The sequence below is a fragment of the Anarhichas minor genome, unplaced genomic scaffold, assembly GCF_050575085.1.
Source record: "Anarhichas minor isolate MPS153535 unplaced genomic scaffold, ASM5057508v1 ptg000051l, whole genome shotgun sequence".
Lineage (NCBI taxonomy): Eukaryota > Metazoa > Chordata > Actinopteri > Perciformes > Anarhichadidae > Anarhichas > Anarhichas minor.
In genome coordinates, this window is record NW_027466497.1 from 494,877 (window position 1) to 620,000 (window position 125,124).

A 125,124-nucleotide genomic window follows, 5' to 3' on the forward strand; every position below is an offset into this window, starting at 1 on the left:
TCCACAAACGGTACAAGGAAAAAACAGCCAAATCTACTCACAAGTCATGGCGGTCTGTGTCCAGCGGACAGTTTTCTGTGACTGTCAGATGAGAAGAGATCTGACTCGCACCCTGCAGAGCATCACTTCAAATGAAAATAAGGCAGATTTTCAGATCTATTTCTGACCCCGGGGCATTCATTATTCAACAAGTCACGTGAAAGAGCGGATTAAAATTTCAGTACATTGGAAGTGACCTCTATTCGCGAATCAAATGACTTGAAATCTTGTAATTTAACTAGTTGGACTTCTTGGAGTCTGCGCAAAATCGGTGCCAATCAGCCTCAACGCCATCTTCTGCACATCTTCCATGTCTGCAGCAAGTGCTACACAGAGGGCTGGGTAGTATAAGCGGAGAGGGTTTTTACATTTCTGCAGGATAATTTGTCTTATACAGACACAAATGTTGAGTGAAAGATGTAACAAAAACTGTATCAATGACTATAAAACCGTTTTTGTGTGAATTTGGACAATGAATCTGTCACTCTGTGGCTTTTTTTCTGTGGGAATTTTGGTGAGTTCAGTGTTATCTAATTTACTATTAAATGCATTGCTGACCCATCCATTGTGCTATTATTGGCATATATATTGAGCAGAAACCATAAGTGCCAAAACATATTGAATATTTTGCACAATGCCAGCATGTTTCAGTTCATATCTGCCCTCTCTGAACGACCTGACAGGGGTGTTTCTGTGATATATTGCAGAAGAGCTGTCTTTAAGAATAATTTTGGGGAAATCTATGGCTCAGTTTCACACCTAAACACCGTTTTGGTTTCCACGCTGTCTCTGGGTAAATCGTAAATGTGAAGAAGAAGCCCGTGGAGGTCTTAGCACTGATGTATGGTCTGAACATTGTGTGTGTTGAAAGGTCAGGGGTCAGAAGAAGTGCTCTGAGCTGGTGATTGGCCAGAGCCGGCCGTGTCCCCGGGTTGAACTCGCTATTGTTTGGATGTATCAGGTAGTGACCAACACTCACACTGGTGCACTGAGGTTGGCTGCGATCTCCTTATAATGGCAAGAGAGAACAATATGTGAGGCCGGATACATTTAACACACTGGTTTGATTCCCGTATCAGTAGTAAAGCCTGCAATCTTAAGCAGCTGATATAGCTGCCTCCTAAACCCCAACCACATGTCATATTTACCCACGAAAATCCGCACGACATTCTGGCACATTTCGGATTATAATTCCAGTCAGTGAGGATTGAAAGACATGATGGAGTCAGGCAAAAATACTTTTAACGCAATGTTTTGAATATGGAAATACTTTTTGTAAGACATAGTTCCTTCACAATAGGTTACACATATTAAACACCTGAAATGTTGGATCTGTTACCATTTCTGTAAATATTACAGAAGAGAAACTGCGCAGCTTTGCGCAATAATTAACAAGTGAATCGTCTCTGCAAATAACGTATAAATATACCAAATATAATTTGATTGTATTTAGACAAAGTTAATAGTTAAAGTATTATTAAAGTGTGGTGCAGTAAACTATCCAATGTTCGGTCACAATTGTACGCATGCAATTTTACGCACACTATCATAATTATACGCATTCATCTCCAAACACTGGATAACTGATAAAAATGCTTTATGAATCACAGTTTTTTTTCATTCCACTTCCATGCACTGTAATTAAAGCAAACGACATGGAAGTAAAATGTTCGAATTTGAAAGTGTAATCCCCAAATTATAAATATTTTTTTAAAGAGGTAAATACATGCATCTGGCATGTTTTTACGCACGGCTTCAAAAAATACATATTTCGCAAAAGCCAAGTCAGTATTTGCAATTACATAATATCCAAAACAAAGTCAACCTTATAAGTGAAGTACATATTTATTTCACAAGGACAGACTGAGCCTACACTAGCCTACATCACAAAGGTCATTACTGAGACAACAGATACAAATATTCACAGTTTAGAACACAGCACAACATGGGACGGACTAGCACGAATAAACCTAGACCTTACAATACCAACAAACATATTTCTACGTGACGAAATGCTTCTCTTGTTGTGCCTTCATTATGATTTGCCTATGTACATTAAATGTGAAAGTCACCATGGACTACATTCAACAGTAAACCAACCGACTCAAACACACAAACTACACTGTTACTCTGACTGATGCCATACCTCTAAACAGCCATCTAGAGTCTCGCTAAATATATTTCAAGTATATTAGAGCTTTCCATGAGAAATAATAATAAAAAAAAAAAAAATACTCAAAGAAAAGATAGAAAAATGAGTTAAAACGTACTTTTAACTCACTCAATTTTAACTGCAATGATACATTTTGATCCATACGTTTGAATGTGCGTTATCCTTCTTTCATAATAATAAACAAATATATAAACACTTCAGTTGCCATCGTGGCAATTAAAGGTGAATTTCAAGCTTATATGAAGAGGGCGAGGACGACCGGAGAGGAGAAAGGGTACAAAGGACGTGATAGGGGCCCAATGGCAGAGGCAAGGTGAAATAGATAACACCATGTGTAAAATACTGAGAATCGGTCCATCAAATTCCACTTGTGATATTTGCCATCTCAGTCTGGATTGGGTTTTTTGTGGGATGGGGTTCATTCAGGCACTATAGACCTGCAGTGCACGGCGTGGGGACAAGCTGCTGGCCTGTTTTGATCTGCTGCTGCTGCTGCTGCTGCTGCTGGGCCCCCGAGGCTGAGGACGAGGCCGAGGTGGAAGAGCGGATCTTGGTGTTAGGAAGCTTGTGCTCTTTCTTCCACTTCATCCTCCGGTTCTGAAACCAGATCTTGACCTGGCGCTCTGACAGACACATGGTGTGCGCAATCTCCACCCGCCTGCGCCGGGTCAGGTACCGGTTGAAATGGAACTCTTTCTCCAGCTCCAGAGCCTGCTGGCGGGTGTAGGCAGTGCGGGACCTCTTGGGCACTCCTCCAGTGTAATTGGGATTGACTGGAGGGGGGAAAAGCCATACACAGGCATGCAAGCAGGTGTTACATCCAGGCTGATATAGCGTTTATTCCAAACCAGTAAAGTTCCTCCAACGGACATATTAAATGGTTGAAAAATTCTATAATATTTCTGGGTTTGGTGGAAAATCACAGCCACTCTGTTTGTTTTACTGTCTGCCTATTTCAGTTTACGGACATGGCATTAATGTGGAGATGCCGAGTGTACAAGCACTCGCATCCAGGGACATATCAAGCTTAGAAATGATTAACAAACAGCGGGGTTGGATATTACAGTTTGGCTCGGCTCCAGTGGTGGAGGTAGTTTGGGTTAAAAAGCAACAAAAGCACATGGCCCCGACAGACGAACACAGGCAATAAAATTTACGAGGGTCCTTAATTACCGACCCTGCTGCTCGATAGTCGTAAATTGCTGTTGTAAGGGCTGCTACTAGTGCTGCCTCAATGGGCTTGCGTGTGTTCCAGTGGTTGTTTCTCAGTGGTTCTGCTATTTAGCCGTGGCGATAACTCACCGTTGTTAACGTGGACCTTTTTCATCCAAGGATAGACCACCGGCTCCTTGCCCTTCGCTACACCGGGATATACCTCACCGGCGAGGCTGCAGTCTTTGCTCGCATTTGCCCCTGCGCCACCATCTGGGGCCGCGGTAACGCGAGGACCGTGGCTCTGTGGAACCGGTTGCGGCTGTTCGTGATGTCCTTCGCCGAAATCATCGAGTCCGGTGGCGGGAACGTTGCCGTAATCGTACCCCGTTTCTGTATAGTTTGACCTCGGATAGGATTGCTCGTCGTGATGGGGGAAGCCCGTATCTTTTGACCGCTCGTAGTAATCACCAGGGTTGGGGATGTATCCGCTCTGCTGATATTCGTCGCATGGAGGAAAGGAAGGCTCGATATAGTTGGAGTTTATCAAGTAGGAACTCATGGTCATTAATTTGTGAAGTGCAACAATACTAATTTTTATCGCGCTGTCGTTTTTCTGATCTCCACAAAACCCTCCTACTCCCTGTCAAATGTACAAAGTTGCCTGGTCACGTGCGAAGCGCCACCAATCACTGCGCATCCTGTGGGCATCATGTAAACAGGAACCAATGGAAAGCATGGCATCGGTACCACCAACACTGCTTGGACTGGCTTACGTTGATGTTTTCCTTATTAAATCACAGTATATAAAGCAAAACCAATCAACTAACTTGTTTACTGCATGGGGCCAAACTTATGTGGGTGAGGCTTTCCTCCATGTGATAAAATCCACCTCCTGTGTAACAGAAAGTGGATATGAAATCCAAGCCCTGACAAAATAAAGGTTAACACAAACAAAGGACAATTTCTAATAGCTAGTGTCGTGAATATCGGTTGTTGGAGTTGAAAACGTGTTGAGTCATAATAAAGAGACAAACAGGGAAACAAAAACACGCCAACACAACAGTGCAAACTGTAATGTTGTATAGCTTATTCAAATGATCGAAAAATATAACAATGCATAAGCTTCCTGCAAGCACTGACGAGCCGCTGCTCTGCGGACATACAAGCCTGCATATAAAGCATATGACATGTGCATCAGTGAAACCCGCTGATGCTCGCTTATGACACACTTAAAAACAAGAGAAAACACTCATCTCTCACGTTGCACACCGCCGTAAATCCAAAAGACTCCCTTTTCTTCATTCCATGTATATGTGAAAACGGTTGTTTTAAGCAATTGGCCAGGACATAACAATAATTTCAAGCTATTTCTGCTGTTTGTACCACATGCAAGGTTATCTGGCTCTGATCGCACTGCCATCGCGTATCATCAGTTCTGCTGTGTTAACTGCCATTGAAAGGAAATCCAAACACCGGACAAACAATTACAGTGGTCGTACCTTTCTTTATAGCCACATACCAAACAAAGCGTGGCATTTTCAACCAACATAGACCATCTACAGTACATGCCATCATTTCTCTCTACAGCACAGATAATCTCTTATCCAATAAAATTGTCCAAATGTGATTGCATTTGAAAATTGTTTAAACCTTTCAAAGGAACAATTTCCCACCATTTCAAAACAAATATGCAGTATCTTAACATGACTTTCCTGTGCGTCCTGCACCACCACTTTACTGTAAACAACCACGGCTAAGGTAATAACATTGCCCTGTATTAACTAAAATATGTTTTGAAGAGAGAGGATACAAAAAGTTTAAAGGGGCAAAAATGCCAGGGTTAAATAATTATAGCAATAATAATACTAGCAGTAAATGTAATTACTGCAGGGAGACTTCCATATATAAAAATAGATTGAACATCTTAAATAATTTTGAAACTGCATATTTCCAAGGTAAAAAATATTAAAGTATCTGACCGTGCTCCTCGACATCAGCCATCAAGTCCAGGTCCTGTTTCCTCCCCATGTCCGAGGTGGCACACTGTATATGTGTCCCTTGAAGATGCAGCAGCTCTTCACAAAGTGGATCCACACTGTCCACCTCAACAAGGCCTCTGCATGGAGAAACAAGAGGCCAAACTTTGGAAATATTGAAAGCTTTCTTTTCTCTCCTTTTCCCCTGCACCCCCACCCCCCCTATTCCATTCGCTCCTCTCTAAACAGAGATAACTTCTGCCTGACCCCGAAGTGACACCGTTTCCATTTTGTTTCTGATTAATCTTTCCCATTGACACTCTTTGTTAAACAACAAGGCGTGCCCTTTTTCCAAAGAGGCGACATTTTCATATCTGTTAGACGCAGTGACCTGGGGTTCACCCCGGACTTGGACTTCAGTTTTGCAGGGTCTGTTCAGCCCTCGGGAGTTGGCGGAGCACTTAGCTTGGGTCAGCACCCGGGAAGGTTACCAAAGGATTTTTTTGAATGTGCAAAAGACTTCAAACTATCTAGAAAATCACACGTAAAACTATGTGTTCGAATATGTGGAATAGGGGATCTCGCAACTAAAGAAATCTGCTGCAGATGGTCTGATATAATATTTGATTAAAAAAAATTCACAGTGCCGTCACTAAACCTCTAGTTTTTTGATGCAGACGACTTAACAGGTAAATTATTTTTTCCCCCTACAGCAACCAGAGGCAGGTCACAAATTCTCCTCTTCAAAAGTGCCTTTTTTTTGTAGCACACTGTTGCTGTAAGCCAGAGCTGATACTAACAGGCTTTCTCGCACCTAACTCCTTGTACATGGCAGCTGATGTACTTCTCGCCATATATCCACTATATGGCCAAGAGACCACCTGAGAGGCAATATGTTAACATAATGTCAGCGGTAAGACGACTACACCTCATATCTAAATTTACATTCTGCTGCCATTCTATTACATGCTGTATAAATATGGGCCAGATCAGCTTGTCTATTATCCACTTACTCGGATTTTACAGGTCATTCTTCTTGTTTTGCTATATGAAGTATTTTTTTCTTTGTTTCACTCGTGAATGACTTTTTTAAAAAACATATCATGATTCAAGAGTCCGGTTCAGTGCTACAAAAGAAGTCTTTTACTAATGGTGCTGGTAATGCCACCGGTATCTAGTCCAGGCCTGCAAGGTGCTGCTGTATATTTGAATGCAATAAAGCATCGGGAAATCTCTCGAACAATGCAGCATGCACAAAACATAATAGGACATCAGAAAAATCATCAAATTGGCCATTGGAGTAAAAGGAAGCAATTGGAAGCTATAGTTAAAAATAGCTTACACAATGTAAGTAATTTTCCACTAAATTTAAACACATACTTTGCTCTTAATGTGAATAAAACCCGTTACAGCTTTGTGTTAAGAGATCTTTATTTTAGGACTAAATAGTAACAGCCAGATCACGGTGTTCCCTTTCAGAGCATATACTGTGAGGTGAAGGTCTATTTAGCCAATATACATCAAGCTGACACTTTACTGTAAATTTAGATTATCAGAGAAGTGCTGTAACGATAGTGACAGATTGCAGATGGCTCTCACAAGGTCTCTTGTCTACGGAGCCCTGACGGCGGGATAAAAAAATCCTCTCTGCATTCAAGATGTGCCAGAAAACACCTTTCATGCCTTAATGGAAATATTTTGATAGAGGTATAGACTGGTAATACAATATTTTTCTTTTATACAGTATGTCACGTGTGATTGTCCTTTCCACCACTTCACATCAAGGATTGGCAACAGAACGAGCCTTCACAATAACTATGGCTTTGGCTGCAGTTTTAATACAGCCTATAGCTGCAAACTTTGATTAGACAGAAACATAGTGACTTTCAAGCCTTCAACGGTATAAAGAGACGAACAAAAGCAGCTCCATCCTTTAGAAAATGCATGGTCAACTTCTTTATTCCTCTAAGTTAAGAGCTGCATGTTATAATTAAACGTATTGAGACAGAATATTTCAGAGAAGGGCGACACTATACAAATGTTTCAAAAACTGAAGTAAGTTGTAGACGTATTACAAATGTAAATATATATAAATAAGTTGGAGTGTGCACTTTAAGGTAAGTTAAAGATCAGAGTGCCATTCTTTTATTAAAATGTATGAAACGATGCTTTTTATTGAAAATGATAGAGTGAAATAATAACATTTGGCATATTTACTTTCAGCTGACCTCACTTGCATCGTATCGGGACATTTCCATTCTTCATTGACAAGCTTTTTATGTTTAATTCAATAAACAAAGTTTTGAATGAGACCCGCCTTCTCTTAATTTCATTGAACTTTGTTTATACATTTCAACATGTTCAAAGTGCAAAGCACCTATTGTGCCGCAGTGCACATGCCGACAAATGTGCTAAATCACTAGAAGTCAATTAGGATTTGTAAAAAGTTCCTTGAAATAAAGTTTTTCTTCAATTAATTTAATTTTGACATGACAAAAACAATGTATGAACCTTAAAGTACCAATATAGTCAGATTTTATTGGGATTTTTTTATCAAAGGGATCCCAGATTGGAAGTTTCTCTGTTCTTCTATTATTATTGTTTAACAAAATCGTGTGATCCATGCGTTTGCATTGTCGGTTGTAATTAATAAGTTATGTGATTCAACCCAGACCCAGTGTAAGGCTTTTTAAGCATAATGTCAATATAGTTAATGTTTTTTGGTGTCAATTTGGGTTTGTTATCAGCCATGTTGTTTTCACTTGTATGTTTCATTGAGCTCTCACACGTACAAACAAGGGTTCAATGCTTTATCTTATCTAAGAAATAGCTGCATTCATTTTCGAAGGGGATTAAATATAGACCCAGTAAAAATAAAATAAATATAAAGCCTATATTATATTTTTCTACAATTTAAAAAAAAAACGTTAATCTATGATTCACAAAGACATCTGTGCCATTTCTGTTTTCCTAAAAGGCTTCTATTCATCGGATCAGGAAGAGAGGGGCTAAATGTTTTTTAAGGGGTCCGGGGGCTCAATTTGGGGGCTGTGGGCCTTCCCATTACCCTGTGACCGGGTCGAGAGTATCAATCCTCAAAATGCAAATTTTGCCCTCGTCCCTAAACATATCAAATGCAATTTATTCAAAGGAAATTCACCAATCAACCGCCTTAATAAAACGCCAGCCACTCAATCTTGTTGCTGGGGACGGGTGGGGGGTCCCCTCCCCCGGTCCCAAACGCGAGGTCACCGCACTTTCAGGGTTCACCTGGAGTGCACCGTGCAACATATGTAATTCAAAGCTATTCTGTCTTTTGTGTGGAGAGTCAAGATCGCTATTATAAGGCTGGCATCAAGCTCCGAGTGAACAGATGACGGAGACTTGTTCAGCGCCTAAACTTTTGACCCCAATTTTTTCTCCTCTTCTGCTGCTATCTCGCTCTCATCTGTCCCGGCCCGGTGAGATATCTGCCCCTCTCGAAACGAAAAATTGATTTGAACAATGTGTATATCTCTTGCTATCACGATGATCATTTTCACAAATTTCATAATTAGTGAAGATGCCAGCACAATACCTAAAATGCAATTGTAGCTGTATGATGTTTCCAACGAGGGAGTGAAAAGATAAATCCAATAGGCTTCCACTCAAGACTAATAGGGCCGTAAAATATGCAAATCATTCATTAGCGTTATAGAGCAACCAAAGCAGCCAACAGTCTTTGTTGGAGGCAACACTTAAAGTTAGACTCCCCCTCTCACTTCACATAGTCTTCTCCTCCAGTGCAGGACGTTACCACAGGCTCTGTGTCCCTCGGTAAATTAATTTATAGGCATTATGCTTATAGGCAACGCCAAGCACACGTGTCATTAAAGTGAAGGCGAGTGTGCGCGTGGTAACGTGGATGTGAGAGTAGTTTCTCCTCTCTATATACAGCAGGGTGACAGTGAACTTGGCCTAAAGCGAGCTCTGCTGGTGGCTCTGAGAGGATGCAGATTTATCTTGGTGCTGTGGCTGACCTCCAGATGAACCTACAGCGCGTCTCTCTCTCTCTCTCTGCCTGGCAGTAGCACATGGGGCCCTGTCGAAATTTCTCCTTTTGAATTATTGGCAACGGTTTTCATTTCCAAATAGACACATTCTCTGTCCTGTTGGATTTTTCTGTGTGTCTGAACTCAAGTTGGAAATAGTGGAAATTCCGTATTTCGTTAAAATTGTTATTATTTACAGAACAAAGAATATCATTTGTTAAACAATAAACCGAGGGATATTAGCAGTTTGGATTAATTCTGCTAATTTTACAATTGGTGCAACCTTTGATTTCTGTTTGATGAAAACAAGTCAATATTTAAATACATTTTGGAAGAATTGCCCCTCATCTGTCCAGAATGTATTTTCAAAGATTGAACAGATTTAAAAATGGATTGAGTAAGTTACCTAAAGTGGTAAATATATTTTTTTATTTGCGGAAAATTTGAGAAACAACCAGTAATGAGTCCATACAGAAGGCCTTTGCACCAAAAATCTAACTTGGTATTTAAGTTGTGATGGTATGCGAACAATGTTAGCTTTGCAAATCCACCCAGATAGCAACTTTAAGAAATCTGGGTGTTTTTTTGCAAGTTTATTGCTGCAAAAAACTCACAAGACTCAAATAGAGATATCCAAAAATTGTTTTCATAGTTGGCCTGGAGATTTCAATTTTGAAAGGAGTGCATCGAGTCACATACTCTTTAGTTATAAAAAATACGCAGAGGCGTGAAAAGAAAAAGGCCAACGCATCCAAAAAAATCCTTTGAAACGATTTTTATATTCATCCTATTATCAATCCATGTTTTTTGAATCAGGGTCCGCTAGTGGCTGGTTTCGCCCTGGCACTGGTCGGACAAGAGGTCACCACAAAGCGAGAGTGACTTTTAAGAGGTCATTTGAACTTTTCAACCCCAAACTCAAAACGACGTGGCTGACACAAAACGGAATTCCTTTTCAAACGTCTCCCCACTGCTGTTTGTTTCCATGTTGTGTTTACTTGACACGGTTTACAGCCCGCCCTAAAGACATACACGGTGCCAACATGTGCAGCGCAGCGCTCAGCAAAACAACAACTGCAACTTTCTTTGTTCCAGGGATGGACAGAGAACTTCCAAAAGTCATCAGCACATACAGAATCCAATCAAACGGAGCTCGTTGTAAATCTGTAGGCCTGCATTAGCAGTTAACTTTATCAAGGAAATCTCCACACATCCTTTGGAAACTTTCTGGTTCACGGTCTGTGAATTCTCCAATGTAATAAAACGACAACAACTAGAAGTTTGTGGGGGTGGAAATGGACACAGGGATAATTATCCAACATGTAAAAATGGATTATGAGTTGCACCACAGATGGAGGGAAACAAGTTACACGGGGAAGGAAGCAATTAAATAGCCATGAGCCGGACCCAACCCTGCGCAACATCTGCCGAGAGTATTCAGCACTGCACAACTGACAAATTAGTGTAATGGGCTAATAGGGGCAAATAGAGGGAGCAAATACAATAATAAGGCTGTTTAACACAGGCTGGCTGTTCTCGGGCTACCGGATAGTCTGCAGAAACTTACCCAGAGACGCGGTCCTCATCCTGGAAAGCGTCCGGTCCATACTGAGGCAGACTGAGCAATAGTGACGGTCTGCACCGGTCAAGTAACACTTACAGCCTGCAAAGAGAGAGTCAGACGAAGCCTCGCCGTCAGTGCGATTATATGTTATGTGCAATATACTGTCAACTCCCCAAAACCATAAAACTTACTTTAATGGCTACCACGTGACCGTTTATGGCCAGTGAGCCTATCTGGCCGCGCTCCGGATGATTTTTACGATCTAATTCATAGACAAAACCCCCCATTCATTTAGCACCCAAATGTCAGAGAGCTAGAATCGGCCCTAATAAAGTTGAAAGCTTGAAAAGTCGAGCTGTTTCTTAGGGAATAGCCCAGGAGTCTGTGCGCAAGGGGACGCCCGGCCACTGGAGCTGGTTAGTGGCCAAGGACCCCTAAGCTCCCCGCTCCACAGCAAGGTGAGTAAAACATGCAGCTTTCATTCAAGGGGACCTGTTGAATTCGAGGATTTTACTAGAGGAAACTTTTTACAATGTCTGACAGCTCATACTGGTGACTTCGAGATTTTAGACCAAACAGCAAGTTCTGACCTTTCTTTTCCACGATGCAGTCGTGGCAAACGTCTAAACAAACCCTTAACATTTTACAAAAACGTCCACTCATTGTAATGTTGCCGTTCCAGTAGAAAGTTTATTATAATGGCCATTATCACCGTCATCATCATCATTATTAATATTATAGTATATTCTTGACTTCCAGTCTTTGAAAAACATTTACAAAAAGCTATCACGATGGAGTTATACAAATAGGCAATGGGTTTTACTGTGGGGACCCTCCACATAAAAACAGCTAGAGAAAACAAAGACAAAACACGTTTTTACTAAGATGTCCAGGTGAACAACGCAAACAGCAGCCAAATAAAAAAACAAAAACAAAGATGCAAGGCACGGCTACTGTACATTCAAGACTGAGTCGCCACCTCTGTCCATTCATGTGTTCACAACGCACACAATAACCACACAAGGCTTACGTACTTTGCTGGCTCTACTTTTGGAAGCAAGTTATCTGACAAGTTGTTACATTACATCAAACAAATAAATACATACATATACAGTACATACATAGAAAACGAAGGCTAGACACAAAGGCAGCTCAACCGCAACCCTCTATTTCTTAGGCTGGTATTGTTCTGAGTGCATTACACAACTTTTACTGGATTTATTTGCGGTATAGGTAGCATTTCAAGCTTTGACGTTTTTATTTTTTTTCGTCTGAACAAGAAATAATTTAAACAAACATTTATTTCGTTTCTTTTTCTACTAAATCTAGACAGAACTGTACATAATGCATTTTTTTTAATCACATAAGCATTACCATGGTGGAAATAAAAAGTAAATAATATTAAGGAATATAATGGGACGGTTGTTGAACATACAGTGGACTTGAGTGGGGTGTCCCCTGTCCCGCACACAGCCCGTTCACAAGTCTCTGCGATTTTTGAAATAGGAGGAGGAGTACGTTGATATGACAATCTTTGTTTTATTTTCATAGTGCTCGCTATCAGGGGTGGAGGAGGGAATATCAAGGCCTGTAGCCTCCCCCGCCTGCAGCCGCCATGTTCATGCTCTTCAGCTTGTTGTCTTTCTTCCATTTCATCCTTCGGTTCTGAAACCAGATTTTGATCTGTCTCTCCGAGAGGCAGAGGGCATGGGCTATCTCGATCCTCCGCCTGCGGGTCAGGTACCGGTTGAAGTGGAACTCCTTTTCCAGCTCCAGGGTCTGGTAGCGGGTGTACGCAGTCCTGGCTCTCTTCCCCTCTGGTCCTGACAAATCTATAGGGGGGGAGATATACGAGACAAAGTGGATGTTAAAACAAAACAGTCAGAAACTTCTTTTGACCACATTTCTCTTTTTTTTGGTTGTTTTTTTTTACCTTTTTTTTGTTTCTGCAGGAATGGCTTAAGAGTTGACTACGTTTATGCTTAATAGACCCCCAAATTATTAAAAACAACAGTAGCAATGTAAGATACACACCCTTTCAACGGAACCTTGCGAAAATGAATAAGTAATGAAGTAGTAAGGATGTAACATGTGGGCTATTTAACCTTAAAATACACTATAACCTATAACACAATTATCTAATATATATTTTAACTAACTTAAACCATATATATATATATATATATATATACATTAATGAAATTACCCCTACCTGGTCTATGCTGCCAGTACTAAAAAACAGTAATACACCAAACAGGTGAGAGGCGCATATGGCGCTTCATGTCCCTTTGAAGGTAAATACATTCTGTGTCAAAATTGTTTAATTTTGGCCTGTTTTGCTTCTAGTTAAAAAGTCTGAATACGCTCTAAAGAAGATCACATCTATACCAAAGAAGAACACAGCACCGAGTATCTAAAGTCAATACAAGATCATTAAAAATTGAAATAGTTTACCATGATTTATATGTAGTTTTCTCATCCATGGATATATCTGAGGCTGTGTTGAGTCGGTGACATTTTGAGGAGTTGTTGGTGCGCTTCCTGCAGGCTTCTCTTCCTCGAGGGGCGAAGCTTTGGACACACAGTCCCGGCTGAGCAGCAGCGTGCCTCCGTTGGAGTTCGAGCACGGGGTCGTTAGAGAGTTTTTCACAGCTCGGTGTTGAGATTGAGTGTCGGTGATCGGGGATGAGGTGGCGACCGAGGAGCACGGTAGTGGTTCAGGTGGTGGCGAAAGAGACGATGTCCCGGTGCTGTTGGCGGACTGAGTGTACCTGACCGGCTCCACCGAGGGTGTTGTCGCCGCTGAGTGACTCGGGGAGTATCCCTGTGTCCGCTCGCTGCCTACAAAGTGTCCGGTATCGGTCCGTCCGACTGTTAGGTCCATCCCGTTGTAGCCATAGCCATACCTACTGGAATGCACGGCGGTTGAGTCTCTGTATTGCTCGTTTGTCGTATTATGGTCTCCATAATTATGTAACTGGAAGTCCGCGCCATTGGGATAGCGACCGCAGAATGAGTTCACAAAATAGGAGCTCATTTGTTGACAATTCCACCGTTTGCTCGTTGTAGGTATTTGTTGTTGTTTTTATTGTTATAGAAGTAAAATAGCAAAAACCTGTGTGCTTGATTTGTGGCTCTTATGGTTTAGCGCGTCCTATAGCACCCTTGCACAATTTATGATGAATTATGGAAATGAGTGGGACATGGACTTGATTCTCTCTTACGTAGGCACCCAAATATGGGGTACGGCGGAGTATCACGTGCTTTTGTTGACCAGTCGTAAATCCTGCTTGGTGACCTCCAGAGGTAGACTCGTGCACGGAGGAAATACTGGGTGGGATGTGAAGGGGGCGCGCCTCCATGCGCTCGTGGCTAGGGCGAACTCTGAGCCACAGCTTGGGTGTTTTGGATTGTCGTGGTGCGCCATCCTCTGGCTCAACTGTGTCACTGCCTGTCTGCGGTGGTTTCTGAGGCGTGGGCTCCACATGGGGTCATTCAGAGGTTAACGACCATTGCGGCAAAAACCAACGGGCTCCTAAACAATACAACAAGTGACATGCTGAGAGTGCAATCTCTGCGAAGATAGTGTACAGAAATAATTCGATCAGAATGTGTTATGCATGTTATGATAGGCGATGAGTGCAAATAGTCTGCGCAGTTAATAGAATAAAAGCCCATTCAAAACAGGTCTGCGCTTTTTCACACTTTCTTATAATCATAAAGCAAACGAACAGCCACTAATGTGGGAAAAGACTAATGATTAAATGTTTTGGGCAAAGCAAACATCACAATGTTGAATATTAACACATAGACTGCCATTCAAGGACAGTCCTTTGTGTGTTTGCCACATTGAATAATAGATAACTTTGAATATAGGCTATATATGAACACACGTAAAACCACTTTACTGTTTATTTTAGGTTGGTTTACGATTCCGAACAATACACCTTTAGATGTTATGAGCATTTTACATGTAACCTGACTTTATTACGCCGTCGAGGCAAATCGTCGTTCATATCGACTTGTAAACATAGTCAACATCTTATCAAATTCCATTTTTTGTATTTGCACGTTTGTGATCAACACAAAATTGAGAACAACATAAAACTTATTTTCTAGCAGCTATTCATCGTAGAGTAGTCGTACAGTCACTGTGCCGTTTAAAGAAACAAAATAAATGAGATTTGAAAATAATTAAAAGGGGAAATATTCGAAACGATTAATGTATAAAAAGAAGCCAACTTATTTGAAATATCAAAGGTAAAAAAGCCACAAAATTCAGATGATAAGTCGTAATTTGTATTTGTACTGGAAGCTATTCATATTTAACATTGGGCTACAAATTGGTAGAGGATATGAATTTCACTTAATTCACTTACATTTATAAACACATTTAAATATAGACTAGAGACAATGTATATGTATTATTGAAGTATCTTTTTAAATCATTTGTCTACTTGGTCGATTATAAGACAGCACAGACTTAAATTAAAGATGATTGATTATCAAAATGATTAAAAGGTAGATTCACCTTTTTAGTTTTCGGTAAAACGTGTTAAAAATAAATAAATAAATAATTACAATCTGAAGCTCTCTCCAGCTATCACTGTAGCGCTTACTGTAACCTGGCCATTGCACTTCAACCATCTATTGTCTGTGTTAAATCTGAGCAGGAAAACAAAAACAGGAGACCTGCACAGAGCCCGACACAGACACGAAGCCTAAATAGAGGCATGGCGCCTCGTCTGGCACTCTCCATTTGGTTTTCTCCTTGTGGAATTTTTATGGTACCTTCGTCTCTCGAAGGCAGTGACTTGTCCTTTGCTTCCCCCCAAAAGCTATTTCCCCTGAGCAGCCCCTTCACCCAGCACAAGCCCAATCATGTGTTACTGACAAAAACAGTGAGATATAGATTATTAATTATGTTCTAGGTATGTGCACCTTCTGCGTTTACAGACCCCCAGAAGGCACAATGTGAATACCGCGCTCCCACCTCCAGTGGACCCACACTAAGAGAAGAACTACAGAGTGTGTGTTGGCTCAACAGTCATGCTCCAACAGCTGATTTATGGCTGGCCAATAGCAAAAAAGTTCCCACGAAAATGATTTCACCCAGTCGAGCCAGGGACACACCCAGGAACTAAATAAGGACCAAAAGAAAGGCGATGAAAGGAGTGAGTTCGCACTGGTGTCAGACAATGTCGGGCTGGGAGCGAGGGGACCACTGCTGCAGGAAAACAGGAGGGCAGTGCACTCTGCAGGCACCCTCACACACCAGCACTCGTGAATCTAAGAGTATACAAATACAATATTATACTATTATGATTCTTTTTCTGCCTAAACATCATACGTCTGTGGCACGATTAAAACTAACAGTGGACACGACATTTTAAGGAATACGATGAGCAATTATTAACCATAATAGCAACAGACAAACGTCTTTTCCAACAGAAACAATTGGATTTCGGGAGCAACAGCAGTCAATGGATACAGACTCAATACATGTAAAAGTAGTATTTTTGTAAAGCTAATTCGGAACAAAATATAAACTAATTGTCATCATACGCAGATATGGAATATAGAAAATGGACAACAGCAAACATTATATCTGATGCAGTTAACTATGCATTCGCTTTTGCACGATTGATATCTTGCAAAAATATTTCTTTGCATTTAAATCTTCAGAACGTGGTTGCTTGATCGACTGATAATTGATTGTACGAAGCAAATAACTGCAGTGTCTCACTACTGTATACGAGGCTCGCTAAGTGCACGTTAAGGAACACTGTGAACAATGTTGATGTGCAGACAGCGAGTGCAAATCACCTTTTCGAAAAATTTTGAACGATTTTCCTTTTAAAATTCTATCGGCAGGGACATTCCTGTGTGTCAACTAAAGGTCATTCAAACGGTAGAAATAAGAATTGTTTTGTTCACTTTAAAGTGTCCTATTGGTCGTTTCAGTGAGGGAAGTCAGTGAGGGAATGCATGCACACGTATTAATAACAACATAAGAGCATTTTGCATGGACACGCAGGAATAGAGGTCGACTTGCCTGTCGAGCCTGCATCGCAAGGCATTCGAAGCAAAAACAGGCCGAACTGCAACCACAGTACCCCCAGTGTCTCCACAGGAGGGCGTTAAAGAGCTCATCTTTTGGCCAGCATCCACCCAATGAATTTTGCAGCAGAAAGCCCATTCACATTCAAATCCAACAACAAACAAACAATGTCTCGACAGTATGCAAGACCCAACAGGAATGTTGAAGCAACACTAGTGTTCTCTTTCAGATGGATCGTAGCATCTGCCATTCAGTTAAGTAAACAATTAAATAAACTGTAACATTAAACCAGTTCCACCTGATTTAAACCTCTGGATATTTCAACAGAAAACAAGCGAGGTGCAATATTTAAATAAAGCACTGAGTATTATTTGCTTAAGTTGTTTGTCATTGCAAATTAATCAAAGAGCAAACCCAGTGACAGGTTTCAGTTGTCTTACCTTGTGAAGGTGTCTGCTTGTAAACGGGGGAGGCGAAGGGAGTTTGCAGGTGCAGACGGGCAGTGACGGATGGAAGTATAGTTGAGTCCCAGGACGGAAACTGGGGCTCCTGGGGGTCAGTGACGCACCGGGGCTCCTTCCACTCATCTTGCCCAAACGTGTCAGGAAAGCGACAGCAGGGATCCCAAACGATCCAGTCATGTCCGAAGCAAAGCTCCTTCGCGTCGAGCCCAAAAAGGTGTAAAAATGTAGAAGGTCGCTGATGAAAACAGCTGCGTGGAAGCCCGAGACCGTTAAATGAAAGGCTGCTGTATTCCGCTATTGGACATTTTCTATAAAAAGTTCATGTCCATGGCTCCCTGCCACGTGACAAGCTGCGGCCAATAGGAAGAGGAGCCGCGTCGTTAAGTTGTATTGCTATGTTGTAAATTTTCATAAACAACAACGGATTTATGACCCAGCGCTGGAGGGAGAGATGGGGAGAAAGGGGAGGGGGAGAGGCAGAGAAGGAAGGGGGCAGGTCACCGTCAGGCGCCATCTTACCGAGGACAGAGGGAATGCAGAGTTCAACAGTAATTTCCCTTCATCTGCAGCCTGCCCCATCTCGCATCCTCATAGTTCACATTCCCGAACTTAAGTGTTTACCTAACACTCATAACATAACTGCAACATGTTTCCTTACATGCAACCTAATATTGGCAACATCCAACAGCACTTAGTGTCATGCTATTACTCAACCCGCGCGTGATATTTGAACTGTGGTTATCGTTACACAACATTAACTTCGCAAATATTACATACAAACAAATAGACAAGTAAAAGCTATTTTATTCCATTATATTTTCATTTACAGATTTGAGACATTCCCAGAGGTTATTTATTTGTTCACATGTTACTGATACTTCACATTGAAAACGTGGCCACTTAACCTAAATATCACATTATTTGCCCAAATTAGATTGCAATAGCCTATTAATTTTACACCGACAAAAAAATAATAACTTGATACTAAAATGAAATGCTGTTTAAATAAATATGCATGCGTTTCTTGTTGGCATTAACAAACACGTGTGACATTTTGAGGCTACCTTTTTTTCTAAATAGAATAGGCGAGGGAGTTTCACAGTAGGCTACACGGCTAAGACTACAGCACATTTACGTAAGGATCCTTTTTGTAGCAAAATAAGCAAGTTGACGAGGTAGGTTACATGAGATCATCCGAAACTTAACAATATTTCTGTTAATCCCGGGATGTATAGAGGGGTAAATAAGTAGCGAAAACAGGCATATAAACATTCCAAGTGATACGCAGTTATATTTAAAAAAACAATAATACACTAACTGAAAACAAACGAAGCATCTAAATCACAGTTGGAGGCATTTAACAAAATATTCACTTTTAATCAGCCTAAGGCACATTTGAGCAGAATGGTGTATTTGTTCCCTTTAGAAATACAACCGTCTGTTGAGAAGACTCACTCGAATAGGTAGAATAGATTATTTTCCGTCAATTTCAACATACGTTGAATTCCTTGTGTCAGCGCTTAATATTAGCACGTAAATATTAGGTAGTTTTTTGTTAAGGAATGTTGCCTCAGTAGTACGATCAGGTTAGATTACACGTCGTATATATAAAAATATAGTTTGGATAGGTAGGCCTTTAGTTAATATTGCTCTTTCTTGCAGAGCCTTTGAATGTGTTTTGGGTTTAAATAGGAAATACAGACATACAGCCTGTTACATGCTTATTACATAATTGCCTTCAGTTGTCATCCAATTAATCCGCCTACAAAGCTCTTAGTGCATGAATTGTATGTGAGAAACATCTGAGATGTATCCCTAATCCCTACTAAACAGTGTTTTTCATTAAATGCTCTGTCCGTGTCTTTCGTTACTTTGCAGCTGTTTCTGACTCCAAACCAGAGCTCCGGGTGTCTCCCGCTTCGTGCTCTCTGGCCTCTAAAACGGCCTGGTTATCACCGTCCTTTCCCCCGGGGGTCGACGTGGATTCCTCCTTGTGGTCTTTTTTCCACTTCATCCTGCGATTCTGAAACCAGATTTTGATCTGTCTCTCCGTGAGGCAGAGAGCATGGGCTATCTCGATCCTCCTCCTGCGGGTCAGGTACCGGTTGAAGTGGAACTCCTTCTCCAGCTCCAGGGTCTGGTACCGGGAGTAGGTCTGCCGCCCTCGCTTTCGATTTGGATCTGTGTAAGATAAGATGAGCTATACTTGCAAACTGTATTTTAAAGTTATACAGCATAAACCATCAATTATATGGTATTGAAATGTATACTGACAATAAAAATGATAAAACCATCATCACGTCTATTCTAGTCTAGCTTGTATTTTATTTTTTTTTACATCATCGACACCCTCCCTCACAGAACACACTCCTCACAGTCATATCAGTACAAGGGAAATACTTTTTTTGTAAAGTTCTCTGCATCTATTTATAGCAGTCCTGCTGGGATGTTTGGCCCATGCCTCCTTTCTCTGCATGCCTTTCCAATTAAAAGCCAGTGATGCTCTGCGCACCAGAGGAGCTATAAGTAATTCGATTACAGCACCAACCAACACCTTCTCCCTCAAAATTATAACAAATGCCAATGTTTCAAACTGCTTCCATTCTAAATCCACTTGACTTCTTTATGTAGCCGACAACGCTGGTGCATATTGATCCAGCAATGTGTACGATCGAGTTTCAGAAAATACCAGAGCCTCTGCAGTGCAGACCCAATTAGAAAGGAGCTGCAGAGTGCAAGAGAACTGATTTACACAACAGACAGGTCTTTTTACAACCACAAAGGGGAGAAGAGGCTGTAAGAGTAATAGGAGTGCAGAGAAAACCCCCAGCGGCAAGGTCTCTGCGTACTGAACACACAGAAGCGCTGGCCAAATGAATTTATGGCTGCAGAACTCATTAGTTGCGCAATAAAAGTTTTACGATTCTTTCCATGCAACACCAATGGCTTCACGAAATTAATTGAACCACTAACGGCCAGTGTAAGTATCCCAATGTTTTGTAAAAGCATTGACCTGAGGGCTTTGAAGTATAACATAAGAGACGGTATCATACCTGATGCTCTCATCCAGGGGTACATCCGGTATTGTTTGTCCGGCGGCAAGGTGAGGGGTCCCGGCTCCGGATGGCAGCAGCTGTCGGTGAACAGCCGGCTCTGGTCGAACAGGCTGCAGTGCAGTGTATGTGCGTCCTGCCCCTGGCCATATCCCGAGGTAAACACGGGACGGCTCTGGTACACTGCATTATTGACGCTGTACACTCCAGACAGAGATGGTGAGAACGCAATGGCCGCAGCAGTCCGAGCCGAGGCATAGTCCTCTCCACTGGGTCCAATACTGCAAGACGCCCGTTCTACGTTTGGGAAGAGAGAACTACCCGCCGTATATTTGCTAAGAAGACCATCCACATAATAAGAACTCATATTTTTTCGCTCTGATTTGTTGGCCCAGAATCTTCAGTGTCGTTTTTACGAGGTAGCGTGATATATGACAGCAATACACCCTAGATTTACACCAAACCCCATTTTCACTCTGGACCAAAGAACTCAGCCACGTGACTCGGGCCTGGCAGCTCTCACCCAATCAGCAAACAGACATGGATATCATTATGGCGCAGGACTGCAGAGTGGGATTAACGCTTCACACACGATTACATACACGCATGTACACACATACGAGAGAAATTCTCACAATCCCAGTGATCTAGAAGGAATTTAGGTTATATTAGGTCATTTTTTTTAAATAATATATCTACTAACATTATAAATAACCATCTATATAAACCATCTAATTTAATAAAATGCTTTATTTTTCTATTTCATACACCTTCGTATACAGAGAATTTACTTAATAATAACAAAAATAATCTACACACATTTATAGGCTACACTAATATACAGTACATATTTGGCTAAAATTGTGTCATGATTGTAAAGTAACTATTCAGACAGAATGTGATTTTGTTGGTTTGTTGAAAAAAACAATACGTAGGCGCTGTTTAATAAAATGTACGGATGAAATATAACAATATTTTGATTAAAATGTACCTATAAGTGCGAACTATCGACGATGTGTATAAACTGTTCATTTTATACGAGGTTGGAACATGATAGCTTTGAATGTGTACACTGACACGATCTTTGAGGTGAGAATATGTCACAACAATTGTTACTTTAAGTATAAAATTATAATAATCCTCAATCCACCCTCCAGAGATGTTTTACTGTCATTACATTGTCACTGAAATGGTCCATACGACCAATAATGAACTAATTAAAGCATGCCTATAATACAAAACTCAAAAAGACATCGTCAGAATTATACTGGAAAAAAACAGAACTACAATAACAGAAACAATAATAATACAAATAATACACCTTAAACTCGTTGCAATATTTGTGGCAGCCGATTATGTTTTGCGTATTGTAATTTAAATCGAAAACCCTATAGTGGAAATATATATTCTATTTAGGAAATTCAAAAATAAAGTAATACTTGCAATGAGGAAACTGCTCATATTTTATGTTACTCTTAATAATCCTACCATCACTCAAGTTAACTAAGTTACAAATGAGTTGCGTCTATAAAGCGGTAGCTTATAAAAACATCCTGAAAAGAAAAACATTAAACAGAGCGACTTTCTGAGGGTGAACGCAGTAGGCTAATCCAGCAGTCACGGTGTGCTGACTGTTTCATTCTTCCCTGCTGAGCCGCAGGCTGGAGAAGCAGCTTCTGCACTGAGACTGTAAAAAGGTGTGAAATTATTTTTGCTGGACTCTTAAAAAATGTTACTACATTTTGTTCCCCAGTGCAGGTTCATTGAGGAGTGCTAAAATGGCAGGGTTGTGTTGTGGAACAGTGTCGCCACCCTCTGGTGACTAGTGAAAACTGCAGGGTGGGAAGACAGCAGTGCGCATGCGTTTTCTTTTTCTGCTGCAATCTGGTATTTAGTGCAAGACAAAACTAAAAGAAATGAAGCTCAAAATGTATGTTCCTCGTTCTTTTTTGAGCAAATCGATGATGCGTTTTAACAGACATGTCCAGATGTATTTAGAAAAAGCATTATATATAGGCCAACCACTGCGTTTGAAGCTAGCTGCTGACTTTATTGCTCCTTTTCCTTTAGGATGGGCCCAGCAAAGGAGCAGAGGGCGGAAGGTTCCCAGGTAGAAACAAAGGATCGCTCCAAATGACCGTGAGTCCTGCGCGTCCCCGTCGGGGAAAGTCCAATAAAGCTGATCATTTCCGCTCGGCCTTTTGTCCAGGGCGCAGTCCCACAGAAAGAGAAGAAAAAACAAATGGGTGCCATTCTGGAAACGGCCTAATTGTGTCTGGACGGCCATAAAGCCATTACAACTGGAATGCCAGACAGTATAGCAGACCAGGCGTTTTATTGCACTGTCTCTGGCCGAGTCTTTGAAGTTTGGGTCCATCTGCGTCCCCTAACGCGTCACAACAGCACTCCAACTGAAGTCCGACGTACCCTCTAACTACCACAATCAGTGTATGTGAAGTAATTAATAAGAACTAAAGCTGGTGTAGCTGACAGAGCCGTATAGGCCTATCTCAAATGTAGCAGCTCTGCAGCTAGCTCACGTTGGATTTGCACTGCCTGTATTTTCTGTGCCCTTGTGCCAAATATTTTCACCAACATACAGAGACTTGAAGCAGCCTTACAAATGCAGAGGTCATATTTTAAAACTAGAGCTCTTCTCTAAAACCTTTGGGATAGAATTTTTGAGGTCACGTCGCGTTTAAAATCCAAAATTCCTTGTGCTGTTATATTTCATAATACTTCGTTCTTGGTTATAAACATGGCGCTAATGACGGAGCTTTAGGCTGAGCGGCCTCGTCATATCTGAGCTGAGCAGCTTCGCCTGCATTATTTTGGGCTTCAGCTGTTGAAGCCTTCGATGTCTTTTTTTTGGTTTTCTGTCCTCTCGCCTCGCAGCGCTTCGCACCTCATAAAAGGTTATAGCGGTAATTGTCTTTTATGGCTGCATACAGCTAACAACATCCTCTGCCAAGACACAGATCTGTCCCCAATCCAATGTGTGTGAGTGTGTGTGTGTGTGTGTGTGTGTGTGTGTGTGTGTGTGTGTGTGTGTGTGTGTGTGTGTGTGTGTGTGTGTGTGTGTGTGTGTGTGTGTGTGTTCTCTACACATTGAAAGGCTTGAGGATATTTACAAAAACCTGTAAAATGTTGTTAATTTGCACTAATTTTGTATTCGTAATTGTTAAATTATCCAAATATTTAGTATGTTTCTTTTATATATTTTCGTGTGTGTGTGGGGGGGGGGGGGGGGGGGGGGGGGGTATGTTGACATCTAGTTGACGGCGGTAACCTTCATATTTTTTTCAGTGCAAAAAAACACCATAAAAATACTTTTTTTGTGCAGCGATAATTCGCGAATTGAGATTTTAGAAGAATAAAAATATCTCGATGCCAGGCCAAAATGTAATAAGAATGTGCATACATTCACAGACAGGCCTATAATTTGTTTTATTTAATAAATAAAGTACAAATTACATTTGTCAACCAAAAGTCAGACGGTCAGCAGACCGTGAGGTATTCAATAAGTAGCCTACAGTGTTTTATTTATTTCCCTCTCACTAACAAACATTATGTACTTTGAAAACGTTACTCCCTGAAATTCATAGTTCAGCATCTAATGCAAGCAAATCTATAATCCGCAATCGAAAAAAATAATATTATTGTAGGTAGTTGAAAGACCTAGCTAGTCAATCGTGTCGCGTGATATAGCTTCTATTACATGTTTTAATTTAGTGTTTTAGCATTTTCAAGTGGTTTATGAGGTTTATGAACCTACTTCCAAATGCCATCGGTCTGGTATACGGGTCCAACGTTAGATTCAAACTCATGGTCATCAGTCATAGTTCTAGCAGTAAGGGATAAACAACAGCTAAATTAATAAATTTTATAAACTATACGCTCAGGGGATTCTGAGATAGACAACAAATATAACTACAAACAAGAGCACACACAGCTAGAAACATCCATACACAAACAAGCAAAGGGACCAGGCCAACTAATACACTTTAACGAGGTATTAATAAAATGAACAAGAGAAAATAACAAATACAAAACGAGTGTGCACCCTTCAAATTGTGCAATATAAAGGTAGTCGCATCAAACTGAAGCCCAACATGCTTTTTTTTTTACAAGACAAATAAGCCTAACAGCTTCTGTTATACAGAACAATAAGACAATGAGTTTAAAAACAAGGTCCAGCAGGGTTAAGAGCTTCCACACACAAAGCTCGCTAAATTCTGTATATCTACGGTTCAGTCAATATCTTTCGGTGCGCCGTCTTTATTAAACTTCTTCATCTTCATCCTGCGGTTCTGGAACCAGATTTTAACCTGTCTCTCGGTGAGGTTTAACTGCCTCGCCACCTCGTACCTACGGTCCCTGGTCAGGTAGGTGTTAAAGAGGAACTCTTTCTCCAGCTCCAGGATCTGGTGCTTGGTGTACGGACAGCGCTTTTTTCTCGTGGCACTCGCGTGGAGCCAGTTGGCCACTGGGTTATCTGGAAAGAGTGGGGTGCGACATTGGTGTGAGGGGCCGGTGCCGGGGTGACCAAATGCAAAAAAAACAAACATCACTCATAATTTGGCTCAGACCAAAATAATATCCCCTTTGATCAGAAGAAAATGGCTACATCCAAATAAAACCTACCCTTATTTCTCCTAGCTCACGTTCACTTTAAGCTGCAAAAGGTTATCTAATATAGCAATGGGAGCTGGGCCATTAACAGTCCCCATAAGGAAATGGCACGTTCAGAATGACATCTGTTCAGACGCGCACCCCCATCACGCACCCCAGTCCTCACCGCTTTATGCGATGTAAATAGACTATAAACATAGAGGGGTCTGCAGCGACTTACTTGGATCAAGGCCCGGTTTCTCTTCACTTTCTCCGCTCGTGTCCCCTCCTTGGCCGGACAGTGTGTCCTTTTCCACCGGTGATGCCGTCGCTACCGTCCCGTTGGCGTAATCAGAGAGCAGCAGCGCCGTATGGGAGCCGGGCAGCGCGCCGTCAGCTCGCGTCGCAAGACCCTCCGGTTTGATTCCGTAGTGATGGGTCGTCGGTAATCCGGCCATGGGCAGGGAACCGGACATCGGCTCCAGCAGCCATGACTGATAGCGGCCATCTGTATCTGCACCGACCGGACCTTGAGGATGCCCATAATGGTGATACACAGAAGAAACGGTGCCTGGGAACTGAGCAGGGACGTGACTCCACGATGGCCCGAATACCGGAGGTTTGGACGGGAAGGTGCAGGTTCCGAGCTCGCTGTGGTCGCTAATCGAGGCGGGCTGCCTGGAATGCTGCAGCCCAGGACCGGAGGGGTATCTCGGCACAGAGAGCTCCTCGCTCTCGGGCAAAATGAGGGAATCGACGTAGTAACTAGTCAATGTTCCGGATGTCGACATGGCAGAAAAATTATACGTTCACATGTAAGCAGTCATACAGCAGATTCATGCAAAAGTAAAACGTGCACACACACCACACACACATACACACGCAGTAAACCCAGCCTCACAAAATAACAATGTGGAGAAATCAAGTAGCAACTTGGCCCCACAGAGAACTACAGTGGGCTTGTAATGGGGAGACAGGCTGCCATGCCATTGGGTAGCAGACACACGTGATCATAAAGGCTGAACAATAAAGGATAAATCAATCTCTTTGGTCATTAAATACTCACCCGTTTTCCTATAACAACCTTTAGTTTTAAAGCTAAGAATTATCAGGATATTATTTAGATCTGCGAGACGGGAAATGTGAATAACTGAATGAAAAATGTGTTTTACAGTACCTTAGCCAACTGCTGCTGATGAAATTACATTTGGTTATCCAAAACGATGCAGTGTGTTTTTGGAGGCCCTATTTTACGAGGTTCTTTATAGGACACGTAAGCACCCTACCATTGCTGTTCACCAAAACACATTGTAACCACCGCTATATTAAAGAAGCTCAAATCTGAAACAAAGTCTGGATCTCAAATAACCACAATTACATTTTTCTTTATTTGTTCTTTTTCGGCTGTGTCAGACATATTCTAACGTCCGTATACTTCCCTATTTTCAGCTTCACGCGTTAAACAATTGTACAGACTGACGCACTAAAATATATGCGGTAATATCTAACATTAGGCGGCTAAGACTGTTATTTTCAGTTTAACATTTCGAAATAAGATAGTTCGTTTGTGGACCTATGCTGTTTAAAACATATAAGCATAATGTGTGTCTGGGCTGATATTTCTATAACCGTATTTCGTGATTTAGCTTTTAGCTGATAGCTTACTTCACGTATATGTTGTGGCTTTAACGTCTAATAATTCACATTACTTACAGTCTTACCGAGGATAATGCAGATCTATGTACATTTCTCATAGTCGGAAGAATAACTCAATCAGCATCATTATTTCTTTAAAATGGGAAAGATTTTATTTAGAAATTTTCAATCAAATTAACAAAAGAGAAAACCAAGCAGTTTGTCTTGTTCGTTTGGCAATAATTACGGTGTAAAACCACTGGCGTAAAATAAAAAATAAAAAATAACATTTACGGGATAGCTTATGACTACATATTAATTCTGAAACAATAGTTGGGTTTCAATTGTCACAACATGGAAAATCTAAATATATTATACGATTAATTAAAATGACTAAGGGAAAAGGAATAAATGTGGTGAAAATGTAGTTTTGACCCACAGAATTAACTTGTGATACTCAAATATTTATTGAATATTTTCCAAATACCATTAATGGCTCATAGTTTCTCGTAGTTTAACCCACCGTTTAAAGCGTGTATTATTCACACCGCCGTTATGACTTGTATAGGCTTGTACGTTGCCATCATCACCGCCAACAACAAATGAACTGCAATGCTTGCAGGCATGTGCCTTGGTGTAACGTCACACTTAAATATAGCTAAGAATATGCGTAATGTGGTGCTTGTGGTTTTCCCCTTTTAAAACGAAATGGTGCGAGCAGTGGCGAACACCAGGAGACAAGAGCATATTTAAAATATGAGTACTAGAGATTGAGATTATAAAATGCTAACACGCATATTCAATTGAATTAATTCATATTAAGGACATCGCACGCAAGAAGCGTTAACATAAAACATAATTAAATGAATGCATACATATAAACTTTGTATTTGTGGAAAATTCATATGTCAACTGACACATGCATTTAGCTAAAAACATTGTATCACAATAATAAAATACTGAGAATGTATGTATATTTCAGAAAGCATTAATAACTGAATCTCAATGCAGATTTTTTTACTAAATGCTTATAAGCGTCCACAATATCCTAAACCTAACTCCATGTTGCAGATCACGTCTACAAAACAGCAACCTTGAGTTCTCACACATTACGCTGCGGCTTTTATTTATCACCAGCAAATAAACGAAGGGCTTGGCCAACACCCCACAAGGCCACAGACAATTCAACACGCAGGAATTCCCTACTCAGTTCTTACTATTGCATTACTATTGCATTTAGTAGAGAAGCAAAGGCGCAAGCTGTCCATAATGTGCATTCTGGTTGCAAGCTATCACCTCAATGGTAGTTGCACTTTATTTGGCCAGCAGAGATCAAACAAGCCGAGGGGGCAAAGGAGCGGCTGTCCTCCAATTTGTGCACTAAAAGTTAGAATAGACAAACACCTTCAGAGGAGGAAAAGACGCCACTTTGCCAATGGCTCTCAGGCTGTAAACCTAAATCAGGGTGTTTTTTTCACCCAGTTTACCGCAGGGGCTATTCACTTCTTTTGCCTCTGCAGATAACAGCCTGTCTGGCGGATCTAAATATCGCCATAAAGCCCTTCCCCTCCTTTTGTCTGAGCCACTATTGCGCAGCGGAAGCATCCGGTCTCATTGCCCACGGAGGTCGCTGTTGCCCAATTCACCTTCCCCTTCCCCTCCACTGCAGTGGTCGTAACCGAGGCCTTGTCTGGCGTGTCTGCGTCACTGCTACTCACGGAAAACACTCACGGTTTAACCCTAATCCCAAGTCCACGACGCATACTGCAGCTCTGCTTTGATCACGTTTAGATTCAGCACACATTCCCGCGTGGGCTTATTTTAACGACGAATTTCAAGTAGAGAAGTCTAAAGAAAACATTGCAGGAGACAGGATAAGAATATAGCCTACACAATAGCCAGTCAACTTTCCTCGGTTTATAAACCAGGGAGCTTTAGAACATGCTTCCAAAACACATCTCCACAATTTTCATCAAATCCCATCATCGTTATGTCCCCGATTTGCTTCCCTTTTGGTTTTGATGTGTGGAACTGCGGCAATTAAGACAGTTTCATGTTGCAGAGTTAGAAATGGACCCCAACAACATGAAACTACCTAAACCACTCGACAGTCGATCCGGGCCTCAAGTGAAACACAATGAGCCAATTCGTAATGCAACGTGGTCATCAGTCCCGTCACCAAGTGTCCAAAAATCGTCTGTATTGAGAAAGTACAACTGTTTTGTACACACGAAGCCGGTGCAACAAGGCACAAAAAGGACAAATTCACATTGATAAATGGACTTACCCAAATACTCGAAATATAAATCCTAGTATTCCAAAACTAAAGCAGAAGGTAATGGATCATATCCACAGTGTATCTGTACAGTTCGGATTTCTAGCTGAGAGCCGGGCCTCCTCTCCGTCTGGAAGACTCTCCCACGACTGAAGCTGCTCTTAGAGGAGAGGGAGAAACCTCATATAGCAGGCAGTCATAAAACTCTACAATAGCCGGCTGGGCATGCAGCTAGACGGCTTATAGCCCAATATCTTAATTATTTCCGATCTCCATTACATTAGCCTCCAGAACATTTGTTAGCCAGTTCAACAAAATAAACTGTTGAATCTCCAACAATGGAGGGCGTATTATTTGGGATTTGGGATTTCAACAAATCTATTTTTGTGATTTTGTAGAATACACTTTGACTGAATATAATCCCATAGTACAAACATACAAGCAGATACTCCTCAATGCTAGCTGATAATTTATTAAGCATTACACAAAAACACTGTCATATGTACACAGAAATATACAATAAAAACATTCCTACTACACTTTGCACACCGGTCTCGTGTAAACGTCCTCAACGTGATTAAAGATTCAACTCATACATTTGGCTCATACATAGAAAAGGCCTATATTATGGGCGACTACATCTAATGGTCAAAGGTGAATTATTCTACCCTTGGTGATACATGGGCATTATATCCCAGTGGTTTGAAATTGTTTTTATTATGATAACTTTATCTCATGCAATTCCAATTAAAAGAAAATAATTTCATATTTGTTGGTGTAAATTTAAAGATATTATATTTGTCAGCGGTGGGGAGAGAAGTGATCATTTTAAGCCACCTTCCAGGGCGCAATGTTTTTTTTTAATTGCGTTAATTTAAGTCCACTGACAACACTATCCAACCATACGACAGAAGTGACAGAAACAGTTCAACAATACAAAAACACAACATCGGAAAACAATCAAATTGAACTCATAACGTTCACTTTTTTTCCCCTTTTCTTATTCTCATTGGCTCACAGAGGACGATACATCTTAAGCGTGTCTGGAAATAAACCCCACAGTGAAATGAGTCAATGTGTGGACAGAGTGGTGAGAAAGGGTGAGGGGCATTGCTTTCACCAGTGATCTTCTATTTCAATGTGATCACCTTGTTCATCATGAAAATCCGTAGTTGGAGGTGAGCTCCCGGATCCTGTTTTCCCGCGTCATTTTCTTCAGTTTCATCCTGCGGTTCTGGAACCAGATTTTAACTTGTCTGTCCGTCAGGTGGACGCCTTTACTGATCTCTAGGCGGCGCTCTCGGGTCAGGTACATGTTGAAGAGGAACTCCTTCTCCAGCTCCAGTGTCTGATGCTTGGTGTATGGACAGCGTTTCTTCCGGCCGCTTTTTGCTGTCAGCCAGTTGGCCGTGCTTTCACTTTTTGTGTCTCCTACAGAAAATGGCAGATACATGGTTTTACGCATTGGAACATGGGATAGTCTGTGTGTGTGTGTGTGTGTGTGTGTGTGTGTGTGTGTGTGTGCGTGTGTGTGTGTGTGTGTGTGTGCGTGTGTGTGTGTGTGTGTGTGTGTGTGTGTGATATGTATCTAGGAGTGTTTATGGTTGTGTTATACACACGTTACAGTAACGTGTGTGTTTGTGTGTGTGTCTTATGCGTAAACTATGGCTGCTTTGTTAGACTCAGACTTGACTTAGAGTTGAAACGTCAGTAATAGTTTGAAAATATCACATGAACATTTTACACCAATGGTGCGGTGAAACAAATCTTGTTTTGTGTCATATGTCGTGAAAGAATAAAAATACTTTGTGGCACAGAAAATATAAAAGGCCTACACAAATACACGTAGGCCTAAGAACATTTTACGCAGCACTCAGAAAAATACTGGCTTAAGGTATAGGTAGTTAAAATGTGTTATATTGTATTTCATGTATTTTACAATAATTATTTTATTTGGTTTATTTGAAATAACACTTTAGTATTGTTTAATTAATCCAATTATAGCTTTGCCCTTCAATAATTGACTTTTTCCGGTTTTACGAATAATATTTCGGGGCCTAATCATGCACATATACATCATAACGTACTCATATTACAACAACTTAGAGACAAAATACTTAGAGAATCTAATATGTCAATGCAACGTTCCCATACCCGTGTCTTGACTTGGTATTGCAAGTCTAACCAGTAAAATAGAACTACACAGGTGCCATTAAAAAGCCTCACTCTACCTGCACTGCATGCAAACAAAACCACAGTATAGGACCACACCTATGATGAACTGTGATTACCTTTAGTTGTCTTTGCTGGTCTCTCCTTATTATGCTTTTCCGTCTCGTCAGCTGAAGAGACTTCTGCATCCGAGGACTCGCGTGGCTCCTCGGTCCCTGGTGCAGCGTGAGCCTGCAGGTCGGCGTTTCCCGAGGACACGGACTCCTCGGTGTTCCTCCCTTCCTGCGTCGTGGCTGGAGTAGTTGGTGGTGTGTGGAAGCGAGCAGGAGCAATGGGGTGTAGGCCAAAATGAGAATGGGAAGGGTTCGGCTGGGGGCTGTTGGTGTTGTAAAGTTTATGAGAATGTGCGTGCGTCTGAGACAAGCGGAAGTAGCCCGGCACAGGCACTGAGCCCCCGCCGCCACCATCGGTAACTGTACAAGAACTCGAGCCTAGGCCCGCTGCTGTTAACCTCGAATATGTAAGATCTTCGGCGGTTGAGGCTTTAGGGCACTTCGGCTGCTCATACAGGCAGTAGGTGCTCTCCTCCTTAATATTCTGCGGGAACGAGCAGGGTGCGACCTGGGGACCCACCGGGTGCTCCTGGTCCATTCGACATGACCTCTGCGCGTCCATCCACATTTCCATGCTGGACATGTACGCACTAGAGGCGGAGACCATGTTTTGGGGACCCATCTCGCAGCGCTTCCCCATACCTGGGAAGTATCCATAGCTGTGTAGTCCGTAAGGCACTTCTGTAGCGGCGCTATGAGGCACGCACACCGCGCTCCCAGCATAGTGACCTCCGCCGCTCTCGGTGCGGCCACTGATCAGAGAATCCACTAAAAACGCATTTCCTGACGGACTGTCTGAACATGACATTATTGTGGTGTATTTTGGCGAGGGGAGAAGATAGCCCTTTCTGGCTGACATTTCTCGTGCAAAACATGCTGGATATGATTAGAGGCACCCCCCTCTCCGCCGTGCAGACTGTAAAACCAATGGAAACGCTGGAAGACGGGCAGTCCCTCCCATTCCGTGGCTACGTAGCAGCCGGAGCCATATCTATCATGGAGCTGAGACGGAGAAAAAGGCAGCAGAGCAATCAGTGTGCTCCCTCACCTTGCCTTAATGCACCACCATTACCCCCTAGAAGGGGCGAGGTCCAGCATGATACAACGTTGAAATATATATATATATATATATTGAAAAGCAGCATTTCATAAATGTAATCGTTTAACAAGCTTTAAAATCCCTTCCCAACAAGTCCTGTCTTAAGACCTGATTGTCTGTTTCCCAAATGTTACCACAAAGCTCATTAGGTGCAAAACAGAAGTATCAGATTCATAAAAAAATTAATAGTCAAGTGAGAGTCATGGTCAAATGAAACTACAAAAATATAGTCTTAAATTGAGTTTTTTGAAAGCTGCAGAACCCACCAACAACGACAAACAATAAGAAAGCAATGGGACTTAGAGGTAATAAAATGTGTTTAATTGTAGGTAGAATTCGCCTCTAGCGAAATGACTTGGCAAAAAGCCGTTTTGGTGCATCCATTAGCCTGAAGACAGACTGGGCGCTTCCGCACTAAATGTAAAGGTGCTAAGATTAGTGTTGCCTGGAGATTAAGAGTACTGTTAAACATACGTTGTTCTTTCTTTACAATCTACAGAAACGGTCTGACGTGTGTCAATGTGTGTGTTGTGTGTACACACACATACATACACACACTTCTTTCACCTATATAGTCACCTCGGCTACTTAGGTACAGAATGATTAAATGTTTATGTTTACTTTTGTTCGGTTTTGTTGTCCTTGTCTTTAGCTGTATGTCTATTTTCTGTGCAAGTACAGTGGGACTAACAACAAAAACAAAGTACGTGTATATCTGGCATATAAAGCTGACGTTTTTTGCTGGACAGGGAACGTCTTTGAAGTGGTCAACATCAAGTTGACTTCGTTGAACTGTCTTCTTATATACTATTACTTTAAACATAACCATCTTTGATTTAAGATTGTGGACGAATATTGGATAATATAAATCTTGATTATGTTCAATTCAGTAAGATCAACCAAGCTGTCTCCGTGCGTACACAACAGAAAACCAATCCCTTGACACCAGTAACAAAAAGCAAAGAAATAACGAAAAAAAGCCTTTATAGAATAAATGATTTTCTTAACGACTTACGCGAGCTTCCTAACGAGCTTTTACACATTACATTCTTGAAATGCCATATATAACTGCATAGTAATTTCATGTATTAGAGCCTATTAGGCTTTGCGGTTCTTCTTCGTGATATATAAAACTACTCAGGATATCATTTTCCATTTCACACTAAAACGTATTTTCTCAGATATTTTTGAAATTAGGATTTGTAGTAATAATGGTTCTACTCCTGAGTTTTCACCAATTAATTAAGGATATGATATTAGTTAATATGTACCTATATAAATCATTACGCATTGCACAACAAAGGCTAAATCTTGATGTGCTTTCCTTCACAGGTTATATGAACAAATGTGTTTTTAAGAAAAAGCTGAGGTACAACAAATACAAATAAAAAATACTCAGTACAAAAAATATATATTTGTTAAAGTGCCAAAGTATTGATTGCGGCGTTGTGCAAGGAACAGGCGCAATGTGCCAAAGGAAAGCAGACATAAAGCTTGTCATCCTGTCGGTCCAATTTGAGGCAATAAGGGCCACAATAAAACTCTCCTTCCATCTCGTAGTGTCCTTGGCCATGTGCACTCTATTGGTCTCTCCAGGTTGAAGTTAATCTCGGCCAGCTTTGCCATTACCAGGCCCAGGTGGCCGCTAGCCCCCTGGGTTTGTTTGCAGCCTGTTGTACTGAAATGAGGAAATTTCGGAGAAATTCATAAATCGAGCCCATTTAGGTTTTCAAACGCTCTGTCATTGACAGCTCATTTATGTACACTGGCTTAGATTTTTAGCGCGTTGACGGTGGGCATTTGTCAATCGCTCGCGCTCAAAACGCACATATTTCAAATGACCTAAATGACTGAAAGTTGGTTGAGGGTTATTGATGCATACACGGAAATAATACAATATTGTATTTCAAAAGACAAAATGTAATTTGTTGAAATATATAAAGAAAAGAGAATTTTCTCCAGCGTGAGAGTTTTAAAGACCAGGGCCGTACGCCGAGCATTTTTGCCCGTCTAGTAAATTCCCCCAAAACCATAAAATAATTCACTGCAGAGTTGACCTACTAAACAAAGTTTGTATTATCTTCCCCACAGTGGCCTGTTCCTTAAGGGACATATGAGCTAGTTAGGAAACTAAATACATCCATTAATTATCTGTGCCCAGTATTACATTGTTTTGGCTTATACACGCACACACTTCATGGTGTTGTACTGGCATTGGGGCCTATCGATATCTTTGTGTTACAGTTATTAATTGTTGCTATTAAATCTTCATTTTCACAGCTGCCTGGCTATTATATCCCCAAAACAGTTCACTCTGACCACTGGCTTTGATCCGGTCCATATAATCGTGGCCGAAGAGGCCGTTTGAGTCGTATCATGTTCGTCCCGAGTGCAGTTATGAACAATAATGCGGCGTTTTATTACATCCAGCGGAAGCATTTATTTTTCACTAGAGACAAAGGAGAAAGAGACTCGGTCCACATGCATTAAGGTCCAGAATAGTAACCCGCCACTCGGACTGACACCGAATACCCTCAGTGCAGCTCTATATCTGTGACAGGAAGGAAAAGGAGACGCGGTTGCTGCCCTATCACAATCAGATCGACTTTTCTAAAAGCAGCTTGTATCCACTTGGCACGTACAGAGAATAATGTGTTTGGGAAGGACGTCAAATGTTGTTAGCGGATTATTTGAAGACGAAGACGAGGAGGAGGAACGAGCATACAAGCCAGCTGTTGTGTTTTAAGATGAGCTGCATTAGAATGTGAACCATCTGAAAAATGAAAGCATATGTTTTGTATCCAGCACCGCTGCTTACTGTATCGTTAACATACTAACTGTATCCAATTTATTTTATAATATTTCCCCAAATCCAAAACATTTGTGGTTGGACTGGACGGGGTTGTAGATCTCTCCAGGTACAAGCCGGACATGCTATTCTTCAACCATTAAAAAGCTCAAGCTCAGCAAAATGAATAGCACATGCAGCATGAAGGCTTGGCACAGATGTGTTGCCTTATTAGGGCCCCCAGGAAGACTTGTGCACCAGAGAAATGTGGAGACTAAACACAAAACGGATCCCATCTCAAACTAACAGGAGTCGCATGCATGAGAAGAGTCTAAGGAGTGGACGTTCAGACGGTTTCTTGCAACAGAGAAAACTATTCAAGCTTCAGCTTGTGTTGATAACACCTTTTACCTGCTTGCATTCGAGGTGAGTTTGGAGACGAAAATATCCACGGCCATGACATTGGTCCCAACAGCGCCGCCCGGTGGCAGAGGAAAGACTAATCCTGCGTGCAGCCGTCGCCACTAAACTGATCGAGGTGGATAAACCACACGAGGGGCAAAGCGTCTCAAGTGAAGTCGATGCAGCAAGCAAAGGCTGTTCCTACCCGTCCTCTCCCTGCCGTTGCTCTCGCCTCCTTGGTAACAGTTAATAACCTTGGGTCTCAGACGGTTTATTGCACTGCACTCCAATTGTACAAATGCCCCAGACTCAGACAGCTTTTATGGCCGCGTTGCTGCGGCAACGGGGAGGATGTCCCGTAATTAGGGACGGAATTCCAGCGCGCAGTAAAGGATGCGCAAGGCAAGGCCGGACTATGGCAGAGAGAGGCAACCATAAACTTCAGCCTCTCTCCCCGCGTTTATGGCCCTTTTGACTGTCATATATGAACGCCAATGCGCTGCAGTGATAACAACAGCAAATATGGCGACCGTCGCCAAAGGAGACTGCTGTTGGAACAGTGTTTCCAAAGCCAATCAGCGTAATGACAGCTTGCACACACAAACGACAGAGAGCGAGAGAGAAAGAGTGAAAAACGAATAGAAAATAAAGTGTACATGGCGACAACAAATGTAATGGAAACGGATAAAGGTGGATCTGGATTGGTTCAATAACATATTTTTTCTTCAGTTGGAATGCAAGAGCTGCAAAATGTCGTTAATGGCTCGAAATATTGATCAGCTCGGGATCAACGTAATTGCCGCACAACTGTGTGTGCCTATATCAGGCTGGACAGTTCATATTTTGTATGTATGTTTGCAACATTCGTTGGCACATGCTTGTGATAAAACTATTGCGAGTTGAATGTGTTTCGTGCGTAAAACAATGACAAGGCAGCATTTTTTTTTCTCAATGATCTTTTCATTTGTTTTTTTATTTGGAAATATAGTACAATACACAATTGGGCATACCAAGCAATTGATTCAATGCGATGACCCTGACCAGCATTGCCCTGTTAGAACACTTGAAAATGTAGCATTTTATCTTCTTTAGACAGCAAGTACCAAAGGATCACAAGTAATGAAAAAAATATTCTGTTATGCGGATCAATATCAGACCAAACAGGCCCGCTGCATATATACCTGTGTGTGCATATGTTGGGCGTGTACCTCAGTGCAACTCCACACGGATCCAGTGGACAAGCTTATCTCTCTGGTTTTGGCCTACATTATCAATACTCGACTGATAGTCTCCAAAAATCCAAAAGGGCAACATGGATTGGGGTGTTGTAGATACGCAACATATAAATACATATAGCCCTCATTCTGCAGGCTATACAGACGACAAAAGGCCAGCCAAGACTCAACACGGAATCCCTATAGCCTGTTTGTAATAATGGACTTCGACTTGGTTAGCCGTGGCATTAAAGGAAATAGTAAACGAGTGGCTACAAAATAAATAAGCAAACAAAACATAAACACATTACAATCTCATCTGTTCGAACTCACTGTTTGGTCACACCAATATAATTTCAGTTATTTAAGTACATAGCCATCATCATCCTAAATCCACCACTTTTCTGACTTTAAAAACAGAAAAAAAAAGTTAAACAAATCTTTTGATTACAAAATACACTGGGTCAGTCGATCGTGAAAGAAAAATGAACAAGGCGTCTGTGAGTCACAATAATATTAACAAGGGCCCTCGCAAGAGGGCAACAATCCGTTTGTACATTTTCCTCAAAAAGAGAGTCTGGAGAGTGAAATCAAAGTCCACAGACTGACTTAATTCATGCTCACTCTGTGGGTAATTCCGATTGCAGGATACTCTTGTCCTCGAACTTGAAATTAACCATTGAGCAGTGTTGCTGCTGTCGCGGCCAATGTGGTACACAGTGTACACTGGAAGAGTCACAGCCGGAGAGCCAGTCTGTCTGTAAACGCAGTCGGTCCCACAGCGGAGGACTATGGAAGCTGTGACGGGGCTTCGTTGACCCCTAAAGCAGAGGATTGGACGTATAATAGTGTAATCTATCTCTGTTCAGTTTCTTCTCCTTCATGCGACGGTTCTGAAACCAAATCTTCACTTGTCGGTCGGTGAGGTTGAGCATCCGAGATAGTTGCAGGCGTTTCTCCTTGTTAATGTACACACTGAAAAAAAATTCCCTCTCAAGTTCTCTGATCTGATATTTTGAATAAGGGCACCTTTTCTTACGGGTCCTCTGTCCATCTGGAAGAAAGAAAAGCAAAGTGTACTGGTCACAGAAAATATAAACATTTCAAATTAGCCCTGACTATGTTAGAAAAAAGATTTGTACGCCCTGGATGTCCAGATTACGCATGAGCGTATTTCCTCTACATAAAGCATTCAAAACATATTTTCTATTTCAACATTTCAAGTGTCACATATAAAGACGTTAAATGACACTGGAAATATTACCAAACCATTCGTGCTGGTTCGCTATAGACAATACTTTGGCTTTGACCTTTTCCTGCTAATGAAAACAATGAGCACGCTTTTAAACATTAGCAACTAAGAGCAACAGGGAAATGAGACCACGTTGCATTAGACAGTTTTTATAGTAGCAGTAGTAGTAGTAGTGGTATAGTCGTTTTATAGAACACAAAGGGGGAAATCTACAAATGGGAACACAAGAGTCCATGATGACTTTAACACAAGAGCTCACGTCCGCTAACCCTTAACCAGAGGCACGAACCTCATTACATGGAAGTGCTGTTTTAATGCTAAGAAACCGTGAAACAAGCAAGTTTATAACACGTGGAATTAACGCAAGTCTGTATAAGAATTCACATGGATAACTGGGTGTTTTTGGAAAACGTCAGGTACAGAAAAACCACCGACCTCATGTCTTTCACGGCCAATTTCAATTCCAAACACGTGATCCTGCAGTTTATAACAAAGTTTTGTTGGGGGTGGGGGGGTCTACAGGCCCTCTATAAACCTTATATGCTTATAAAACAGCATATAAAAATTTTAACAGCAGCTCGCAAGATTGCAAACTTTCTCTCATAACCAATACGCTGACTTTAATACGTACTGCTGCTGCTGGATTTCTCCTCATTGTTGCCGGAAGATAACTGCGGGCTGCTCGCCTCATCCCGCTGCTCCTTCGCCTCGGTGTCTCTGCACGACGGGTCGTCCTCTGGCGAAGAGCTGGGCTGCTTGGTCGTCGTTTTTTCCCCCGAATAGCCATGCGTGGAGGAGCTCTCCGACGCGTTCGCGTACGCCGATTCGTAAAACTGGTCGAAGACTTGTGGCAGCACGCCATTTCTGCCTACGTTACCGTAGAAATTGGTGGCAGCGGAGCCGGCGCTCGTATGGTGGTGGTGGTGGTGGTGGTACGCAGCGGCGGCAGCTGCGGGGCTGTTTTTACCGAACATGTCTCCTACGACGGCAGTTTGAGCCGAAAGACAGTCCCGGTGCACCATGTCCTCCGTGGTGGGGTAGCCGTGGGGCAAGTTCCCCCGGTGCGGCCATTTACCAGACGCTTCAATGGCTGCATAGTCCCTAAACGTAACCTCTCTGACGGGTTGGACCTGCGGCAGGTTAGAGGAGTAAGAGTATGGCATGGGTCGGGTGGACGAGGTCTGGGATAAAAACGAGGGAAGACCGGAGAAATCAGCCCCCGCCGACACGTAATACGTGCAGCTGGGCAAATACATGTTCGATCCGACGGGGACCCTTTCGTCAAAATCCATCATCGTAGTTCACCCTCTACTATAACTCTATGTTGGGGGTTGATTCCTCTATAACCGCCCTGAACATGGCTCTGAAGCGCCGTGCCTCTTGCCTCTTTGAAGCAGGTTCGCTAAGCAGAAATTTGGAGACGTAGGCTGACGTGGAGAGCCATCTCCATCCACTCTACGGAGGAGGAGGTCACGTGACCACACGGTAGAAATTGACAGATTTTCAGGCTGTGTATATGTGTGTGCGTGCCTGCCTGTGTGTGCTTGCGCGCGTGTGTGTGTGTGTGTGGGTGGGAGGGGGGGGGGGGGGGGGGGCGAGTGTGTGTAGTGTAAGAGACATGACTGCTATGTCCTAAAGCTTGGCATTGTTGCTTTATCGCCATGTCGCCTTAAAGTGGAATTCCTTAACATGCAACGAAGTCAGAGGAAGACAACTTGAATGCTGCTTTTAAGAGAAGGTGGATTTCAATCGAAGCTTTGCCCGAATATCATTATCAATTTCCCAGATGTTCTGTGCTTTTCCACACTACGTGCCCTAGAAAAATATTTGTGCGTAATTTAAGCTTTTCTAGTTTTCCTTGTTTTTTTAAATTATGTACACAATGCAAGAAAAATGAAATGATTATGCAAGATAACAATTTCAAACCCGACCAGACAATAACATGATTGAACCAGCATTACTGTGCATTGACAACATTGACCTGAATTGGAGGAAGGAGACAACCAGCTTATCTGTAAAGTCTGCTTTTAGACCTCTTAGTCATCATCACTTGGTGGTTTTACAACATAGCATTTGGCCCAGTGGGCATTTAGTTATCAGGGTCATGTTCAAAGTAGCGGCTAATGTTTCAATAGGATACAGCCTTGTGTTAGTACAGTAGCCTATAACAAAGACCAAACTAAAATGTTGACTAAATAAATACAGGACAGGATCTTAATATTTAGAGTGAAAGAACAAACCTGACATTTTGTGGTCTGAGAAACCTTACACCAAGAAACCTTTTTTTTTTATTGTAATGTTTATAGTAATAAACACATTTTATTATTATAATATTTAGTATTTGTGTGAGTATCAACAGTAAAAAACGACACACCTCGTAGAAAAGACGAGGCTCACTGAGGAAAATGCTCACGAATTGACAATAAAGCAGTCTGCTTCAAAAGTCAAATGTAACAACCTATTTAGAATAGTACACATATTCTATTGCTGAATTATTCTTGTCTTATTTCGCTGCTTTGTCTCATATTTAATGAATCCAACAACGGCTAAAAAAAGTCGCAACATACAAGCCCCCTCGACTTTTACACACGGAAGTTTCTTAACGTTTTGGTGCCAATATTTATTCAAATGTGCGTTGTCCAGTTAGAAGACAAATTCTAGAAATTTTGAAAATGCTTAGGTTTTGATGCATACTTATGTCCATCAGATCACTATTTTTTCTATTTATTGCCATGACGCATCTATACATTTGCGTAAATACCAACACACGCACATAATAAAATGAGTAAACATTTCTTGACGGATTATTTTGCAGGATTTCTAAATACCTGCAGCCGTATAATTTCAAAGTTACAGCTCGAAATGTGCATGCAACATTTACTTTAAAATCCAGATTGTGAATAACGTTTGTTATTGCCACACATGAATTGGAAATGATTTTGTATTAAAGGTCTCCTTTCCCCTGAAGCTATACAAATTAAGAAAACAATTGTCCATTGTGTTTTTTAAATGAATGGATTTCTTCCATTTGCTTTGGTAAACATGCCACAGTGCACATTCCCTGGCTGTCTGCACTGAGGCCACCCTGCAGCTTGATTTGGAGAGGCTGCAACTTGACTCTAATGTGCTGTGAATGGGAGACGTGAACTCGGATTAAGACCGCCGCGGCTGGCCTGGCCCCACAGCCCGATGTGTATATTCAGATCCAAGAGGTTCCTGGTGGCACATGTGAAACACAACCTTAAAATATCACACACTCTAGGACTGTGCAAGCACCAACTAACGCAATGTGAGTTTATAAAAACAGGGGAAAAAAACATGCAGTCTGTGTTGCACTGTCCTGCTTGCAAGCAATTTTATTTGATCAATTGCAAGGGCACAAACAACTCGAGTGTCTTTGCGACCATACGCTCCGCCTCTCAGTGAATCCAGACAAATTCTATGACTTGTGTTGAAGCTTTTAAGCTGCAATTGAGCACAGGATGCACAGGAAAACCAAAGCCATGGCTCTGGACAGACCTGCGTTTTTATAGCTATAGGCTAGTATGCTGCTGCGTTGTTTTCCCTCCCCGGCCAGACAGACACCACAAAACAGGCCAAGCGTGATAGGAAGTAGCCACCAACGCGGACTCAAAGTCAGCAGCTGAGGATTTTGAACGAAATAGAAACATATCATGTCTATAAACAACTAAGGTAAGATTTCCACCGACAATAAATACACTTGTTCTAACCATTTGACTAAACAAATGTAAACAATTAGTTCAAGAATAACGACAAGCGTAAAAAGGCAAATTGTATGTGAAATGTGTTTTGTATTTGTGTTGATCCTCTGACCATCCTGCTTGTGTGTTTTTTTTTTGGTCACCAAAACCGCAGTCTGGTGCTGCGTAAACGCTCTCAAAGCCAAAGCTTTGTCTGTACGGTCGACTTCAAGTTCGGGAGAGGGTCCTTTACAGAGAGCAAAGGGCCCACTGTGCCCCGGATGGAGTTCCTTTAATTGCTTCTAAGTTTACGAAGGCTTTGGGTTACAAGAGTACTCGATAATGTGAACTTCTAACTCTGAGCTGAGGAAAAGTCTAACGAATCATGAGAGATGTACCGTATTGTATAGGTTCGGTTAGCTTAATTTAGCTAACCACTCATTTGAACTCTTGCTATTTGGGAGAATTGCTCTCATCAAAACTCCTTATGTTCATAATAAGTTGATATTGACAATATTAAGTTAATATCAGATTTGGACATTCAAGAGAAACATTAATATACAGAGTTTTGGTAATACATGACCACGAATGACTATGGAAGAGATTTGACATGAGATAATCAGTATTTACTCAGGGACACTGTTTTTATGGCCTTTAAGTCAAGAGGAGAGCTTTACTCCGTCTCCTGCCGTTTTCGTACCTTGGACCACATACCCAGATACAAATAGACACACTTGTCATTTGGATTAAATCAAACAAGATTTAACAATTATATATCAATTCACAGATATTAACACAACATATTTAACTTCAAATTAAGTGTAACTTCCATTCTGGAGTGATATAAGCGCAGTTGTGTCGGAGCGAGTGACACGGACAGACAAAGCCGTGTGCCATAAAACCTTGTTAGACAACAAGTAAACAATCAAGTGTGGGGAGGATCTGAAAGTACAGTTTAACGCCACGTCAGGTAGGCCCATAGGCTGTAAAGCAGGCTAAATAGGCGCATTCAGTGTCCTGTAAAGAAACCTCCTGTAGTTTAAGTCTTGAAGTGAAATAAAAAGCCCAGAGCTTTAGTTCAGGTTGTTTTTGTTTTCATTTTATGGTGGAAAAATGGGCCACCACACCTGCGCCTCAAAGCATCTATTGACTATATTCTTCACCTCGAAAGGAGAACACGGTCTGTAGCAGAGTGTGCTGAGCAGGAGTCCGAAAAGATACACAGGCATAGTGACTAAAACAATACGGGTACCAACTGTCACCTTTTGATGCACAGACTATTATACATTCAACAATCACAAAACACAACTTAAACATGGCGGTTTGTGATGTGTAGACTGAGCAGTGGGCGTACAACCAAAACTATGAGCTAATTGAGAAATGTAGAACATTTACTTTACGCGTTTACTTTTGGTTTTCCACAATATGAGATTGATTAAAAAGCGTTTTCGAATTTGAACGGTTGGCTACATTGATACGACTCTGATGGCTTTATAATCCCCCCCCCCTCCCACACACACACACACACCACCCCCCTGTACTCCAGACTGACACATCAAACAATCACAGCACTTAGTTGCGTACAAATGAACGAGGAGGGGAAAATATATATATATATTTGTAAATTTGAACCTGATTCGGCGAACAACTGTTGATTTATCCACAGGTGACTGAAATGTGAGCCGACAGCGATGGCGACGACAGAAGGTCCTGGCGGACCACACAGGCATGCAGGGAAACTGACCAACTCCACGGTCAACGGGAGCACCTCTGACTCACCAGTGGAGACTCACAATGCTGGATTCGCCTGTAGAGGGTATCCTGGGAAACGAGGCGTCAGCAGGAGTGGGCCTGCATGGACAAAAGGACATAAACTGCACTTCAGTGGGGGACACATTTTACAAAGGAAAAAAAGATAGAGAGGAAAAGAAAGACAGAATCAAATGTAAGTGTATTGATAGGGCTTCATCTCATTTTGAAAAGGGAAGCCACAATGTAGAAACTAGGCTATTGCGTCAGAAAATCCTCGTCTTAATTGCGCATTAATTGATGGCTGAACGAACAAGATATTCAGAGCACAATTGGAAAGTGAATTCCCAGTTCCGTTTCTTGAATTATGTGCGCATGCTCAAAAAGTACATTCTAATCATTTGCATAAGAAATCTTTTTTTTAAAGAGTCTGAATTGAGCTGGTGAATAGTATAACTTTATTATTTGAAAGGTGTCTTTTTCCCTTGGTTGATTTTAAGATCTATATTTCATACTATACGAGTCTATATACTCTCGATGTTTGATTGGCTTTCAGCATCTTTTAAATAATATAACATCTTAGTAAATATTTAACAGTTGCAGTTGCTGACGTGGCATTTGGAATATGTTTAAATCAAACCAATGTGACGTCTGTAGTCTTTTTTGATAGGAAACTCAGATGACATTGCTTTTTCCTCATTTTCCGATACAGCTTTTTTCATTATGTGAAAATGTCGTTTAACAGTCAAATACACGTGCATCATTTACTCTGAGTCACCTAGAGCCTTATAAATATATCTCGACTCATGGTAAACATTGTTGTTCAACTGAACGACGAACTTCAACGAAAACGTCGCCGCTGAATTACATTTCTCGCTCTTGTCTTTTATTTATACCTTATGAACAGCAGCATGTTATTTGATAATCCCTTTTGTCTCGCATCATTGTTTCCAACCAAGCTCAAATAACGAGGAACAAATCTCATGACTGGCTATTGTAGTTTCATTCACATATCTGAACTGATCCAGGACCGGATTCATATTAAATGTAAAAACATTGTAGTTTAACCAAATTACCCATTTTACTCGGAAAAAGCCCCAAACAGCCCTTAAATCCAATTATTGTGGATTAAACCCGTAGGTATTGCGAGATAATACACCAATATGAAGCATCTGCAGCGTTTTAAAAACATTTTCAAAGACAGATTTCCACAGTCTCCCGTATCGCTTTTTGTAAACATGGATTCAAATATCCAATAACAACACGCGTTTAGCTGCACAAACTTGCCTTATTATATCTTCTGCACTTTTATATGTAATCGTTGAGTATTATCACTGCGGAATATGTATTTTGTCTTGAGGGAATTGCCAGGGAATGGCAAACAGACCTTCTATTCGTCACTGTAATCCATGACTCATAGTGTATCTTTCCTTTAAAGGCATGCCAATACACCCTTCATAAATCAACACGGTAAATTAGTTGGCATTCATATTTCAAACCACATGAGACCAGGAAAACCCCGTCTGAGGAAGTAAAAGGCGCCGACTGAGGCTTTCACATAATCTCGGTCAAGTGCTCCGATTTGACCGCTGCCACGGCCTTTGATGAATGCATGTCTGCTCAGGTCCTTGTGGTGTATTACGAGATTATCTTCCAAACTCGTTATTTCAAGCTTGACCAGAGCTATATTGTTGAGTGACTCAAGGTTGCAGGCCTAGCCACCATTACGCATAGAGACAGCGAAGGTCAATGTAAAGAGCAATGCCCAGTGTTGGCCCTGTCTGTGTTCAACCACCCACAGGCAGGCCAGAGACATACTAATCGGATATGTAATCTATTTGACCAATTCACTGATCCGAAAACCTCAAAAGATACTAGTATATTCGATAATATTGAGTTTCTGACCTAACGATGAGCCTTTACGGACTATCTGAGAAGAGTATATTCAGTTATTTGATGAATAGAAAGCGTGACATGGTTATTTCTTTAAAAGAGAACATTTTCACTGTTAGTGTCAGACGGAATCGAATAATAAAAATGGATCATGCTTGATCATTTGTTTAGTTTGAAGGTGCCTTTAAAGGACAAATATTTCCTTTGACGGCTACACTTTGCTTTGCTTAAAACAAATAATGCATGGAAGTCCATGTATATCTTTTTAAAGTGAATAGTAGGCTAAATTGAACCCTTTTTGAAAACTGAAATTAACTGTAATTCACTATTTTTGCCTTAGTGTGGCGGCAGAACTCAATTTTTGCACAGTCCCAAAGTGCTGTGAGTCAAAGACGTGAGGAGGAGGAGTGATGGGCGGAGCATTGTGCTGTGAGCTTTGGACTATCACGCTATGTGTTAGAGTGGAGGCGGGACCTGTAGCATTGTTTTGGTCCTCACGAACCAATAAAATGTGGCTGTGCTCGTTTGCAGCCAATGAGCTGCCTAGCTGATCACGTGACTGCACTCAACTTCCGCTCTACAGCCTCAGCTCTTCCGCTCGTTAGTGTTTTCTGGACTACAAGACGCACCGAGCAGTCAGACATCACACGTTTATCCCATCTCTGAGTTTATTGTGTAACACGTGCGCGCCCCGCCGTGCCTACGTCAGAGGACGTGGGACCAGGGCGACGCTGCATAACGTGCTCGCGGGCATATGCTTCTGTCTCACATTTCTGTGGTGTTTCTCTCAATCAGCCAGCTGGCCATGTCGATATAAACACCAGATATCTGACTGCTAACTATAGGAAACAATCCAACCTTTAGTCGACTGTGTAAATAATCCCTAATCATGTTCGCTAACGTTACTGAACATTTGCCATTTTCACAAAACTGAAACAAGGAGGCTGAACTATTTATAGTAAATGAAACTCATTAACGAGCATGTTACAAATGTTGAAAAAACTCCCACTTAGATGAGATGTTATTTGTTAAAAAATCCAAATAAATTAATACAACAATATGTAGCCTACATATACAACTAACAGCCACAACATTTTGTTTTTAAATCACAACAACTACAACTAATTCAACTGACAATAATCGGCTTAATTATATTTAAAGCAGCCAAATAATTTAGCATCCAGGTTCTGGATAAGGATTTATAGAATTTTTTATTCAAAAAAAGATAATTCGTTTTCTAGGGTGTATATATATATATATGTATGTAGTCAGTAAAGGTATTCACGTTTAGGCTTATAGCGCATGCAAAGCAACAACTAACAAATATAATAAATTAAAATAACTATAAAACCATGTACGAGTATAACCCACAGGTCTATGTGCTTTCAATTATTGCAAAAAGTAAAAAAGGGATTGATAAGTCGTACGTACAGAGTAGGATATGTGATTTCAATTATTGAATGAAGACAAACTGTTCCATATAACAAAATTGGATTAAACAGTTAAATCGACAAGTAATTCAGGCAGCCTAACAGGTGTGAAGGCCAGCTAGAGGAGCTGGAGCTCTGAATAAGGAAGGATTTGGTTTGACAATAGACTGCCAGTAAGACTGAATCACATTCATTAAAGCAGTCAAAACAAACATTGTGAGTTGCGTTTTTGGTTGCGTGGTTAGCTGCGTAACAACTGCACTTAGTCATTTAAAAGGTAAATCTTTTAGAACAAGTATATATTCACACAAGCCCCAAATGTCAGTGAACAATGAACGATGCGCGTGACTGGGGACGCAGTTGCATACGTTTTTTTCAAGCACAGGTTGGGTTTTTTTCAACACCACGGAACTGCAAAAAGTTAAAATTAACTCAGTTTAAATTCTATTGAATTAAAAGTGCAATTCACCTCATGTTGACAGCACAGATATTTTTCTATAGGGCCCGTTTTTTAAGTGACGCATTGCCATGCAAAACATTTCCACGAATCATTCAGGTATTGCACCAAATTAATAGTCAACATTACATCAATACATTTTAAAACAAAAAATATTTTCATCACGGTGACCGAGAGTGTTTTACGACTAATTATTTTTGATTTCTTGTTCGCGATGAATCCAATAACAAGAGAAAGCTTACAGAAATTGTAATAAATGAAATGTAATTATTTATTGCATTCTGACATTTGTGAATAGGCCTTTGAATATTTACACACTCATATATATTAGGCCTACGCTTAAGGGAGGAACAACATAACGCAGTTGAGTGCGTATAAAGTAGGCTAGTATGTGCAGTCGTACAAAACAGATTGACGCGGTGGCCTGCGCCGTTTAAAAATAGTTGCCCAAATTTCATTAAATGGAGTCACAAATTAGGTTTTCAAGCTGACAAGTCATTTTCTTTGATCAGAATAAAGATACACATATAGCAACTTTGAACGTAAATGTAAACTAGCTGCATCTCAGTAAACTCAACCCAATAAGACAATGTAGGCCTAAATATTACAGGAATTTATTAAAAGGGTGACTTGAATTTGGGAAGTAACTTCGAACTGTATGGATATTACTTTCAACGTGTAACAAAAGCACTACCAAATATATTTGGAGAAATAAAATACACAACTTCACCTCACTATACCCTTCAATATTAAATGTCCGTGCAAACATTTACATATTGAAGTGATTATTTGTAATGTTAGTCACTACGAATGAGCAAGAGGAAATGTGTTTTGTGTTTAATAGGCCTATATGTTTATTATTAAAATAAAGTGTTTCCTGATATTTACACCTGTGTTGGTTTATTACGGTAACTGTCTCGATCACAGACCAAATCAATAGCTAATTAGTATAGAATTAAATGAAAATGATATAATTACAATTATTATCATTAACATTATTATTATTAAGTAAAGTCTGTATAGCACTATTTGACCATTGATAATTCCTTTGGTATGATCATAAAGCCGCCGCTAGATGGCAATGTCAGCCTATATTTCAATACAAACCAGCCTCAACTAACTAATTTCCTCTTTTCCCAGAGCCAGACAGAACTCTACTACACATTGCAAATATTGGACTTTCAAAATAGAAATTTGCCAAAAGTAGCCTTCTTCTGGATAAAGAAAGCTGCTACAAACCCAGAAAAGCAGCCACAAGACGCCATTTAAACCATAGTTGTCACATGCAGCAGAAGTATGGGCCTTAAAACCGTTTTTAAAAAGTGCAGCGATAATGGAGGAGCAAATTCGCCAAAAGGATTAAATAAAAGTGTAAACTGAGCTAGCAAGCTAGCATCGTGTCATGCCATGAAATTGGTACATGTTCAACATAACTAGATACAGTTCAACAAAGTCCATATTTTATTGGGACGGACTTTAACACCGACATACTGGACTCACACACAAATGACCTGGATAACAAGCCCGAATTTACTTTATATACAACCACATGAATACGCACACATTCTAAAAAGCTATGATTGACATGATCACATATCCCCAACGATTATCTAAGCGTTATAGTAAGAACTGCACCATGGATTGGATATGGATGTGAGCACGGGTTCATATGATAAGAGTAAACTTCATACAAGCGAAGCATGTGAGTTAGGTTTTAAAAAAGGAAGCCAGTAGAGATTAATATTTAACATTTCCAAGGTCCAAATCCCTAACACCATCACTTCCTGTGAATCTTTTGCATTTTTTTATCATCGTCGATAAAGTTGCAGATAAAGGCGTAGCACGGTGGCGCACACCTCTCTTAAGGGGTCCGTTTTCCTGCGTTGAGTGAGCATGTCGGGAAGAGAGGAAAAAAAAGAAGAAAAAAAAACTATTCACAAAAACTGCAGCTATACGTTTTGTCTTTTTCTCTCCACTTGACTCTTTAACACAAAAAGCCATTTAACAGCAAGTGTCAGGAGGGTCCAGTATTCATAGGCCTCAGAAATTTTGTTCCAGAAGCTCCGGGAAATCATTTGGTAACATACAAATAAATCATGTTCAGTCAGAAAGGAGTTTTGGTGTTCCAATCCATGAGTCCAAACGCGCGCATATACATGCGTGTGTGTGTGTGTGTGTGTGTGTGTGTGTGTGTGTGCGTGTGTGTGTGTCTAGTGTATATCCCACAGATAGCCTATTGTCCATAGTAAAAATATAAATAAACTAGCTGATGGGTTTCAATTTGTTGACAACTTTCTTCTCCTTTACACGTCTGTTCTGAAACCATATCGTGACCTGTCTCTCGGACAGGTTGCTCTGGGCAGATATCCTCCTCCTCTTGTCCTTCGTGATAAATTTATTGGCGCCGTACTCGCGCTCGAGTTCCTTCAGTTGCACCTTGGTGTATGGCACGCGCTTCTTTCTTCCACGTCGATAAGAGCCAGACTCTCCTCCGGTGTGGGACACCGCGTCTTTAAAAAAAAAAAAAGAAGAGAGAGAGAGAGAGACAAAATATGCTGTCATGAGCTGCTTCTCAACAAGTGGTTCAGTTTAACATTTAACTCTCAAAATAGAATTTTATCAAAAACCGGTCATTTGTTTATTACTGAGCCACACATTTCCACCAGCTATAGAATCAAATATTTCTGGATTTGCTATGGGGAGTGACGTGTTATAGTATAAAACAAGTTAAAATAAGGTTGACATACTATTTGATAATGACGGTTGATTAATCACAATAAAGATGATCAATACATTTAAGAAAATCTCTATGCGCTGAGATTATGTCTTCACTTTTGAGGAAACTAAACGATTTTTTCCCCATTCCATTACTTCAGTAATTTGGTTTGCAAGCTATTTGTTGTGCTGTTTGATCAGCAACTGACATTTCAAACACCACATTCTATACAATGTGCATCATGTTTACTGTGTGGTAACAAACCAACATGTCAAGCAGCAGCTCTGTCCAACGGCTGGACCTTGAGGGATGCAGCCTACCTTGTATAGAGGACTTCCACATGTGGCCGGGCTGGGGCTGCTCCTTGGCGCAGTAAACCTGGCCGTTCCAGCCGTTGGTGGCGAGAGTCCACGGTTGGTAGGTCTCCATAGGTATCAGGGACTCGTGTCTGGCTTCTGACTGACTGAGAGTTGGCACGACAGGAACGTCCAGGTAGCTGGGGACAGGTTGGTAGGGGCCTGTGGAGTAGGTCGGATAAAAAGCGAATTCCTTTGCCCGGGAGGTGAAGTCGTCACTCGAGGCAGACGTGTCCATGTATTTTTCTCCATACGCGGAGGGGGGCTGCGCTCCGCATGACTTAATGCTGCTGTGATGCGACATTCTGCACGGATAATAACCGCTACCGAAATACCCATATGGCAGGGACGCGCTGGAGGAATTCTGAGCTGCAGAGCAAGGACTGCATTGTTTCACTGACTCGCCAATACCGGAGGTGGGCACGTCGCTTGACGAATAAGCCGTGCTGGGTGCCAGGGACGCGGGGTGCGCCATCAGATTCCGACACTGGCTCGCAGCAAAGTTGCCACCAGCAAAACCCTCCATGTTCTTGACTTCATCGGAACCTCCGCCGTTGTCGTAGAGGAACATCACCGACGGGTCGACCCAGCGAGGACGGAGGAGCAGTGACGTTGTCATAGCACGGCATCCAACATTGAAGCTTCTGGCTCTTTTTTAAAAAGCACAGAGACTGAGAAAAGGAGATACTGGTTCCCAGAGAGTAATACCACTCTGACGCGCACAAGAGCGCAGAGGTTGAGCCGTCATTGGCTCAGATGTTATCACGTGACAAGGTTATGCAAAGAGGACGGTAAACATCACCCTGTACAGATAATTAAATGGAGAAAAATGCGGCGAAGTAGGGTGACCGTACCTATTTGATTTGGCTTTCGCCGTGTTTGATTCTGTTGAGATGGATGTTTCTTTATTCGTAAACAGTAAGACACACATAAGAGCCTAATATTATATTCAAATTAGGTTGTATTTCAGACTTTCAAATGCTTGATTTGGATAATAAATGGCTTAAAAATATATTTTTATGTCTGAAGCTCAGATAAGAGTCGATTATTGAAAAGTGGTCAACAATTTTTAAAAAACGGCTACTACACATATGACTAATATGCATAGCCTTATGGCCTTTACGCACGCACACTGGCCAGCCTTTGTCTGCTTCGCTACAGGAACAAGGTATCATCACACAGCCATTTACTGAAAGACATTCCCAGTAATACAAACAATATTCAATTATATTGTGTTCCAATGTTGCACACGATCTACAAGGAATTAAACATATTCTGCCGCCCACCGATGCATCGATACACTGTGTAGTATGTTATAATATCCGTCTGTATACTGGGCACAAACCAGTGCATTCAGTATGGGATGTGGAAATGCTAAGCACAAGTCGACATATTTTAAGCAATTTAATTCAACCATTCAAATGTTTCTCGAAACACAGTCAGTAGCCCCCCCCCCCCCCCCCCCCCACCTTTCAGTAAATCCATATACCTATTTCAGATTAAAACAAAGAAATGGATTCAACATCGTGGTTTGGGGTGAGTATTTAAGACATTAGACTTCCGACATGTTTACAATATGCAAAGAGATAAAACAGCACTAGACTCGGCAGTGTGTGCCTGTTTTGACATAGGAGGAAGACGCGGCTGGAGGCCAAGGTCAAGTTGAAAGTTGCTGTCTAGCCATCCAGCCTGTCGGGCTATTCAGGCTGTAAAGGAACTGTCTGAGCGCCTGAAAAGAGCGGAAGAGGGGTGAGAATTCCTGTCCCAATGAAAGCTATTGGAGGACATTAACTTTTACTATCATTTAGTTTTCTCCACCGCTTATTCTCATGAACTAGTCCGTACCCGCTTCACTTGGGTGGTGTCTACTTTTGTATTCCAGCTTTGGAAATATAAAAGGAATGTTGCCGTTTTTTATTTGAAGATCTTTTGGAGGTGTTTTTAGCAGATACGTGTGAAAATGATCTTGATCTCTGAAATGAGGGGACGGGATAAAGTGTGTGTGGTTGTGTGTGTGTGTGTGTGTGTGTCTGTGTGTGTGTGTGTGTGTGTGTGTGTGTGTCTGTGTGTGTGTGTGTGTGTGTGTGTGTGTGTGTGTGTGTGTGTGTGTGTGTGTGTGTGTGTGTGTGTGTGTGTGTGTCTGTGTGTGTGTCTGTGTGTGTGTGTGTCTGTGTGTGTCTGTGTGTCTGTGTCTGCGTGGTGGGCGCGCGCCCCGGTATGCTGCTTTGTGTTTACGATCAGTCGCTCTCCGTCTATTCTTTGCTATAGGAAATGGACCTGGTGGAGTGGAGTCTTCACTGGATTTGTTACCAGAGTTTCAACATGCAGCATTGATTTTGGCCCATTTGAGTGTAATTTTGCTGGTATTTTATCTGTTATCCAAGGATAATCATCAACTAAACAGAAGCTGCCACTCAAGTGCGTAAAAGACGGATGCAGCCTAAAGTGAAAAAGAGAAAAAAAAAAGTCTATTAGTCTCATTTGCTTCCTTTGATATGTCAAAAGCTAAACTTAAACCCAGAAAACAGAAACCTTAAACCACATATCAAGTCATTTAGAAATTGAACAAAAGTATATATCATAAACTAAACATTTTCAAAGCCCAAACGTGAACAACGTGAACAATGTCAGCTAAATGTTGTTCACAGTTAGGCTATACAGGAATGTTCTGAACCATTTGGGGTTTTGTGTTTAAGGCCTATTGGCACTGAAAAAAACAGTACTTTGGAAATTTAAACAAAAGTGCCAAATAGAGGAAACAATGATGAACTAATATTATTTTACTTAGCAAGAATCAAGGATGGAAGATGGTGTGTGTTGTAACCACGAAAATGTTCAAATGTAGGCTACATAATGTTTTGTCTATGGGGGAGGTGCATCCTTTCTTGAACATATAATATGTTGGACTGCATTATGTTTTATGTTTTTGTAAATTAAAGTCATTTGGTAGAGGTAATGTGTCAACGTAAATCACAATAACAAAACTAATATTTTGTAATTTATCATGCTGTGCGTTTGATTAAACAAATATGAAAAATAGCCAATTAATACCAGGCCTTTTGAGGAACAGTCATTAAAGACAAGGTTAAACCGCATATTAGGCCAATAGATATAAAAACATTTGAGTGTTAATCGTAGAAAATTGCAATTTTATAAAACACAATAAGCTTTTTTTGGGCTCCAAATGCTAAATATCGTCCTTATTGCATTTGCATTGCAAAGACTACTCGTTCAATATATACTTTCTATTTTAGGTAATACACATTTTACACGCACTATTTATCGAGTTTACGATTAAGCTAATCAAGTTCGGTTAAACATCTTATTACGTATGCAATGATTTTAATAAATTAAGTTTGAACGTCCCGATTCCTTTGGCAACTTCGCTTTTCAAAATAACATAAATACACCAGGTAAAATAAAACGTGATTCAAACTATGATCGACAGGCAGGACGTGTCTTAACGTTATCACAGAAGGAAGGATAATTAAATCATTCAGCAGCAACATGCAGCAACAACAATGAGTCATAACTGTGCAAGGCCAAGCCTGTTGCCTGCCCTGTGACGCTTTACTCGACGTAAGCAAATCAACCTTCAAAATAAACAAAGTGGCGTTAATCATTAACCGTTCCCTTGTCATGTTATTTGTCAAGTGAGATTTCTATCCATTCAACTATCCGGATGATAGCCATCACACATTTTTTCTTTTTATTTGCTTCAGGGATGGTATTCCATTCACAGATAATTTATGCTTCATTCAGGTTTAGATCATTTGATCCTAAACCCAACAGTCCTACAGTCACAACAACCCTGCGCCATCGCCAAGGTGGCCGCCGGCGTGCACATGTGGTCAGTCCAGACATGAGACATCCCAAAGTACAATGGACACAGACACTTTACTGGAGCGGCGCACACAGTGTCCCGCCAAATAGATACCCATTTCACCATGGAGTTAGACTTAATACACACACTTGAGAACACACTTGTTGATTTGGCATTGAATTATTGTTCAGTTGTCAAACATCTGTGGAATATAGCAACGATCCGACTCAATGATTATATAAAATTGTATTTTTTTAATGCTATATAATAAGTTTCAAGTGCGATAACTAAATAATGATGAGATATGACGACTCCTGCTTTTGATATGGACCCTTCTTGAGCTATTTGAATGACCCTTTAGAGGTTTCTGACTCCACTGTGGGATTTGGCAGCAGCCTAGTGGCTTTTCTCTGAGACCAGTATTAAAGTTCAACCCCCCCGGTTGTGGCTACTGGCATCCAAATTACGCAGCGCAAGAGAGAAAGAGCACATTTATTCCACAGCATACGCGCCTGAAGCCTGTGCAAAGTGGGGAAACGTCTACTCAAAGTTAGGCTCAGCTGTAAATTTACATCGTTAATAACATAAATTGTGTTATAAAAAAGGGGCTGCTAAGACGAACATGCAGTCAAATTGCAGTCTTGTTGATGGCACGTGTTTAAAGTAGACGGCTGTCAAAAAGTTGTCAAAACATAACAACCAATATGTTTTTGTGGTCAAAACAGTGAACCACAGGGCGGTCACAGACTTGACTTTTCCATATTTCCTGGAAGGTGGCCTGCCGTGGGATTATGAATGATTGCATAAAAATAAAGAAAAACGGACCCACTTCATACTCTCTCTCTCTCTCTCTCACACACACACACACACACACACACACACACACACACACACACACACACACACACACACACACACACCTAAAGGTTTACTGGTAACTGGAAGGTTTCGCTCCCAAAGTGCCATTGATGTGCTTTTGATGGACACGCTCGTTGTACGTTTCAATTTCTCCAGCAGAAGTCTTAAATGGTGTGTTAACTGCCTGCTAAAGCTATAGACCGCCAGCTGCATGTGAAACCATTTATTGGCATCAAGGAATCACGCCAGATATAAAGGTCTGCAGTTTGTTTCATTTCCCGGATGACAACTATGGATGATGGAGGATATGGGAAGGGAGAAAATAGTTGCGATTTTTAAAAAATCTTATCACTTTGGCAGTGCCCTTAGGATCCTGTCTATATCAGATTCATATGAACACTGCATTTTTCATTCTATCATGAAAAAATGGAGGCGATTTAAGCCGGATCGTTTTATAATTATAATTATGCGTATTATATTGTTTATTATTAATTTTCAACATCATTATTTGTGCTAATGCCGTTTCTTTTGTTTTTGATAACTATACCGTCATCATCATCATCATCAGATTACGATGCGATACCAGAATCTGCAATTTTGGCCTTTTGGTTTGTGCAGCCAGCACAAAGGCCAAAATAAAAAATATTTAATCCTAACTCCAGTTTTACTAGGATGTGCACCACAAATAAACTGCAGACAGGGTACATTCAATATGAACCTACAACCTGTAAAATAAGACAATGCACTGCTTTAAACGTCTACACCGGTTTTATTTCACATCTTTAGTTTCCTTATTGGAAAAAAACAGATAGGTACACAGCAGAGAACTCATGGCGCCACTTGAGTGTATATGTGAGCGAGTTTATTAGCTTTCTTTGAGACTATTTGGAGAACGAGTTCAAACTAAACGAATATAGTCGCTAAAGTTAATTACCAGCCTGCCTTTACAGATCAACCAATTATCACATTACATATATGAAAAAGACAGATACGTGTAAACAATTTCACCGGAAACATTAGTACTCATCTTTAAATTGGCTGTCGAAGTTGTTTAAGGCAAAAATAATATATATATCATAATTTCTTATGAACTTTTTTTTCGGCTGCACACTGATTTATTCATTCATAATGTAACATTACGGGGAACGAACCCAGAAAAAGTGGTGTTTAAGATAGAAACTTATTTCAAAAATATTGTTTCTACGTTATTTACACAAGTTGCTGATTCATGGCAACATGTAGATCGAAATATGAGATATACGAGATATGATCCAGAGCAGTGAGTCTTTAGGGGCTAACTGTAAACACTTTCAATCACATGCAAATCAGTTGAATGCCAGTCTGAATGTTACATTGCACCAACACAACAACCGGCACCTGAACTGCACTCGCTGCAAAACCCCTGAAATTAGGGAATACTGCATCGAAAATGTTAAAATCTAACTCCATTATTAGCCGCTAAAGATAGACGACTTATCAAGAATAGACAGCAGATGACAGCAAGCCTCTCTAAAAATAAGAACCCATTTGCAACCAGACAGACTTGTAAATATCACCTCTCTTAAAAGATGCCAGGCACTCTTGCGAAACGCCAGGGCTTTGCACCTGGTGTGTTGCCTTGCTACTGCTGAATTGATAGTAAACCATGCCCCATGATGTTTTCCCCTTTAATGGGGTAATACAGGGTTGATCTCACTGGCTCGCTAAGCCCATACCTGTAATAGTGCGGGGTTTGTAGGATGGGGCAGGGAAGAGCGACATAAGCGAGTTACAGAGTAAAGAATTCTATAGAGTCACCAGGACATGTTTCGCTCCAAGGTCAGCGAGTTAACTCTCTGGTAGATGCGTCATCCTGTTTCAAGGCCAAGTTGCAGCAATGGAGAAGGGAGGGGCCACGATAATGAAGGTGAGGTTTGATGTTATTCTCTTCCAGGTTGTGATGCCTTATGTGAAAACCGGTACAACTCAGCCAGCAGCTGACTGAACGACCACCAAACCCATTCATGCGCTGAAACCCTTTTTGTGCTTAAAGCAAATATTCTGGCAGCTCTGCAGTGCCGGGGCCATGGATTGGATTACATGCATACTGCGCAGGCTCCACGGTCAAGTTCAAGTTGGGCTGGCTAGTAAAACTGAGGGGCGCATTCTGCAGCGTCTGCCGCATGGGGCGCTCCCCCTCTTTGATCTCCCCGTGCAAAACTCCACTGAGGCAGAGCCACTGTGCAGGATCTGGATTGTGTTTTAAATATAACCGATGCATTGCATGTTCACTCCTGCATGTAAATAAGAGGGTAAAGGTTCCACATTATAATCAAATTCGCCAAACCCATCCGCTGTCCTTCACTATCTAAAACACACACAATATAAGTGGCACTACCGTAAACCTGCAAGGTCATTCATCTGTTGCGCAAAACCCCTTCCAAGTGTTATCTCCGGATGATCACAAGATCCCATCTGCCCTGGACACGGACCATTGCATAACTCCTGGATATAGCAAAACAATGGGACCTTTGCCATCTTTGTGCACTGCACTTAGACTATAGCCTACATGGTGACCCATCTTTATTATTTTGAAAGCAGAAGTAACCAGTGTATAAAAACAAGGTTTTTTTTTTGTCAACCAAAGAATGTGCCAATGTAGCCTCTGATGTGATATGCCTAAATGAAATAGCCTCGGGCACATATTTCAACATATAACAGCCTTAAATGTTGGTTATACAAAACATCTTGATACGAATGAAAATCCACAAGATTAACCATTGTTTTCCACCTCATTTATATATAATTTTAACTGGGCAATGTGAATCAGCAGGTCCATATATTACAGGAGTTAATCAACTTTTGTCTGCCACAAAGACTGAAATCTGCCTTTTTCCTTCCTATTCAAGACATATTTTAGCTTTGACTGAGACGTTCCTTCAGTGGATTTTCATTAGTTTGTGGTTCTTCATCAACAGTGTTGACTGAGCTTTAATGCGGTGCAATGGTGCTCTTGGTTCTGTCTTCAAAACGAATTCTCATAAAATGCCAGGGGAGTTTACGTCAAACTAAAACACAATTATTTACAATTAAGTAACTACCAGATTACAGATAGATTGGCGGATAGATAAGGGACTTTCTGATATGGACATAGCCTGTATTTTAAAAAGAGCAGGCGTCTATCATAGCTTTTTTTTCAAACCAACAAAAGCAGCAACATCAAATCGTCAGAGTGAGAGGAAGGGGGGGGAGGGGGAGAGAGAGAGAGAGAGAGAGAGAGAGAGAGAGAGAGAGAGATCTACTTTTTTTCCTTTGCTGGCCAGATGAAAGAGTCGTGGTAGAAAGCCAAAGGAATTTCCCTCAACTCCTCAGCTGGCGGGCTGGGGGGAGGGGGCGACCACCGCTGGGGCCTCTTCCCTCATTCGGACAGGCGAGGGCGCACAAGGACAGCGAAGGCTGCTGGAGCTCCACAGTCTGTCTCCCTCTCTCCTCTCTTTGACACCACATGACCACCTCTCTACACAAGATCATTGCCGTCCAAGTCTACCAGCATGCCCTACAGCTGCAAGTGTAATTTGATCAAAACTCAGGGGGGAAAACAGCTGTTTCTAGTGGCATCAAGTAGCCAGGTTTAAATGTAATGTACTTTTCCACCACACCTTGAAACCCTGCTTAAACAGATTACATTTCTAAGACTGTTTAGGTATTATTTTAAGGCATATATGCTAAGGTAAGTTAACAGGTGCAGGACTTCATACTATTACTGCCTAATATAAGCATACAGGGTAAAAGCTAGTCTTCTAAACATTTGTCATAGTCAGGTGGAGCACATATTTTCGGTTTAGGTTGCAAGTTGGAGCAAAGGGAGAATAGACTTGATCAAAGCCGTAAGAGGCATTAACCTCAAAATATCCAGTACTCATTCTGTGTGCTGCATCATTCATAAATATCAAGCATATAATGAACCTAGATGTTATACAACTGTGTTAAATCCACATTAGGCCTGGGAGAGTAAATATCTGCTCCATAAAGACACAGCCTTTGTCATTGTTAAGTGACTTTTTACTGAAATACTATATATCTTAAGACCCTGAAAGAATTCAAAGCCTCATCCACCACTGCTCTTTGTTGAAGCACTGTCACAGCAGGACACATTGACGTTGTATTGGTTTGGGTGAGGGTCGGTGACACATTTCTAATTTCTTGCAAATTAAATATGAATTTAGAATTCACATTCATGTATGGTAATTATGGGTCTTTAGAACTTCTTTAAGAGGCACATTATGAATTGAGCTTTCTGCCTTTGCGTTTTCCTGGTCCGTGCAATTGACTTTTAAGACTTCATGTCAAATGGCCTCTTATCTAAACTCTGACCGCACGACTTGACCTTTGAGGACTTTACTTGACCCCACTTTAGGGGGAGCAAAGACAGAGTGAGGAGAATATAAGGGGCAGCCCGTGTGCATTGAAATGTAAGTAAATAACTCATTTTGATTGATAAATGTTTAATACAAATATTTATATTATTAGAATATGACAACTCTGCACTGCAGTAGTCAATCACAGTGGGTAAAATCTGTTTAAAATTAATATAAAATTATGAACTGAAAATTGTATTCATGTTATTTGTGTTTTGGTAGATAAATAGATAGATAGATATGCCCTCGGACACCCCCCACCTCAATCTCGACGCTGCCATTGCTCCGTCTGTTTACCCATATCCAATCAATGCGTGTCGTCATCGGGAGAGGGGGCCGTCATGACGACTGGCCTATTAAGAATGACAGCTCTGGAGAAAGAGAGAGAGGGTAAATGGTGATCCCTCCCAGAGCTCCCTCTGCGCACTCTGGAGCGCTCTTCTGTCAGGGTCAGACAGGATTGCAGCCCCTCTTTTCCAGAAGCCTCCTTCTCCTTGGGACTCAACCCCCCCACCCGTGTTGTCACCACACACACACACCCCTCCAACCTGAAAATCATCGCCTTGGTTTTGACGGCTTGCACTCTCCCGCGAAGTCGAGGTTTTTCAAGTCGTGCTTGTGATGGAAAGCAGAGAGGAGATGGTGATGCTGGCAGAGGGTGGTCAGCTTGACAAGGCAGGCTCCAATTTGTCGGGAGCCATCGGCAGCCCCGTGCGAGAACCACAGGGGAAGCCGGGACGCAGGAGCTGTCTGAGCCCCGGCGCTGCGCCCTACTCCCGCAGAGCGGAGGTGGTGATGGAGGAGAGCGCACCGAGGAATATTTGCGCCGATATGAGGCCAGTTGGCAGGTCTTCCTCCGGAGAGAGGCACCGGAGTGATCATCCCCACAAAGACGGCAGCAGCTCAGACACCGAGTCAGACTTCTATGAGGAAATTGATGTCAGCTGCACGCCTGAAAGCATGGACTACCCAACAGCTAAAGGTAGGCTGGGAGCTGCATGCCACTGCGGGTTTTCTGTGACTGCGTGGTTGTGCTAATGAAGTTGATTGAATGCCAACGTGGATTGTGTCAATCAAAAATGTCGGTATGCACACGGACGTTGAAACAAATGTATTTTTCGTATCCAGAAATGTACAATGAAATCGAAATTTGAAAAAAATCCTTTACAAAATACACTGTAGTCTCAATAACAACAGACACAAACTGCAGTCGGTGCTGTACAGCAGTTCTGTCAAGTGACCAGTGTGGCTGGGAACACGCTGAGGTGACACCCACAATCTAACCAAGGATTTTACCCTCTGAATTTGACAATGAGTCGCTCAAAGCAAATCCGCTACTACTGCATGAGGAAGAATGCAGGGTTTTTATGTAAACCACAAGCAAAAACGTGAAGGGAAGGCCACCAACGTAGGGATGTGTGGGGTGTCTATCTAGCATCTTCATGGTGCAAAGACCTAACACAGTTTGTTGCAAATGTGTTATATCTTACATCGAAATTATGTGAACAGATACTCATATTAATATAGATATATGCATATTTGAAGCTGTTTGCTTCAAACCAAAAAGGACGCAAAGAGACAAACGAATGACAAAAATACAACCTGATAATTCATCATTTTAGTCTACTAAAATTATGTGTCATTCATATCAATATACTGTGGAAAATAATATCAACAAAAAATATTAGGAGGTAGTTTTTAAGACTCCACAAAATGAAGACCAGCGCCATGTCAGGAAGGCCTTTAATAATAAAAGTGAAACACAGTGCAGTTAAAACAATGAAATTAGGAAATTAAATTATTAAATACGACTCGAAATAAACAATATATTTCAATGCGTTGTTCTTCCATTTAAATTATTCTGCTGACTGTGTTTTAAACTGTATGCTAATTATATCTGATTAATTATTCTGCATACTGATTCAGGTCGAAACGGGGATTCTCCGGTTCACCCGAGTGAGACTGGTGTCGACCCGGGTAACATTGTCCAGGGTCCGGGCTCTCTGTCCTATGCAGCGGATCAAATTCGCCGGTACCGGACAGCGTTCACCCGAGAGCAAATCGGACGGCTGGAAAAGGAATTTTACCGGGAGAACTACGTGTCCAGGCCGCGGAGATGCGAACTGGCGGCCGCCTTAAATCTGCCTGAAACCACAATCAAGGTAGGATTACTTTGTCTCAAAGTATATATATATATTTATAAAAATATATATGGATTAAATTATATACATACATATATACTATCTTCTTCAACTGACACAACAACAAGTACAAATTGTAATTCCATGTAATCCCCAAGACCAAACCCGCAACTCAAATTCTTATTCGTGCGTAAAAGCGGAACTGTATGAGCTACATGTCTGCTTTTGTTATTGTTGTTTGTCTTTGGATCAGTGGGGGTTGTGGTTAATATTTGACTCGGTGTGTCTCTGTCCTAGGTGTGGTTTCAGAATCGCAGGATGAAAGACAAGCGCCAGCGTCTGGCTATGACTTGGCCTCACCCTGCTGACCCGGCCTTCTACACCTACATGATGAGCCACGCGGCGGCCACGGGGAACCTGCCCTACCCCTTCCCATCCCACCTGCCGCTACCTTACTACTCCCACCTCGGTGTCGGAGCTGGCGCCGGTCCGGCCGCCACCCCTTTCTCCAACCCCCTGCGCTCCTTGGACAGTTTCCGAATGCTGTCTCACCCCTACCAGAGGCCGGAGCTCCTGTGCGCCTTCAGACATCCCTCCCTGTACCCGGGTCCGACCCATGGCCTCGGTCCCGGGGGAAGCCCCTGCTCCTGCCTGGCCTGTCACTCAAGTCAATCCAACGGTATCTCAACCAGGCCATCCGGCTCGGACTTTGCTTGCTCCCCAACTAGCAGGACTGACGCTTTTGTCACTTTCACGCCTTCAGTGCTCAGCAAATCCTCACCTGTGACATTAGACCAGAGGGAAGAAGTGCCTCTGACCAGATAAAACCAAAACAAGCCAGTATTTGTTCAATGTAAGCCTTTACCATAAGCTTTTTAACCTACCATATTATATGATCAGGACTGAAACAGCATGAAGAGGTAGCCTGTAAGCAGTGAAATCCATCTTAAACTTGGGGCAAGATAATTAGCCAGATCTTCAACTGACGCTCAACGGATCTCCCATAAGCCTACTGAAATTTTTTTATCCCATTGCAGAGCAGGACGGTGGCTGAAATATGACGACATGGACAGGAAACCAGATTTGATTTTTAGAAGAATAATTTGATGTGTGATAGAGGGGTAATTCTAGAGACGTTTAAATGTGCTTGATGGATTGAGTTAAGCTTTTTATCATTACACGTCGTCTCTTTACGCGTCCAAACCGACCTACATGTATTGCTAGTTACACGAGAATGATGCTTTCCATCTCTCTTTTTAACAAGGGGATTTGTTAACAGACTGCGGCCGTCTCATTATGAAGCAGCTCTCCACACTGGGCCCCTCCGCGTCGGCCCGGGTTGAAATGTGCAGATGCTAGTGAAATTAGTAAGTGATGTATATGTACGACCCGGTGAATTTTGAGTGTTGAATTAATGATAATACCAGGAAGGGATCGTTACTGCCAAAAAGTAACAAGGCGCCGGGGGAACGGATTACTACAGCCCGCACGGTTTGACGAGGGGGGAGAGAAGAAGGAGGACCCAGAGGAAGATGGAGAGAGACAGAAAGTGGACAATCAAAATGGAAAAAAAAAAAAAGTTAACATTGTTCAACCCATCAAACACTTTCAGTTCTTCCCCTTACCGACTTAAGAGACATTTCTTATACATGATGAAAATGTGATTAATATATGGCTATCGGCCTCTTTTTAAATATGTTTCTTGCCTTGCACTGCTGAAGTGGCACCAGTTTGGTGGCATTGTGTGGAGGAAGCGGACTAACAACTGAATTAATATGTTTTTCTTTTTTTGGATTTTTTTTTTTTTTTTTTGACATGGGTTGTCCAAAACATTTAATTTGTAATAAACACTGTCAAAGAATAAATTGAGCAAATTCATGTTTCTAAACATTTTTAACGACTTATTTAAAAATCGAAGAGCCTGAATGCCGAGTTAAGAAATTAAGAATTGAAAAAAAAAAATCTTCCTAAATGTTACTTTCACCCAAGACAACAGAATAAAATCTAAATCCAACAAGATTTCCTCTTTCAGGTCATTTTATTTCGTTTGTAGGCTGGTAATGATGTTCTATACTCACAATCTACCACCTCCACCATCCAACTACAATAATAACACTAATTCTTTTGCTCAAGTGGTCGGTGTCAAAACACCAGTGTGCCCCCATATCTCCTAATGGGACAGCTAGATTGAACGTGACAGTTAAGTGGTCCCCGGGCTCCGTTAAAGCCACTCATATTTTCTCTCCGAACACCTAATAGACACGACAGAATTAGTTGTCTGAAGATATTGGAATTGCAAAGAGATCGATGATTCGGAGGGCCACGCCACCAATCAGCGGGATCTTAATTGGCCACGTTTGACCGGGGCTGAGCAAATTAAAAGAGTAACAGGATAGGCAAGATGATGTGGCCCGCAGAGAGACACACAAATCACGATGAAATGGGAGTTTTAAATCGCAGATGGTAAGAGACCACAAGTTACTGCAGTAATGTAAGGAGAAAGGGTTGCCATTTAGCGTGGGCCTTAAAGTCCACCTGGCAAAAAACATTGGCAATGTTGCATAATTGTGTATTATCCAACAAGCACGTTTACTCCTTTTTTTTTTTTCAAAAGTACATTTATTTAATATAAACCTTCCTTAATACCTCGGTCTTAATACGAACGAATAATAAGCAAAGCACATTCATCGTCCTACGTTATCTTCTCCGTGGACACGAAATCTGCGCCCAAAATGGAAAACCAGATCCCAAAAATATATAAAGTCACTCTATTTGCATCCTCTGTTGATGCTTTGAGGTAAAAGGTTCATGCTAATCAGACAGTACTGCACCGCATACGCACCGCACCGATGAGCCCCCCTCTCCCCTACTCCCTCCAGCACACGCATTTGATTGATGGCCTTATTAACTGGAGTTCTTGTAAGTGTGACCGAGCTGATTAAAATGCATATGTTTGGAATAATACACCGTTTAAGGCGCTCGGGTCGGGGCGAAACCACAAGGCAGATTTATGTAAACTATCAGCCGGTGTCTTTAAGCCTGATAGGGACACGGGTCATGCAGGAAAATGGCTTTGGTTCGTGCATAATAAAATCCAACCATAAAATAAAGATGAACGGATCAGGATAGCTGAATATTCAAAGACAGCCTCTCCAAACTTCTGGTTTCATAGAGGGTTATTTTCAAAGCTTGGAGCTGAATTTGTATTTGGTTACACGGGAGCAGCAGCACTATAAGATCATCTTCTAATACCGCGCCACACTGTGCCAGAATGACACATTAAAGTGAGGCACATTACAACCACATTTACCCAGCCACGCATATGGATCTCCATCTCTCCTCGCTGCATAAACTATTCGGCTGAATCCTCAGCGGCCTAATCCAGCATCAACATGCCATTTAATCGCTGAAAGATTGCATATGACTGAGCTTCGAGATATGATGGGCTCATAGATTGCGCACATAACACCAATTACATCAGCCGTATAAGATCCTATTAGGGAGAATTGGCTCAGGGCTCCCTAGCTCCCACAGCTAGCACAAAGCATTTTGATAAGGGGCGGTGCAGTGCAGCTGTCCACCGACAGCAAATTCAAAAAAGAAAAAACAAATGGATCTGTGGCTGCTGCTACCGCTGTTTAAATTGGATTACATCCTAATTTACAGGCCCTTGTCGTAACGGAAGGGGCTGGCGGAGGCGTGGACGGACCAATCACACAGTAATGATGATGAATGGGAGATTAATGCGCATACAAGCAAGACAATTTAAGCCTTCATCTGTTTAAATAGGCTTCCAATATCATTTGGAAACGGGGGTCACGTTAAATCAATCGGGGGACGCGTGAAAGTCGTTTTCGGCAGCGTCTTTATCAACCTTATTTACGGTGCACCGGAGACAGCTATGCAGCTGGAAAATGGGCCGGCTGCTACGTGCTTATGTGATATACAAGAGCAACAAAACCAGTAGGATGGATTCAGGATGCAAAAACATCCTCTTATTTAGTTGTTCAACTCAAGTGGAGCCGAAAATGTTTCTGTGTTTCTGCGCATGCCCATTCATGCTAAAATGTACCTTCTGGACTGAAAATGAACTCAAAATGTTGTTTTTTCGTAACAGGGGTTCTGAAGGGAGGGCAATACTACATAAATGTGACATGAATCCCTCCACATTCAAAATGATATGCACATTTCAACAAATCCAGCAAATCTAGTTTGTGGTCGGGTGAATTTAGTGGGGTATTTGATATTTTATCAGACCTCATCAAACTTCATGCAGTGCAGACAGTAGGGTTGAATGCCTTTTTCCTTCACAATCTTTCGTATCAGCACAAAGCAGTTAATTATTACAGTTCATTGCGTATACCAAAAAACATTGAAATCATTCCTATGTCCACTTATGCAAACATTAAAAGTTAGCGGGCCTATAGGCCAATACCTTACACGCACCAAAACAATATTTTGGCAGCCTGATGAGCCTGAACTCTTTCACTGTATTGGTGTACAGTGAGAAAGGAAATAAAAAAGGAAAGAGAACATAATACAAAGTATGTTTACACAGATGGTGTTGGATTTAGCAGTTGCGGCCGTTACTTCACATCTGAAATATTCCTGTGGCATCAGATGTGACATGAACAAACAAGATCCCCGCTGCAGGTAGGAAGTTGGAAACTACCATGTGGGCGGGAACTAGAGAATAATATAATTAATATTTACAAACAAAAAAAAACAAAGATGAAATATAAGCATACACATTTGACATTAAAGCAACTATTTCTGTGTGGGGAATCCTATATGTAATGCAGTGACACAAAGTAACAAAGTAAGTAAAGTAGTTTATATTATATATAAACTATTAAATGTATTTTTAAATTTTTTTTTTATTTCTTTATTTTTCCTGTAGTATTTTGTCAACTTTATGCTTAATATGTTTTAACAAACAATCACTTTCCTATACTTTAAAATGTATTTTGTGTGTGAGTAGTTGAGGTTTATTGTGATCAGACTCATGCAGTGTATTGATGTGTGTGTTGATGACTAAATGGTCTGAAATTACTGAAGCTTTTATCATATTCTGAAAGATAGGGGAAATTTAGCAAGTTCAAGAATATTGATATTAAAGCATATTGGGCAGCAGCACCACTGTCGATGACATGCAATGTTTGCACCAACAAGAGCTGTACTTTTAGTCTTGGCATTCTTCCATTTGGTCACAATTTGCACTGCAATAAACCCTGTGCAGAGCCCCACGATAACCCAAGTTATTTTTCTGTTCAAAAGTAGTCTTGGGTTTTTCACTAAAATGTGTGTAACGATATGTAGCTCTCTGACTATTACTATAATACATTATTATTAGTTACTACTAATTCAGGACAAGGTTGATGAGTGGTTCAGATTTAAATGATGCAACTTGACCTCACACTAATTTGAAGGATTTAAACAGAGCTGAGACTTGATTTCAGCTCCCCAATCTCCTTTTATTCTCCCTCTGCTCTTGAGCAGAAATGGAGCTGCCAGTGGCATATCCCAATTGTTGTCCTGTGGTAGCAACTGAACAAAGATGTCAATGTGCTGTATAGGGCACATAGTGGAATGAGTACAGGAAAATGTCCCTTTCTAATGCAGAGCTGTATCAAGTATTCAGTTACGAAGCTTTGTGCAGACAAGTAACACAAAAGTTGTGAATATGTGGTGATAGAGAAACCAGTTCCTTCATTGATTATATTGAAATTAAGGGGACAGGGTTGGTTAGAGTGTCACCTCTTGTAAAACAGCTGTTGGGAAGATGGGTGGTGAACCAGAACAGTCTCCCAGGGGAACCTTATTTGGATTGCAGTGTTGATCCCTCCTCATTTTTATCCTCTTTGCCATCATTAGTTCTTGGATTTAGAGCCATTTGAGACTCATGGGATAGGGGTTACACGGCTCTGGTTATTGGTTTAAAAAAAAGACACACAAGGATTGGACTTCTTCTGTTGCAACAGAGAGAGCAGAATCTTCAAGGATTTCAGTGTACTTTTCCTTTGTTTCTTGGCTCATTGTTGGTATTTAGAAACCTATATGAGATGATGGCAAAAGATCAACATTCCTGTGATTTCTGCACTTGTGTGTTTTTTTAAAATATTAAAATGAATAATATATAAAAGGATAATTTCCCCAAATATTGGGAAGCTGAAGATCAGCTGTGGAGTATACTTGGCATGATAGTGGAATCCAGATCTGAAGTATAAACTATTTCTTTGAAAACAACCCTGGCAATGTACAGTAGCAAAGAGCATGCAGGTGCTTGGCGTCATGCTTTATGGATTTTGACCCTCAAGCAAAATGTTGATTTACAGACTGGGTGTGTCAGGGAGCAGTTTTAATGTTTTTTTCCCCCCAGTTTTCACAAATTGTCCGTCTTTATATTTCACTTTTTCTTGCACTCTGTCAAGTGGCCCCAATTTCAGTCATCTGCAGAAAGGAATTTTGCTTTCTCCAGGCGGAAGCATTTCCTCTACCTTGATTGATGGAGCAGGGAACGGCAAGGACATCTGATGTTGTCTGTTACCCTGATAACACACAATGACATTTACAGGTGAGGAAACCTCACCTATTCTAGCTTCTAAGCGGAGACGATTACCAATTTTGGTTGTGGAGTAGAAAAGTCATCAAAAGAGAAGTTAAAACAAAAAAAAAAAAACATATTGTACTTTTTCCAAATATATAATTGTGGTATTTTTGTCTCTAATTGCCAGATCACAAACAGGGGACAGAGAGTGACGTCAAATTCAAAGAGACCAATAATATGCTAATTTTAGAATGAGTAAATGAGAACAGCAGCTGCACCTCAACCTAACATCCTAATTCAATGCCACTTTGCCTTTGTTCGGCCTTTATTTTCGTTATTGTGATCCATTCCTTAATGATAGCCATCCCTCTATAGGGAAAGTGTATTGAAATAATCTGAAGATCAGCAGCACTTATTCCTTTCTTGGTAATGATTTGACTGCTTGTTTAAATTTGTTTAATATTCAGTTTACAGCTTGGCATTGTCACTTCACTTATATAATACATGAGTGATCTTTGTCAAAACTAAATCCTCTGAAATTAAACTGTTTGATAGGTGCAAAAAAACAAAGTCAGAGGAAGAGGAAAGAAGGAAACACAGTTTTCCTTTAACTAATTCCGTGATGATGATGTCCTTCCATGAGATAGGTGTACAAGTAATTCATACTGTAGCTATTTGACATTACATTCATTTAGCAGATGCTTTTATGCAAAGTGATTTCATCCATTAAATGTCCACATATCTTTGTCTTCTGTTTAAGTTATACTTCACATAAAATTCTGCACTATGGTTATTCTTCATGAGACAATAAGTGCGCAACTTTTGTTTACACCATATATCAACAGACCATTTTTGTCGAAGCATGAGAAACAGTTTGTGTGTTGTTCTCATCGCCACACAGGGAGAAATAACCATATAGGCTTAGTTTAGTAATACCCTGCTCCTCTGATGTACAATTGTCACTTAAAGTCCAAGTAATGTCCACATAATGGCCAGGTGTCACTTTATTGATAGTGCTGGGAGGAGCTCAGCCACCAAGCCCTCCCAAAAGTCTTACTCAGCGTTGTGATGATGATCAACTTATTAAATTTCATTTGATTGTTCAGCTGCTTTCCCCATGAGATCGTTTTTTTTATTTTTTATTTTATTTTTTGTGGAACTGCTCACGGAGCACACCACATCGTGCGATATTGTTTAAAAATGATTTAATAAGCACTTTGTTTTACGACAGAGTGTTATTATTTTACGACCCACGCGGCATGGCTTTGCAGATCTGTCCAACTCTCTCCACACCTCATTTTATTTTACTGCACGCTAGCCGCTTTACTGCTCCGCAACGGCGGTGGCTGAAGGCGACAGGGAAAGTTGTACCCCTTCTTTCCCAGAGAACCATCAAACAGACGATTGGGTATAAGAAAGCCTGTTCCCACAGTCGCTCTGCACTTGCATCACTCAAAATGCAGCACATTGCCTTTTACAGGGGGAATTGGGCTGAGTTTGAGGCTTATTTGACGTATTCTTGCCATGATATGATCAGCTCAGAGGTTTGAATTTGACGTCTCCATCGGGGCCCACAGTCGGTGTGTGTCTGCTTGTGAAGGCCTTTTGTTGGTGTGTGCGCGCCTGTGACAGAGCACCTCATTGCTGCAGTGATGTATCCTCATTATGCCCCCGTCCCATGACTGTCACACCTAGCCTACTGGTCCTCTCCTGGGGGAGTTGGGTGTCTGGGCTCACCCTTCACTCTGCTCCTCAGTCTCCCAACCCCCTGCCCTTCTGACTCCAACAGCCTCCCCTCTAAACCTGCACTCAGGGTGAAGTGCTGAGTCGTCCTGCTGACCACTGACTGCTGCTGTATGGTGATTTTAACTGAACATGAAAAGCTTACATTTGGAAAGTATTCACAGCTGAACTAGGGGTGCAGATACCTGATAATAAGGATGCACAGAACATTGACCCTGAATGTTTTTCTGGAAATAAATTGTAATGAAGCAAGGGGTTCAAGAGACTTTCCGCTAAACCCCTCTTCAGAACCGTATTAGTCCATAGCTAAGCAACCCTGGCACGACAGGCCTGTGAATTTGTTTTGCATGTTGACATGCAGGCTTTTCTCATACAGCTTTATATGGAAATGAATGCGCTGAAATTCATAGATATCCCACGAGCCCTCACCAACAATTTGTATAATCCACGCCATCATGAACCAGGAAGTATGAACCAGGAAGTATGAAGACGGCGAAAACCCACACTAGGCAGGCAAGTATTTGACCCTAATTTTGTTGCCTAAACCTTAGTTGTTTTCTGTGAAGATTGATGATTATTTATGAAAAGATTGAATGCATAAGGAGCGGAAATTGACACGTGTTGTTGGACTTTCGTACGAAAAACGGGGAGTAACTTTTGAATAAGATATATGAGGATACGTTGTGATGCGATGTGCATGGGGCTGTATTAGGAAGGATACTCTGCATTAAATTAGTTTGGATTGTGGTGTTATTTTTGCTCTAATGTTTCCAATACCCAAAACAACAGGAATGGATTAAATGGTGTGCCTATCCAACACATTCTCACTCACTGGTCAGTGGCCCTAAGCTTCAAACTGTGACGTTCTACCCTTCCAGCGTCAGTTTTGGATGTGTCAGGGACAGCTTGTCAACATACCATCATTACATGCATAATGACTTTCCAAAATAAACTTTTGTCTTCTCAGGAAGTTAAGTTTAGGCAGCAAAACAAATTAGTTAGGGTTAGGAAAAGAGCTTGGTTGACGTTAACTTCATTGACTAGCGACTCACGGTACTTACGAGTTCCTAACAAGTCATGTGACTAACTGTGACTTACAATTCTAATAAAACTAACGATGCTCAGATATTGCTGTTGAGATATTCCCGGCTGTGTCGCTGGTTGTTGGATATTAGGGACAGCGGGACTCTACTTGCACTGCTCTTTTGTTTTGTCTTGTCTTGCCTGCCATTAGTTGTTTTGTGTTTATTTCGTTTGTTTTGCTTGTTCTGTCTACCTCTGTCTGAAATCAAGGACCCAGTGTTTCAAAAATTACAAAAACGTTTTTGTGGTAAATCTCCTAAAGATGTGCATTTGGACACAAGTGTCCTCCAAGCAGGAACAGTGTGTGTGTGTGTGTGTGTGTGTGTGTGTGTGTGTGTGTGTGTGTGTGTGTGTGTGTGTGTGTGTGTGTGTGTGTGTTGAGGCAAGATAACTTCGGGAGGTAAGGTTACAGCATGGGAAAGGGAGCAGAAGAGATACTGGTACCAGATAGCGAGAGCATCAGAAGATGAGCTAAGAGCCTGTGCTTAGTGCCTTAATGGATGATTTCAAAGAACACTCGCACTGTTTGGCTGGAAGCCGACCTCCCCAAAACTATAAAACTGCAGTAATAGACAAGGTGGAAGGTCAGCAGTGTGTGTGTCTGAGGTCAGTGTTCATAATGTCTTCAGAAACATGCTTGCCAGCATTATTTCACAAAGAATGAATCAAAAGAAAAACACAAATCTGTGGGATTAAAGTATCTGTCAAAGGTATGGGTTGACGATAGAATACGATTACATGTTTGGCTAAAACATTTGGGTTTAAGTGGTAATCCAGATTGCATGGTTATAAATTTTGATGAACATATTTTACTGCATCTGTTTTATGCTAGAATGTTATAAAGCATCTTACATTAATGTCTTCTTTGATAACAGCAGATATAACCCTTTATATCCAATAAGGTTTTAGTAATAAGCCCATGTTGCATATTACATTTGTTAGAGACACAGTGCTCTGTTATTTTTAATATTTATTTGCATGAATTAGTGTCAGTGTGTGACAGAGTCATCTTGTGTTTATCTTGTGAATATGCAATTTCTTCTCGGGTCTCTTAATGAGACTTCCTTGGTAAATGACGCTCAAATTGAGAAAAATGTTTTTCATGATTTCTTGATCTGGAGTACTTCTAAAAGTAAAACTAAAATGGTTTTATATTCATATAGAAAAGTTGCATTTATTACTCTTAAGAATTACTGATCGGTAAAACACAGTTAAGTTTCAGCTCTTATCCTGTTCAGGAAAGCCGTTTTACTCGGGTCTCCCCTGGCAAACAGGAAGTGGTGCATTTTGTTTCCTGTAAAGGCCACAGTGGTTAGCAGGGAATCAATTAAAGAAGAGCTGTGGTATTGCAACAATAGGGGGCAGGACTGAAAGCGCAAGACAAAGTGGATTTACAGTGAACACTGGAAATGGCAGAGATGAGCTCAATACAAAAGATGGCACCACAAGTAAAACAATGCAATCTCAGATTTCCACTTAAATCAACACATATTCTCACACAACAGACAGGCTTTGCTGCAGATTTCTCTTATCAGATCAATCTGAGAGCAGTTAGTGAATAGACATGGATGAATGGCGAGCCGGTTTAATAAGTCAGACAGACTGACGCTGACAGACCTTTGGCGTCTGTAGGTTGTGACTCACAGACCAGGAACCCAGATTAAGGGGGGAGCGGGGTTTTAAGGAGGGAGTCCAGTTTTGGTCCGCTGAGGGGGAGGAGGGGGAGGGAAAGACAGAGAAGAAGAGTGTCCTTGTTTATAGATTTATGTTTACAATGGCTGTGCTGCTACACTGTAAATAGGAAGGAAGAAATGAGTAAAATATAAAAAAAAGAAAATTAACTGAGGTTTGAAGGGGAAAAAGACAAAGAGACTGTGGGAGCGAGGGCTGTAGAGATCAAGAGAAAGATGGAGGAAAGGAAGGAGGACACAGTTTATGGTGATGCTCTGTTTGTGACGGCTGTCTGCTGGATGAAAACAGGGCCTCTTTAACTCCCCGTGGGTTAATGGAACTTTTATGAGTTTGTCCTGCAATCATGTATCCCTGGCGTCTCCTTTCCTCTCCGTCCTTCTCACCCATTCCCCTCGCTGTCTTTTCTTTTTCCGCTATCGCAGGGCAGATCAGAGGTGAGCCGCTCCTGTGTTTCTGTAAACACTGCGCTCTCTCTGCACTGGGTTTATGGGGACAGGACCAGTTAGGAGGAGGTCTAAGATGGTGGGTGACTCACTGGCCTGGCTTAGTTTACATTAGGTAAAGACTTGTTTAGGCAGTGGTTAGTGTAGATAGGTGGGGAGTATGGACAGCAGCAGTAAAATGGCTGCCCAGAGGTCTTCACAAGTGTGAGAAATAATTAGTCCCAAGTTCCAGAGAGTGACAATGGGTGTTTAATTCAAAAACAGAAAAGTAGCAGCTCATTTGGTTTATTACAACAACCACATGTGCAACCCCAGACACCAAGACTTCTGGCACCCCTCGCCCAAACCCCACAACTAAAAACTCTCCAACCACTTGGATAAAAGCGGTTAGATGTCTGAAGACTCAAGATGCAGGGGAGGTGGGGGTGTCTGTAGGTGTGGTGGATTGATGGAGAATGGCGCTAAAAGGCAATGGGAACCCGACCAGGTCTCCCCATCATAAAGCACGGCTGAGGGATGAACGGCTGTGGGCCAGGCGCAACTTTTAATGCTCGGCCATGACTCACGCTGACTGTCAGTAATGAGTTTTATTCACTTCCATCATTTGAGTGTCGATTGCGATCATGGAGCTATCTGAGAGGCATGATTGACGGGATGGAGTCAGATATGTGGGGTGGAAGAGTGGGATAAAGGAGGACAGAAGGGAGCTGGACATTGATGCTAATACATTCGTGCCTTTGGTGGTAAAAGTGTGCAGCGGTCAGCTAATGACGAGTTTAGAACAATGCAGAGTGAAAATACACAAACATAGAGATTCAAGGCTTCATTTATAAACTAGAAAGCTAATCTCATCTAGAATTTGCCTTTAATATCCATATCTTACTATCTCCCTGACATTCTTCTTTCTTTCTTTTTTGTTCTAGTGCTTCATTTACACTTTACACAAAACCCTAAGATGAGCCCAAAACAAAAGTCACCATAGCCCGTTTTTATTTCCCCAAACCTCAAACCTTTAGGATATAGCAGCTCCTGAAGCGCATGGCCAAAGGCAGGCAGTTTAAAGATGATAATCAATATTGATCCCCAGTTATAGAGTGAGTGTTCGGCGATGTGAGGGGAAGAGGGGCATCTTCACTCCGTCTGGATGTTGATAGGATCAATGAGCTTTAGAGGATTGAGGATGGATGGTTCTTTGTGTGTCGGCTCAGTGGCGATGAGAGGGCCAGAAAGATTACACAACCTGGGCTCCACATCTCTTGCATCATCTTTTTATTTCTACCCTTTTTATCTCCATTTGCTCAGTGCCATTTTACATTTGAACACTATAATGAACATGCGTGTGAAAGTGCATGCATTAACAGTGTCTGTGCGAGTGTGTGAGAAGGGCAAATGCTGAGGTGACTTGAGATGAAACTAGCCTTATTTTTCACCCACTCGACGGTATTGATTTGGAGGTAAGAAGGCGGTAATCTGCTGGGCAGTTACATTAGGAAGACATGACATACACACCTTCTCCTTTTTTATAGACCAAGAACATTAGTAATAAATTAAAGAGGGTGCACACTCCAACACTCATGTACACACACACCACATCCCAGATACCTCCGTTTTAGGGAAACATGGTCTTATGAGGTCTTATTTGTTCTTTTAGGATTGGTTCAGAAAAGACACAACCCAGAAGTGTGGAGGCTATTCAGAATAGCTGAGGACGACTGTTGGACACTGGCCATTGAGGTAAAGATCCATTTCAATCGGTCATGCTTACCTGTGACAGTAACAGAGCTTTTTCTATTCTAATAAAGCCTGTCCTCGCTATATTTACCTGCTTAGCACAGTCCAGTGCTCTGGGGCCACTGTCACCTGCCTGGCCCTTCCCCTGTGTGTGTGTGTGTGTGTGTGTGTGTGTGTGTGTGTGTGTGTGTGTGTGTGTGTGTGTGTGTGTGTGTGACTGGGCATGCAGTGGACAGCATGAGAGAGAGAGAGAGAGAGAGAGAGATGAAGATTCAGCTGTGTGGGTGAGAGTGTTGGATTAGAGATGACAGCCAAGAACGAGGGATCCCATCATTCCACGTCCAGGGAGCGCTCCATTCAGTCAGTGACACGGCCCTCTGGGGTGGGGCAGGAGGAGGTGGGGCCAGTTACACCCTGTCAGGGGGTCTTATGACCTGATGGATAAGGCGTTACGGGATGGAGGGAACACCCTGAATATTGCCTCTCGCACACACTGTCATCCAGGAACAGAAATAGACTCACTGACTGACATCAGTGCTGCAGGGCACACAGCATTTACAGCTGATTAATTTTCCGCATAGTGAATGTCCTTTTGCTTTACCACATTGGTGTGTTATTGTGTGCTCCATGCAGGACGTAGATAGAACTGCACAAATGCATAGATGAGCACACACACTTTGCAGGATCCCATATGACAGTGCTGACCAGCTCTCCACAACTATCATTGAACTGCAAAGCCCCAAAGTTGCATCTTCTTTTATTAGAATGGCATAATAACTATCCATCAACTCAGCCAGCCAACCGTATCTCTCCCTCCTGACACCCGCAGCCAATCGGCAACCTCGATATTTGAGAGCTAATTTGTCACAGTCAGCAGCGTCCCTCCTATTTCTTCCTCTCCCTGGAGTGAGTGTTATTGTCATACCAAGTCTCTAAGGATGGTTTTATCATTCCTGCTTAGTACTGGGATATGTGACACACACACACACACACACACACACACATTCTTAGGCATCTTTCTCCACACACCAACCACTCTGCAAGCTTGTGATGACTTTTTATGAGCATTTAATTTTGCTCCTCTTTTCTCTATATTCCTTACACACATATAGACAATGATTGTGTGTGTGCTGTTTCCCTCTACTCCGCTCTAAACGAACCAATTATGGGTGTTTATGTAGCTTTAATGCGTGTAAGTGTCAGGAGAGAAACATTGCACCGCTCACCACCTAATCAATGAGGCCTTGCATGCTACACCACCCCTCGCTTCTCTCCTCTCGTCCTCTATCACATCGTTCCTTCCTCCTCATTCCCCCTTATTTTCTCTGTCTCTCTCTCCCTCTTTCCCTTTCTCTTCCTCGCTCTCCTTCCTTCTCTGTTCAATTAGCAAGAGAGAGAGGAGTGAGCTATCAGGTCAATTGGCCATGAAGAGAGCTCTAAACAGAGCAAGATGAGGCCATCGCAGAGTTGCTATGCTCAGGACAACTAGAGGCTGGTATATTTAGAATGAGTCTTAACATTTTTGGTTCATATTTTAATGGTGCTGCAGTCCTGAACTGTGCTTCGAAAAAGATATTCTATTCTAGATCAGAAATATCATGCAAGGGAAGTGGTGTAAACCCTCATTGTGTTTTGGTAGGGTTCACAATGCCTTTAAATGCAAAGCCTGGTGATTTACTAACTTTAATCCCATCAAAAGGCCAAAACAATGAGCTGGTGCAGCTAACAAGCTGATATAGCTTGTTCCTCTGTGCCATACATTGTTGTCCAAAAACTATTAAAAACATCAATCATCGACATGGGCATTGTGTTTTATTTTGAGTCATTCTCACTAAAAACTATATTGCCAAGCTGCTTTAGGAAAGTATTTAGCCTTATTTAGATTTACGTCTTGAGAAAATTGGCAACTGGGGAACTTGGAACTTAGAGCCATGTACAGGCCAAGGAACGTTATTTTGATATTTTCATGGGGCTTGTTGATGACAACAAGAATATAGAAAATCACCAACTTATCCTTAAAATGCATGTGGGTCAAGTCCCTTTAGCAAAGAGCACTTGTCTTCAATCAATCCAACGATGTAATTAAATTAAATGACTTTTTTTATACGAGCTATAAACGGGAGAAAAAATTGCCCAGCATCAGTTAAGGCACTTTGACCTTTAATTAATTTTGTTAGCTGCTCTTTACAGAAAATTTAAAAAACTGCTGGGTAATTATACAAGCTAGCAAATGTGCACTGACATCAATAAATGTTTACTTTCTGGGATCATTTCTTATAGTTGTTTCAAGAGGCAACTCACTAAGAAAATTCCAAATTTTCCAGAGAACTGAACTGATGCACCAGAATATATTTAGCATGATATTACCAATCCACAGTTTCTCCATCCATGTCATTATGGCCTCCTGTGCTTCTGCTATCATTCCTTCAGTCATGGTAGAACGCTGACTTGGTTTTTAGTGCCTCAGCAGTCCTCTATCCTCATGATTCCAGTGACTTCCATGCATTGCAGTATACAGATTTTAAATTGGGGAAGAAGAGAGCTCTGGTATCTGATCAGTAGTGTATATTAACAGATACATGGAGTTCAGGTATCAGAAACGGGAGACAAAATAGGACTTGTATTGCTAATTTTCAGGAGGTCTTGCCACATTTTCTTATTGTGCAAATCAAATTCAGTTAGTGAGTTAACATCCCACAGTTTGATAAACCACACAGGGCAAGCTTGTTGTGAACATGACTCTGTGGTTTCCCTCATGGTCCTGTGGTTGATTTGTTACAGTTTATACATTTGTTTGGCCTCCATGTCTCATTTTTCATTTGAAACCATTATTATCATACACACAGATTAATCCAGAGATACTCATACACCTGTTCCAGAGGTTGTTGTAAAACAGAATGTGTTCTTCCCTGCTGACCGCTGAGCCTGGATTAGACTACCTGTTCACCCACCCTTACCCATTACAGCTCTGAAACAGCACAAGCTACCTTCTTCCTCAGCTGGTGGCAGAGATGAATGTGGCTCAGTGGGAGCTGCACCCCCCTGGGTATTTAGGGCCCACCCTGGTGTGTCCGATGGGAATGACGGGGCCAGAGCCCTGGTACCGACACCGGTGATTATTTACCGGGCCCGGGTCTCTGTGGGAACCGAGCTATGATGGATTCTGACGGGGCTGATGATCACTCTTCCAATGAGAGTAATTAATATAATGAAGAGCTACTGAGCATGTGCAGTAGCGTGTGATATATAGAGTGTGCGTGTTGTCATTACTCACAGGTGACAGAGGGTGTGTGGGGGGTAATGTGAAGAGGAGGAAAGGGCGGTAAGAAAAAGCCAGAACAGGATAGGAAAGTATGACTGTATCAACATAATGTTGGAGGATAGCAGGGATGTTAACGTCTGACAAATCAGGGGACACATTGATTAAACTATTTGCGCATCCTTGAACACCACATGTCCAGTTTGGAGCAAGTTACAAAGGCAGGAAAAGTGAGTGAAACTGTGACAAAACAAGCAGGGGCAGATTGCACAAGGCACTTTCTCCCTCAGATTCTCAATTATTATTATTGAGATGCAACCTTTTAACCAGGTAGTGGGTCCATGTTTCACAACAATTCACTCCTCCATAGATATTCTAATGAGGACTTCTTAGTTATAATTAGCTGCTGCTGTGTGCCTCACTGTCGTCGTGACATGTTATGTGCTGACCCGCTGTCTGCAATAGAATTATCTTCCCTAATGAACCTAAGCGTAGTCAATGACTCAGGATGGGGGAATGTTGTCTACAAAACAGGAAGAAGACTTGTGTGGGTGTTGTGCTGATGTGCAGACGCTGTGGGTGTGGATATGGGCTCCGGCTAAATGTCCTGACTATTATTGGTGGGTTCATGTAAAAGATATCAAGGCCACATTACTACACAGTGAGACAGTGGCTCGTTACGCACTGCCGGGCGAGCTATTATACCTGCTTGAATCCAGCCTCTAATTTAGCCACACGCCACTTAACGTGCGTTTGATATGAATCACTGGGTGCTTAGAGGAGCCCCCCCCCCCCCCCCCTGCACTGTGACCCCACCGCTCTTACTTCCTTAAAGAGCGAGTCGTTAAACAGCCGAGAGGATCCACCAGCCGTTATAATGGTGATATAATGAACGCTGTTGCCTCGGGTATCTATCACAGCAGCAACTCTCAGAGCCTGGCTGTTTTATTCTCTAAATGGCAGAGAGGGGGGGGGGGGGGTTACCAGGAGGGTGGTTAACTTCAAAGTCTGAGAAGACACCAGCAGGAATAGCAACTTGATCATCTGTGTATAACGTACATAAGTATAATTTCAAGACAAGTTAAGCTCAAGGAGAAAAGTTGCATGATGCTTGAAAAAGTATTATACCATATATATATCTCTCAGCTCAGACTGGACTATTGTTCCAATCCCACATTACAAACACAAGTCTTGCATGAACTCCTGCTGACACATCAGGCTGATGTCGTATCCTGGTGAGGACGCAATTCAGTGTGGTGTGTCTGGTGGCCCACCACTGGCTGCCTGGCTGAGAGGGCGAGGCCCTCTCAGCCGGCTCAGACCGGCTGGCTCGGGACTCGGTCGGTCCTTCGGTCGCTCGCGTCCCCTTCAGACGTCAGTGCAGGCCGGTTTCACCAATCCTCCTTTACAGCCGGCTTTCATGTGTCCTTTAATGAGGAAACCGCCGGTTCAGCAGCACGCTATAAAACACAGGCAAATTAAAACACCCAAATATGAATCAGCCACGCTGCCTAATTCAGAAGACTAGTCCAGAGGCGTAGGAAGACCAGAGTCTATTGTCTGCAAAGGTCAAGAGGGTGTTGGAGGCTAAAAGATACCAAATCCTGCTTCACAAGTGACATGGGAAGAGATGTGTTATATCAATGGCTTCTTGATGTAAACCTAGACGTTTTATTTTGAGATGGAGATAATCTTCAAAGCACACAGCCGAGGCAAGTGCATACTTCCAAAGGAACAATAACAGAGTGAGTCACAAGCCCACGACACAACCCCTGCCACCAACGGCCCACCGCAGTCTGCTACGACTGTGGCTGCCACTTAGACGACAGAAGCTCAATAAAATGTCGCGAAGAAACACCAGCCCTCAGAAAAAAAAGAGTGAAATAAAACAAAACCGCATTTGTTTTTTCCCCCTCATTTCATTGTAATGATGGAAATAAGGGCATCATTCTGAGATTAGTGCTGCTATTTCTCCCCGACTGACGTTAAGCGTTATATGAGCGCCTGCTTAAGAGCTTTGGAGAAACAATGGAACAGACCACTGAAGAGCAGGATATTATCAGACTCCACGTTAAATAAGACTGTTGCAACAGCATCTTGAACTTGGACCCAGATGACCAAGGTTTGTACACACATAGCGAAAGACCAAAGGATTACACAGTAGCCTGTTTAGTGCTATTGTCCTGTTGGTCACCTTACCTGTTATGTAATCAAGTCAAGTCTGGTTGTCCCCGAGGGGATTCACGTATGACATCGTCTATCCCTAGACCCTTGATCCAATTATGGAAAAACTTCATAAATAAAACCTTTATGAGTAAAGTAAATGTCTTCTATGATCTCAAAAGTGAGAAAATAAGCTGTGAAGGTAAGTGTAGGCTGCTAATTTATGACTTGCTAGCAATTTTGGTTCGTTAGTCTGTCAGTTGGTCCACAGACTCAACTATTGGATAGATTGCCATGAAATGTTGTACAGACATTCATGGTCCCCAGAGAATAAATCCTACGGGCTTTTGTGATGCCCAGAATTTTCCTCTAGTTTCACTAGCATCTAGTTTCACTAGCAGGTTGACATTTTTGTTTTTTAGTGGCATGTCTTTACAACCATCATAGTGGATCATGAATATCTTAAACAAATGTCATAGCTATCCATCACATAGTATGTGTGTGATGGATAGCTATGAAAACTTGTCCCACAATCTGGCCCCATATTTTATTTTTTTATTGTGACGATGTTTAATGTCATGTTCCACTATAGGGATGATAAAAAAAACGTGGCGTTCAGTGAGCTACAGTCAAACAAACTAAATAACGTATACATTTCAAAATGTAAAAATAGACACAGATTTAGATTTCTAATTGAGATTTAGTAAAAGTCTAGATTTAGAGCTGGTGGTTTGACTTTTTTTCTCACCCCTCTGGTGGAACACGATCGTCTCATCACCATCAGATGTGTAATTGTGGGTGTGGCCTACATAACAAATCAGTGCTCGTGTCTTCTCGTTGTTGAATCAAACGATTAGAAGATTTGCATATTGAAACAGAGTGTGCGACACCTTTTTCCCTACTTCTAAGTCCGATTCCAGGGATCAGCACCTCATCACAAAAAGTGCTACATCTTCAGCAGCATACTGAGGGCTACTTATCTTACAAAACCAGACAAACACCAAATACACGGAACATCTTTTATTTTCAGGCCACAGTGCGACTGAGGATCTGTTTCACAGAGCAAAGACAAACTGTAGACACTATTAATGCATTTTACTACAAAAAGTGACAGTCCATTTAGATTTCTCTTCAACACTATGCAACAACATGTAATATACATTATGTACATTTGTTCAGAGGCGGGAGGAAACGTTCCTCGCTTACACACATGTCGTACAAGTTGAGAGAGCCGGAGACGGAGAGAGAGGAGAGATATGCGAGGATGGACTTTAATTAAAGTCAAAGTGGGCAACAGAAACTGCTAGAGAATGAGAACAAGCTTTTGTAGTGAACAGTATAAAATTCAAACAGTGTTGGTCACAAAATAATACTCCAGTGGCTCGATAAGCAGACGTAGACAGAGAAGACAAGAAGAGGTAAGTTCAAAGAGATTCTGCAACTGTATCAAAATGGCCCGGCACATCGCACTGCGACGCACACAGTGCAAAAATAACCAGATATATAATCACAGTATTCAAATGAGCTTAAGTGGTCGGTCCAGTGAGTGAATGACAAGTATGTATGCTGGTGACATGAATGAACACTTGAATGACACCACTTTTCTCCCTAAACCGGACAAATGTAACAAAACAAGTGGTTTTGGTAACCTTACATGTAGTGCTGTGAATATTTTCTCCAGCAGAAAAACAGGTGACCTAAACTCTGCACTCTCTTGCACGGTCTCTTCAATGAAATCCCCCCCCCCGCTCTATGTGAATCCTCTCTGTAGCTTGCGTTTCCTTTTCTGTCCTTTCATTGAACAGGTTACAGTCATTTGGGTAACGGGCAATAAGCACAAACCCGACAAAAGCATACTTCAACTTTTAACCATCATGCAGTTATTACTTATCAATCATCTTGGAAAACCACATAATATTTTGCATTGGTGCATATAAACCAGCAGTGCCTCTTCCTACCTCTCATTTTGCAGTCTGGCCTCTCATTCCAGAGTTGCTTTGTCTCTAGATACTGATCTAAGGTCAGTTTTAGCATTTCCCCCCATGCAGAGGGAGAGCCGTGAATTGAAAATATGATTCAGCTAAGGCTATGAGGGAACATGTGCCGACATACAGTATGTTAATTGGACCGCAGATCTGTGCCTGAGGGCATGGCCTTAGACTCTCCCGAGCATAGTGGGAGAAGGGGCACTGGGGTGTGGGCGTGTATGTATGTGCGTATGTATGTATGTATGGTAACGTCACAGTCAGCTGTGCTCCTCCTCCATTCACTGTCCTTCCTCCTCACGTAGGAATTGGAAGACGGATGAGAAGTCCTTGTTAGCGTAGCCGCGGGAGCACATGACTCTGAAGATCTGGTGGGCGAGGGAACCCAGAGGGATGGGTGTCTTAGTGTTGGTCGCAGTGTTTTGAGCCAAACCAAGATCCTAGAGACACAGAGAGAAAGTGAGGCAGGGTGTCAGATAGTTGGACTAACGTTATAATCTATTTTTGTCCATCTAAAAGCTGTAAGAAAGAAAGTGTTTATCCTAATTTTGTCAAGATTTCTCAAGTTTGGTGTGTGTGTGATAGAAGCACACAGTGAAAGTGTATTAATAGACACCCAGATTCACTAAATAATACACGGCCGCAAACTGACCCATAGAGAGTAGCTAATGCAGTGACGGTAAAATTAAGTGGAACAGCGCAAGTCACAGATGGGTTGTGAAGGGGAGTATCACACAGACACAAAAGAACAGTAACAAATTGAGACAAAGTAAATTGCAGGGTTGAGAGACAAAGAAAGGAGAAAGAGTAATAGTAGTAGCAGAAAATTAAATGGCAACAACTTTGATAAATGATTAATCAGGTCTTTTATCTTGGGGAAAATACCAAATGGGATGATTTGCTTCTTTTCTCTGTTTTATTTCATTTTGGATTGTGAATTAAGTTTGGATTGTTGGAAGGACTATTTGATGTCAGCTTGGGCTGTGGGAAATGGCACGTGCATTTGTTACTATTTATAGACTAAAGAGTAAGAAAAAACACCTTAATCAATTAAGCAAAAATAGCTAGTCAAGAGATTAATCCAAATAAAAAGGATCATTAAAAAAAGTGACACAAAGACATGGAGCAGGTTGTACCTTGGCCATTAGTGTGGTTCCAAAGCCGCCCTGGTAGTTGTTGGCTGAGGGGACTCCCTCCATGACGCCGGGGACTGGATTATACGTGTCGCTGGACCAGCAACGACCTGAGGACATGTTGAGGACCTTTGCCAGCAGCTTGGGGTCCAAACCCAGTCTGGGAAAAGGAGAAGGAGAAGATCAGTATCTCCTTCTTACTTGGCAACAGGGGAATTCATGGGTAAATCAGTGGCACAAAACGGTTAAACTGAAGGATTAGATTTACTGCCACACTGAAGACTCAGGATGAGGTTGTGAGAAACGGTTGAAAACTGTCAGTAGCGTTAAAATAGGAAAGAGGAATTATGAAACAGTGAGGAAATGGGACAGACGGGATATAAGATCGCCGATTGTGGAATTTATTTTCAACACAGAGCAAAAAGAGGAACGTGGAGAAAGATGGGTGTGGGGCGGCTGGTGCTTGTAGTGACCCCAATTGAACCTTATGCTAGGCTGTGACCATTCCTCAATGTTAATGGCTGAAGGCTTTGTAATGCTGGCTAATGCAGTATTGATGTTTAAGAGCACATCTATCGCTCATCATCCCTCTTTCATGAAAAAAGAAAGTGGAGGAGGAGGAGAAGTGGTTAAGCAGCACAGGGGAGCAATAAACCTCGCTGTCACTCGCTCTTACTCCTGCTGCCCCATTTTTGCAACAACCCACTTTCATACAAATCTCCAGGCCACGACAAGAAGAGGCAAAAAGGAAAAAAGGGACAGACAGGAGCAGAGAGTGAAACCATTACAGTAGAGAGGGTGTAACTACAACGTCTGTGTAGTGCAGCTTTGGTATATTAATGGTTTAAAGGCCAGTGTAAAGCGGACCACATCAAGCCCTGGCTGCCTCACTTCACTGTTACTTACAGGCCTGTAACTCTATTCTGCTCTCAATATGACTATTAAACCATCATAGGTCCTTAAGGCCAGCAGCCTCCCTCCCTCCCTCCACCTGGCTCTCATTCTGCCATTACTACCACAGTTTTTATTAGCTGTCTGCTAACTAATTAAGAATGTGAATTGAGTTTACGCTCTCTCCATGTCTCTCCCTCCTCCCTTACCCTTCGCCTCTTTTGTGTCCGCACTTTTATTTTTTTTTAACAAACCGTTTTGGAAATGTGGCATAAGTGGCGCTTGTGTGCGTGCATGCGTGCGTTTGTAAACATATGTTTTAGCTCGCAATTTTTTTAATGGCAGTCTCGCTCATGATGGCTTCTTTAGTTTACGTCTGAAAGCATCCTCGCCATCCTGCTTCTCCTCTCCTCCGCCTCTTCTCCTCTTCCTCCCCCCCTTCTTCCCTGCTGACACCTCCCTGTCTGAGGACTCTGGGGGACATATGTTTGACATCGCACACAAACCCCCCCCCCCCCCCCATCTCTCCGCACACACAGGCAGGCAGCCCCTCCCTGCGTTCTGGGTCAGCAGCTGAAAAGGTTACTGGCTGAGCTACAATAAAGCGCGTCCGAGCGCGCAGATCGTTTGTTATAGCGGCCAGAGACGCTGACGGGGAGCTGTTGTCCTCTGTTAACGATAAATCAATGAAGTTCCCCTCCTGCTCCCATCACACACACACTGCCGTGGTTATTAGCTGACGCAGTGGTGTTGTTCCTCGCCTGCGGTAATTTGCCTTTGAGAAGAGGACATGTCACGCTTTAACAAGATTGACATGGATAAAAACACAAAGATACGAACGTGTTGCTGTGCGATGCCACTGCACATTAAAGAAATGTGAGAGAGAGAGATGAAGAAAAGAGGGGAAGGTGTTTATGTGCTGGGGAGCTCTAGCAGGTGGAGTTCATTGCGATTAGCTTCTCATCCTTGTTTGATGCCACAGGAGAGGAAGCCCAACCTGTTCCCCATTTATTATTACATTAAAGAGCTAACGAGCACATACACACACACACAAGCCTTTACTATCCCATTTATAGAGGCAACAAGCGAGTTTATCACCCAACTTTAATCGTCATCAGAACATATGCTCACAATTCATTTAAGGAGGAGAGATGCGTGTCTGCGTTCATGTTTGTTGTGGCAAATCTTTTTACGTCTCATAGGGTTGGGTGTTGTTTTGTCCTTCGATTTTCCTGTTCTCCTTATAAAAAGGAACAAATATGCATGTTCCTACTGGAGACATGCATGTTTTGTATGCATGAATGAGTGCAGGTACACAGGCGTGCAAGGTGAACTGTAAGCCGTTAAAGCCTCATATCCCTTCTTGGGACAGTCGCCTCTCTCCTCTCCTCTCATCTTCATGTGCATCATTAAAATCACTGCTGCTACTGTCTGCAGCTTCTCGTCTCCCTCTTCCACTCACTGGTCGGCTGCGTGCAGAAATTACAGCAGGCAGAGGAGAAATGAAGGGATTAAAAGAAAAGAATAAAATGAGGCGGTACAGCAAATAGGGACGGGGAAGAAAACTCGAAAGAGAGGGAAAGCGAGGACGGCAGACAGGCAGGGTGTGCGTGTGTGTTCATAATTGTCATGCGTGGCCATTCCTTGCACTAAGAGAACGCCACGCTCCGTTGGAGACGGCCCGAGTTTCCATCTGAGATCAACAAATTAGCTCCACGAACAGAGCTCTCTGTGTGTGTGTGTGTGTGTGTGTGTGTGTGTGTGTATACACAGGTAAGGGGAAACACACACATACACGTATTTGAAGAAAGGGCAGCTCTATCAGGCCCAAGTCCAGCATGATAAAATGTTATTGCCGTTTTCCTGTAAATTAGCTGTGAGTGCTCAGTCTCCTTTGTGTCGGACTGTGTCGTGTGCGAGTGTGTCTGTACACATACGCCTAAGAGAGCGCCCTTTCTGCATAAGAGGCTGGGCCGCAATGCAGCATGGGAGATTTACGGGTGTGGGCTCTCTCTAAACGATGACAGTCTTTGTCAAACCCTATAATAAAGCCCCAGAGATTGGTTACACACACACGTCAGTTTTGCATGTAAAAAAATAATAATAATAATAATTCAGATTCAAAGTGAAGGGATGCATAGGCATACGTTATAATGATGTGAGCAGAAGCTGTTGTAGTTTGGTAAAAAACTGCTGTCTTCAGTGTCTGTGGATGTAAATCTGTGTGTGCACGTGTAACACAGACAGTGTGGCAATGTGTAAATCTGTGTTGCTCCCTTAATGCCTCCATATTTCAGAGGCCTTGTGGGGGGATTTATGTGCGACTGCTCATGCCAATTTTCCTCCTCTGTCTCAGCACAGATAAATCAGCAGCACTAACACAGCTGCACTGTGAGAAGAGCAATTCACGCGCGCACACACACACACACACCAGCTGGGTGCACACACCATTTATGTTGCAAAACCCATAAAAACCCATAATAGTATCACGATGAACAGAGGAAACAGTCTATTATTGACAGGGATATGTATAAATAAAGTAGATAATAAATTCACACTTCTAAGGTGAAACACTAATCTGATGGCTCAGGTAAATTCATCCATGTGGGGAATAACTGATGTGTAGGCCTCGGAGATTCTGAAGGAAATCTGCACTATAAGGAGAGCCGGCTGCTAAGATCTGCTTGTTCTTGAATCCTTGGGTGAGCCAGATATTTCAAGTCATATCAAAAAACTTCATATCCCATAATTCTCAGCCTTTGTGCCATGATGCAGTGTTCAGTGACAGGGTTATGACAGGATACTGGTGAGGGCTCAATCAGCAGATGTAAATCAGAGTCTGTGGCTCCACCCCCTCATCCATCTCTCTCCAGCAGAGGCGGCTCCTGACTCGGGGCTGGGCTGACCCCTTCACACACACACACACACACACACACACACACACACACACACACACACACACACACACACACACACACACACACACACACACACACACACACACACACACACACACACACACACACACACACACACACACACACACACACACACACACACACACACACACACACACACACACACACACACACACACACACACACACACACACACACACACACACACACACACACACACACACACACACACACACTTTTTATAGTGACGGCTATATCTAAGGGCTAGGTCGACGCCAAATTCATGTGTGGCTAAAATGTAGAAGCCTCAAACGTGCCACTTGTAAGTTCATGGTGATTACAACCAAATGATCCCCATTGGATCTACAGAACAGCGGTTACAAAAAATATAATAACACCTCGCTGGGCTACAACATATTGTGATTACTCGCTCATATATTTAATTTAAAGGCTAGCTTAGTATACATTTAAGTTAGATAACGTTTCCCATGTAAATGTAGTGTTTCATCCTCGCGTTTCCCTTCAGGATAACAGGTAGGAAGCAGCTTAACGCAGCAGTGGCTGACTATACCTGATGCCAAGGTTCATGGTCTCTGCGGTCCCAATCATCCCGATGGCCAGCAGCATGTTGTTGCAGATCTTCGCTGCCTAGAGAAGATTGACAAGAAAGCAGAAAAGGCACTTTTACTGTGTGTGTATACGAGGAGGTTTGCAAGACAACCCATAATATAGAATATGGATACATTTAAAAAGGTACATGAGACATAAATCCTTATGATCCAGCTTTAGAACAGACTTGTGAATGTGCCTCAACAGTGGCTCCCTGAGGAGATATTTAACTTTAACATTTTGAATGAACATTCCTGTATTAGTTAGGCAAAATCTTTATACTGCACAATTTATTTACTTTAAAACAAGTTATAGTTTAATATTCAGGATGTTCTTTATGTTTCAGAGCAGTCTGTGAAGCAAAATCTAAAGATCTCTGTGAGATACCATTAAAAACAGAAAATTGTGGGTTTAATGGTCTCCTTGAGGATTGCAGACAAAATCAATTTCATACACATTTTTGTAGAATGTTTATAAATTCTGTGTGTGTGCGAGTGTGAGTTTGCGTCTTTACCTGTCCATTGCCAACCTGTCCACAGTAGACAACATTCGCTCCCATGCAAGTGAGCAGCTCCTGTGCAGCGTTGTATTCCTCCTCCACTCCACCCACCATGAAGGTCAGTTTGGCCATGCTGGCAGCCCCGACACCTAAACACAAAACACATGTTCAGACTCAGCGTTGAGGGTTAACTGAGGTGAACACACACTGTGCTTGAGTCGATAGTTCACACACACTCAACAAATCCATCCCTAGTCTCTGAAATGGTCCAACCCAGACACACACACACGTGTATACACGGTTGAAGAGTGAGTTCAATTTGACTAAACTAAAAAAGTGCAGACGAATCGTATTGTAACTGAGCACAAGTAAACAGGTGGATCCAACTAAAATATATGGATTTGCCACACAAAAGAACATAATATATCAACCACTTGACTGTTTCAACGACTGTACTAACTGCGTCTAAAAGGTCAGCTGTGCACTTTACTCTCTCTGTGTGTGTGTGTGTGTTGGACTCATAGTGGGACAGGCGTGTTAAGTAGTGGTGCACCAGAGGGACAGAGGTATCTTTAAAAGCCGATTGTTGCCATCATCTTCTGCACAACTCTCATGGGAGCCCTTGCCTTTTGTCCTGTCACCCTTGCTCTCGGTCTCACACACAGCCACCAACAGCTGTGCCTGAGGCCAGCCCCCCTCATGGGGGTATCGGTGACAGGCGTGAGGGGTAATTAACTTTACACTTTATCATGTTCAATTAGGCGTCCCTCCCCATGCCTGATGGCTTAAGGAGCGTGCCATGTTGTGGGAGGCAACCTCGCACCCCCCCCTCGCCCACTCCACAGGGTCCTTAATGCAGAAGTAACCCCTTTTCAGCTCTCGGGTTGGACCCAGCCAGCCCGAGTCTCCTCTGCAATGTCCCTTTAATGCTCCATTGATTAGCCCAAAACATTAACATAATGAAATCTGCCACACACACACCTTTTTTTTTTACAGGTTCTTTAGTACGATGATCTGTTCTGTATGAATGCATCTGCATGTTGTTAGCTAGAGAATGCACATCACCGAGATTTTTTTTTTACAAATTGTAAAGTCCTCACTCGTCACTGTACGCTTTACTCAAACCTTTCGTAGGCTCAATCATTGGTACTTGTTCATTCTTAAAGCCATTCTGGGTGAACTCTCATCACGGTAAATTTAATTGTATCGTGCTTTTCTAGTCCTACGACCACTCAAAGCGCTTTTTACACGTCCTTCACCCAGTCACACCCGTGCAAGGTGCCATTCATACCCACACTCGTCATTAAGTGTCTTTCCCACGGACACATCAATGATGATCAAGGATGACCCGCTCTACTACTGAGCCACAGTCGCCACACATCAAACATCTGCACTTTTATTTTACAGAAATCCGCCAGTAGTGGTAGTCTGAGAGAATTGTCTCTCAAAGCGGCTATAAGCTCAATAATAAATTCATTGGTTGGTTCTTGTTACCGTAGGTATCTTTGAAACGTTAGTGTATTTCCTCCATGTCTTCTCGTAGTTATTCTGGTTTAATGCTGCAGTCTCTGCCTGGTCGCCCTCGTAAAAGAGATTGTTATTCTCAACGGCTCTTATCTGGTAAAATATGGGTTAACTAAATAAAATTATACAATGCTGAGCTCACACACACAATACTTAGAAAAGTAATGTAGAAGTCAAAAGGCTGCGATCGTGCATGTAAAGTAACAGACTTTTCAGTTCTCAGAAAAAAAAGGAAGAGAAAGGGAGGGAGAGAGAGAGACTTCAAATGTCTCTTTAGGGTGTCGTCTGGCTCTAATGAAAGGCCTCTTAATAGTGAAAGCCTAATAATGCCAGTGTTAATAATTAAAAGGGAATTACTGGGGACAAAACAGCTGAAATCACATTATCAGACTTCACTGCAGAGGAGGAGAGGAAGAGACTAACTGTATATTTACAACCGATAAACAGAAATATACATCTCTTTTCACCCTCCCCCTTATTTAATTGGCTGTTCTTTTGTAAAGTGTATGATGGTGCCCGTACCACCACACTGTATATGTGTGTGTGTGTTGTGTGAGTGTCAGTGTTGAGCTGTCAGCAGGTCATTAGGGCCACATAATGAAGCCCAAAGCCCACGCTGCGGCAGCTGCCTATGGACCACGGCAAACACACGCTCAACATACGGCCGCCACACACACACATATGGTTCAGAGAGCATGGACATCTTAGATTCAGCTCCTTTCTTGTCACTTCATATGAAACTAGTTTAGTTTCATATAAGGACGTTTGTTATTTAGTGGCAGAATAGCTCGGAGATTGTCCGATATTGTCTGTTTGACCAAATAGCTTGATCACAATCCCGTGTACCGTCTGTGTAACACACAGTGCTGAAGTAGTCAGAAAACTTTTACTTGACAAAGCCAACATAATTTTGAGGAAAACAATAGATAAACAATAACTCAATTAGAGTTGTTCTTTCCATTGGTTGTAAAAGTTTGACTCATCCCATCACTTCTGATTTCTTACATCTCATTCACTCGTTTCCCAGCCTCAGGCTGAGCTTCTCTTTCACAGACAAACACAAACACAGAGAGAGCAGTGTGACAACTGTGCTGGTTCATTAGGGGAGATCACTGCTCGCGGACGACTAAAGAGGAGATTATTGATAACACAGTCAACGTGCTGATCAATATATCTCAGTAAGGAGAGAAAGAATAAGAGGGAGGAAGAAGAGCAAGACAAAAGAGAGAGAGCAAGGACGGGGGAGAGAGAGAGATGTAGAGAGGAAAACGATCTTCCTCTTTCTACCTCCCAGCATTCCCCCCTCCCAACTCTCCCTCCCTCAAATTAACTAATCACCCATAATAAGCTCTTATGATCTGTAGTGGATTTCTGTAGGTAGTGACACCGGGATGATGGAAGATCCTTGTTGGTGGAAGAATAACACAACATTAGCATAACAATGTGTGTGTGTGTGTGTGTGTTGTGGGGGTGTCAGTGAGTCTGTTCATTGTGCATGGGCAAAAGTGCATTTGTGTTTGCGTGTGTTGTGCAATTCATAGTGTCTATGTAGTGTGTACACTTCTAGCGCGCATATGTGTGTGTGTGTGTGGGGACATCCTGTTCTCGGACTGGTCCTGTCAGAGACGGATTAAAGAGGAATCCTAATGAGGCTTCCTGAGCGCCGGGCCCGCCGGCTCATCCATCCCAGCGGGAGTGACAGTCCTGGATCGTTAGCGCTGCACAACGCCCCCTAGGGTGGGGGGGACTCTCTGTGTCTGTGTGTGTGTGTGTGTGTGTGTAAGGGGTGGGGGGGGGGGGGGGCACCTATGATAGAAGATACAGGGTTCAGGGCTGGAGAGGAAAGGAGGGATGGAAAAACTAAGAAAACTTCCATAAGGGATAAAGTTATGTATATAATGCCACAGCAAATACTACTTAATAAATATAGTATATACTTTTACCAGAGTAAAGACAGCACATACTGCAACCTCTTTCAGGGATTAAGACAAGCGTGGCACTGTAATGTCTAGCAGGAAATAATTCCCTTGGGAAAGAACCACCTCTCTCCTTAGTCACTTTCTCTCATCCAGCTCCAGGGCACAAGTTTTGGGTAGTCAAGTAGTGGGTGCCCACCTCCTCACCCCGAAATGCAATTATTGTCAGAGCATGCAGAAGCTGGCTGGACTATTAATGAGCCACGCTGTGGCTTGTACTGTGCAGAGTGAAAGGCTTGGGAGAATGAAAGTGGCTCCTACAATATGTTGTATGGAGAGGCGACACAGCGTATATCTGTGTCTGTGAGTGTGCATCTGTAGTTGTGTGCATGTGTGTGTGTGTGTGTGTGTGTGTGTGTGTGTGTGTGTGTGTGTGTGTGTGTGTGGCCCGAGCAAGTTAACTTCCACTCAATTAAAGACACACACACACAGACATCTCCTTCATCTGATCTCCTCTATTAACAAGGTTCAAGTTAAAAAGCAGGCAATCAGGCACCGTCAGGACAGATGCTCGGCAGCAGGCTTCGACGATGAACATGAGAGGCTGAGACTGGTTGTGTGAAGGCAAAGGAAGATCAGAGAAACAACTTTGGTTTGGCCCGTTTGTAGTGAACACTCAATTCATTAGCACTTCTTTCATTACACACAAAAGAATCGACCAAAGCAATTCATGACAGACTCATAACCTTTCAAACGTGGGCTGTTTTTTGAAGTGGTGTGTATATGTGCAAAGTAAATGTGAATGTCTGTGTATATGTGCATGCAGTATCAGTGTGTGGGTTCCTGTGTATACGTGTATAATAGGGACAGGTGCAGATCCCAGAGCCGGCAGCCAATAAGACGTCAGTTGGAGCTTCTGAGGCCGTGTCTTGGAGTTATGAGCCGCATGTAAACCAGTAGGCACTTTTTATTGGTGGTGGGTTTAAATTAAACTACATTTGTGAGTATGAGGCTACGCAAACAACACACACACACACAAAAAGGGATGTTCCCAGAGTTTGGTAATGAATGACGCATTTGTCAACGAGCCACAACCCAGCTTATTTTCTCCTCGAGAGTATACAGAAAAACACTTTGAGTAAAAACCTATTATATCATTAGAACTCTTCCAAACACCCCATTTCCTAAATGATAATGTACTGTTCTTACTTCATGAACAGGAGAGATTTTAGGGCAATGCCTGATTTTCTGTCACACCTTTAAGTCCAAATGGAGTTCCTACAAACAAACTCTGGCAATATACTACAAGTTTTTAAGTACATGCACATGTCAAGTTTTGGCTCAGCTGACAATCATCTGTAATTCAGACAGAAAAGAGCCTTCACACCTAATAGTCCCAACAGCCTCGAGTCAATGGGAGTTGACTGCTTACAGTCTAAGCCAATGGGGGTAGATTGTTTACAGGCCAACAACGCAGCCTCATGTGGTCCAGCATTATAATTACACCCCAGAGCAGATCTTTTTCTCAAACAAATTAAAACCCCAAAAAGTCCCCGTAAAAAGGGTAACGGATACCGAGCGAACGCATGAAACAGAAAGAGGGTGTGCGTTTACTAAATTCGCTCACACACAAAGAAATATAAAAAAAAATCAGTACACTTGAAACGGTTTATCTGCCAACTTTGCTAATGCTCCTCCGTTATGTTAAAAACAGACTCTTTAAAATCGGTTTCAGTTAACGAGTGCGGAGCCATGAGAACTGATCCGGCTCACAAACACTCCATGAGAACATCGACTGGAGAAAGTTTTGGGTTTTGGGAAAAACTTCTTCCAGAACGGAAGAAGATTTAATTCAGTTGAGAGCGTCGACATAGTTTCTTGGACATAAATGTTACAACAAGCCTTAAGGGTTTAGTTTGCAATGCCTGTCCATTGACCAGGCCAGCCCTCATCATCATTATCATCATCATCATCATCATCATCATCATCAGTAACCGCTCTATTCCATAGGGGAGAGGCTGGTCAATGGTAGGTGACACAGGATGGAGGGAGCAGGAAAGGTCCACAATCAATCCTCTCCTCTGGCCCCGATGAGACTCATCTAAGAAGAGGCAAGTTAATAATGATCCCCAATTAGGCTGAGCCACACACATGAACTACACACACACACACACACACACACACTCAAACACTTGAGGTGCAGAAAGTGACGTTCATACAGACAGAATGCTAATTCAGTTTTAGGTGAGTGACATGCAGTGTGATGTTTGGGCTACATTTGACAGACTTTTTGTCAGGCTCATACGCCGGCTTACTATGTGTCTGCAGACACACACACAACAGATGACATACGAGCAGAGATGTGGGAGCCAGTCCCCAGCTGCTGTGGGTCTACCCCCATCTGGAGCATAGGCTAGAGTCCCCCCCCGTCACCACCCCTACCCCTCCATCATCACCATGCCTGGTCACTCTATACCGCCCTACACCCTCCCTCCCATTCACTCTATGTCACCAGAACCCGTCAGTGAGAGGCTTGTTATGCTAATCTAGTCTTTGGACCACTGACGCTCTCGAGTACTGGTGAGCCGTCAACTTGACAGACTGCGACAGCACCACCCCCTGCCCATCCAACCCGATTCCTGAACCCGGTGTCAGAGAATCATCGCTAACCTCCACTAAACGGCCCTCGGGGCTCTTCTGCTCCTTCCTCTCCACACATACCAGTGGCAGGTTGTACAGGCACAAGTTAGACTGGTCTGTGGATTTGTTACCAAGTCCACTAGACTTGCTTTGTTTTTCTTTCATTTAAGAATGAAAGAAAATCTCAATGTACTGCTCAGTAGAGTGCCAACATAGGTAAAGGTTTATTAAGTAGGGAATAGTGAATGAGTGATAAGGGGGGGGTCATTTCAGTCCCGATTTCAGAGTTGCAACGATTAGTTCTTTAAATATTTTGTTATTAATTGATAAACAACTCAGCAACATCACCTCAGACTTAAGCAAATTGTGACATTTTTTACCATTGTTAGATATTTTAATTGTTAGTAGCAGCCCTAGTTAATACTTTGAGATTCAATTTTGTGACTTATTCGGGAACAAAATAATTCCTCAGTAAAAGATTTCCTGTTTTTAAGTATTATTTCTTAAATAAATGTCTGTTCAGTCACTATCGCCAAATGAGGTAACACAATGGTGATTGGGCCAATGGCCCACTGATAAAAGTATTGCAATATTTATATATTTGCAGTATTACCAGTGGGGGGGGGGGGGGGGGGGGGGGTCTGTGGCAACATTCCAGTAAAAAGTTCCTTTTAATTCAAACCCAACATTTCCTATTGCTGCAGTTTCACATTAAAAGCATGTAACTGGTAAAAGACCAGTTGACTTTTAATATGAAGCAGTCACAGGAAATGCAATGCATCTGTCAGTGAGCTCCACACTGATCGCTATCGTTCATCAAAATGAATCAGAATAAAATCAGATCACGGCTGCTTACAAAATGATGGACAGACGTTCAAGAATGAGCTTTTCAATGCTCAAATGTTAAACTATACATTTTTGGGCAACCAGTGAACTAAAAACTAACAGTGGCTTTCTGAATGTATCTGAAGTCTGAGGTCCTGTGTGCCCCGAGGGAGAAACAAGAGTCTATATCAGTCAGCAAAGAAGCGGCTTGGCAGCGTTGATTGACGAACGAACTGGTGCCAGCGTTGGTTTGAACAAGCTCCTACAGGCTGGAGGATGACGTTCAAACTGTCGGCAAATGACACACTGCAGCACTCAGGCTTCAGTTGATGTGGTACGGATATGATTAGAGCGGTGTTGAGACTTAGCCTAAAGAGGTAGTTAGCTGAGGATTATAAGACCTCGCAAACAAGTAACATTAGCCAGAGTGCCCATGGTTCCACAACAGCTCAGCTCCTTCTTGCTTTCATTTGCACCGAGAGCCGACTTTCCCAGCGCTGGGAAAAAACACAATGAAAGGTTTTTAGGGCCTTTTTTTTTTTTTTTTTTTTTTTTAAAGCCATCGTCCGTTAGCAATGTGGCAGCCCACCATGGGCACACAGACACAAACACAGGCATTCTGGGTAATTACTGCTAACGACCCTGCCGCTTGTTAGCCAGACCTCCTATTTTTGCCATCACGGTGCCAACACCCTGGGCCTGTGACATCAGAGCTCGTTTTGTTGTGGGTCAACTTTGCATGCGGAAGCGTTTAACGACACCAGACAGTGGTAGAAGTGTGGGTGCAAGCAAATGTTAGCATGCCTGAGGAACCAGTGTCTAAGCTAATATAACTGTGTCTATGCAGCAATGTGTTCTCAACTGTGTATGTACATTTGTGTGTGTGTGTGTGTGTGTGTGTGTGGGCTAAAGCCAAGACGCTGGTCAAATTGCAAGAATGGAAGCCAGCAAGATGCCCATGAGAAGAAAGTGAAAAAGGGTTATGACTCCGCTATTCAGATCCCAGGGTTGACTGCCAAACCTCTAGTGACGCACACAACATACACACACACACACACACACACACACACACATTTCTGTGTAAAATACGCCACCACATACACGATAGGATTAATTTTATCTCAAAAGAGAAATCTAAATGAAAAACAAAAACAAATGCTGAAACCACACAAAAAGAGCAGACTCTCTCTGCAACTGCTTAAGACTGAGAGTGTATTGTTATCCTCAGTGAACAACATGCATTGATTGGACAATGCCTTCATTTAACTCAAGTCATTCAAGTGTATCCAACCGATATAATGAATGAAATTAATAAAATATAATATACATATTTTATATTTTTATTATTGTGTCTCTGGGATCTGTCTGAGACGATGCCAGCTGTTATTTAAAAACTAAAATTGAGCATTGAAGTAATTTCTATTTCCTTTATGTTGTATTGTGTTTCATTTGAGGACATACAGTATTAACAAGAGGACCATTGAGAGTACTATTGGTTGCAGAGCTGAGCTGCTGTCACCCTCCCTCTTGCACACACACACAGACTCACAAACCTCATAAGGAGAACAATGCCCTATTTGGGGAGGGTGCCATCTCCTGGTTGGAACAGAGCATGTAACGTCATGTCCCACCCAGAGATGTGGGAAGTGGAAATGTGGGGATGGAGGGATACAGGTCTCGGCCATTTCCCATGAGGTTGCCACATGCTGAAATACTCATTCACGACCTGTATGTTAGCCAAGCTTATCAGGGTCACACCATCACCGAAAAAGAGTTTCCATTCACAATAATATTAAACAGAACTTTCTTTGAACTAGTGAATGTTTGGTACTTTTGCTTCATAATGTACTTAAATTGATTATCAGAATTGTAACAGATTCTCAAAAAACAAAATGGTGCTTTTCTGCTGAGAATCTTCGCCGCACTTAACTAGCTGTATGCACGTATGGATAGGACTTGTGGGTGTCTCGAGGTGACATGGGTGGGCGCGTGCATGCAGGATGTGTGCGTGAGAAAGAAGAGTGTCTGCAGAGCTATAGTTGCAAAGGCCAGAGGTAGCAGGTAAATCATTGGTCATCTCAGGCTAGTAAAAGAGGCTTACTTAAGTGACAGGAGAGGAAGAACCTTCACAGAGGACAGCGCACACAAACTGTGCACCGTCTATAGTGTGTAAACAGTGTGTGTGTGTGTGTGTGTGTGTGTGTGTGTGTGTGTTAAGGGAGAGTAACGGGTTTAACGCTCTGATCTCGGGGACTGCTGTCGGTCTGTTCTGCAGACGCCAGCTGGTAAACATGCACGTGTGGGCCAAGTCTGTGTTTGTCTGGGCGAGGGCGGAAGCTGCAGCGTGTGTTGTGCATGAATCAAAGATCGTGCAACAAAAAGCAAATAACAAATGATCAGAGTTAGTAGTCACATGTGCAGGAGTGGCAGGACGTAGCTGCATACCTGAACGACAGAATAGTGTGTGTGTGAGAAAGAGAGATGGACAGCTTTACTGCGATGCGTCTCCTTCATGTCTTATCTCCCTCTTTTCCTCTCCTGCACTCCATGCGAGGGCAGATTCTCTCCTCTTTATGACTCTTTATCTGACATGAAAGGCACTAACATGGGATACCCGCCATTACGGCTCCATCAACATGAAAAGCTCTGACACGGGATTCTCTGCCGCGGCTCAGCCCATTAAGGACGACTGGTGATCCTGTGCTGTGTCAAGGAGCCATCACGAGCAGACAGCACCAACATAATGAGGACTTAAAACCTTAACCTTGCCTTTAAGACCCCCGGTCAAAAGCAGCAATAAAACCTCAAGAGGGCACCTACCGGCTGGCCCGCTCAGTAATTACAACCCATGTCCTAGCACTAACCCATAGGTTCATAGTTTAGATATACAAAAGAGTGTAAGATAGTTCAAAAGTGAGGCTGAGGGGTCAGAGACCTAGCACAGTCAGTGGTATTCTCAAATGAACAAACGAGCAGTCGGATTCTACTTTTGATACCGTCACCTACTCCTACTTCTAATTCCTATTATAATGCCTGACCGTTGGTAATGCTCTTAAAGAGAGAAATAAAGCCTGCGATACCTTCAGACATCAAATTACAAAGGTCAAGCAACACTGAAAAACACAAAATCAAATATACCGAGATGGACTTTGATGACAGCAACTCAAAAAGGTGCACGTTACCTCCTGACACCGGAGCATCCATGAACACTGCACCCATCTTCTCTGCAGCCACTGCCATCTCTCTTGAGACGGCAGGGTCGATGGTGGAGGAGTCAATCAACAGGGTTCCCTTCTTCACCTTCCTGAAGAGGGCAAGACAAAAAGCATTAACACGTCATGTACGGTGGATAACATAATCCGTTTGTTCGTTAAACACGGCGCAATGGTGCCGTTCCTTTCTTATAGTTTTTACAGAGGTAGGTTCGGGGTGAAGGAATGTCACAAATGGAGCCTGTGACAGTAAAGTTGACTTACTTGAGGATGCCGTTCGGGCCTGTGTAGACTTCAATGACGTTGGGACTGGAGGGTAGCATTGTGAGGATGCGGTCTGCCTTCTCTGCCACCTCTGCGGGAGAGTCTACGACCTGAATATTGCACAATATCATCCCATCAACAACACAATAAAGAGTCTTCATGAACAAATGGGATGTATTATAGCTCTTCTTTATGACAACATGTCAGCTCAGAGGCACATTTTTATTTAGTAGCTCTCCTAAAGAAACTGCCCTGAGTTTTAATGAATGGGTGGTAAAAGCCTGTGTGTAATCTTGGCCGACTTGGCCCGTTTAATGCCAAATTTGACATGTTATATATTATTTGCAATCTATTAAATGTACAAAAGTCCATATGCGATAGAATACTGACTGAGTGTTACCTGGGCACCGAGGTCCTGCAGCTCCTTGCAGGACTCAGGGAAGACATCAGTGGCGATAACAGGATAACCGTTCATTAGCAGGTTTTTGGCCATGGGGCTGCCCATGTTTCCCAGACCAACAAACCCCACTGGTGTCTTTGAGGCCATTGATCGCGTTGACACTGAGGGACGAGACAACAAAGACGCCTTCAGAGGTGTGAGGAGACTTGTTGTTCAGAGCAATACAAGCACGTTACAATCCTCAATGTAAGAAATGTGCTTGATTCTGCTTACCTAATGAATGCAAGGTACGTTTACGTAACACAGAGGGGATTCAAAGTGCCTGACATACAATGAAGGCAGGACTACTTTCCACTATGAGTAGTGCTATGAAAAACTTAACGCTATGGCTAATGACGTCAGGTCAAACGGCAGCGATAAGCAACTGGACTGCTCTCCAGGAGGAAATGCTCTCATCAGAATCAGTGACAACAAAGACAATATTTCTGTTAGAAGTTACAACCAGCTTTTTGGGCAGTCTGGCCAGGCTAATAAACACTGATGGCTCAGTCAAGGTCCAGCCAGGTTAACGGATACTAAACAGAGTGGAAACTCTGGCAGTGGACCAGCCAGACTACAACAACAGGATTAGGTCTGGATAGTGAAGCCCAAACAGAAAGCCCAACCTTAAAATCAACCAACCCTTCAACGTATACAGTAGACACCAGATTGCTATTACTCCGGTAAGATTATTATTCACGGTTCCTTCAAGGCGATACACTAAAATGACAAATGCTTCTTCCAGAGGCACATGTAGCCTTTCTGCTCGGTCTGTCTTGTAACACTGCAGTCCGTAGTTTGTCGTTAGACCCATTGTCCCTCATCTGAGTTTAAGAGGGGAATCATGTCACGCTTACATGCAACATGTCCATCGAATACTTATTTTTTTGAACAAGTTGAAACATAATACTTTCATTTTTAGACCTTTTTCGATGGCATTCATCATGTTCACACTGGTCATTTATCTGAAGTTAGGAGCGTTTGCTGAATCTGACGTGGCGACCTCGTACGAGCCCACGGAGCGGAAAGTAAAGATAAGAATACGAGAATGTTCTTGCATGAGGTCCATTGTTCCCACACTTAAGGCTGATTATACATTTCACTTGTCTGTTAAAGCTTAAAGTGCTTATTCCGTCCGTTACAGCATACTTGGCCACTAGTTTTGTCTATTATCAATCGATAAAAATATAAATTTATTTTAATATAATAATAATAATAATATGGCTTAATGTATTCACACAGATATGTCAGCCTATTTGAAGTGGTTGCTGGCATTACTTTATGGTGGACTTTGAAACAGTACTTGGACAAGTACCACCTCTGCTTTTAAGGGAAAAGAGAAAAGCACCGTATTTGGGCCTTTGGAGGAAGGTCCCTGTAGCTGTAAACTATTTTAACAAAAGAGAATTACATAAAGCGACAAAAGGACCAGAGTAAAGTAACTGTAATATAGTGTCAGTGCTCCCTGGATTTAAAGTAGCATCTTAGAAACATTCACATTAATATCCACTGTTGCGGATTTACAAAACATAGCTGTTGTAGGAGGGGCAGGGAGGTGTGGACAGAGTGGGCAATGTTACAATCCGAGACTAGTTCATGTGTGTGATGAAGAACTAATTGTTGCATTGACAATAACAACACCTAAAGTACACTAACATATTCAGTGCTCAGTACAGATCTTACTACCCATCTCAGGACATCACTGGTATTTAACATTAGCTTGTTACTGGCCATTGTTTCACGTTTCATCATGCTCATTAAGCACATTGTCCACCACACTGCACGAGTGAACGCCACGCACCAGGTGGTCCACTCAGGGGACATTGTGTCTCCACTGTTTCACTTCACTAGCACGAGCAGTAAGTATCCATACTTTCTTCAGATTGCTAACAAGCTAATAGCTAACAGGCTGGAGCAGAGACTGTTCCGCTTTCCGTTTCCTCTCAACACACAGGGGGGAAAACAACAGCACAAGAAAACGGACAACATAGACATGTATACGTTACCGAAAGCAAAGTCCACATGCTTATTCCACCGTAACAATACATTTCGCGACCCTCTAAATAACGCAGCCATGCTTCTTTCCCCTTGACCTCGGCGTACAGTGACAGCTGTCAAGCCAGGAAAGCACCACTGAAATGGTATGATTGACTGTGGTTTTAGCCAATCGCAGCTCTCGGTGAGTTTCCGCAGCCAATGGGAACGAGGCAAAGGGCGGGACATCCTGTGGTTTTTAGCTAATGCCCTTTAGCCGTATCTGTGTGTCCAGTGTCCACTCTAAATTAACAAAAAACGTAAAAACCTATACATTTAACAATAATTCAACTACCTGTGCATTATATATATCATGCTTTGCAACAAATTGTGTCATTATATAGTCGGCACACACTAGTACATATACTGCAGAGGATCTCCACATTAATTATGTTGTGTTGTTGTAAGTCAGAAGGGATGGAAAGCAAGGGAATATGATTGCTCAACTGTTTTAAGTAAGTTACGTAATTATCTGAGTTCTCTCCAGTCGTCTCTCCTCCTTACGCATCCTCAGCATCACGCTGCTCAGCATCCCGGAAGTTCAGCATCATCTGCTCCTTCAGGAAGAGACGCATCATCGTCAGAGCTTTGTCAACAACGGGGGACAGTGGCAAAAACATCGGCCTGTACGGCAGAAATCCCCTCTGTTTTTTGCAAGTGGAATTCATATGAAAAGGGTACTCTTTCAATTTCAAGTTAAATACACGCCTGCGATGTCCGTGTTCTCGTGTGTGTGTGTGTGTGTCAGCAAGCTAGCTGACCGACGAGGCTCACGTTCAGCTAGCTGGTGACTTGACACGACATGGCCTGTTCTCAAGCTAATGCTAGCTGCCTAGCCTCCGTAAATAAGGTTATCCTGACTAACCGAGGTAGCTGGTTTAATGTGGCATAGCTGTGTGTAAGATGATGCGTCAAAAAATGAGTGTTTTCCACTGTGGCTGTTGTGTTATATTTAGCTGGTTAGCTGAATAGAGAATCTGTCATGACTTGGTCACTTTTACTTTCATTTATCTTCGTCGGGGAGTTGGGTTGAATGGAAATGTGTAGGGCAAGAGAGGTCTGTTGTGTTAGCTGTGTTATCATCCCCTGTAAACGATGAATGGATGAAGTGGTTGCATCACCTGCAAGCAGCTGCACATCATCACCTGCTCCTCCTCGACTGGTGACCATCACTACATGCTCTGTTAAAAGTCAACTTGCTGTAATGTGAAGGTAATTAGTCACAGTGGTGGATGGTTACACTGGCATCCAACCTCCTTTACTACGCTAGCGAGGTGTTCAACGTGGTGAAAGAACTAACCTTCACTGTACGGGGTGATCTAATTCAGTATTGTGTTTTTGTAAAGTTGTGGGACTTGCAGAAGACAACTTAAAAGAGATATGTTGACTTTGTATTATATGTGTCAGGCTCCAAACACTCTGGACACCACATGTCCTCTATATGCCTCGTTAAAGCCCAAGGCTCTGACTCACCAAGCCATCACCACCTCATCCAGAACCACAGAAGACACATTATACCACTGTTTTCATAGTAGTTCTGTCTCACTATTACGACAAAAATTGACAAGTAAAATAATGTATTTCCCTCTTAATTTAAGGTACAATACCACACTATGATAATACTCCCATCAGAGGTAAAACTGTAATGCAAACTTGAATATGTGCTTATCTGTTTTATACCCCTTTACAAGGCTCATAGGTTGTGAAATGTCCTCATGTTTACGCCTAAGATAGCGCTTCTTCTCAGGCTTTGGTGTCATTTAAGGACGCTGCACCAGTTGCATGGGTGACAGCACTAAAGTCAAGTAATGAAAGTTTTCTTTGTGTAGTAAATGTCATACATGACATGAGATATTGCAACACGATTGGCTGCAGGTTTTGCTCTTTAAGACGGACACTGAGGTCCTGTGATTATTTAAAATAAAGTCGGATCAATTTCAACGCCCCAAATCACAGAGTTGCCTCAGAGGGCTTTTACAGTCTGTACAGCACATGACCCCCTCTGTTTGTTTTTAGAGAGGAATATGGTAAACACCCCGGCCCTGAATTGGTGCATGCTGTGCACATGTGCTACACCTCTGCTTGGTCTTTTCCTTAATCCATATATTGTCTGAGAATGTGTGGGAACTCATGCTAGAGATCTTGCCATTGGAAGGAAGCCTGCTCTTTGACTACATTTTGACTTGATTTGTCTTTTCGTTGTGTGTGTGTTTGACTAAAAGTGTGACTTTCGCTCTGCCGTGATGCTCAGCTTCTCTGTGCTCTGCTCTTTTTGTCTTACAGACAAATGAAGTGACCGACAGGACACAATGTCATCGTTCCAGGTGGTGGACTCGTCGCCGGGCAGCAGCGTCAGCGTGATGGAGACGTCCAACTTTGCCCACGTCATCTTCCAGAACGTGGGGAAGAGTTTCCTGCCCCAGGAGCCCCTGGAGTGTTGCTTCACCCTGACCCCATACATCACTCCCAACCCCAAAGACTGGGTGGGCATCTTCAAGGTACGACACACACACACACACACACACACACACACAGCTATGCTACAAAGAAGATATTTAGAGATTGGAACTATTCCCAGCCCATTACCAGAGTGTTTCTTAGATGGATTATGTGTTACGGTTTTATTAATTGGCCATAGGTTTGCAGCTGGTACAATAACACATACATCCGCCTTGACACTAATGGTTCACCTCTTCACTACATGCCTAAAACCTCACCACAAGCTTTGGTGTGGTTGTTCAGCTTGTGGAAAGAGGAAGAGTGTACATGGTGGGCTGGTTGCAGTAGGTCTCGCTGGGGGGCAAACATTTGGTGCTCTTTATGAACCACTCTGATTCTTATTAGGACCTCTTTTTCCTCCCACTTCACTTGTTCGCTCCCCTCTGTCTTTCCATCAGTTTTTCCTTCTGCTTCCTGCTAACCGACCTCCTCCTCCGGTCTTTTATCAAGGCCATCAAATCTCACACATAATTAACAGGAAATGTGAACTAGGAAACTTAATGTCTCGTAACGTCAAAAGACAAACATTTTATTGTTGTCTAAGAACTGACTTCAAATCCACCAGCTCAATTAAAAAGGAATAAAGACGCTGTGTTTATATGGAAAAAAGAAAAAAGTCAATTTGGAAAATTTAATTGTTGTAATCCACGCTAATGAAAGCTGTTTGATGGCGCTCACAGACTACGCTTCTTTCATCCTTTTGACGTACACGTCTGTCTTTTTGTGTGTTCATAGATATATCTATTTAATTCTGGCAAAATCTGGGCCGTGTGTTTGTGTGTATATGCATATATACTATTCAGCTCATGATTATTTCCTCTTTTTGTCAGTGGGACATATATCAAGAGATCAGTACTTCGGGACTCGTGCCACCAAACAACTGCTAATAAATCTTATGTTTTGGCTTGAAGTCAGGATGTTTGGGAACTCTGTCAAAATCAACAGGTTGCTGGATTTAAAAAAAATGATTGATTACATTTGGCTTTCCCGCTGTGCACCAACGGTCAACATTGATGGAATTCTGTCACGTCAGTCTTTTTGCCCCCCCCCCCCCCCCCAGAGGCAATACCTTTGTGCAGAGATGACTCAAGGAGAGAGCATTCTCTCTCTCTCTCTCTCTCTTACCTTTCACATCTGTAGGCGTTACCTGTTTCAGAGGACGAGACTGAGCAATAAAGCTGACTCTCTATGAGGATGACTCAGACTGCACAGACAGCCACTGTACATTTTAGTTGTACACAGACACCCCCTAGTGGCAGAAGATGTCCACAGTACAATAATAAAGACCCAAGCCTGCTCCTAGAATGGAGGTGCGCTCAAACAGTACACACAGTAAACATCAACAGTGTACAGTGACGTTTTTCTTTTGTTTCCTAGCATGATGACTAATTGTGCCATACATGATAAATTGAACTTGTTTGTTTTCCAGTAAAAGCTCTGTTAAGTTTGGGTTTTAAACACACATGCACACACACTTTCACAACTCCCTAAAAAGCCCTTTGGAGGTTTTCGGTTGTGGCATGTTTGTTGGGTCTGACGGGAGAAACCCGTTGTGTGAGTGTATAATTAAAGTGTCATCGTGCTGTTCCCTTACACCTTGGCTGCGTGATTGATAGCTGCTTTGCCTGTGATTATTTTATAACATCACTCCTGTTTTGGAATGTCACCATACCTAACAAAATGTCAGTCAACTTCACTCTGCAATTAGCAAAAATTTATGTCTGTTCTGTCTTAAGCAAACACACGTGAGCACACAAGCTAACCTGGCAGGTGTCCATCGCAGCAGCCCAGCCTCCCACTGAGATACTGCTGGATGTGGAAAGAATGTACTTGGCCCAGGATTCCACACCGACAATTACCATTTGTTTGGAATAGCGTTATACTGAGTGTAATGGTTTGATAAGGCACACACTGCAATTATGTTTTATGCAACAGCATTATCTAAATTTTGACAGATGTTTTGAGGAGCTCGGTTGATTTACTGTTGTCGGGTATTAGCCTATTCCATATTTGTATTATCTATATATTTCTCCCCCCCACCTTAGATTAATTGATTGATTGATTGTTTATTTAAGTATTTACCTGCAGAAATGTGTTTTATGTGAACATGGTTCAAAAAAATATTCAGTCCCTCCCAGTGTTCCATCCTATAATTTCCAGTATATCGTCGTCAACCAACTAAACCTAAACTGTAATAAACTGTAATATTATATGATTACATGGCAGCTGTCCAAAGGAGAAACTTTCTCCGTTTTAAACAACGTTTAAAACGTCCCGAAGAGCCCCCAGGTGGTTGAGCTCTCCACAGCTGAAGTGCAGTTATGTAACGTCACAAACATGTATTCCACATGTGAGTTGAAACGAGGTGTGTGTGTGTTTGTGCGAAAGCGGCCCAGACAGGGAGAGTTTTTTTTGCGTTTTTTGCGCGACAGATTTACGACGCAGGACCTGAGTTATGATGTTCACAACTCTCTTTCATCATCTGTCACCTCACAACACATGAAATCCACAGAATTACATCTCCCTTGGCATTTTGTGTAAAATTTTCACCCTTTTCTTCGACCCCCCCTCCCCCCCCCCCCCATCTCATTTCCACGTTGGTTGTTCTCTGCCATTTCACAAGTCTGCGCATGTGTACACGCATTCAAAGCTACGTACACCCCTGCTCTCCCACCCTATTCTCACACCTCCACTGCCCCTCTTTTTTGTGAGCCCAAAAGGGGAAGGAACTGAGGGGGGTGAGAGAAGAGGAGGAGGAGGAGGAGGTGTGTGGAAGAGTGAGGGGGCACGGTTTTAAATGTTTCCATTCTTGCCTTGAACATTGTCTGTACTCACAGCTTTCTTCATTCACTGTGTTTTTTTTAAATCTAATAATAAAGAAATGGTAAAGATAAAGCGAAATATGAATATATATATATACATCTACACTGTCCACTCTTTTGTTGTTGTGGATCAACATTTTGGTTGCTGTTTACATCCTTAGGTGGGTTGGAACACAGCCAGAGATTACTACACCTTCCTTTGGTCTCCTATGCCTGAAAACTACGAACCAGGAAGTACTGTGCACAGGACTGTGGTGTTTCAAGGTACACACACTCACACACTCTAAGTAAGCCACTATGCAGACATAGGATATTCCGAAGCAACTCCTTTCATTTTACGGCATGCATAAAAACCAGCACTTTTATTAAATAAGGGAACACAACCGCAAGCGGCGGCCTGGGACCTGAGCACCACTCAAACCACACACGCATACACAGGTTGATTGCCTGCAAACTGGTTTTACTGGGTCCTGGAACGGTCAGATATTACACAGTGAAAATATGAGAGCGTGCTGTGGTGTGTCAGTAGTCAGTAAAACCGGTTGGCTGCCGGATGTTCTGTACTTGCTCCTCCGTCCCTGAGAACCAAGCCGAGCATGTCCCCGATGCACTGCAGTGAGCTCTCTCAGTGTAGCAAAGGGCTGCCTGAAATATAAGCACGTATAAATGATGTGTCACCTCTGGAAATATTGTGTAAATGCTTTCCGATAAATGTACGTGCTGCCATGCTATCTTGTGTACTACCTGATTTAAATGAATATTAAGTCCAATGAAAAACAAAAAAGAGATCACACACCCTTTATCTCTTTGTAGGTTATTATGTTCCTAAATCTGACGGAGAGTTCTACCAGTTTTGTTACGTCACACATGTTGGTGACATCAGAGGAGCCAGTACGCCCTTCCAGTTCAGGTCAGCCACACCCACAGAGGAGCTTCTGACTGTCACCGAGGACGACAGCAACTCGGACATACTGGTCGTCACCACCAAGACCGGCCTTCTAGAGGTATGCCAGATAAAGGCATCTACCCGGGTCTTGGCCCCCATTTAAGTGTCCTACAGGAAGATAATAGATCTCTACCGGATCCAGAGGTTGTGTTCTGTACCTGACTGTGGAGAGTTAATCCTCCTTTTTTTAATGGATACACTGCACAAATATATCACACAACACAAATTTAATTATATGTAAAACTCTGAACATTTAAGCCTCTTACAGCATTTTTCCAGTGTTTTCAAAATGACTGTAACTGTCCCAAGACAGGGGCACTAAAAGAACAAGACGAAGTGATTTAAGCAACCCAAATCTTCTAGAATCAGGTGCCACCCTCACCTTCTCTCTCTCTCTCTCTCTCTCTCTCTTTACACTTAACTTCCCTCCTGCCTGGCAGCATGTGGAGGAGGCGCAGCAGGAGCGCAGGGAGCTGCTGAAGGCCATGCGCCTCCTTCAGGAGGAGAAACGGCAGCTGCAGGAGGAGCAGAAACGACTGGCCAGGGAGAGGGAGCAGGAGAGGGAGACGTGCAGCTTGCTGCGGACACACAACCAGGTCAGAAAGAGTGACGGCACACAACGCACAGTAGTGTGTAGATGTAGCAGATACAGTTTGTGAATACATTGAGATTAACAACGGTGGTAGACTGTCTTTTACACTTCTTTTAAACACTTCTTATCTCGCGTGTGAAACTGTCCAAATCACAGTGCCGCAGTCGCAGAAACAGTCGCCTTCATTTCAGATTATTTGTCTTCACTTTTAACAAACAAAACAGTTCGGAGTCGGGAGGTCAAAGACTACCGTTCCCATTTCTACGTGCGTGCTCGAGTAAACTCTGTCCAACCTCTCCTTGTACCAGAGGAGATCATCATCTAGTCAACCCTAATAGATACAAAAATGATCGCTCAAAAAATGTAGCTGTTATTAATTAAAAAAGTTCTATAGATATATTACATAACCACAAAACAGGGCTCTGACAACATCATTGAGAGTTTCAGTGTGTTTTATTTGTCTGTCAGTGTGTACATAGGCAGACTGTCCCTATTTGCATACAAGTGTGTGTGGAGCCGGTTCCTCGCCAGTGATCACAGGTCTGAAAACTTCAAAGACCCGAATTTATGAATAATCTGTGTCCATGTTTGAGAGACACACAAAGAGCGGCAGCGTGTGTGTGTGTGTGCTGGTGTATATGTGTGTGTGTGTGCACGCCAATCTTTCTCTCCTTCTTTAACGACCTGAGTCAGTGGGCCAGAACGGAATTGGGACGCCGTTTTCCTGGGCATCTGGCGTCAGGGACGATGCCATCGCGACCGCAGAGTGAACAAACATGACGTCAAACACACAAACACACACACACACACACACACAAGCTCATGCGCAAACACCAACTCCCTCCCCCCCCCCCCCCCCCCCCCCTTCACTCTCACACTCACATTCAGGTTCCACACCACAGGGCCCCTCTAATGTGCAATCACACAAGAGCACGCACACAGACACAAACACACTCATTATGCCACCCGCTTGCAAACCCTTTTAGTCTGTGTGTGGAATGAGAGGAGGGTAGTCCGCAAAACCGCCTGCCTGAAAAAAGAGCCCTGCCCAGCCTCAGGGACAAACACCACTCAGTCACGCGATTCAGTGGCCACTGCTTTCTCACTGTCTATTTTCTCCCTGTCTGTCTCGCTGTCCGTCTGTCCCTGACTCTCTTTCTCCCAATTTTATTTTCCATTTCAGGGTTGTTTTGTTGGCATTAGAATATTATTATAATGTATTTTGCTGAAGCAAGGTAAATAAAAACACATGTGGGAACATTGATCAGAAATCAAGTTAACCTCTACCTCGATGTCATCTACTTTATACTCTATTCCCTCCACTCCCCCCCCCCCCCCCCCCTCCCCCCATTCAGTCACTCACCAGGATGAGTCAGATCTCAGATTTTGTAATTTATGAGTTGCTCATATGATAAGCAGTATCTTGGCACACACACGCCTAAAACCAGTCAACTCATGGAAAGCAGAGAGAGAGGGGGGGGGGGGGGGGGGGGGGGGGGGGTGGTAGAAGGAGGGAGGGGGGAAACACTGAAACTTGCCAAGAGGTTTGTGAGTTTGAATCCAGTCTCTTATCGCCCCCTAGTGCAGCGCTCCGGTCTTGGCTTAGAGTAAGAGCAGCCTGCTTTGAGTTAGTCCGCTGCTCTTTTTATGAAGGACAAAATCGCCATAAATTACTTGGTAATACACACAGACACACACACACACACACACTGTTATTACCATGCTGCTTTTCATTCAACAGGCATGTCCATCTGTAGATATATACGACTTGTGTGATGTGTCTCTTTTACATTTACAGTAGGTGCGTTAGCTCGTGCCACGCTGATGAAAATATCCTGAGTTTAACATGAAAACATAAGTACATATTTTGTGGCCGCTAATTTTACGAGTACACTTTTTATAAGGTCTTTATGCACTGCTAAAGTGCTTCCTGAACGCCAGCCGTAAAAATCATACAGTAATCTATGCAGAGCAATTGCCCAGAGGGGGACAGGCCTGAGTATGCATTGGTGTGTGCAGGTGTGGACTGATGGCTGTACTCTCTGCTATCCGTCTGTCTCCATATGTCCTTGAATTTGAAGCTTTGTGTTCCGTCTTTCTGTAACCGTGTGTGTGTGTGTGTGTGTGAGTGACATATAGAAAGGAAGGTGTGTTCAGAGGAATGTTGTTCTGTCACAACCAATATTAGCAATGGATGATTTAGCAGCCTTCACTGCTGATTAGCAGCAAGTTCAAACAAGGCCTTTCCACACCGGGAGGACAAACCTTATAGGATCCCACCAGGAATGTGTTTTAAGGAATTCACTGATACTAGACAGGTTGGTCCTGCATGCTTTCACAGGATACTACAATTGATCAATAACTTCAGCCTCTGAGTGATTGTTCTGAGTCCATCAAAGGGCTCACGTCAGTCTGAATTTGTAACTAGAGATCTGGGATAAGAAGGTAAGACTCTCACAGCTGCACTAGCAACAGGCTATAGAGGTAGGGAACAGTTCAATTACTATTGAAAAAAAATAAATCAAAACAAGTTTTAAAAATGAAGATATGCATTACAATACCTTTGACCATATACGTGAATTTTTGCAAATATTTATCAAATATATTTGTGCAAAAATAATATTCTGGTAGCAGAAAATCTTAAACATTTTAAACCAAAACTAAACATTCTAACCTTCATGAGGGCAGGATTTTTAAAGGAGTAGACTGCTTTAGTTTTATATGGGTGTACCTAATAAAGTGGCATGAAAACAAAAATATGGCACATGCAACGTACTATTGTGCAACATGACCGTGGTACGTCCCATGAAATGTCACCATCTGTGATTGATCATAAGTGTTGCACAAGTTCCTGTCTTTGTTCCGCATTCGTTCTCCTCTGCCAAGTTGCGCCTGCTGAATTAGCCGCTGTGATTGGCTGCAGCGCCCGTCACCGTGATCCACAGCTGCCTCTCTGTCCCGCAGGAGCTGCTGCGCTCGTCGCAGGGCCTGTCAGAAGAGAGGGAGGACGTGAGGCGGAGGCTGTTAGAGGCCACGGACCGGGTCCGCCAGCTGGAGGAGGACCTGCTCGGAGTCACCCAGAGAGGCCTGCAAAAAGAGACGGAGCTGGATTGGTGAGGAGAGAATGCTAGCACATGACCATCAATCATCCAAAAGTCATCCGCTTCTTTGAGGATGTGACTGTGTAAATAACTTTGAGGAGGAGTTCTTGCCAGCCTTCTGCTTTCTCAACATCCTCATCATTCCACTTGTCTACATTGTGTGGAAAAAACAACACAAAGCACAAACCATTGGCCTAAAAAAAGAACTTCTGCCTGACAAAGTAAAATGTATTTCTCAATCCCCTTAGATGATCAATGGGAGGTCTCCATGCAAAACAGATTTGACCGACATTCAGTGGGTTGTGGTTGATAATTTGAGAAACCTATGTATACACATAGTGCCATTGAACAGAGAATTAGTGTAATATAATGATGCAGGTGGATTGGTTCGAGGATGATAGCCGTACAAAACGTGTTGATTATATTTCACAGCCTGCGTGACCGTCTGAAGAAACTGGCAGCAGAGAGAGACGGTCTGGAGAGCCAGCTGAAGAACGAGAAGGATGAGAGAGACCTTTACAAGGTGTGAGGAAGCTCTTCATAGCTCAAAGGCTGGATAAATTAAAAGGTGCATTTTGAACGAACAGAGCCCGTTTGAGTCTTAATTCCGACCTTTGCATTTTTTTTTTTTTCTGTCTCTCTGTGTTGTCCCATGTGCAGGCCCACCTGCGCAGCACCGAGCTGGAGAACACTAAGCTGAGCGCGGAGCTGCAGATGCTGAAGGCGGTGGAGCTGAACCGGGAGGTGACCATTGCTCAGTTCCAGGAGGAGATGGACAGGCTCCGGCTCTGCGTTGCCCAGCGGGACAGCCTGGAGAAAGAGCTGCTGGCACACAAGGCTGACAAGGTAGCAGTGGTTGTACACCCGTATGTGTGTGTGTGTGTCTATATGGGAAAATCAGTTCATCTATACACATATATGGTCCGTCTACATGTCTTTATAGGCAGATCTGGCCCGTGTGCGTGAGCAGCTGCGTCAGGCAGAGGAGCAGCTTCAGGCGTCCCGGCAGCAAGCCTCCCTGCTGGCCTCGGAGCTCCGCGACTCAGCCAGCGCCTGTGACCACACGATGACCGAGCTGTACCGCGCCCGTATGGAAGCTGACAAGCTCCGTGCCAGTCTAGCTGATGCTCAGGCCGAGTGCCAACGCATGGAGAGCCAGCTCGACCGCATGAGGAGCACTGCACAGAAGGAAGTGGTCAGTGTTTCACTTTCCGTGCAATGTTTGGCAAGAGCTGAGGGACTTCTGAAGCAGGACATGGAAAATATTTTTTTTCAAAATGTCCTCCACATTTCCTTCTCTCTCTCAGGGTGTTGGGACCAGTGGGGAGATGACACCCAGCATGATGGTGGTGTCAGAGGCAGAGGCGGAGCTGCAGAGAGAGGTGGAGGAGCTGAAGCTGCGTCTTCACATGGCTGCTGAGCACTACAAGGAGAAGTACCGGGAGTGTCAGCGCCTCCGAAGGCAGGTGGCCAAACTGAATACAACTGAGTCACAGGGAGTGAGTACTGTACAGTAAAGCTCATACGACAAGAAGTATTACACCCAGGTCAGTTTATGCCGAAAGCTGCAGCAATTATGTTTTGTTAACACATTGTTCTTGTTGTTGGTGTGTGTGTGTGTGTGTGTGTGTGTGTGTGTGTGTGTTTGTTTTGCAGGAGCCAAAGAGAAATGCATCCACTGAGACAACACAGGAGCCACTGACCCCGAGTCCAGAGTCACCGACGGCAGGTACACACACCTTCTTATTGCCACGTATAACTGTCCAAATATACACAGGTTGACACCATGCCAACAGAATAGAGAGGTTTGTTTGTTTGTTTGTTTTGTTTTTCTGATTGCTTTTTGTCTTTGAAAAATAAATTAAAAGGTAGAAATACAAGATGTTCCACGACAGTATGATCAATCATCAGTAATCCTTTGCAATCACATGACATGAAGAAAAGTAAGTGCATGGTGTGACTCACTGTGCTTGACTGGACAAAACCCTTTTCTCTCACTATGCTATTACTGTTGCTGTCTTCGCTGAGACAAACTGCAATCTAAGAACAACAAGTTGAGGCAGATTCTCGGGAAATTTTCAAAAATCTTTCTTGGAAATTTGGGAAGTAAATTAAAAGTAGACGAGTCTACGTGGCGGAGAGTGATTTCACAAAATATGTTAATTACAGTGTTTTTTGTATTGAAATATCCATAATTATCACTTCTATTCAACTGTTAATACCCGAATCAAAGACTGTCCTGCTGGCTATGTATCATCTTTGTTCTACTCGAACTTTGTGTGTTGCCACAGGAAACATAGCCGCTGCAGTCCTACAAGAAGCCGCTGAGATGACAATAACACCAGAACTTAGTAACAGGGAATACACACACACTGATGCATACATCAGCATTGAGAGGGGAGGAAGGCAGAGAGAGAAAATGCCGAAGGAGAGGGCCGAGGTGGAGGCCGAGGTCGGAGCCAACCAAGGGGAGGAAAGGGAGAAAGAAAAAGAGGAGAAGAAGGAGAGTCTGCCAGAGGAGAGCCTGAGGATGACGAGCTGGGTGGAGGTGGAGGACGAGAGGCAGAGTGCCGACGAGAGCAGCGAGGCGGAACTGGCAGGGAAGGCCGAGGACGTGAGGGGTGCTGCGGAGCACCAGGTGCTGCCGGAGGTGGAGGGGAGGCGCATGGGGGAGGCAGAGAAGGCGCAGACGCGCTCGGTGGAGGAGGAGCTAGCGATGATGGAGGAGAAGTGGAGGCAGCAGTGTGCGATCAACGAGACGCTCAAACAACGGCTGGCCAACGAGGAGGAACGATTCAGAGTGAGACACACACACACAAACACACACACATGTACCCAATATGAAGGATCAGTACTCTCCCAATGCTCAGAGGTTATGTACAAGCCCTTAAGTACCACCAAAGTGCACTCAACAAAACATTCCATTGGTGAATATATGTTAAAACAACAAGCATGCTCCAGTGTAGATGGGCACACGAACATATTCTATTCATCATATCCTCATCGCACACACAGTCACTCCATTTTTATTACACCAGAGTGTTTTGTAAACCTTATCCTCCCCTTTCAAAATTCAATTTGCCAGTCCATTTAGTTTTGATATGTTTTTTTATCACTGGATATAGTTACACACACAAAGAAAATTAACTTGTGAGGTTGTGATCCAGTAATAATGGACCATCATTATAAAGTTTACTCTTTCATAATTTATTATTACCTGTCTTTAAACATATTTCTCACAAAAACAACACAATGTGTTATGAATACGGTGTTCTGAGAGTGAATTCCTTTTCTGCAAAATGTATGCTTTGACTTATGATTATTTTCATTACTGATTAACATAGTCCATAAAATCTCCCAAACGAGTAATAAATGCTAGTCATAAAATGCCAGAGCCCAAGGGCACATCGGCAAGTAGGTTATTATGTCCATGCAACTGCAAAAAACAAAGATATTACATTTAAAATAACCAGAATGCAGCAATTCTCACATCTGAGAGGTTGGAGCAAGAAAATGTTCAAATGTTTTTGCTTCATTTTGCTTGTGAAATTACTGCAACAATTATTTTCTGTTTAATTAATAATGTAATTGTTACATCACTGTCTACATATTCCAATAAAGCAGAACAACTACGAGACAAATCTTTTTAAAGTGTCTTACCATTGCTGACTCAAGGACAGTGCTAATAGTTGCTTGATAGCTAGTTGCCCTGGAATAGATGAACTAATTGCTGGACTGGTGTGTTACCAGTGAGAGCTTGTGTGAGAGCTTGTAAGTAGCAACAATTACACTTGGTCACAGAGTAGCAAATGTTCATAACAGTTTACATGAGCAGGCATTAACCAGAGCAACCGGGTTATTCCATGCCACACATGAGCCTGTGTGTGCGTGTGTGATTCAATACGACTACTTGAGCTCATTGCGTCGATGTGGGGCCTGTTGCATTTTGCGTGCGAATGTCTGCCAAAGTACCTACTGGCATTTAATCTCCTTGAGTGAGCGTGTGTTTATCGGCGCTGTAAATAAGGCTCTCCCCTGTCTTTGATAGAGTCTCCTGTCTGAGGCGAGTGCCCCGGGCCTCGAGCCGCTCTTAATGGCCCCGGAGACTGACAAGAGAGGCAGCCGCAGAGCGCCATGCTTTACGGCTGTTTACATCAGCCACCCAGTGGATGGACCGTGGGGGAGGAATAGACGGGGGGGGGGGGAGGGAGGGCGCAGGAACACACGGCTGCAGAATCCCTTCACCTGAACTTAACCCTCTAATGCTGCGCAGTAAATTCATGAAAGAGGGGGAGAGAGCGAGAGAGGACAAAAGGAGATGAAAGAGAATGACGGGGGGAGAAGCAAGCGGAATTTAGGAGTGAAAATAGTAGGACAGACGGACACGGAGCAGAAAGAGAAACCGCGGGAGAGGAGGGGATTTGGAAAATTTGTGATGAGATGAGAGAAGAGCAGGCATCTAGCCATGTAAACTATCCCACAGGGTCAGTCCTGTCAGAAAGTTTGAGATTTACTGCGATCCTCTGGTCTGCTGCAGACTGCCCTGGACACAGGCCGTGTTTCTGTGGCTTTTACTGTGTGTTTTACAGTAAGCGCCGCACATTTGACGCCGCTCCAGGTTAAATAAAAGTCAACCGACCAAATATTTTTGTTCACTCGCTTGCCTGTGTGTATGCCTACTGATATTCCTCTCCGTCAGTTAACACAAATGGAGTGGAAATAAAAGGGATCGTATCAGGTCCGTTAAAGTCGACATGTTTCCTTTTCCATCAGCTGTCACCGTTGCTGCTGGATTGTTGTTTTTGGAGCTGTATCAATCAGTCAATGTGAAGGTGATTAATTAACAACCATTCGGATATTCCATTAATCATGTTTAAGTATTCTGTAAGCCTAAATGCCAAAACGTTCTCTAGGTCCAGCTTTTCAGTCGTAAACATATGCGGCACGTCGGTGCCTTTGTGTGATATTAAATTTAATATCTTTGGGTTTTGAACTATTGGACAGAAAGACATTTGAAGGTTCTGCCTGAGGCTCCGTTAATTAACTATTCTATAAAAGAATCATGAGATTAATAAATTATGAATTTAATTGTTAGTTATGTTATTATTCAAACTATTCCTTACCCGTCTACTAGTTGAAGCAGTAATTGAGCTGATGTCCTCTCATTTTATTTTTATTTTCACTAATCAGACGGTTTTTATGATTATGTTTTGGGGGAATTTCATGCTTTCATTATAGTTGACAGGGGAGAAAGACGGGGAATGACGCAGCAAAGGTCACGGGCAAATGGTTGGCGCCTTGAAGACACAGTGAAATGAACCATAGCCGTACTACGCTTTGTGTCCCTGTGTGTGTGTGTGTGTGTGTGTGTGTGTGTGTGTGTGTGTGTGTGTGTGTGTGTGTGTGTGTGTGTCCCGTCTGTAGGTGCACATGGCAGAGCGAGCCAGCGAGGTGACAGAACTGAAGCGAAACCTCGCCCAGGCCCTCAAAGACAAGGAGCAACTACAAGAGGTACGAGCTTTTAAAGGAGTCAGTGCCACTCTCATCCATATGTGTGGGTGCTCACCGCACTTGGTTTTAATGGTGTTAATGTGCAGAGAGAGCTGAATCGCAGCTGTAAGTCGATTCAAACATGGACACGGTGTGCAGCGGTACTTTGATGAGATCAGGGAGTCTCGGACACGGTCTGCAGACAGGAAGTGGCAGGCTCAGTTGCTTCACGCTGTCATCCCTGTCTATGTTCATCTCTACGAACAGATATAAGCTCATGAATGCAGGTAATGCAAATACAGATTCTGCGTTTATATGCACATATCTGTTTATAGAGATTATAGCCGTATTAACTGGCTTGCAGTGTCTGAACTCATTCCTGTAGCTTTTCTTTTCCTTCTCCATTCTCCCCACTAATTAATACATCTATACTTGCTTCCTCGCCCGTTGGTACAGTGCCATTAGACAGTGCAAATGCCACGCGACGTGTCTGTTTCACCTTTCCCAACCCTGGTTTAAATGTTAAACCTGATAGCTGCGCACTAATGAAGTCATCAAGAGAGGAGGTCAAGGGGGGGGACTAGCGAGAGGAAGGAGGGAAGTAAAAGCGGGAGAGGGCGAGAGCCTCCATCAGCAGAGCCAGAGCAGAGGGAGCCAGAGTCTGACACCCATTACAGTAATGAGTAGGGTACTAATGCTCTTGCTTCATATATAATCACAAAGGGCAGAAACAATGTAGAGGGAAACTTAACTCTGAGCTGAAGATATTGAATCCTCGTGTGGTTCCAACAGTGAAAATGTGCTCTTGCTGTATTTCTTTCTCTGCAGCTATTCTCAGCAGTCCCTCTCTCTTCGAAACAGATAGTTTTACACATTCAGCAACATCAATGATCTGAAAGAGGATTTAATGTGAAAGGAAAACATAAAAAATGTAGATAGACATCATACAGGTGTAGATCAAATAATAAAAAACATATCTACAGTATGAAAATGTAAAGGTGAAATATATAATTTGTACAAACTTAAAGGAAAGCTTGTGAGCAAGATGTTCTGTAAAAGGCATGCTGACAATATGTAGTTTATACCCGAGAGATGCTGTGACGCTGGATTTTGTCTCCGTCTCCCGCTCAGGAGCTGCAGCGCTTCGTGTCCAGGCAGCAGGAAGCCGGTGCTCAGGGTGCTGAGATCAGGCAGCCGATGGTGCTGCGCTACCCGCTGCCATACCCTCAGGACCCCTCTCCTCCACCACTGGTCCCACACAGGCCTGCTGAGTTGCAGTACGGCAACCCCTACTCCACTGACAGCACACGAGGTGGGAGGAAGTCAGACTTTGACGGACCTTTCACGTCGACTCTCCATCCCTTCACTTTTATTTTGCTGCTATTTGACAACACCTCCATGTGTCACTGTTTTTCTAGACCGGGTGGATGTCGCGCTTTCTCCGGAGGACATGCCCCGTCCTCCCCCTGAGGCCCCACCCTGCGCCCCTCCCTGTGCACCCCCAATCACACCCCCGAGTCCGGGCCCCGGGGCACCGGGCTGGGACCGGGAGGTGGTCTGCAGCCAGCCCTGCCGCAGCACGAGCCCCCCCGAGAGTCTGGAGCATCCGCCGGAGGAGCCACGCAACGTAAGTGCACACAAACACAAATACAGGATGGAAACTCGCTCACAAAAAACCCAGGCGCCTATTAACAAGCCAATTCATTTTGAATTCATCTTTTATCGGTTGAGGTTTTACATGCATCAGATTATGCAAACATGATTGTTTTCTGCCTGCTCTCCTCACGGATATTATATAGTATATATTTAGTTTGTAAGTTATAGTACCACAATTGATCACAGCATCAGTTTGATCTCAATACAGCGGTATGTTCGATATTCTTTTATAGTACCTCCTCCAAATGTTAAAGCAACTTAAATGCATGACAAACTAAGCCCCAGGCTTTGGCTTCTTACCCTCCCGTCGTGTTTTAGCATCCACAGAACTGCTGTCACGGTAATCCCTCTCTCTCCGTCTCTGGAGTCCTCCCCCTCAGTGAATGAAGGGAATAGGAGCTTGCCCTTAAAAGATGAAGCCATGAACTAATTTGCATAGAGCTCTAATTAACGTCACTCCCTCAGAGCTCAAGAGGGACGAAGATAACAAGGGCTCGGAGAGTAATTGGGGGAGATCTTGCAAAGGGACAGACTGAAGATCACTTTGTGTCCGTCAGATTATGTCGTCTTGTTGTTTTGGGAGCAAACTGACTCGAGGCAAGCGAGGAAGGTTTACTGTGGGTTGCCGTTACAATAGAAACATTACAGCAGACATATATATGCATACAGCTCGAGGAGCGAATAGAGGGCCATTACTTTCCATCCTTTTGTGTGCGTTTGTGTTTCATAGGCTGCTGATGGGGCTCAGCCGTCCTGTGATCATCAGTCCAGTAGACGTAGAGAAGCCAGGGGCAGCTTCTGCTTTGACTCCAGGTAGTGTGCCTACCCACACACATATAAATAACTTTAGAATAAATGAACACAGATGTGATGAACACAGATAGCAAAGAGACGTTTAGGGAAGGATTTCTTTTTCCAGAGGGGACAGTCCACCTCTGTCCCAGTGTTGAGCCAAGCTAATGTTTAAAAAATAAATAAAAAGGAATTTAGATCCCTCGCTGTTTGTCCAGACCCACAGAGTGGCTGACTTCATGGAGTAAAGAGTCATGTATGCATTCACTTGAGAGAAAAAAAAGAATTGCCCTGTTTTAACAACATTATTATCTCAATAATTCCCCGTAAGAGCTTGTTTTCATGGAAGCGAACATGTTCCGCCTGTTTAGTTTAATACAGCTCTGAGAAACCTCTGAGTGGCTTTGAGTGCGACTGAGGCGCATTTGCCCGATTGTCTCTCCAGTCACCACGTAGCCAGCCCGAATGCATCTCAGATGCCTAATCGTGTAAACATGAAGCACGCGATGTCGGTCCAACTGATCCTGCAGAAACACCACAATGTGTCCCCTGAGGGTGGATCCTATCAAAATACATTCATTTGTTCATTTTCTTTTCAAACGTTATTGTCGTATTCGTCCGTTAAGTATGAACTAAAATCCACAACTGGTCGTCTTTACATCTCTGTGTGTGTGTATGTAGGGAATAAACAAACAAGATATTATGAAACAGCAAAGACGTACTGCATTAACAGTCAAAGAAATGTAACAAACGAAACAGTTTGAACAACAATTGCAACAGAGGAAGGCGAATTAAACACAAAACCTATTTATACATAAGTATGCACATATATATCTGCATGCACAATATGTATAATATGCAGTACATATACATATACAACATGTAATCTAGCTCGCTGTTTCAAAAGTGAACTTTCAGAGTGAGAGCTGAAACTATCATTGTAGAATTTCTTATTTAAGGATGTTTTAAGAAGTCGTAGTTACATTTGAACTGAACGGAATAACATACAGAGAAAGTCAGTGTACACTTATAGGATCCGAACCAAACCGACACATCTCACCAACTCTCCCCCGCCCTCTCCTTTTCTCTCTCCAGTAGTGTTCACAAGCGCTGCCCGCTCTGCGAGGTGATCTTCCCCCCCCACTTTGAGCAGCGCAGCTTCGAGCAGCACGTGGAAAGCCACTGGAAGGTCTGCCCCGTCTGCTCCGAGCAGTTCCCCCTCAACTGTCAGCAGCAGCTCTTCGAGAGGCACGTCCTCACGCACTTTGACGGCCACGTGCTCAACTTCGAGCAGATTGAATGAAGTTGCGCGAAGGGCCGAAACCCCGAATTCTGACTCATCGTATGGGTAAATGTGTGTCGTCAGCTATTAGTTCATTTTGATTGGGTCAAGGTGTCTTGTTAATATACAATCATTAGCACTTTTTTGCAATCTTTAACAAAGGTTAGAAAGAATGTAGTCCAGGAAGCTCCACCAAGGTTTAAGGTATTACGTAGGGTAGCTTTCACCTTAATACACCGTGGGTAAAGGGATCATTAACACTCGCGAAAAGTACTACTTTTACTTTTGTCTCATTTCTATGCTCATCTTTCTGCTTCAAAGGGGACTAAAGCACCATTGGTAGTGCATGCATTCATTATGTGTTCAAAAGTACAAACGTTACAGCTGTTCAGGCTGAGAGAGTGAATTGTAGCTGGAGCTTGAAGCAGAAAGCATCTTCGTATGTCGATGGTTCTTTGTCTATCCTGGATATTATCTACAATGAGTAAGCTTCTCGTGTGATAAAGCGGCCGAGACGTCTTCATCTTTTAATTGTCCACATGTTTCAAAGCTGGGAAAGGCAGAAGAGATAAGAAAATGTATTTTTTTTTTTTTTAAGTGTAAATGCAGAGTGAGATCTGAATATGTGATGTCATCGGAGTGTGTGGTGGGAAAACTTTTTTTTTTTTTTTGTTGACTTGAATGGGAAGTGATCTTTGATTTCTCCCAAAACTACAGTACTACTGTACGTGTAAGACGTCAGATGGTTTAAACAGGAACAGCACTACGTTTTCATGTATCTGCACTAAATAAGGCTTTATTCTGAATGTACTGTACATATGAAAATAAGTATAAGTTGTGGAGAGACCTGTGAATTACTGTCGTGACTCTGCCTCCCCTCATTGTTCTTTTTTTTTTTTCCGTTATGAAAGAATGACGGACCAATGATGTTTTACTTTGGTCAGTTGGTAAAGAAAAACAAGGCTGGTCTCTTTATTTCAGCGGAGATACTGTCGCGTTTTAGGCAAACGGACCGCAGGACACCAAGTTACAGACACTTCTGTTGTTGTGTAATTCCACCTTTTAACGTTACAACTGTGAAGAAAAACATCCGTTGCTTTGTGTGCAGGTCCAAATCATGAGTGAGTGTCATTTATATGTGTGTCTCCACATCACCGCTTGTCTATTTACAAAGTGACCCCCTGACAGTGTTGTATTCAGGCTTTAAAAATTGCACATGCCCAGTAACCACGAGGCAAATGTGTGTGTATGTCATGTGTCCAGTCCCTTTTTCACGTGAGAATGTCAGGACGGTGGTTTAAGTGTGTACTGCAAAGATCTTTATGAATAAAGTAAGCTTGTCTTAATGCATTTAACCGAAACATCTTCTTCTATTTGGGTTGAAAGGGGGAAGAAATGACCATCAGTCCGAACTACAGAGTTTTACACTTTTATTTTTATGTTTTTTTTTTTCAGTCATTTCCTGTTTACATTTATGCAGCTTCTCTTTTATATAGAAAGACAGTTTGACATCATTTACAAGTCACTCTGCTCAGAACCTGTTGTCCCCCCATACAAAAAGGAAACCTCGGTCTCCACGTTACATACGAAAATATAATTTAAAAGCACTTGACAACAGACACGTTACAATACATTCACTGTACACAGTATATTGAAACCCCCCTCCCTCGCCTCCTTCTGCACACAGCCTCCGCTCCTCCTCCTCCTCCTCTCCCATATGTGTAATACTGCAATTGGACCCTGTGTGAAGCTGAAACTATTGCCATGGTGACTGTGGTGTCCGTGAAGCGGGGATGGTTTTTACGAGTGTTTGACAGAGACTCACAGTCTCCGTCTCTGAAAGTCTTCCCCTACGCTGAGAGGCAGGAATGAAGCTTTTCTAATCGCACGCGAACCATTACTGTCAGGGTAGTAAGTCCACGGATGCACTTTGAAACTGATACCAAGAGTTTGGGAGATCTTGGTTCACTTATTGGTGCTTCAGAATAGACATGGATGTCTTTCAGGCACACACACACACATACTTGTGCTTATTGTTAGGTAGCACACTAGTTAAAGGCATTGTTAAGTACAGTACAGAATGTTAAAAAGAAATTAGAGTTAAATAATTAGCTTATTCAACCCCCTAAATAAATAAGTGGAAAATGAAGTATCAAAAGGTGTATGAAAATAAGTCTGGAGGACGGGAGGGTGTGTGCATGTCAGAGGTCACTTCAAAAGAACAAAAGCTCGTTCTTTGAGCATTCTGCAGATTTTAAAACTTTGTGCACGATGTGGGAAACGATGTTATGAAACAATGTGTGTTGGCACGCGGCGGCTGCACTGCAACGCTCTTGTTTTGTTTCTTTTCTTAAGAGGCAATGAACGATGAATTCCCAGTCAAGGGGCAACAAGTTGGCTAACCGCTACACAACATAACGCGACACTGCTAGCTAGCCATCCTGCTCCACAGGAGTCCAACCAGCGGCATGGCGCACACACACACACACACACACACACACACACACACACACACACACACACACACACACACACACACACACACACACACACACACACACACACACACACACACACACACACACACACACACCAGAGCACTGAAACACACAGAATACAGGAACACTCTACAGGCTGATGACTTGGATACTGCTGAAACACACACACACACACAATGAACTGGAATGCTCTCGTCTACAACACACACGCACAGAATGACGGGCTGTAGGTGATAATCTCTTTCAAACACAAATCTTTCACACTTTATTTCTCTCTTTACGACACAGAAAGCATGCACGAGAACATTCTGTCGATGTACATCCACTCATGCGCACATTTTGGAGGCGCAATGAAGAAGAAAATCATTGCCACGCGTTTGGCGACCTCCAGGGTGAAAACATTTTAACTCCCACCCTCTACCCACCCACCCACCGAAACCGCCCTCCCCCCCCCCCTCATCAGGCACATGGTATGGTCAGTGTTTGGCAGTGGAGAGCTGTTGGCAACATCATGGAAAAAACGAAACAACAACAAAGATCTTGGCAACTGGAATATGATGCTTAGCCGGCGTTCGCGGCTAAGTCTCTTGAACACAGCTCTGGCACTCTGAATGAGGAAACACTGGAGATGTGGAATACATGGATGGCTTTCCGTGGGGATGAAATGTTCACGATATGGATCGTTGGCCTTGGGCCGTGTTCGAACAGGTTCGGCGCCGAGCGCTCCTTCCTGATCAACAGTGAAACATCGCACACAATTCAGAGTGTCAAACCGAAAGGCGTTCTGGCTCTTCATCTCTAGGGTGTGGCGGGAGAAAACTCTCCAAACCTAAAGGCAGCGGTTTGACCTCGGCCTGGCCGTCTCAGCAAATAAGGAATGAAAGGAACACTTACTGATACACAGAAAAATACACCGACAAAAATATATAAAATATATAAAATAAAGCTTGAAATGTAACTATTTATGTATATGCTCATGAATACTTTTATATATTTTTATGTACACATACATATCTGTCTATTGTTTATATATCAATATATCTATTTAAAGTATAACTTAACTCTTGCACTGGAACCCTCAGAAGTTACTTTGAAGGCACAGATCTAAGCTCAGTGAACCGTCTGAATCGAACGAAGAAGCGACACAACCACTGAACTCAGATCGGCACTAATGTCAACTTCATCCCACTCAGAGACGAGTAGGGAAAGGGGCGGGGCTTGCTTGCACTTCCTCTTTCACATCTTTTACGTTTCCCGTCTTCTTTCATGTCATTTGTTTTTGTGTCTTTTCTTTCTGTTTTTTACGTTTAGCACCTTATGTGAGTCAAACAATAGAGGAAAAAAAATAACGTGATAGCATATACGAATGTGCAAATGTACAACAATAAAAAGTACTACTAAGATACTGTTTTTTTTTTTTGTTAACTACAATTGATATAACATGGATAGAAAAGAATAATGTAACGCATACGAAGAAAAGGATGAAAAAAAGAGAATTAAAGCACGCACTTGATCCTTTAGTGTGTGGGATTGGAATAAAAAGGGTCGTGTGAGGAAAGTCAGGACAGGGCTATGTTTGGGGCAGAGATCGGTGTGAGCGCGGCCTCTAGCCTTGAATTTTGCGCAGGATCTCGGTGGAGACGGGCGGGTGGAAGTTGATGGTGTGGTGTCTCAGGCCCTGCGAGGTCTTGTAGCTCTTGCCGCAGCGACACTTAAAGGGTTTCCTCACACGGATCTGCGTGCGGTGACCATTCTTGGCGTGGTACTTGATACCGTTCACATTCTGAAAAGACAGGGAGGAGGAGATACATTATAAAAGTGGAGGAGTGTAACAAGCACCCTTTTTTTTTTTTACATAATTTAAATAAGGGCTATTTAAGTGGTCATACTGGGAAGTTGATTTTCCTCAAAAAAATGATCCGCTGAGTCACAGACGGCTCTTTCCCGATGCAAGTCTGTGGAAAAAAAGACTTTTTCCCACAGCCTGATATTGGGAAAGTCTCTGGGGAAAAGTATGTTTGGGCCCAGTGGCATCACGAGACAGAGCCAGAAGTTGTAATTCCACGCATTTGCCTCTACGTCACACTGGCTTCAAAGCCCGCTGCTCTCGCTGGGGGGCTTTCCTACCAGACTGCGGTCACAGGTTGATTGCTTATTGAGCTAACCGGCTCCTGGCAGTAGCCTTAACACTTACTAAATTAATTCAAAGTGGTCACCGAAATGTTTACACTAGAAAACACAACAGTGGGACAGTGCAATGTTTTGGTATTTTATTGAATGCCCTTAAACTTAAAGTTG

At 42.5% G+C, this 125,124-nt stretch overlaps 11 protein-coding genes across 16 annotated transcripts in view; 2 read left to right on the forward strand and 9 right to left on the reverse strand.

Moving 5' to 3' along the window:
- Nucleotides 1–1,702: 1,702 nt before the first annotated feature.
- On the reverse strand, nt 1,703–3,932 carry hoxa4a (homeobox A4a). The gene is made up of 2 exons (XM_076075245.1): nt 3,515–3,932; nt 1,703–2,985 (listed from the first exon to the last, which is right to left on the reverse strand). The coding sequence occupies exons 1-2, from the start codon at nt 3,930–3,932 to the stop codon at nt 2,642–2,644; spliced, it is 762 nt and encodes a 253-aa protein (XP_075931360.1). The 3' UTR covers nt 1,703–2,641.
- An 8,587-nt stretch (nt 3,933–12,519) lies between these two features.
- On the reverse strand, nt 12,520–13,975 carry hoxa5a (homeobox A5a). The gene is made up of 2 exons (XM_076075280.1): nt 13,393–13,975; nt 12,520–12,770 (listed from the first exon to the last, which is right to left on the reverse strand). Exons 1-2 carry the CDS (start codon nt 13,973–13,975, stop codon nt 12,520–12,522), a joined length of 834 nt encoding a protein of 277 aa, XP_075931395.1.
- Nucleotides 13,976–19,330: 5,355 nt separating this feature from the next.
- Nucleotides 19,331–20,883, reverse strand: LOC142931369 (homeobox protein Hox-A7-like). Its single transcript, XM_076075266.1, has 2 exons — nt 20,517–20,883; nt 19,331–19,644 (listed from the first exon to the last, which is right to left on the reverse strand). Exons 1-2 carry the CDS (start codon nt 20,881–20,883, stop codon nt 19,331–19,333), a joined length of 681 nt encoding a protein of 226 aa, XP_075931381.1.
- Nucleotides 20,884–24,766: 3,883 nt separating this feature from the next.
- On the reverse strand, nt 24,767–25,918 carry hoxa9a (homeobox A9a). Its single transcript, XM_076075273.1, has 2 exons — nt 25,369–25,918; nt 24,767–25,011 (listed from the first exon to the last, which is right to left on the reverse strand). The coding sequence occupies exons 1-2, from the start codon at nt 25,916–25,918 to the stop codon at nt 24,767–24,769; spliced, it is 795 nt and encodes a 264-aa protein (XP_075931388.1).
- Nucleotides 25,919–30,193: 4,275 nt separating this feature from the next.
- LOC142931431 (homeobox protein Hox-A10-like) lies at nt 30,194–32,181 on the reverse strand. Its single transcript, XM_076075335.1, has 2 exons — nt 31,329–32,181; nt 30,194–30,468 (listed from the first exon to the last, which is right to left on the reverse strand). The coding sequence occupies exons 1-2, from the start codon at nt 32,179–32,181 to the stop codon at nt 30,194–30,196; spliced, it is 1,128 nt and encodes a 375-aa protein (XP_075931450.1).
- A 5,465-nt stretch (nt 32,182–37,646) lies between these two features.
- Nucleotides 37,647–39,372, reverse strand: hoxa11a (homeobox A11a). Of its 2 annotated transcripts, XM_076075281.1 has the most exons (3): nt 38,705–39,372; nt 38,598–38,604; nt 37,647–37,871 (listed from the first exon to the last, which is right to left on the reverse strand). In XM_076075281.1, the coding sequence occupies exons 1-3, from the start codon at nt 39,370–39,372 to the stop codon at nt 37,647–37,649; spliced, it is 900 nt and encodes a 299-aa protein (XP_075931396.1). The 2 variants fall into 2 exon arrangements, with proteins under 2 accessions (XP_075931396.1, XP_075931397.1); XM_076075282.1 differs by lacking the exon at nt 38,598–38,604 and having other exon boundaries at nt 37,647–37,879; nt 38,709–39,372.
- Nucleotides 39,373–49,569: 10,197 nt separating this feature from the next.
- LOC142931378 (homeobox protein Hox-A13a-like) lies at nt 49,570–51,127 on the reverse strand. The gene is given in 2 exon segments (XM_076075274.1): nt 49,570–49,817; nt 50,344–51,127. Coding segments are annotated over 2 exon segments (1,032 nt in total).
- Nucleotides 51,128–60,078: 8,951 nt separating this feature from the next.
- Nucleotides 60,079–62,423, forward strand: evx1 (even-skipped homeobox 1). Of its 2 annotated transcripts, none has more exons than XM_076075375.1 (3): nt 60,079–60,439; nt 61,384–61,619; nt 61,896–62,423. In XM_076075375.1, the coding sequence occupies exons 1-3, from the start codon at nt 60,079–60,081 to the stop codon at nt 62,421–62,423; spliced, it is 1,125 nt and encodes a 374-aa protein (XP_075931490.1). The 2 variants fall into 2 exon arrangements, with proteins under 2 accessions (XP_075931490.1, XP_075931491.1); XM_076075376.1 differs by having other exon boundaries at nt 61,474–61,619.
- A 19,830-nt stretch (nt 62,424–82,253) lies between these two features.
- hibadha (3-hydroxyisobutyrate dehydrogenase a) lies at nt 82,254–101,239 on the reverse strand. The gene is made up of 8 exons (XM_076075365.1): nt 101,121–101,239; nt 99,076–99,236; nt 98,676–98,785; nt 98,382–98,503; nt 88,310–88,443; nt 87,758–87,834; nt 83,381–83,537; nt 82,254–82,684 (listed from the first exon to the last, which is right to left on the reverse strand). Exons 1-8 carry the CDS (start codon nt 101,188–101,190, stop codon nt 82,526–82,528), a joined length of 990 nt encoding a protein of 329 aa, XP_075931480.1. The 5' UTR covers nt 101,191–101,239; the 3' UTR covers nt 82,254–82,525.
- Nucleotides 101,240–101,410: 171 nt separating this feature from the next.
- On the forward strand, nt 101,411–121,683 carry tax1bp1a (Tax1 (human T-cell leukemia virus type I) binding protein 1a). 4 transcript variants are annotated; one of them, XM_076075363.1, is made up of 17 exons: nt 101,411–101,825; nt 103,432–103,646; nt 106,631–106,733; nt 107,283–107,473; nt 107,856–108,011; nt 110,972–111,120; nt 111,541–111,631; nt 111,769–111,954; nt 112,052–112,303; nt 112,416–112,607; nt 112,765–112,837; nt 113,400–113,908; nt 116,533–116,619; nt 117,730–117,910; nt 118,017–118,225; nt 118,985–119,067; nt 120,145–121,683. In XM_076075363.1, the coding sequence occupies exons 2-17, from the start codon at nt 103,458–103,460 to the stop codon at nt 120,347–120,349; spliced, it is 2,856 nt and encodes a 951-aa protein (XP_075931478.1). In that variant the 5' UTR covers nt 101,411–101,825; nt 103,432–103,457; the 3' UTR covers nt 120,350–121,683. The 4 variants fall into 4 exon arrangements, with proteins under 4 accessions (XP_075931478.1, XP_075931476.1, XP_075931479.1 ...); XM_076075361.1 differs by having other exon boundaries at nt 101,413–101,825; nt 120,142–121,683; XM_076075362.1 differs by lacking the exon at nt 101,411–101,825 and adding an exon at nt 101,888–102,360 and having other exon boundaries at nt 120,142–121,683.
- A 2,724-nt stretch (nt 121,684–124,407) lies between these two features.
- The window catches only part of jazf1a (JAZF zinc finger 1a), a 10,358-nt gene continuing 9,641 nt past the window's right edge, over nt 124,408–125,124 (reverse strand). Inside the window, exon 5 of the mRNA XM_076075366.1 lies at nt 124,408–124,609. Coding sequence (XP_075931481.1) covers nt 124,433–124,609 — 177 coding nt within the window. The 3' untranslated portion in view covers nt 124,408–124,432. The remainder of the gene's footprint in view (nt 124,610–125,124) is intronic.

Bases quoted from the DNA above. Each gene is read 5' to 3' on its own strand.
- hoxa4a (XM_076075245.1), bottom strand. From the start codon at position 3,932: ATGACCATGAGTTCCTACTTGATAAACTCCAACTATATCGAGCCTTCC. The intron at 2,986-3,514 runs GTGAGTTATCGC...TCCCCCCTCCAG, and splicing joins AAAGGTCCACGTTAACAACG to TCAATCCCAATTACACTGGA.
- hoxa5a (XM_076075280.1), bottom strand. From the start codon at position 13,975: ATGAGCTCCTATTTTGTGAACTCATTCTGCGGTCGCTATCCCAATGGC. The intron at 12,771-13,392 runs GTAAACTATTTC...CCCCCCCTATAG, and splicing joins AAAACTACATATAAATCATG to ATTTGTCAGGACCAGAGGGG.
- LOC142931369 (XM_076075266.1), bottom strand. From the start codon at position 20,883: ATGAGTTCTTATTATGTGGATGGTCTTCTTAGCAAATATACGGCGGGT. The intron at 19,645-20,516 runs GTATGATACCGT...TATCTTACACAG, and splicing joins CCCCTGGATGAGAGCATCAG to ATCCAAATCGAAAGCGAGGG.
- hoxa9a (XM_076075273.1), bottom strand. From the start codon at position 25,918: ATGTCGACATCCGGAACATTGACTAGTTACTACGTCGATTCCCTCATT. The intron at 25,012-25,368 runs GTAAGTCGCTGC...CACTCTTTCCAG, and splicing joins GAAACCGGGCCTTGATCCAA to ATAACCCAGTGGCCAACTGG.
- LOC142931431 (XM_076075335.1), bottom strand. From the start codon at position 32,181: ATGTCAGCCAGAAAGGGCTATCTTCTCCCCTCGCCAAAATACACCACA. The intron at 30,469-31,328 runs GTAATCACAGTT...CATTTTCTGTAG, and splicing joins ACCAGCAAAGACAACTAAAG to GAGACACAAAAAGTGAAAGC.
- hoxa11a (XM_076075281.1), bottom strand. From the start codon at position 39,372: ATGATGGATTTTGACGAAAGGGTCCCCGTCGGATCGAACATGTATTTG.
- evx1 (XM_076075375.1), top strand. From the start codon at position 60,079: ATGGAAAGCAGAGAGGAGATGGTGATGCTGGCAGAGGGTGGTCAGCTT. The intron at 60,440-61,383 runs GTAGGCTGGGAG...ATACTGATTCAG, and splicing joins GGACTACCCAACAGCTAAAG to GTCGAAACGGGGATTCTCCG. The intron at 61,620-61,895 runs GTAGGATTACTT...TCTCTGTCCTAG, and splicing joins TGCCTGAAACCACAATCAAG to GTGTGGTTTCAGAATCGCAG.
- hibadha (XM_076075365.1), bottom strand. From the start codon at position 101,190: ATGGCTGCGTTATTTAGAGGGTCGCGAAATGTATTGTTACGGTGGAAT. The intron at 99,237-101,120 runs GTAACGTATACA...CTCGTCCCTCAG, and splicing joins GCATGTGGACTTTGCTTTCG to TGTCAACGCGATCAATGGCC. The intron at 82,685-83,380 runs GTACAACCTGCT...CTGTGTCTCTAG, and splicing joins GAACCACACTAATGGCCAAG to GATCTTGGTTTGGCTCAAAA.
- tax1bp1a (XM_076075361.1), top strand. From the start codon at position 103,458: ATGTCATCGTTCCAGGTGGTGGACTCGTCGCCGGGCAGCAGCGTCAGC. The intron at 116,620-117,729 runs GTACGAGCTTTT...TCTCCCGCTCAG, and splicing joins ACAAGGAGCAACTACAAGAG to GAGCTGCAGCGCTTCGTGTC. The intron at 118,226-118,984 runs GTAAGTGCACAC...TGTGTTTCATAG, and splicing joins CGCCGGAGGAGCCACGCAAC to GCTGCTGATGGGGCTCAGCC.